General features: G+C 27.7%; 1 protein-coding gene across 3 annotated transcripts; it reads right to left on the bottom strand.

The window, feature by feature from the left end:
* Positions 1 to 33,450: 33,450 nt before the first annotated feature.
* LOC136075278 (solute carrier family 2, facilitated glucose transporter member 8-like) lies at positions 33,451 to 79,951 on the bottom strand. 3 transcript variants are annotated; one of them, XM_065787894.1, is made up of 4 exons: positions 79,591 to 79,951; positions 65,518 to 65,751; positions 60,282 to 60,594; positions 33,451 to 34,350 (listed from the first exon to the last, which is right to left on the bottom strand). In XM_065787894.1, the coding sequence occupies exons 1-4, from the start codon at positions 79,771 to 79,773 to the stop codon at positions 33,713 to 33,715; spliced, it is 1,368 nt and encodes a 455-aa protein (XP_065643966.1). In that variant the 5' UTR covers positions 79,774 to 79,951; the 3' UTR covers positions 33,451 to 33,712. The 3 variants fall into 3 exon arrangements, with proteins under 3 accessions (XP_065643966.1, XP_065643967.1, XP_065643968.1); XM_065787895.1 differs by having other exon boundaries at positions 33,591 to 34,350; positions 65,518 to 65,756; positions 79,591 to 79,730; XM_065787896.1 differs by lacking the exon at positions 33,451 to 34,350 and adding an exon at positions 55,493 to 56,491 and having other exon boundaries at positions 79,591 to 79,911.
* Positions 79,952 to 144,179: the final 64,228 nt, after the last annotated feature.

Consider the following 144,179-nt stretch of genomic DNA (forward strand, 5'->3'; position numbering starts at 1 on the left):
AAAAAGACAATAAATTTATTCTTATTTATTGATTACTTATTATTTATACTTGAGAGAATGCACAGTTGGTTGTATTCTTTTCAACAAGAAAATAATCTTTATTTATTCCAAGCAGTTCGGTTTTCGTTTTTAATTTTAAAAAGCTGGTGGCACTATTTCTGAGTTTCATAACATTTATGAAAGTTAACAAATCGAAAACAGTTCTGCCAGACCAAGAGCAACTTTTAAAAACTACTTTAGTATGACAACTTTATCAATGAAAAGATTTATTAGAATACTTCAATTTTTTTATTATTAGCTTGTTTGTTTTTAACCAATTTTATCCATTGAATTTTAATATTAATCCTCTTTAGTTTGAAGAGAATTTCTCTGATTGGCTCATTCTAAACTTCTCTGATTGGCTCCTTCTAAACTTCAATGAAATTTTGTCAGAGAAATTTAGACTAAAAAAAACAACTATATTTGTAAAATTAATCATATTTTTTAGTTTTAAAAAAACTAAGTTATAAACTGCATTCTAATAAACAAACAGTTTACTATTTATTATGTCAGTTTATTTTTCTATTATATTATTATGATTTATTTATAATTAATTATTGTAGAAACTATATTAAAATTTTTGATAACATAATGAATTTAAGTAACAATTTTAAAATATTGCATATATGCAGATAACTTATGTTGCATAAATATTAGGGGAAAGGCGCCTATGATGGCATACTTAACTTTGAAGCTTCATTATTCAGTATCCTGAGGACCAATAATAAAAGTTTTGATATGGATACATCCCTTGTTATATCTAGAACAATAATTACCTTGGGAGTTTTCATCAGTTTTATTTTTTTTATAAGTTATTCTTATTGTAAAAAAAGCACAAGTATGCCATCATAGGCAACCACTGCTCCTATGATGGCATAGGGGAGGATGGGGCTAGTTAGGATCGAGGGTAACTTAATGATTTCATTTAACCTTAGAGTCTTCTCTCAGAAAAGTCAGAAATTACTCGAAACCATCCTAATTTACCATTTCATGCTACACACCAGCATTGTAAAATTTTGCGCATGCGCATTTAATACATTGCGTTTTACGTATTTTTTGGACCAAAAAAAAAAGTTGGAGCATCGCTTTCTTTTAACTTTACTTCAAAATAAGTTTTTCTTATAAAAAATAAAGGTTTTCCCAACTCGTCAATATTTCAACACCCCCAACTCGTCAGTATGCCATCATGGGTAAAAGTCATCATTTTCATTAAAACAAGCTGTGTCTGCTTTGTTCAAAAGATAAAACTAAAGTAACTATTCCACTAAATGCACAAAATTTGAATATAAAATGCATGAAAATTTCATTTCTGCACAGTTAATAGTAAAATCACAATCTTAAATATATGAAGGAAATAAAACTACAACAGCACATCCCAAAATCGATTTTTGTTGATTATAAAAACAATATTTGTGCACAAGGGACCTTTTTTCACTATAACTAATGTAAAGTCAGTGTAGTCATGTAGGTCTAATCATTTTTTTACCAAAACCAATTTTAATGGAAATATGACCGGTATGCCATCATAGGCGCTATGCCATCATAGGCGCCTTTCCCCTACATATTTGCAGATAAAAAACCTCATATATGAGATTTTCTATCAAAGTTGTTAATGTTGAATTTGTCTTTTAGTGATCTAAATCATTTTCTTGTTTTACAAAACTTGATGACAACTATTTGACTATTGTTTAAAATGATGGTTCGTGTTGTAGTTTACATGAAACAAGTTAAATTCAAATATATGCTCAAACTAAATCCAAGAATATTTTAATAGTCAAGCCAATTAATCATTAACATCCGAAAATAGAGATTTATCGTCTTAATTTACCATTTAGAAATAAGTTCAGGTCCTATTTTTAAAATAAGGTCTTGCTCTTTGCACGCTATTTTTAAACGAAACATTTTTTTTTTCATATTTAAATTAGATTATTTTAATATATCAATACTCTGACAAATTGTCATAAATTAATTAATTGTCATAAATTAATTAATTGTCATAAATTAATTATCAGAAAATTGAAGCTACCTATTTAAACTAATTTTTCTAAGTTTGAACGTATTTGAGACAATTTTGCAATTAATTAAAAATATAATCTTAAATTTTTTAACTAAAAAAACCTGAGACAACTTTAACCCTAATAAGATCAGTGATATAACTTTTAAAAGAATTTAAAGAACCGTTTCTGTTAATTGCAACAAAAGTTTCTGTTAATTGCAACATAACAATTAAAATTTAGTAACACTTGTTTTTTCATTTAATTGAAAACCAGACTAAAAAATAAATCGCTAAAACTGGGATACTACAAAATAAACCGCTAAAAACTGGGGATGATACAAAAGTTATTGCAATCTTCATGTCTTTCATGACAAGATTTTTTTACAAGTGGATCTATGCAAATGGTCAATGGATCAATTCTGATAAACGTAAAGTGAAATGTAATGGTTGTCTTAAAATTTAAACCATTGACTTGTTTATTGCCTTGAAATTTAAACAATGGTTTAATTTCAAAACAGTAAAATGGTTAATGGCTCAATCCGGATAAATTTAAAGTGATGCATATCGTTTTTTAACTCAAGACAATTTTCTTGGCTTTACCTCAGGCAAAAAGATACTATAAAACTAATTATAAATAAATAAACTTTAAATAAAAATTCTATAGAAACTTTATTAATTTCTAAAGATATTACAATAAAAAAGTATTTTTATATAATTAAGCAGCTGCAGTGCAGTGTTTAAAGCCCTGCCTCAGAACCAAAACGTTCGAGGTTCAATGCAGGCTTTAGCCCAATAAGCAGCATTATTAATGTAGGAGGCGTGAACTTCATAGTTAAATGCTCCTTCAAGGTGCTCTGTGATAAGTCCGTTAGGTCTTGTGATAAGTCCGTTAGGTCTTGTGATAAGTCCGGGAGGTCTTGGAGCACCTCAATAAAAATAAAATAAATAAAAAATTTCGAAACGGGAAAAAACCCGTTTCGAAAGCAATTTTTATAAACAATTTTTTTTTCTATTTACAAAATAAAAACTTTTTAACTCAGTTATATACAAAATATAACACATATATGGATATATACTTTCAAAATATACAAACCCCTCTTCTTCTTCTTTTCAAATTTTTTTTTTTTTTCAAAAACTCGTTAAATATAGGTAAAAAGATAATAAGTTTTTTATAATTTATTTAATATCGTTAAGTGAATTATGACCTCATTTTCACTAAATACCATCAATAGCTGTACAATAAATGTTCATCCTACTTAGCAAAAATGCGATAATAATCCATTTAACGGTATACTGACATGCTGTTCATAAGTATGATATTCTGGTTGTGAAATTATGTTGATTTTCCTTAGTCAACTATTTAACAAGCATAGATTAATAATAAATTTGTAATACTGCATCTGTATATAAAATTTGATATCAAATTGGTACTTTTTAAGTTCATTTACAAGTGATCTAAAAGTCCTTAGAACTCTTTTCTTATCTATTGACCCATTGCAATAGCAACACAAGTAATTTACAACGAAACTTGATAATTTAGAAAATAATTTGTTACAATTTAAAGTTAACAAAGTTAGATACTTACAGATCCAATCCAAGAACTTAGTTGACAAGTTTAAATTCAGAGGCTGCAGTAAACTTTAATTATATGAATTGAAAAAGTTAAAAAAGTATTTTCAGATTATGACGATTTTCTTTTATACTTCAATTTATGCGATACATTACTTTGTTAACATCGTTAAAACATTAGTTCCTTCGTTAATAAAGCATATGCAAATATTATAATGCGTATAAATTATGCCTTCAACATCACTTTGTTGAAACAGGTAAAATTTTGCTTTGCACATTAAAGTTAATCTAAAGAGATTCCTATATTCCATCAATAGTAACATGTGTAACAGAAACAAAAAGATTATTATTTACCAGCATCATAGATAAGTATCTTATTAAAACTAGAGGAACATGCCTCAGTTACCAGCAAACATAAGTATGTAATTATGTAATGTAAATTAATGTAATTATGTAATTATATAATGTAATGTATGCAAGTGTGTAATGTAAATAACTCTTTTTAAAAAAGGTTTCTATCACTCCTTAATTAACATTTTTTTACAATTTTTAAACTCTTCTTCTTAAACCTTTTCTTATCAGTTTAGATGATCGTGATTTTCATGTTTTCTTTACAGATGATTGATCGCTGTACGCATACCGGATGGACACGAAAAATTCTTTTAACTTTAAATTGAGATTTCTCTAAAACCAATAATGCTTTTTATTTCAATTTATTTCTATATTAAATGTGTTTATATCAATTAGGGTTTCAACTCAATTTTAAAGGGCTTTCTCTAAAGGGGTCGAATTTTATTGAGGGTTGATACCATTATTTCGCAGATTTTTTCCTTTTTCACCTTATTGGTGGCTTTAACTCACTTTTTTTGGAAATCCTATTCATTTTTTGTTACTCCGCCTGTCTTACGAAGAACTCCTTTAACTATTGCCTCAAAATCTTCAATCTTGCGTTCTTCAGGACAACTTGGAGGCTTCGTATCTTTAGGAACAGTTTTCACATTATAACCTTAGTACCACTGTGGAACTTTTTCAGAATACTGAGAAGCAGCAAGATCTGGCTAACAAAAAATCAGTATTGTTTTTTTTTATAAATAGCAAAAGCCTTTTTGGAGGCACTTTTGATGTAGAGATCGGCAGTCAAGATCTTCTTAGTGACAAAACAAGAGGAGTGTATTCCACGGCTTAGGGTGTTCCAAAAAACAACAATTTTGAAAAATATATGCATAGACCCCCTTAATGTGTTCTATATAATAAAAAAACACTGGTTTTTAAATTTTTTTTTGAATAAAAAATACTTTTAGGGGTCCCCCTAGACCCTTGAACATTTAATGGGTCCCTAATATTAATTAGAAAAAAGTTTTTCAAAAGTATGTCTTGTTGAATCTCAAAAGAAGCGAAATTATATAAAAACTTTAAAAATAATCATCATTTCATAAAAAAATTATTATCTTAGATTTTAGTGATCAGAAAATGACGTTCTTTAACTGAAAACGAAAAATAAGGATTTTAACACGATTTTTTAATTAAAATTTTTTTAGCTATGTTTTTTTATAAAATAATAATTAATTTTAAAATTTTTAAAAAATTTTGCTTCTTTTGAGACCCAACATGATATACTTTTGAAGAACTATTTTTTTTGATAATTATAGCGACCCGCCTAATGTTCATGGGTCTTGGGGGACCCCTAAAAATATTTTTAATTCAAAAAAATTTTAAATCTAGCATTTTTTTATTATATAGGACACACTAAGGGGGTCTCTGTATATATTTTTCAAAAATGTTGTTTTTTGGGACACCTTAATGTTGTTTTTTTGGGACAGCCGTGACCCACGGCTGCTAATTGCTTGCCACACAAGAAACTTGAATGCAAATTTTTCTCGTCAATTATATTTTACTCAATCATCGAAAGGTTTATCTTTGCTCTCATTGTAAAATTATTGACTTGAAAGTTGTAAAAAAATCCGCCTTGCAATATGTTTTGTCGTCTTGAATTATGCACATACTTTTATTCGCCATGATTTTAACCAACTTCTTTGCATGTCAAATTCCTTTAAATTCACCATTTTAGCTTCTTGTAGGTGTATTTTTTCTTATGAAATGCTTTAAATCCAGCATTTTTAAGTGCTTTTTTTGATATAAGTATGCGAAGTCTTGAATTTTTATGCTAGATCTTGCTGTGACTGGTTAGGATTTCTTGCTATTGAACTAAGAACCGACTTTACCAGGATTTTTTTCAAAGCTTTCCGGGGGCTAAGATTTTGGGGTCTCTTGTTCCCATTCTCCTATCCCAGCAATTTTTTTTGCGAAGAATCTTTTTGTCACATATATACGTAAAAAAACTTGGAATATTTCTTTTGTTTAAAAGTTGGTTATTTCAAACATTTAAAAACCTATCTACGCCAGTTATTCCTCCTGTTGCATGTTTTATACTTGTATTGCCACCAACAATAAATTTTAGGGCAAAAGAAACAATTCTGTCAGCAAGATGTTTTTAAAAAAATGGTTTTTAACAGCTCTTATTTTGTTGCAAAAATGACAAATACAAGGACCAACTTTTTGGCAACAGTTTTTGTTTTGATTAACACAACAGAAACAGATCCATCCTTTAGTTTTTTGAACAAAAACTTGCTACATTCAGGCTTATTTTGAAACATAACGGTTATTTTTGTATTCTTTATATTTGATTATAGTACTTTTTTAAACAAATATTCCAAAAAATTGGTTGATTCACAGAAACTATTAAACAACTGACGTTTATTGTAACCAAATTGTCTGAAATTTGACGTGTATTGCACCAATCATTTCTAACAAGCCTCTAAATTAAAAAAACGTTATTTAAATGCAGACAATACGTGTTCAGCACTGAGGAACATGCAAGAAAGTAAAAAATACTCTCAGATACCCCATTATCACCATGCTCAGATAGCATATAAGTGTTGGCTTGACATCGACGTGACGTCCACATTTGATGGATTACTGTTTGATTTTGATGTTTTTTTGATGGTCAGCGGCTCATTGGTTGGACATAAACAAAACGTTTCGATAACATCAACGCAATGTTACTGATACGTTTTTTCAATTTAATTCGTATGTCAAAGCTAATTTAATTTGGATGTATTCTTGACGGGCTCGTGTTTCATAAAAATCCATTTTTTGTGCTCTAGGCTATTTTTGTTTAATCTTCTAGGAATTTCCATAAGTGCAAATCCTATAACAAATGAAGAAAATAATGCAGAAACACATGCGATATATATATTTATATATTATATATATTTATACATTGTATATTATATATTTTATATATATATATATATATCGCATGTATTTTTAACTCCATTTGTTGTAGAATTTACACTGCATCTCCTAAAAGAATAAACAAACAAAATACGTAAATATAGGAACTTTTTTAGCTTTATAAATAATAAATCATATATATAGAATAAAAACAAAAATTGAATCTAACATTTTTTGTATAATAAAAACAACAGCTTTTATAATACATAATTTTAAAATAAATGCCTAATTTATTAATATATAATTATAAAGTAAATTCAATTATATATAAATTAGATTATAATAATATAATACAACTAATAACAATGAATATAGCTCAAATAGACATTGAGACATTGATGTCGTTTGCCAACGAAACATTTGTTAATTAATTTCGTTTTTGTTGCTGAAATAAGAAATGTCGGTAAAATATCGGGTCGATATCCTAGTGTTATTTAGGTGGTTGACGAAATTAAAAAAAAATCTTTTTACTTAAATGCGATTATAGTTTATAATTAAATACGATAACAGTTTATAATTAAATACGATAATAGTTTATAATTAAATACGATAATAGTTTATAATCAAACTTTGAATTTAATAAAGATATATTTTGACGCTCAAAAGTTATTCTGTATAAAGTTTATAACTCCTCATTTTTTTTTACATTTTTAGAAAAAGTGTTAAAAAAATAGGTGCAATTTTCACAATATTTATCCTTTTTTTTTCCAGTTTCTATTTCACGGCAACCTACCAAAAAGATTAGCTTAAAAATAATTTATCTCTGTGCCATTATTGGTCTAAAAGTTGGATATGTCAGTTAGTTATGGCAATTTTAATCTTATCATAACAGTGCCAAATTCGAGTTGCTTCATATGACTTTACATAAGGATTGGTATTTCTATACAAAATAAACAATAGAAGCTTGTTTGGAGAAAAGTCACATAAATGTCTTCATCAGTAATTAACTGTTTTAAAATTGATTTGAATTAATTTTGTTTTAGTATAAATGACCATGAATAAGTCAAAATTCTAGTAACAAAATAAAAACTTTATTCACTTGTTAAAAGTAAATTTATGTGAAAAACTATATATAATTAATAAACTTATATAGTTTAATAAACCTATTGTTTTCGGTTTATTGTAATTAAACTTTGTTTTTGCATTTTTTTAAAACTATAATCTAAAGTAGAAGAAGATTTATAATTGAAACTGCCAATGATTGTCAAACTGGTTGTCTCTGGTTCTCAATGAAAATCAAACTGGTAGCCTCTGGTTGTCAATTATTTTCAAACTGGTTACCGCTGTTTCTCAATGATTTTCAAGCTGATTGCCTCTGGTTTCCATAAGTAGTAAAATATTTTCCAAAATTTACAGTTTGGTTTACTTTTATAAATTCCTAATAACTTGTGTAATTTTTAAATAGATTCACATTTAATCATATGTTTGCAACTTTAAATTACCTTTTAATGTTGCAAACAAATGATTATATTTTACTTCTTAATTTTACTTCTTAATTTGGATCAACTTTCGGTCCGCTTAACTTGTAAATACAAAATGCTAGCAAAAAGTACTTCTACCATAGAAAGTACAAAAGAAACAAATTAAATAACATTCATTACGTTGATGGTCTGAGGCGTAGGTCCTCTGCCAATTGCAATTATATTACAAACGCAATTCCATTACAAAATGTTTCTTATCAACAATAGGTAAAAATCATAGAGGAAATAAAACAGTAAAACATATAAATGCAATGCGTTTACTTATTGGACAAAAAATTGAAACAAGGAAGGTTATTTTTTTTTTTTTTGTCTTTTTAACAATATTAGTCATTTTTTGAGAAAAGTCAAGAAGCAAATTTGTATAAAAAAGTAAATTTTATTTTATATAAAATAAAGGCATACCCAACTTAAAGAAAGAAGTGCTTGGTTTTAAAATAAAAAGATTTTGTTTGATTTTGAGCTAGATCGCAAAGCATTTGTTTGCTAACCCTTCTCGTATACTGCACATAATTATCAAAATTAACATTTTATGCTTATTTACATTACGTAATATTTTTATTTAACTTACTTGATTTAAAACATTAAATCTGCAACCAGTTGTTCAAAGTAAAATAGCTTCAATGTTACATAATTTTTAATACAGTAAACATACGTTAAAAGTCGTATAAACAAATATTTAAATGATATTATAACAAGTTTATATAATTCTTCTAAATAACAGTTTTGTAAAAGAACATGATTTCAGATAAGCTAGTAAAATGCGACTTAACATACAGTAAACAAAAACTTTTTTATTTACAAAATTCTTTATGCCAATAAAAATCACTTCCTCCCATCCTAAATTTTTTCAGTATTTTCTTTAAACACTCTATGATGTGGGCCGCACCGATCTTAGGTGTTTAATAAAAAATTTAAATAAACTACCTTTAAATTTTTTAAATTTTGCTCCCAAAGTCAGCTTATAATCAGACTTTAAAAAACTATAAATAATTGAAGATTTTTTTTGTGTGTGTTTTCTATGTTTAAAGTTAAATTCTATGTTAAATGCTTAAATAAAAATGTTCAGTTTTAAATATAACATTGTTTTTTCTTAATTAAAATATTTTTATAGGATTAAAATAATATTTTATTTATCTAATAATGTTATTATACAATAGTATATGTATATATTTATTTTTTTGTGTATTTACATAACTCCGAAACGAAGTCCGATATTGCAAAACATGTTGCAAGACATATTGCACCACGATAAAATGTTGTTACTCTTCCCACAATATGAAATCTCCTTCCATTTTTTTAGAAATTTCCTCATCATTTTCAAATGCATCCCAATCAGTACTTTTCCTTCTTAAAAATCTCGAGCATTTCCCTTCATTTTTAAATTTTTCGAAAACTTTTCCTTCGTCATTTGAAGACGTAGAGTCTGAGCTACCTCGGCGGCTTCCATTAAAATTAGGTACTTCCAAATACGCACTGGTTTTTCTGATAGCTAATTTGTCATTATGTTGGTAATTTTCGTTGTTATGTTGGCAGTTCTCGTTGTTATTATACATTTCTTTATTTTTTTGCCAACTTTCGAAACTGTTTTGAAATGTTTTTGCAAGAGTTAAACAAATCGCTCGAGCTTTGGCTGTATCATCACACAAGAAAACATGGCATTTTAAATTGCTTTTGTTACGACCAGCAATAAAAACAAAAATTTCAGAGTACCTACTATCTACATTACAATATCCAACTTGGTGCAGCCTATAGCTATACAATTGCTTCTGTTTATTTTTTGTGCTGAACACCTCTACTCCATTTTTGATTGAAATTTTTAAAACAATATCTTTATTGTTTTTTCCTGATAAAGATCCAATTGATGCAAGTGTTTGGTCAACGGCACTTATTGATGCACTTTTCTCAATAGAGTCAACAGCTACTCCATCTAAACATAATGGTTTCACTTGAAAACTAGGCACTTCAAACTCTGGAGTAAAGCTACCTCTGCCACTAATCTTCCTTGCAACATTCTTCACACGGTTTTTCAAATTAAGTTCATCCATTTGTTATAAAATGTTTTTTTATCTTTTTTCTTTCTTTTAGTTGTTTCTTAAGTGTTCTTGAACGAGGAAAAGTTATATATTGAGTCACAGGCAAATATTCTTGTTTTTAAGATTCGTAAGTTCCAAATTTAATGTCTAAGTGCGAACATTTTATTAGGCCCGCAATAATCCTCTTCAAATAGAGATCAAGTTACCAATAGACGCTAAAAAATGCTGATAGCTTATTTGCTTATCGAATTCGTTTCAACAAATTTTTATTTTATTAGTTGGCAATGAACAATAATACTATATTAATAATAACATCTAAAAGCCTCAGATCTAAAACAAGCATAATAAAAAAAAAAAAAAAAAAATATCAAAGATGTCTAAAATATAATTTATTGAATATTATTAAATATTGAGTCAAATAATTTCTAAAAATTTTTCAAAGCTTGAGAAAAGCTTTGGTTAGCATTTGTTTAATGACATCATAATAACAAACATAATCTATAAGGGATGACAGACAAACAAATGACATACCTTAAATTTTTTCGATAATAAAAAAAAAATGTTTTTGGCAATTAATTTGAAGAAATTTGTAGTTGTTTATTTTACATTAAGTTTAACAAAATAACATTGGCTGTGTGAATAGCACGTGGCCAACAAAAACAAAAAAATGTATTCAGTAAAAGCAAAACATTTACTAATTATAGATCACTGACGGTAATGTATTTTTGATGGTTATTAATGTATGAATCTAATACGTAATTATTGGTTAGAACACTGTACGCTACAGAGCAATTCTCAATGTTATTTTTATTTCAGGCGTATAGGTATATATATATATATATATATATATATATATATATATATATATATATATATATATATATATATATATATATATATATATATATATATATATATATATATATATATATATATATATATATATATATATATACATATATATAATTAAACTTATGATTTCTGATGTGTCTTCATTGATATAACACTGTGTAAAACAAAAGTATTTGATGATTTTCTACTAACTTGTTATTGTTCTATTTTTCGAGGAATACTGAGCATTCTATTTTATAGACCACTTTTAAAGTTATTCTGAGAATCATTAGGAATATTTATGGGAGATTTAACTGAAATTATAATCAAGTATTTTTGGCGACATTCCTAGTTTAGTTCTACACATGAAAATTAAAACTTGACTTTAAATGTTTTTAAATTTAGTTTGAAAATATTCAAAGCACCCAGCAAACGGAAGAAGGAAGGTTCTGCTTTTTTAATTCTAAATGCAATTTGACACGATGTTTTGTTTACTTTTTTTAAAGCTGTACATTGCTTGTTCTAGCTTGTACTTGCCCGAGGAATTTTTCAGTATTATACGTAACTATGACTAAAAATAAAAATTTAGTAATTAAAAATTAAAAGTGACTAAAGTAAATAATTAAATGGTTTATTATTCATTTAATTTATTCTTTATAGACTGTATTCAAATGAAATGTTCATTGTAAAACTTTTATCCAACTTCACACCTAAAATATTAACAAATGATTTTTTTTGATAGTTTTATTCATAACAAGATTTAGTTACTTTATGTGGATGTTATCAGTTCCATCCAAGGAACATAAGTTTAGTTTTATCCAGATTCAACAAAAGTTTTTAACTTACTAAACAACACTAATCAAAAATGTTTATTAACAATTTCAAAATGTTTTTAATATAACTATGTGAATAAAAATGATGAAGGTCTTATTTATGAGTCTTGTGTATATATATATATATATATATATATATATATATATATATATATATATATATATATATATATATATATATATATATATATATATATATATATATATATATATATATATATATATAATATATATATATATATATATATATATATATATATATATATATATATATATATATATATATATATATATATATATATATATCTGTATATATATATATAAAGTTGTATAGTCAAGACTTGTTTGGGAATAAAGTCTAAAACTTTATAGTTCATTTTTTTTTAAATTATAAATAGATACTTATATAGTCTGTGGACTTTGCTTAAGTAACTTCTTGTGAACAACTTTGTTGCGTGAACTTTAGACCTGTTAAAGTATGCTATGTTTATCATAGAACAAACGTCATTTGTTTAGCAAAGTGTTAAAAAAATGTTGATAATAGTTTATCAAGAATTGTTGTTTTAATCGTAAACCAAATATAAACATTTGTCATACTATTGTTTAAATTTTTCCGCGTTTCACAATAATATAGTATTTACACTAAAATGACTTAGCAATGATATTCTGATTGGTGATTGGTTCAATACAATACAATTCTTACAATTATTTGAGTTATATTAGGAAATTTGTATTTTTTGACTAAAAATGCCAAGTTTTTTTTCTGCTAAAAATAGAGGCATAATATAATGACAAATTTGCAAAGAACACATTGAAATAAATAGATTCGCCAAAGAATAATGTTGCACATTGTTGTATAATTTAAGTAAATTAAAGTAGAAGTAAAATTTACTTGAATTTTGAATTTTTTTGAATTTACATAAATTTTGTAAATAATATAAGTGTTGCAATACAAATGTCAAAAAAAGAGATAAATAAAAAAAGGTTTAAAAAAAGAACCAATTTGATGGCAACTAATGATAAAAGCGCTATTATAACTCTTCAGCTACGCGTTAAATTTGAAAAATTTGTCAAATTGATCATAAAAAGTTTGACAAAAACCAAGACAAAGATTAAGCGTGTGAAGTTTTTTTTTTTTTTTGTCAACAGTTTAAACATTTTAAAATAAAATCTGGCATTAATGAAAAACTTATTGAGATAAAGAGGTAATAATTCCTGAGGTTTACTCATCATCGCTAATTGTTTAATCATCCACCTTTTCTTTGTTCAAATCAAATTTAAAAAAACATAATGTTCATCACTACTGCGCATTTCTTGGTGTTACATAAAAGTATTTTTGACATTATCTGTAACACACTTTTAATTTTTTCTTTAAATGCAAATAAATCAAATAATAATGATAACGTGCGTGGGATGTTTGGCTGTTGGCACAATGCATTCTAAATAAAATTTCAACTTGATTCTTCTTTAAACAAATCTTGACTTGTACTTTTTGTAGCTTACAAAGCAAGTTTTATTTAATCTTAATAAGCAATTGGAAGAAGCTGAAACGCTTGAAACTCGTCCTGAATTTTATTTGTATCGGCCTTGAAATGAATTTTTTTTGAAAACAAAATTTTGATTTGATTTTTGATTTTTTAACGGTGCGTGTTTATTTTGACGAGAGTTAAAGGAAGTGAAGAAATCTTCATAGGATTTATTTGTATTACTATTGGAAACTTTGATTACATTATCCAAGTTGATTTCCAAGTAATCATTCCTGAATTCTTCACTATTTAACTTTTTGAAGTTTGAAGAATAATATTGCTTTTTCGAGAATTAATAATTCTTTTTTTAAAAGATGAATTAATTTGAAACTGTGGCAAATGATCCGATATTCTAATAGTTAGATTGCCGGAAAAAATATCTTTAGAAGTTGAATTAGAAAATATATTCTCAATTAAAATACTTGAGTGATTGGTAATTCTTGTTGGTAAAGATATAAAAGGAAGAAAGTTATTTGAAGCAATGGTGTTCAAATACTCCGAGATTGAATTATCTGAGCTTGCTTTTATAAGATCGATATTAAAATCACCCTTTAAAGATAGTTTTATTTTTTTCGACAGCAAGTTTTTGAAATAGAATAGATAGATATGAAACAATAAATTCATTAATACCCATGTTAGGATGGCGATAAACACAGCCTACTATGATATTGGACCTTTTAGGGAAAATGATTTCAACAAAAACAGACTCTAAGAATTGGGCTTTATACATAAGTAAATCATTTCTCGATTTATAAACTAGTTTATTAGAAATGTTAAGTAGATCACCTCCAAATGAAGTTTATGTTGGAGTATGTTCATAAACATATCCACTAAGATTAATTAGAGTTGTTGGGAGTAAATCAGATTTCAGCTTAGTTTCTGTAATTCCAATTATACTAAATTCATAATTTATTAGAGATAAAAGTGAGGTTAATTCGTCAAAGTGTTTAACTAATGAAACGATATTTAAATGAAATAGAGAAAAACAATTAATATTGATGTTTGAAGAGTTAAATTTTTCAATATCAATATATTTACAATTGATTGGATTCTCAACTATGTTCGTATCATCATCGTCGTTGTAATTTAGCTGATAAGTAAATTAATTATTAAGTTGATTAAAAGTATCAGATTCTCGGGAGCAAGGAAAGAGGGAAAGGTCATTTGGCAGATCATTGAAATGTAATATATTGTCAATTGAAGTTTGAAGACGTAGTTCATTATCCGATATAGAACTAAAAGTAAAAATACTGTTGCAACATGTAATACAGAGCCAATAATTCATGGAAGAGTTTTTTAATAAACTAAAATCATTATTATTTAAAAAATTTTTTGTGGATTGAACTTAGGCAGTGATTGCATTGAAGTGAATGATGATTAGCACGAATAATTTTATCACAAATTTTGCAGAGTTTAGACATAATAAGTAGAAATTTGTTTAGAAATAAAGATATTGATATTAGTAAGATTATTACAACAGAAACAATATAACAATAGTAGTAACTATATCATCTAACTTGACTCGCTGATGGATGGCAAATAATTAAAAGTTCTTTTTCTAAATTCGAATTTCGTTGTTGTTTTTTCTTTTTTTCTTTTTTATCTGTAAGCAGGTATAATCCACCGCATTCAATATAAACACTTTATTTAACTGGTTACTTATTAATTGAATAATTTATAACTTATATAGTATTTTGAACAAACGATTAACTTTTTGACTTTTATGTATAATTTGCAAATGCTTTTATCTTCTTGATAAGCTTTATTCTTTTTATACAAATAATTTCTGTCTTCTTTTCTTTTTTTTTTTTTTTTTTTCTATCAACCGTTAGATAGACACATCCGCCATTTGCGAACACCATGCAGATTGACGATTCAGCATCGCAATTTGTAAAATAACCGAGGTCAAGTTTTTGCAAGATTTTGCTGCATTCGTTATTTGTGTATGCTTGGTACAACCTTCACTTATAGCATACTTTTTCTTTTATATTTTTTATTTAAGCTTTAATTTTCTTGTTTACTGCATTCAAAAGAAATAACAACAGCTTAAAAATACAATAATAGGATGCAGAACGCATGTTTTTGAAATAAAACATTTTGCAAAACAATTGCAAAAAGCAAAGCTGTTTATTTCTGAGGCTGTGAAGGCGTTTTTTTCTAAAATACAACAATAATTTTTTTTCGACTTGGTTTTTCAATGTGTGAAATCAAAAAACTTACAATAAATATTTTTTTTTCCAATTTTTAAAAGAGGTGCATTACCTTAATAACGTTATTATTTATAAAGAGGCTGCGTAATTTGAAATAAATGTAGTCGCTCATACTAACTTCTTGGAACAACATAAAGTTAATTTTTTCATTTAATAAAAGTATACTTTTTGCAATCCACTCATTAATTTGAACTAATTCGTTATTAATTGTTTAAAAAAAATCTTATCAACTATTATTTCAGTAACGAGTTTTAAAAAGAAGCTTCATAAGCAAGTAACATAACATTTAAAATTTTAAATGGTAAGTATAAATTATTTATACTAAGCACATTAGAGGTGCTAAGATTATTCCCTTGGCACACTACAAGTTATAACGAGTTTTTCTGCTAAATTTATTTAATGGATTATGCACTATTTTCTGTTTGACAGGTAATCCCTAAACCAAAGCATGTTATTGTTAAATACTCCAAAGAGTTCTGTTTTTTATAAGGATCTTATAATTAAAATGGTTGAAAGCTTTTGACTGAAGAAAGAATTTTTTAAATTTATTTTAGCATCATAATAAAGTGTAGTCTCCTCATTAGCAGCAGGTAAATTCAAGTAGTGTATTTTATTTATATTTAAAAATAATTTTATTTATCTAGTTACAATTCAAACAACCAGCATTCAAGAAGTTTATGAACTTTGAAGAACTGTTTTTGTAAGCCATTAATAAGACAGATCTATAAGAGAAGCTTCAGGTTTTAGAATCTGATATCCATAGAGATTTCAATCGGAACCAAATAGGAAGTTGGCTTCATCTCATATTGAGTATTTTTCAAAATTCTATGCCAATTGATTTTCGAGATATATGCAAGACACTTCAGAATACGGATAAAGAAAATTACTCAATGATCCAGAATATTTAGATTATTACCTAAATCGTGTTAACAAGTGGAGCTACATCGGCCATATCTTTTTGCTCTTTTTTAATAGAGAGGAGGGTCAAAACGTGGCTCAGATCAACAGTGGATCAAAAAAAATATAAGTCCTACGCACGTTGATATTGTCGATAGTCTATCTTTAATAGAAGTAGTCGAGCGGTTTACTGCTGCAAAGGATAAGGGCAGTAGTGAGTTCAGAATATTTACTATAAAAAACACAATTTTTTTATATTTCATTTTTTTAGGTACCCCAAGAAGCCCTAAAGATCTTATCACAGAACACCGCAGAGGAGCATTTTATAGGAAATTCACGCCTCCTTTCTAACCGATGTCGCAAATCTTGCCCAGAGGTGGGGTTCAAACCACAGATACTTTGTTTTTGAGAAAGGTACGCTACCACTGCACCACGGCTGCTTGTTAACTAGACGTTCTTGACAAAGCTGACTTGCTTCTTAATCAAATCTTTTATCACATTTTTGCAAATTTTTCAGTATTTGAAGAGATTTTCCAAACAAATTTTTTTTTAAATTGGGGCAACAAAAGTTTTTTTTTGAAACCCACAAATATATACCCCTCTGCCGGCAAACATTGGATTCAAAATAAATTTTTTCACGTTGGCCTCTCCCCCTCCCCCACAAGTTTTATTGCACACCGTGGCACATTTTTTTTTTTTACAAACTTTATACAAAAAGAAAAAATTTGATAAGAAAAGATACCTCGCGTAGTATCAATAGTCAGATCTGAGATATAGATTTTCTCTCAGATCAGCGTCACTTAAAAAAGCAATTTTTGAGCCCATTAGACAAGAGTTATGATATGAAAGTGAAAAGAAAGGAGAAAAAAGAGTAACTTAAAATCAAGGCTATTGAAAAAGAGAAATCTACAAAGGAAAACATTAAAGAAAAAAGTTTTAATGTGTTGGCAGCATTTGATAATGAAGACAAAATTCATAATAAAAATGAAGAAAGTACTATTGATAGACAGAACAAAAAAAAATCAAGATATTAGGAAACTCTAAAGTTTCCTTAATGGCTAATAGGTTGAATAGAGATAATCTCTCCAATAGAGAAAGATCTCTCCAACAGAGAAAGATCAACAGAGGGATCATTTTAGCGGTAGCTGAAGCATTAGGTCACAATTTAAATGAAATATCTATCTCAAAAAGCACAGCGAACAGATCAAGCAATAAAATTCAGCAGCAAGTTTCAGATGATATTAAGAAAACATTCATTTCACCCGTGTACTCTTCCATTCACAGCTGGTATCGGAGGTCGATGGTAAAGTGGAACGTTGGGCCATTGTAGTAATTGGAAAACCAAGTGTACCTGAAAGGAAATTGTTGTGTGCATCCAGGGTTCCTAATACAACTGGGTGAATTCAGGCAACAGCTACCATAAATGCTGTAAAGGCACGGAAACCAGAAAATACACTTGTGGCAATGATTTTTGACACAAGTCCGTCAAATTCAGGTCGGATAAATTGTTCCGCAAAGTTAATTGAAAAACACTTGAACAAAAAGTTACTTTAGTGTGCCTGCCGACACCATATTTTCGAAAGAGTGGTCTTCTGTTTACTTTTTTGGAGAATGTAGATTTTCAAATTACGAGCCATTTAGACACTTTAAAATGAGGTAGGGCCTAAAGTTTCATTAACTTCAGATACTACTTTTAGAAAAATAAAAATCGAAGAACCAGTATTAAAGACCAAACAAGCAGAAGTAATAATTTTTTTGTCTGGTTTAATTAACCGGAAATCTCGAAAAATATTAAGAAATGTTTATCGAGAATGTTGTTAACTTGCTTTGCAATTACTCAATTCAAAACAAATAAATATACAGTGATACAAACTTGAAGCCTTCCATCATGCTAGATGGATGTGTATAATCTTGTACACATCAAAAATGTTTGCTTTTACTGATCTGGCAGAGTATGAAGAAAGTTTTATCGAGAAATTATCACGGTTTCGTAAATTTACTTTACTATTTTATGTGAAAATATGGCTTACGTCCACAAGCACAATCAATGCCCCATTTAATGACTATGAATTCTACAAAAAAATGGGTATTTATAAAAAAATTGATGTTAACAAAGACGGTGGTTGGTTGGCAAAATCTCCAAAGTTTTGGAAAGCTAACACAAATTTTAAAATTTTATTTGAGCATATCAAACCACTGAAATCTGTAAACAATGCAGAACGAGCTGTTAAACAAATTTACGACTATGCAACATCTATTACGAAAGATGAAGAGCAGAAAGAATTTCTTTTACGTGCAGTAGAACTCGACCGAAAAGTTTTTCCTCTCATATATAAACAAGCAATTCGAAAACTTAATTTTTAAAAATATGCTCTAAACAATGTCTTTTTTATTATACCTATAAAATATTGTTATTTCGTTGTTATTATTAAAAAAAAAAATGAGATTTTGAATTTCTTAGTACTTAATCCCATTGTGCTTTAATATTATAAATTTATACCAATCATTTCTTAGCTTCTTTGTTTAATAATAAAGTATTTATCATGTTTTTTGTTTTAATTAAAAATTATAATTTATAAAGTTTCATATTTAGGCAGAAAAAAATCATACGGCAAAGGGTATTATGAGAAAGGATGGGGGACGGGGGAGGGATCATAAACCAGGTGACAATTGTATTTTAATAATTTTTTATTTTTATTCATTACAAATCTAATTGAAATTATATTATTAATTAATTATATTGGATACAAATAATAGATATATAAAAGGAGTATATTGAGGATTGTTTTGGGGCTAAAACACTTTAAAGGGTTATGAGGGGGTCATATATGAAATTTTTTTGAAAATAACATTTGATTAAGTTTTATTAAACAGAAATACACAAGAAAATTATAAAAAATGCGAATATAGTTGATTTTCAAAAATAATTTTAGTCCTTTGTGTCATTTTTTTAGAAAAAAAACAAACACGAAAATAGAGCGGAGGAGGGGAGGGGGGGTTTGAGGGTCAAATATAAAAATTTTTTGATTTTTTTTTTTTTGCTTTTTGTAGATAAAAATACATATGAAACTGATAGAAAATCTAAAAGTAGATAAAAACTAAAAAATTCATGTCATTTTGGGACACCTTAATATATATATATATATATATATATATATATATATATATATATATATATATATATATATATATATATATATATATATATATATATATATATATATATATATATATATATATATATATATATATATATATATATATATATATACCAGGTCTATAAGCATGAAGTGAGCGTCGAGTTACAAATGTATCAATAGAGAACATTTGTTGTGAACGGGCCTTAATTTTTTTTTAATTTTGTTGCTATGATATCTGTCAAACATATTTAGTAAACATCAAGTCATTGTATAAACAACATCATATTTTTTAATCGTGTTAAAAATGTCGAATTTTGTACCAGAAAATGATGTTTTGCGGAAAGCACTATTTTTTTGTTTTCATTTGAAGAAAAGTGCAGCAGAATCACATTGAATGCTTGTCGAAGCATTCAATGGTGGCATTATGGTGATCATGCTCTATCGGAAGCAACATGCAAAAGATGGTTTCAACGGTTCAGAGATAATGATTTTGATTTGCGAAATGAAGAACGTGAAAGTCCACCAAAAAAGTTTGAAGACACAGAATTACAAGCAATACTGGATGAAGATGACACTTTAAGTCAAAAACAAATGGCAGAAATGTTAAATGTTTCACAACCAGCAATTTCTGACCGTTTAAAAGCTATGGGAAAGATCCATAAGAGCGGGAAATGGGTACCACATGAATTGGATGACAGGCAGATGGAAAAGCGAAAAACAATGTGAAATGTTGCTGTTACGACACGAAAGGAAGTCAGTATTGCATCGAATTGTGACTGGTGATGAAAAATGGATTTATTTTAAGAATCCCAAACGCAAAAGATCTTGGGTAAATCTGGGAGAAGCATCAACATCGACTGCAAAGCCTGACCGGTTCGGAAAAAAGACAATGCTCTGTGTTTGGTGGGACCAGAAGGGAGTGGTGAACTTCTAAAACCTGGCGAAACTGTTGTTACGCAACGCTACCGACAACAAATGATCAATTTGAACCATGCATTGATCAAAAAACGACCAGAATCGGCCAGAAGACACGGAAAGGAAACTTTGTTGCATGATAATGCACCGATTCATACAGCAAATGCTGTATGACTCGGTACATTATCATGCAACAAAATAAATGCTATCATTTAATCTTATTCAACCATAATAAACAAACTCGTTAAAATAAGCTTTTTTCTCACTTTTGTGTGTGTGTGTGTGTGTGTGTGTGTGTGTGTGTGTGTGTGTGTGTGTGTGTGTGTGTATGTATTTCGAAATCGAAATTACAAAACTACAAAAAGTGAGAAAAGAGCTTATTTTGATGAGTTTTTTAATTATGGTTGAATAAGATTAAATGACAGTTTAAGATCAAGCATTACCATATTTTCTCAACAAAGTTAAAAAATCCGGTAAGCAGTTACTTAACGAAAAACTCTAATAGAGATCAGTAAAGTATCCAATGTTTTAAGACTCAAATAATATTGAAATGTTCTTTTTTATAAAAGAACAATTCATGAACATTTCATTTTATAAAAGAACATTTCAAGAACATTTCATTTTATAAAAGAACATTTTTATAAAAGAACATGTTTAAATATCATTAAACCGATTAGTAGTTAATTAGGCTACGGATGATTTTTATTGCTGACTTTATAGTCAGCAATAAAAATCATCCGTAGCCTAATTAACTACTAATCGGTTTAATGATATTTAAACACAAATTGTTTAAAAAAAAGACAAAAGCACTTCTTATATATATATCGCATTGGTTTCTTTAAAAAGGCCGTTAAACAACATTATATTTAATTTAAAAAATGTCTCAAGTAAAGATGTCACAGGACTAGTCTGAAGGCTCATGTTAAGTTACCTTAGCGGAAGTCTTTGACTCAAGTTATTTACATTGGCGTTTATCAAAATAAACTGCTTGTTAAGTGCAGACAAAATTAGGTTTTCGTTGATACAATATTTATACAATATATTTAATTATTAGTGTTTACATAATGATTATACAAACCGACACCTTTTTAAGATTTTACGTTGATTTTATTATGAATTAAAATAAAAATGAAATAAAAAATTAAACAAAAGCAAATACAAGTTTCTATCAGCTGTAAGCGTAAATTATTAGTCAGAAATTCTAGCTCATGTTTGCGCTGTCAGCTGATAGAAACTTGTATTCTTGTTTTTTTTGATTTGTTCTTTCTAGCCTAGAATAATTAAATTTTTTAATTAAAGCCTAGAATAACTAAAGTTTTTAATTAAGGCCTAGAATAATAAATGCTTTTAAATAAAGCCTACAATAGTTGAAGCGTTTATTTAAGCCTTGAATAATTAAAGTTAAGCTTTTTTGCCTATTTTGGCTCTAACAAGAATAAATGTTGATTAATAAAATAACCATTCTGCAAAGTTATTTTTTAAAAAAGGCAGATTTTAGGCAGACAGCAAAGAAATTCCGCAGAGTATTCGAGCAAACATTTAAGTCAAGAATTTTGAAATTTACTTTGATAATTTCAACATCAGCAAAAATAAAAACAGAAAAAGAGGAGAGAGTTTAAAAAGTTTTTTTTAACTTTTTAAGTAAAATACTAGCATTTTAAACATCAAATAAAAAACTATAAACTTGAGTTTATAATTCTTATTGTAAACTTAAGTTTATAGTTTTTTATATTAATTAATTATCTACTTAATGCTTAGGAGAGAGTGGGGTATAGGCGAACACCTAAGCGGGAATGCGAATTAAAGACACTAGTTAAACAAAATTGATCATATTTATTGCTTATCAATTAGTTTAACTATTCAGTCACAAACCCTCAAAAGCAGTTTTATAAATCTTATTATAAAATAAAAATTTATGGCCATAATAAAACCATTGGTTTTCGGAATTACCCTACCTACGTGAGGTAATTCCGAACACATCGGGGGGAAATCACAAACACTGTTGTGTAATAACGAATTAAATGCCAATTGTAATAACTAAGTCCAAAAATTATATTATGCAACAACAACAAAAAAAAGGCGTGGCGTTTTTTCCATAGAAGCTACAACAGAGTGTTACTCAAGAAAAAAGTTATAAAATTATCAGAAAAAGTTAAAATCAAGTTATAGTAAACAACATCCGCAGCTTTATTGCACTACTGCATGTCTGGAACTGAGCATAGGATCCCTTCTCAGCAGGTAAAAAGATATTGTCGAATTTATTTTTCTGCAATGCTGTTTTGACCATGTTTGGAGTTACCCCGCGTTCGCCATTACCCACTCTCCCCTACTTTCTAACGTACGTCAAAGAAAATTATACAAAAATAAGACTTAACTACCGTCGACTTTTTAATAGATTAGTTATTTAATTGTTAGCAGCTAGTGTAGACTATACGGATTTCTTGTTTTAAATTTATTATTCCTTTTTATAGGATATTGATAACAAAAAAATATGTTCAAGGTTTTATAAAAATCAACATTGAAAAATGTTTGTTTATAGCAAACAACTTTCCTACCAATTCTCGGTCAAAGATAGCTCATAACTAACTATTTAAAGACACATCTTCCCATCCGGCATTTAGCCCCAAAAAAACGTCTTTTAAACGTTCAAAAGATGCTTTGAACGTCTTCTGAACGTTCAAACGACGTCTTTTTTGGACCAAATGCCGGCTGGGTTATTCAGAAATAAGGAAAACTACTAAAAAGGTAAAAAAGATATGGTCAATTAACTTTAATTAAAAGTTTGTAAATATTAATGTAAAATCTGTAAGGCTAAAATGTCAAAAGTTTTTATTTACAAAAGAAAGAGTTTGAATAGAAAAACAACAAAAAAGATAAGTTAAACTCGGCATCTGTATTTAAATATTCCACTTGCTGAGGTCAACCTTTAAAAAGTGTTATATATACTGCTAGCTGAATTAAATTACCAATACAGCCTTATAAGTTATCCAGTCACAATGGTCTTATGTTTTTGAGAAGTGTTGTTGTTTTTACCAATCGCTTTAAGAAAATTTACTTTTAAGAATATTGATGTTTGGGAGCAAGTTAATCAAGATGAGTTACATCGCGACGTACTGGAATCTTTCAATTTACGCTAGACTGTTTTTTTGTCGAATTTTGTTGGTCAGTTTTGATTATTATACCTTTTTTTTTCTTTTTGTGAAAGAGGTAAATATAACCAATGAAAAAATATTTTTTAAATATTATCCTAGGATATAAAATTTTTATATTTAAAAAAAAAATTAAATTTTTAAATCAAATTCAAATTAAAAAAATAAAAAAGCATAAAAGAAGTATATAAAATAATACTTCTAAACATTATATTTGAAGACACATTAGGCCAGCGGAATAAAAACGAGCAAATGCTTTTACTCAGTAATTGGTCAGCTCTACGTGAATAAAAAGTTTAACAATTTAGCTTAAGTTTTTATTCACGTAAAGCTGAACAATTGCTGAGTGAATTGCTTAACTTTACGTGAATAAAAATATGAGAAAAACTGCTAAAGTTTTTATTCACGTAAAGTTGACCAACTACTGAGTAAAAACAATTGCACATTTTAATTCACCTGGCCTATTGGCTTTTTGTTGCATTTCTTCCATTGCAACTCAATTAAAAAGTTATTATTTTAAAATTTCATTTATATAAATTCTCTTTTTTTAAAGCAAAACGTAATAAATTTTAGAATGACATTATCCATGCATACAATTACACAAATAATTACTTTATAGAATTATATTAAATATAGGATTGAAAATTTATATGAAAATAAAGTTACCAATAAAAACAAAGAACTTATGATTTTAATGTCATAAATTCCACCGCTATGTTTAAATATGTACGTTTTAGTTATAGCGCAACGGTTAGCGCGCTTGCCTTGAAAGCTAGAGATCCGTTGTTCAACGCCACCTCTGGGAAAGTTTTACAGTATCGGTAAGGAAGGAGGCGTAAACTTCTTTTCAAATGCTCTTCCGCGGTGTTCCGTGATAAGACCGTTAGAACATCTTGGGGCACCTAAAATGAAAAAAAAACAAAAAAAACAAAAACAACTCTAACTTGCCACAACCTTGCTAAGACACTTTTGTCTTTATAAGACAATATATTGAAAAATGAGGGAGTGGGGTAAATCCGTAAAAGGTAGCGTTTCTTAAAAAAAAAAAAGGTCCTTAAAAACTCAACTGAATTGTGTCCAACCCCCAACTAGCCGACTAAATTTGTCAAAAAAGCAACTATGACATTAAAATCACCTTCTTTGAAGGGTTATAAATTCCCCTTTCACCCATACACCCTTCCCCTAAAGTTGCCTTTATATGCAATCTGTAAACATAACAAATCCTTGTTTGTTTAATTTTTCTTTGTATTTTTACGAATATTTTACATCGTAGTTGAGAGAAGTAAAAGCTAGAAATATGTTATACACAAGCTCAATAGACAAGCTAACACAAAAAACATCTACTTTTGTTGTTTTATAAATATGTAAGTAAAGAGCGTTTTATTTTTTTTTAAAAAAATGCGTGGTTCTTAAATTGACTTGAAAAATTTGACTAAAAGATATGCTTTTTTTGCTTGTGGCTCTTTATTACTTTATATTTTTTGTTGAAATATTCAAAGAATACCCATACTCTACTATGATAAAACGCATATTTTTAAAAGAAAGAAACGGATTTTATGAAACTATATATAACAAATATGAAGTTTAGTACTATAAAAATTTTAAGGAAAGTTTCCGGAAATTTTTAACCCTAATTAAATATCATACTTGTGAACAAATACTCGTTCCACAAGATAAATGCATGTAGCATTAGAAAGTTGACATCTTAGTTCTGATTATTGTTTTTTTTTAATCAAGGAAGTAAATAAATGTATCTAGTGAGTACTATTTTCTTCATCGAAGGCAAAAACTGCCTACAACTTGTTACTGTTTGATAAAGTATCTTTCAATCAATCAATCAATCTATCTATCTATATTCATATATATATATATATATATATATATATATATATATATATATATATATATATATATATATATATATATATATATATATATATATATATATATATATATCGCGAGTTCATCTTAATAATATAATAATAATAAATATAATAATAATAATAATAATAATAATCCATTTATATAACCATAAAACATGAAAATTTACAATAATATTTATAAACTCACATAAATAAGGTTAGGTGTCACTCATATAGTTAAAAACTAGTCAGTGGAGTGACTCCTAAAAAAAACAAAAAACAAAAAAAAAATAAAACACAGAAAGAATTATAAATAAGAAAAAAAAGAAAAATTAAAAAAAAAAAAGAAAAAATAAAAAAAAAAAAAAAGAGGAAAGAAAGGAAAATAAAGCACTAATAAATAAAGATGATATTAATAATTGCAATAATAATATAATAAAAATAATAATTGCAATAATAATGTGAATAAAAAAAACAAATAGTAACTATATCATGATAAATTTACTAAAAATTATAACTAATGGTAAAATTATAGTAAAGTTTATAACTACGACAGAAATTAATAAAATAAACATAACAATTGCAAAAATTAGGACAATAACCATAAAAACTATTACTACAATTAAATCACTATCACTTTCATTATAAATAAAATTAATAAGATTTAAAAAACAAAGATAAATTAATGAAAATAGTAATATTAGCAGAGTTAAAAAAGACAGTAAAAAATAAAAGTAATAATAGTTTTATAAATACAGTAATATAAAAAAAGCAATAATAACAAAAGATAAAATTAATATTTATTAAATATATACTCAAATATAAATTTCTTAATATGGTTTCGATTGAGAAGAAGAATGTTAGTAATAAATAGGGTATTTAATTAAAATATTTTTTTTATAAATGGTATTATTTGATTCCAGTGAGAAATACATTGATTTTTAATAGAGAGCTTGCCATATTTGATAGCACTAAAAAAGGAAGTGTGCTAATTAAAATTTTCAGTATTTCGAGTGTAATACTTGTGTGTGTTGTTTTAATAAAAAAATTGTTCAACGAATTTAGTAGCTTATTTTGAAGTGAATCAATCACAAAGAGACAATTAAAAAGCTTTACAAGAACTTGAAATTTTAGAATTTTTAAATCAGAAAACCTATTTTCGATATTTGATCGTAACAGAGAAAATGTCATAATTCTTAAGGAAATGCGTTGTAAACTATTTATACGATGTAATAGAAAACTACCTTTTTGACCCCAAACAGTGCAACAGTAACTTAGATGTGAGAAGAACAAGGAATAGTAAATTGATATTAAAACATGTTGGGGAACATAGTGTCGTATTAATGACAGCATACTATAGGCACGTGAGAGTTTTTTATTTAACTGAATTAGTTGTTAGTACAATGATAGGTTTTTGCCAAGAAATATCCCGAGGTATTTTATATATTTAGATGGGAAAAGTCTTTTACCATTAATTCTAATTTTCACATTATTACTATCAATCTGTTTTTTTGGAGGGTGAAAAACAATAAATTCAGTTTTATGGATATTTAGGAAAAGACGGTTACTATTTAAACAACGATGGAGATCTGAATTAACTTTTTTACAAAGCTGCGCGAGTGATTTATTTATGCATAGAAGATTAGTGTCGTCAGCGAAATGATGAACAATCAAATTATTTATAGAGAGAGGCAGATTGTTAATCCATATTAAAAAACAGTAAAGGTCCCAGAACAGAACCCTGTGGTACACCATACTTAATAACTTTACATGTCGATTGAAATCCATTAATCGAGACAAACTGAGTGTGATTGTTAATATAGGATGAAAACCAATCATTAGCGATACCCCGTATACCATAGCGATACAATTTTTCAGTTAAAATCTTATGGTCAACTGTAACAAATGCTTTTTGGAGATCAATAAAGACGCCACAGGCAAAAGAACCACAATCAATCGCTCCACGAATCATTTCAGTAATGCTAATAAATGCATGGGAAGCAGAGTGTTTTAAACGAAATCCAAACTGACGGCCATAGAGACACTTAGAATTATCAAGAAAGTGGTAGATACGAAAATACATTGATTTTTCAAGAATTTTGCTGATATTTGATAATAATGATATTGGTCTATAGTTATTGCAGTCAAGTTTTGAGTCCTTCTTATGGATTGGTTTAACAGATGCAGTTTTTAAAATATTAGGGAATATACCAGTATTGAATGAGAGATTAGATAGTTTAGCAAGTACTGAGGAAATATCATTAGCAAGAAGTTTTAGAATAAAGGTTAAAACGCCTTAAGAAGCCTTGCCATCATTTAGAGAAAGAATAACTGATATTATTTAATTTTTTTCAGTAGGTTTAATGAAAAGAGAGTCAGGGTTTGATGTTTTTAAATATTTATGGAAGTCAGTATGAGATGAATGAATATTTTTTTGCAATTCTTCAGGGATTGAAATAAAAAAGGAGTTGAAAATTTCCGAGATTTTAACTGGATCATTGATAATAGTGTTGTTTGAAGATATGCAAAATGTATATGAGATATCATTCGAACGTATATTTAAAAGATTTCTAATACCATTCCACGTTGCTCTCAAACTATTGCTATTGGTAGTAAAGTAGTGAGAAAAGTGGTTTTCTTTGCTTCTTTGAATAAGTGTTACAAGTAAATTTCTATAGGTTTTGTAAATTTTTTCAAGAATTAGTTTGTCATAAAGATTTTTTGTTTTAAGGTACTTCTTAAATATATTGTTTTGTTTTTTATCGAGGTTAAAATTGCTGAAGTAATCCATGGTTTAAGGCTTCGAGTTAAGCCACGGTTACCAAGTTTTTTTAACGGTGCGTGTTTATTTTGACGAGAGTTAAAGGAAGTGAAAAAATCTTCATAGGATTTATTTGTATTACTATTGGAAACTTTGATTACTTTATCCAAGTTGATTTCCAAGTAATCATTCCTGAATTCTTCACTATTTAACTTTTTGAAGTTTGAAGAATAATATTGCTTTTTCGAGAATTGATAATTCTTTTTTTAAAAGATGAATAAATTAGAAACTATGGCAAATGATCCGATATTCTAATAGTTAGATTGCCGGAAAAAATATCTTTAGAAGTTGAATTAGAAAATATATTATCAATTAAAGTACTTTAGTGATTGGTAATTCTTGTTGGTAAAGATATAAAAGAAAGAAAGCAATGGTGTTCAAATACTCCGAGATTGAATTATCTTAACATCTGAGCATCTTATGAAATAAATAACCTTTTTTTCATTTAAACGCTTAGCATCGCAATTTAAAAATTCACACCTTATTATTTGGAAATAGCAATCACTTGAGCGAGTACTTTCTATTTAAAAGAAAAAATGAGTATTGTCTATTTAAAAGAAAATCACGAACCATCCCATCTTAAGAAAACTTTATGCCAACTCCTAACGGGATCCATACAAAGCGCCGAATATATTTATCATATTAGATAATTATCAAACTAACTTGGAGATCTTAACATAAATTTATATAACATCAAATTAACTTAACGTAACATCAAAAATCTTAACGTAAGAATTTATATGTGCGGCCGTAGCGTAGTGGTTAGCGCGCTTGCCTCAGAAGAAATCCGTGGTTCAACGCTACCTCTGAAGCTAGAAATCCGTGGTTCAACGCTACCTCTGGGCAAGTTTTATAGCAACAATAAGGAAGAAGCGCAAATTTCATTTTGAAAGCTCTTCTGCGGTGCTTTGTGATAAGACCGTAAATACTTTTTTGGGCACCTAAAATAAAAAAAGTAGCAGAGTCCCTTAAGGTCTCACCATAAAGCCGCGAAAATAAAGTCACATGTTTCTACTAAGTAGTTAAACGTGGTTGTTTTGTAAATTCTATTTTTGTCATTAAAATGACAAAAAAATTAACATAATAACTAAAATGGTATTGGTATTGATATTACACGACATTATTATTTATAAAACAAAGTCTTCCTTATTACTGTCCTCTTCACTATCCTTTTTACTGAAATCAGCACCAGCGCGATCTCTGGCGATCTCAGTGCGATCTCTGATTATAAAATCGTACCACTTTAAATTCAATTTCTTTTTTCATTGTGCTGATGAAAAAGTGATCAATTGAAGCTATAAATACATTAAAACAATCACTCTTTATTTATATCTGTAATAATATATTTAGACACAATAATTACGCTTAAATTATGGACTCACTCGCGGAAGATATTGTTATATATAATGATATTGTATTCAAAAATATAAATACCTGGATGCAAATATATTAAAGTAAATTATATATTAAATTGTAGTAAGGCCAATTGATACCTTGCTGAATGTGCATGTTACATGTACATGTTACATACAGTTTGTTAAGCATCCATAAACTATGATCACAACCCTCCTTCAAGCTTTCTCCATTACAGCTAAAAAAAAATCAGGTTTCAACATATATGTTTAATATCCTTCATATTATATTTCATTGTCAAGGGCAACGCATTATGGCTGTACTCATATAGTCAGAAACCAATTAAAACTTATCATATTCTTCAGATGGCTTTCAACTTCAGAATATTGCAGAAGTAAAAATAGGAAACTGGATATAGTAGAGATTCTGAGAACAGGATCACTTAAAACACGTAGCTAAAATCGTTTTTGTTGTTTGTTTTTAGAAATAATAAAGTTACAGTCCTATTTGAACTAGGACTATATACACAAATTTAAAGACTTTTTAATATTTTTTTAAATTAAAAAGCAAACTTATTTCTAAACAAATTTAAAATCCATGCTTTCGGAATGGCGCATATTTTAAAAAACATTCTTTTTATTTTTCTGAGTTAAAATTTGTAGAAAATAACTTAGAAGGCTACTTAAGGCTAGCCCTGATTATTCTTAAACAAATCCCTAAATAGGATTATTTCTAAACACTAAAATAACTGCAGCCTCATCTTTTCTACAACCATTTCACATTTTGTAGAGGAACATTTCCATGTATGTTCAATTGTATTAAAAATGAATCTTGATCACAAACAAATCTACTTATGCGAACCTTAAATCGTTTATTTTCAAAACCAATCCTTTTGTTGAGCAGTTTAAGGCATCTTTCATCAAAATCACTCAGGTAAAAATTTAATGACCAAGGCTCTTAAATCCATGGAATTTACAAATTTTGTACACAGAGACTAAATTCAAATTACTCACTTGCTCTGATATTGATATAAACTGGCTCATGATGCTTTCACTTATACTAACACCGTCAATGTTTAATAATATTCAATAATATAATATGTTTAATAATATTCAAGGGTACTGCATTCATCCAAAATATCAGTGAATGTATTGATTTGTTTCTTGAGGTGATTAAATGAAATTAGTTAATGGAGAAGTACTTAAATATCCAAACTCTCAAAATCTACAATATTACTACTTGAGTCTGTATCAGAGATACAAATTCAAGACTGTAGCTTGCTCTACTTAATCTCTTGAAGGCCTGCGAGTCTAGTGATAGCGTTTGAAAAGGAATTTTCTAGTGCGTATTTAATGCAAAAGTATTGTTTCATTGACAATTTAGAAAAATTTATACGTTGAATAATGCATTACTAATTAACTAAAGTAAATGTTGACTTTAGGACTTTTACTAGTTCAATATCTCTCCAACATTCAAAGCAAAGTTCAACCAAATGCTTCTAGTTACTGACTGGAGTCCAGAATTATTAGATATATATATTTTTTTTAAATTTGTTTTGGTGCCCCAAGAAGTCTTGTCACAGAGCACCGCGGAAGTGCATTTAACTAGGAAGTTCACGCCTCCTTCCTTACCGTGACGCGAAAATATGTCCAGAGCTCGTTTCGAACCTGGATCTCCTGCTTATAAAGCAAGCGTTCTAACCACTGCGCCACGGCCGCACAGATATCTGGAGTGCGTTACTTTTGCTGAAGTTATCTGAGTGGTACAGATAAACATTTTAAATTTATTTTAAGTTTTATTTCTGTCAACTTAGTGTCGTAGTGGTAGAATCATGCTTAAACATATTTTATTTGATATATAGAGATTATGATCCTTATTGATTTTGCTATAATATATAATAATACTTTTAATAAGTATTTAATCTTAAATAATCTTTTGTCATGTTTATTTTAAATGAGTTTAATAGATATTTTATTTTTTTCTATTTTGTAATTTTTCATTTTATTTTTTCAAAAGAAAAGTATAAATTTTACTGCTAGTTATATGTTTTTGTTTTTTGAATATTTTTCAGCTTTTTTTAGGAGTAACTTCATTATTTAAATCAAATTTATTATTGTAAAATTAAAAAATAACTTAAAAAATAACATAAAATTGGGTAATTTAAATAAAAAAGGTTTTTGATATTTTATTAGTCTTAAAATAAATTAATTTTTTTTTCTCTTCATATATTCGCTTGTCACTATTTATTTTATCTTTATGAAAAGAAAGTCTAACTTTATGTTTATTTCGTAACAATAATATATGACTTACGTAGTTATTTATCTTTCATAAAATTTTTTCTCGGAGCTTGGCAATGAGTATCTCCTTATTAACCATGCCATCTGTATATCAAAACATTAATTGTTTTTACACATTTATTTGGCAAAAAATGAAAGCAATAAATAATAACTTTAACTAACAAAATTTCTCTACAGTTTTGATCAATGTGATTAATTAAAAATGGTTATAACAACAATGATAGTCTTACCCATTTGAATTATTGAGTGACTCGTATATGGAGGGATTGCATGACCTTCGAGAAACTTGGTAATATATCAATATAAAGATAGAAAGGGAATTTTATTTCAAATATTTTCACGCTTAGAATATTGTAAAAACAATTTTTTTATTTTAAAAATGTTGAAAAACGTCATTTTTATAATGTATTAAAATATATTTAAAAAAATGTGTTATTTTAAAATATAAACATCAAATTCACCGTTTTGCCTATAAAACTCAAGTATAACAATTTTATTACGTTAAGTTTTTTTTACAGGTAATACTGAAATGAGATATTCTATCATTATATAAAGGATACCCAGCAGACAAAGCCGCAATGGTTTCAGTTGCAAACCGCGTCAAAATCTGGTGAAATTCCGTAGGGTTTCATTTATGGGTCCCAGTTGACAACCCATAAGGGTCCTCACGTGGTACCCGTTTCTCCATGTTGACTGCAGAGCTTATGATTTAATTTTATGAAGCCAACAGCATGAGAGGTGCAGTGGCTAAAGAGACGGCGTCAGAGTTAGGAATTCCAAAGCTCGATGCATGCGCTGTGAAATAGCGCTGAAGAAGAAAGCTTGACACTAAAGGTAAGGCTTGACTTCTTGTAAAAAACCGATGAGATACATTAAAAAAAAAAAAAAATCATAAAAGTCTAAAAAATTTTCTTAAATGTAAAAATTTTTTCTAGAATTTGAGTGAGAAGCCAACAACGTGAGAGAGTTAGCGATTATATAGCTGTCTATCTTAAGCTAAGAAAAATCAAAAAAAAAAAAAAAAAAAAAAAGGAAAAACAAGGTGTTAACTTAAAGGCAACCAGTTATAAATAAATTTTTGGCAAACTTTAGACAAATCATTATATATATATATATATATATATATATATATATATATATATATATATATATATATATATATATATATATATATATATATATAAATAAAACAACAACAGAAAAATTGATATATATTTATATGCCATTATAAAATCCTAATAAGTATCAATCAAGTATTTATTGCCATCTAAATACCATGTTATATAGTTATGTGTTTCTAAACCAAGCTCAATTTTTTTCTATACAATATAGTAAACAACAATTTACTTAATAAGCGTACACTTGATATAAAAAGAAAAAAGAATCAAATGCATATTTGAAAATCAGCATTTCTAACAACATTTTAGATAATTAGCAGACAAAAATTGTTGTTTAAACAATTAATTTCAAAATCTGCGATAGATAAGATAGTGTTGATCAATTTCTTCTAAAGTAAGTTTTTTTGTTTCCGGTACAATATAATAAATAAACAGTATACTAAGCAAGGATATACAAGCTGTAAACCAAAGAGAGCCATTAATAGAAACCAGCTTTAAAAAAATCATTTCCGTGGGAATATAGAACAGCCAAATAAATGATCTAACAATACCACCAAGAAGTCCACGAGCACGAGGCGGAAATATCTCCGAAACTATAATCCATGGCAACGATCCCCATGTAGTTATAAAGATTATAGCATATATAATTAGGTAGGCTACCCTTAACTCACTAAGTTTTTTATTCAGGTCGGATGAAATTGCAAATCCAATGCTACACAAAAGCAAAGTTGTACTTCCAAATAAAAGAATATATCTGCGAAAGAACCTCTTAACTATAAAGCATCCTGCTAATGAAAATATCAATTGTAATAAAAAGCAAGTTAATGTAATATATAAATGCTTGAAACGCTTTAGAAAATGAGACAAATAAATAATGTATCCAATAAGAGTGAGCTGATGAATTAAAAATAATAAACTTCCAATTATGAGAGGTCGAAACAATACCGGTGAACAAAAGTCGTTAACAGATGCTATTTGCTCGTGAGCTAAAATAAATAAACATACTTTTTACGTTTGTATGAACGCATGCATTTATATATATTTATATACATACATATATATATATATATATACATATATATATATATATATATATATATATATATATATATATATATATATATATATATATATATATATATATATATATATATATATATATATCTATATATCTATATAACTATATATATACACCTATAGTATCACTTATTGGGAACGGAATTTACAAAAAAACGAACACTTAATTGGACATTAGCATAATCAGAGTCATTATAGTGTAGCCATTAATGTTTTGTCTCCGTAAGCATCGTTTTTTTTGTAAAAAATTGTCCCTGTTAGCAACTTTTATAGAGATGTAGGTATTTTACGAAAAGTACCTACATTGACTATCAAATATCCTTACTCGCAGGAGAGTGCTGCTACATCAAATGAGGATTTGGTTTGGGATAGCATCAAGGTCAGGATTAGGGTTAGGGTTACGGCAAAGGTTTAAATATGGTTATATTACTGTAATTAATCGTTTTTGTAAATAGATGAAAATAAAAATGAAATATAATACATAACAAATAAATAAAAATCAATATAAAAAACATATTTCTATAATTTAAATAAATTTAAATATGCTTCAATAAAAATAAAAGTATGATAAAAATTAAAAAATAATTATATATATATATATATATATATATATATATATATATATATATATATATATATACATATATATATACATATATATATATATATATATATATATATATATATATATATATATATATATATATATATATATATATATATATATATATATATATATATATATATATATATGTAAATGTATATATACATATATATATATACATTAGATCAACCGGAAAGTTCTGTCCGTTTTCAAAACAAAATAAAATACAAATTTTTGATATTACTTATAAACTTTATAAACTTTATTAATATAATTGCTATACTTTCCCATGACAAAAACGTTTTATTTATTGATTCAAAAAATTAAAACAGTGCTTGTTTGAAAATAATATCTTCAATATCGTTTCGAATTCGTAAAACGATATCTTGATATTATTTTCGAATTTCTTGCAAATCAAGAAATTTTGTAAAAAAAAAACAAGCGATAGCCGGAGGGCGCTAAGTCCAAAAACTATGGAGGATGCGACATAATTTTCCAGCCTAGCTCTGCAGTTATTTGACGAGTTCAAAGCAGTATGCGGTTTGGCATTATCATGACGCAATATATGATGTCCTTCATATTGAACATCGCATGTCTATTTTCTTGGAATTTTGTTTTTAAATTATCCAGTTGTTGACAATACTTCTCCAAATGAAGCTTTTTGTTTGTTTGCTAAAGCTCATAATGTATTGGTCCTTGAATAATTTTGTGAATGTAAAGTAAGATGATAAACACTTTTTTTCTTTATACTAACATAGTTAGGTTTACATCTTTTTGAATAAAGAATCCCAATTTCAGAAAAGTTCAATTTCGGAAAAAACTATTTTTAACGAAAAATAAACAAAAAGCTAACATAATTTCTAAAAGCAGATATTAAAAATAAGTAAGTTCTTTATAAAATTATAAAAACAAATAACTAAACTAAAATTAGCCATATCCTAGAGAAATTTATTTCCAAATAGCATTTTGAAAATATAATGTAGCTAATGTTATTTCCTGGTTGCAAAATAAATACAGTTATTTTGCAATCAGAAAGTCTTGTTTTTGTAACATCTATATTCCTACAAAACTAAAAGCAAATATTAATAGAGTTGGAAGTTAGTGTTAGCAAAAAAATTAAAGTTTATAAAGCGAGATAACGATTAACAGACGATTAACAGAATCAGGAAAACAAGATGAAGAGAGCGAATTCCATTAAAGTTTATAAAGCGAGATAACGATTTACAGACGATTAACAGAATCAGGAAAACAAGATGAAGGGAGCGAATTCCAAAAAAACTGATGTTTGAGGAAAAAATCTAAGCAAAAATTTTTGGAGCACTTTGGAATAGTCACAGTAAAAGGACGAGACTTAATTGAATGACGAGAATGAATTTCAGTAGATGGCACAAGAGACGCTAACTTTTTAGCGTAGTGCCCATTACAATATTATTTGAAGAGAGAAAGAGAAGCAACATTACGACAATGTGACATTGGTTTATACTTGGTTGCAAGAGCAGGTCCAACTATGTTTATAATGCGCTTTTGCACATTGTCTAAAAAAGAAAGGGCATCATTCGATGATTTCCTCCAGATATGGCAACAGTATTCCATACGAGAACGTATTTGAGATTTATAGAAAAAAAGAATAGTATCCGAAGAAAAAAGTGGCGAGCATGCTAGGGAGATCAAAGCATAGCAGATGCTAATTTTGCAATGAATTTGATGTATGATTTCCAAAAAAAATCGGAAATAAGAGTTAATCCTAGAAAACGATGGGTGGATAACTAACTGAGTACATTATCGTTAATTTATGAAGATTTAGATTGTTTCACCAGCTGTTGAAAGTTCCATGCTGTAGCAGAAGTAAGGTCTTTTTTAAGTTCAAATATCCCCTCCAAGCAATTAGAGAATGTTGGCTTCCTATCAAAACAAGAATAAATAGTAGTGTCATCAGCAAATAATGTTAATGTAAATTAAAAAAAGTATAGAGTTAAGGATAGAATCTTGAGGAATCCCTAAATTTACAGGAAATGAAAAAGAATGCTCGCCATCAAGGATAATTTTTATACTCCTATGTGTAAATAAAGATTTAATAATCTTAAAGATGTTACCTGATACACCGTAAGATAAGAGCTTGTGGAGATGACCAGCATGTCTAATTTTATCAAAGGCCTTAGAAATCGTGAGAGCGATAGCCCTAACCAGTACACGAAATCCATGATTAGAAAGTAAGTTGTTAGATTTAAGATGAGAGGTTTGTTAATTAAAATGTTGTTAAAAATTTTGCTTTTAATAGTAAGACTAACTGGACAGTTGTTAGACGAGTCAAGTAGCTCATTATAAATTTTTCACATTAGAATTGGAATAACAGAGGATAAACACTTGTTAAATTGTTTTGAAAGTACAAACGACAGCTCTGGAGAACACTTTTTCAAGACTCTAAAACAGTCACAGACTGTAGAAGAGTTTAAGTAGGAAATCACTTTAGATACAAAAGCTGAAGTGATACGAATTTCAAGCAATGGATCAACCTGTTTGTCGGCTATATCAGGAAGGATGTGAAAATCACAAAAAACCACGGAAAAGAGTGAAGCTTGACTTGAGAATTATTGAGAGGGATTAAAAGATTCTATGCCAGCCTGAATTCAAGAAGTTTTTTTTTATTATTATTTTTTTATTATTTATTTATTTTGCCGTTGATAAATATTACAAAAAAGAAATTACAATAAAAGAAAAATCCTGGCCGGAGCAAGAAGAAGACAGGTTGTCTTATCACCGAGCCCCGTCACACAAAAATTTACATGCACAATAAATGATAAAAGACAAAAAGAAAGTATAAATACAAAAACAAAAACAAATCAAATACTTCAGCAATAAAATAATTTGTTGCTAACAATCTTCCAGCAGAATAATTTTAAAAATAAAAAAGTAAGAACGACAGAAAATCATGAATGTTATAAAGAGACACAAAAAAAATGCGTTGTTTAATTAAAAAAAAAAAAAAAAAGCAATATATGTAAACATAAGTATTTGTGCTGATTATTTAATATAATCAAAAATATGAACGAAAAAGACAATTTTATTTTCGTTATCTTTTATCCTAATGGTTAGAAACCATTTTGATAAAAGCTAAAGAAAGTGATGAAGATTTAATTTATTTTCAAGCGATTCAGTCCAAACCTTTAAATTGTTTTCAAAAAAGGTATTTAAAATCTAATATATCGAATTCCATGTTCAGTAAATACCGTTTTGAATCATCCTTAAAACTTTGCAAAGTGCAGTTTAAAACGAAGTTTTGTTTTTTACTAAAGATTGGAAGAAATTTTTTCCAAACTAAAGGTCCCCGGTATTGAATTTGGTACGAACTTAATTTAAGAAGGTTTATGGGAACCACATAGTTATTCACTAAAAATTTGGTTGGATATTTATGGGAGATTTCAATAAAGTAGGATTGAAATGTTACTGGAGAAAACCCAAGTTTTGCTTTAAACATAAATAACATTACTTGATGAATATTAAGCTTGTAAATATTTAAAGCTCCAAGCTGACGTTAGAGAGGTTCGCATTGTGTTTTTCTATTTGCCCCAAATACTATCCTGCAAGCATGTTTTTGTTTACTATAAATTTTTTTGAGTTTAGTGTGATTAGTGCTACCCCAGGAAATGTTACAGTATGAAAGATAACTGTGTATAAACGAAAAATATAAATTTTTTAAAGACTCGTTATTAAGAAAAGGTTTTGTTCGGTATAACATGGCAATATTTTTTGAGATCTTACCTTCAATATATTTGATATGAAATTTCCATGACAATTTTTCACCTACGAGCACTTCCAGAAAGTTTGTAGTCAATTCCCTTTTAATTATTTTATTATTGATTAAAAGATTGAGTAGTTTAAGAGGAATATTCCCGGCTTTACTAGGTTTATGGAATAGGATAAATTTTGTTTTCTCTACATTTAATGATAGTCGGTTACTTATAAACCACTCGTTGATCTTATCTAATTCTTCGTTAAATATTTTAAAAAGAACAGTATATCTTTGTGAGAATAAAACAAATTAGTGTCATCTGCAAATAAGATAGTATTTAATACTTTTGATGATAAATATAAGTCATTTATATAAAGTAAGAACAATAATGGTCCCAAAATAGAACCTTGGGTTGCTCCAAAAGTTATTAAGTTGTTTTTTGAGTCTTTTGTTTCTTTAAGTACAAATTGCTTTCTGTTAGTTAAGTATGATTTAAACCAAAGTAAACTTTGATTTTTAACACCATAGTTTTCTAATTTTTTCAAAAGAATTTCATGATTGACTGTGTCGAAAGCTTTGGATAAATCAATAAAAACCCCTATTGTATAGCAATCACTATTAACCAATTCAATTATTGCATGATTAGTAGAATGATTTTTTTTAAAACCGTATTGATTTTTATATAAAATCTTATTTTCAGATAGATATTTATAAAGTCTGTTGTACATAATGCGTTCAATTAGTTTAGAAAAGCAGGGTAAGACTGAGATTGGTCTGTAGTTTGAAATATTGGTCTCGTCGCCAGATTTGAAAATAGGTGTTATCTTTGGAATTTTTAGTTTATCTGGAATTTGACCTGATTTAAGGGAGAGATTAAAAATATGGAATAATGAGGGTTCGATAATATCAAAAACAGATTTAATTACATTAACATTAATTTGATCTATACCTGCACTTTTATTTTTTTTCAGACTATTAAAAGCAGTATGTTCACTTTTGGTTAAAATCTGTTCTTCCATAATTAAATCAGTTGTTGCAAGATATAAATCAAATTTTTTTTAACCAACTGGAATTTTATAGTTACATTTATTAGCATATTTATTAGCAAAAAGTTACATTTATTAGCAAGCAGACGACAGATTTCAACCCAAGGGCTATCACGAAGAAAATTGTGGAAAGTATTTAGTCAGCTTAAATGTAATTGTGAGAGGTACAATGATAGGAGGATTTTCATGATGAAAAAAAAATGAGATAACAGTTTTAGAGAGATTGAACCGTGATCAGAAGCATCTAAAGATGAATGTTGAGAAACTGAGCACTAGGATCTAGGAAACAAGTAATAAGTCAAGTAGAAAAACTAAATGATTCAGGTTGTCTAGAAAACTAGATGGAAATTTGATTATTTCTGCTTGAGATTGAAAATGGTAAATGTTGAGAGCTTTAATATTTGAATGAGCATTATCGTGAAAAAAAGATTAATGATAAAAAATTCGGTAATAAGGAAAAATTAATGTTGTCGAATGCATACCATAGGAGAAAAAAAAAAAAAAAATTTTAGACTAGATTGCCAAAGGAGAAATAATCATCAAATCGAAGGGTCAGAGAAAATAACAACGAAACTGGTATGAAATGGAAGTAAAAATAATAAACTTTCTTGAAAATAACCTTAATGTAAAAGATGTAATCATAAATAGAGCGCACAGAACTGGTATAATCAACAATAAAAAACCTAGAACAATTGTAATTAAGTTACTTAATTATAAAGAAAAAGTGAAGATTCTAAAAAACACCAACAAACTAAAAGGTTCGGGAATTTATATTAACGAGGATTTTTCGATAGAAACTACTATAATAACAAAGACACTTGAATCGATGTATACAAAAACGTTATAAGTCATAAAAACTATTTTTAAGTCAGACAACTTTAACTATGTATAACACATATATATATCACAAATTTTGATATATATTTTAACAAATCTAATATTTAAAGATGTCTAAAAGCACCCAGATTTTTTTTTGAATATATTAAAGTAATAATTTTGGATTTAATAAGTTTTTTCTCGTTCCCCGAAAAAATAGTTTTTATGACTTAAAACGTTTTTGTATACATCGATTCACTTCTTGAAGAAAGCAAAACACATAGGATAGATGGTAAATATTCTGTTATTATATATGATAAACTCATTGTTAAAAAATTTAGAAAAAAAATGATGTTTAATGATTTTTTACTTTTATATTACTTTCTTGATAATTAACTTTATATTGATTTATTTTTTATTTCAACTGGCTGATACTATTATTTTATCAAACAAGATTTTTAATTCACAGAAAAAGTCAATAATTTAAAACAACTATTCAGATCCCGATTATATTTTTTTTAACCATAGTGACGTAATTAAAAATACTAGCCCGTTTCATACTATAACCCAAATTCAAAAAATATTGATAAAGGAATTATAGATAATTCGTTTTCAATGCTTCACATTAATAATAGAAGTATTCAAAAAATTTTGAGACATGGTGTCACGATGTAAACATTGAAAACAATTCCAATTTTTATTACCTAATTGTAAAGTAATTCATCAAGTTAGAGCATCAAATAAGGAAGATGGAGGTTTGTGTATATACATAAAAAATTCAATTTTATTCAAAATTAAACCACAGTTAAATTCAACCACTAATGATTACGAATCTTTATGCGTTTACGAATGATTTACGTTTCTTTAACCACATTAAACCAGTTAAATTCAACCACTAATGATTAAGAATCTATATGCGTTGAAATTATTAACGATACTTCAAATATCGTCAACTATGCTTTAATATAGACCGCCCTCAAAGTATGAAGGCATTAGAAAATCACATTAAGAATGTAATTAAAAATAAATCATCTTTAAATAAATTGGTTTATATTTATTGGGACATCAATCTCAATAAATTAGAATGCGGTAAAAATAAAAACATTAGGAACTTCTTAAACACAACTTTTCAAAATAGTTATATTCCCCCAATCAATAAACCAACGCGAGTAACTAGAGAAAGTGCAACATCTTCAAATAAAATTATTACAAATGAGTTCGTAAATATTAAAATAAGGACGGGAGTAATTAAATCTGACATTTCTGATCACTTCCCTATTTATATTCTATCGTAAAAATGCAACAACTATGATGCTATTAGTGATAGAAAAAAACTAATTATTAACAACACGGTTAATAAACGATGCTTCCGTCAAAAATTTTTATAAACTGCTAACAAGTGTCAACTGGGATACCCTAAAACTAAATTTAAATGCCAATAAAGCATGATATCTATTTAAATGAATTTCCTAATCTTTACAATAAAACATTCCCGGAATTTACTTAAGTAATTATCACGAGAGGCGTTCTTATATCTTCAAAAAAAAAAAAAACAAAAAAAAAACAGCGTCTATATAACAAATTTCTTAAAAAAACGACTTAAAAATGAAACTAATTATAAAACCTATAAACGCCTATATGAATCAGTTTTAAAACGCTTAAAGAAACATTACTATTCGGAACAATTAATGAAACACAAGAATGATTCGAAAAAAATAGAGGCAAATTATAAAGGAGGTAATTGGTAAAAAATGTTTATACGGAAATTTACTTCCGAACAATTTTAAAGTTAATAACAACTGTGTTGTAAATAAATTCTTAGTGGCTGAAACACTTAATCAGTTTTTTGTGAATATAGGTCCTATTTTATCATCAAATATGGCAACTTCTCAAATAAACTTTAATTCTTACGTTACCTCAAACAACATTAGTGCTATGTCTAATACTAAACTTACGGAATAAGAACTATCAGACGCAGTCTCTTTGTTAAAGCCCAATAAAGGCGTAGGTTTTGATGCTATAAGTAGAAATATCGTTATAAAATCAATCAAACACATTCCAATTCCATTATTACATATTTTAATTTATCTTTAAAATACGGTATTTTTCCAGAAAACCTAAAGTTCGCAAAAATCATTCTAATTTTAAAATCAGGCAGTTCTGCTGAAATTGCAAATTATTGTCCAATCCATAGATATAGAAATTACTGGATACGGCAAACTATCCATACATATACTAGCATAGACAGAAATAATTGAAGGCGGGCAAACTTTACCTTGATGACGTAGAGTGAGGCAGAAAAATATTGTTTATTCAGCGTATATATTGAACAACGTTTATAATTTAATTTTAAGTTATACTATGTATAGTATAAAGCAATAACTTCGAAGGAGTTTGTTATTCATTTATGATTTATATATATTTTAATTATAAAAGAACTAAATAAAATAAATCTTAGTTGACTTCGTTTTATAAGATTTTAAAAATCTAAAAAAAAAACCTTTCAAATACTGAAATGCAAATAATTTTATTAAAATTATATGCCACGAATTACCTAACTAACTTGTATATTGTTGTATGCAATCCAATGCAAGATTTATATGGATTTATATGCTTTAAGAGGCTAATATTGAATATAAAATTATACATCTATATTTATGTATAATATATTTATCTTTAATGTACATATATATTTATGTACAATATATTTAAAGAATTAGTACTTGTTTTAAAATGGTTAATTCGTGCAGTGCTTTTGGGTGTACAGCTAGAACTGCTAGATCATAGGTAACAATTTAGTATCTATAAAATTTAAATATTTTGTTTTTAAAGATTCAATAGAAATTTATTATGTTAATTTTATAAGACAAACATTGTATGTACAATGAATCCTAGCTATGCATTTTTAAATAATAAATCCAGTGAATCCAGATAAAAGAGCAGCATGGATTCTTGCAACAAAACGAAAGAATTTTGTTCCCTCTTCCGCTAGTTTTATTTGTTCAGATTATTTTTCTACAAACTGCTTTGACAAAAGCAAAACGACCGGTTACTGTTTGAGAAAATATTTGAAACCTGGTGCAATACCAACAATTTTTGATTTTCTAAAACATTTAAAACCAACCACTAATAAAATTCAAAAAGCACCAACAGAAAGAATGCCCAAAAAAGAGATAAAGAAAGAAAAAAATGACAGTTTTTTATAATACTTATGAAAAAAAAGGTGATTAGTACAAAGAAAAAAAAATGAGTGCAGAATATTCCATGGAAACTGATTCAGACAATTTGCAAACAGTCAACAAAAAATTGTCTTTTGTATTAAATGTATAAGAATTAAAGCGCAGACTCCAAAAAAAAGTTGCAAAAATTGAAAACGTGATAAATGAATTACGAGAAAAACGTTTAATTAGTGATGAAGCCACAGCAACTTTAAATAGTCTTAATCCTGGTGTAAAAGATTTAATTTAAAGAAAACTGAAATCTAAAAGCAAAATAAATACTGTCCATCATTGCGAACTTTTCCATTAACATTGCATTTTTATTCAGCAAAAGCATATGATTATGTCAGACAGTCCTTCGACACTTGTCTTCCTCACCCATACACTTTGAGAAAATGGTATGGTAGTATTAATAGATAGCCAGGCTTTACTCATGTAGTGTTCCAAATTTTAAAGTTGAAAAATAATAAATCTAACAAAAAAAGTGTATGCAGTTTGATGATGGATGAAGTGTTAATTTGAAAGCAAATTGATTGGTAAGGGCATAAATCCTATGGCTTTGTTAATTATAGAACAGGATTTAATGATGACAGTGTTGGTGCTGCTAAAGAAGCTTTTGTTTTGTTGTTAGATGCTATTAATGGACATTGGAAGATCCCAATAACGTATTTTTTAACAGATGGACTTCAAAAGAGAAAGCAAATATTATTTCCGAATGTCTCATTAAAGGTCATGCAACTGGAGTTATTTCTTCAACTTTTAATGGTTTTTTAAGCTGCAATTTTATCTATGATGAAAATTCTTGGTGCTGAATTAAGTGATATAAGAAATCTGAAACTTTAAAGATACAGTAAGTGCAAAACAAGTATTTTTAATTCTTGATGCTTGCTATATGTTAAAATTAGCTGGAAATTGCTTTGGCGAAAAGAAGTTGCTAAAAGACCGTAACAATGGTATTATCAACAATGCTTTCATTGAACAATTGTTTGAGCTTCAATCAAAAAAAAGGAATTCATGCTGCTAATAAACTGAAAAAACACTATATTGAATGGAAACAACCGAAAATGAAAGCGAAATTTTTAAAGTTTTAAGGTTGTGAACCAACTACCAATTTTTTTTAGCCTATAAACAAAAAATTTTAAGCTTAAAGTCAAAGAATTTTGGAACAATTTAGGCATTTTTCGGGGTATTTTGCCACTTAAGCATAAGTTAAACATCAATCTTTTTGGAATTTTTCTTCGTGATAGCATTTTTTTAATATTTTCCCCAAATTTGGCTTCTTGTGTATTCGCGTTTTGAAAATTTTATTTTTTTGAACCCACCTAATAGATAGATATAGATGTATATAAAAATGATTAGTTAGTCTTCTGAAAACACCATTTTTTTGAAACCAAATCAATATTCAATAAAAGTAAAACGTTAAAATTTAGACTGTATATTTTATTTGCTAGGAAAACTTCACATTATAAAACTGTTTATTATCAAATCCTCAAGTGTCTTGACTCAAGGGCTTCCCATAAATTGTTAATAGGCTCAAGTCATGAGCCTATTAGCTTAATAATTGAAATTATACAAGTTCATTATAACAAATTTAAGTAAAACTTGTTGATACATATTACTTCTAATAAACTTTTTGTAATAGTAATATGCTTTATAATACATATATTATATTACATAATACTTTTATTAAGCTACTATTTATTTAAATTATATGGTCTGACATGTCTATGTCGTATCCAGTAATTTATATTTATGGTCTAATCTCAATTCTTACTCGTTTTTCTAAAAAATTAAAGCGTGTTATGTATAATAGGCTTTATTATGTTTTAAATTATATTCTTTACTTTTAACAGTTTGGATTCAAATCTGGCCATTCCACCTATTACGCAATCATTCTCCTTGTTCAGGACATATTTAAACCGTTCGATGAAGGTAAGTATACCATAGGTCTTATTATTGATTTAAGCTTTCGATAGAGTCAATCATCAAATCCTTCTATCGAAACTCAAAAGTTGTGGTATAAAAAAATACTAACTTGTCCTGGTTCGAGAGTTATTTGACAAATAGGAAGCAGTATATTGTATATGATGAAGGAAAAACTAATTATGAGATAATTTAATGTGGTGTTCTTCAAGGATAAATTTTAGGACCACTTCTATTTCTCGTTTGTATAAACAATTTAAATATATTTTCTAACATTTTAAATACAATTTTGTTTGCAGATGATACCAGCTTGTTTTATTCCAATAAAGATATCTGCATATTATTTCAAACAGTAAACAAAGAACAAGACAAACTAACCCCATGGTTTAAAACAAACAAAATATCTTTAAATGTTACTAAAACAAAATACACTTTATTCCATAGTCTGCATTCCCTAAGAACTTCCGGACCTTTTTATTGATTATCAATTAATAAAGAGAGAGTAATCAATAATGTTTTTAGATTTGTTTCTAGACAAAAATGTAACCTGGAGGAAACACATAGATACAGTTAAAGATAAAATATCAAAAATTTAGATATAATGTTCAAAGCTAAGCAGTTATTAAATCAATCTTGTTTAAAAAGCATTTACTTTTTTATTATTCATTGCAACTTAAGTTATGCAAACATTCCTTGGTGCAGCACTAACGCGACGAAAATAAAAAAAATTGCTTAGCAAACAAAAACATGCTATAAGGATAGTTTCAAACGTAGATCGTTTCTCACACACACTAACACTGTTTAATGAACTCAATCTCTAAACCATAAACTCATATCCTAAGTGTATATAAACTAAACCTCTATTGTGCTCTTATTTTCATGTTCAAACTGATAAAAATATATTACCAATCTTATTTTATTCAACTTTTAAAAAAATAAATCACATATACACTACTAGATTTTTAAAATACAACTACATTCAATCAAAAACTCATTATTCGACTTCTAAATTCTCGTAAACCGAGGACCAGAGTTGTGGAACATAATATTAAATAATGAACTGAAAACGAATTATTCTCTAAACCAATTTAAAACAAAACTTAATTACAATCGTTAAATGAAAATGAATTAAATTTCTTCTAATAAAGCTTCTTTAAATTAGAAATCAATTATTAATAGTTAATTATTATAATATTGTAGAATATTAATACATAATTAATCAACATATCGTCAGCCGAAAACCATGACCGTATGTCCACATTTTGTGTTTTTTCTGTTTTTTATGAATAAATATTCAAAATTAATGGGGTTTGGGTTTAAATTCTATATGGTCATAATTTTTGAACACTTAAATAGTTTACTATGAAATTTAAAATTTATTGATGAATATATGTATTATTAAAAATAGTAAAAAAAAATATTTTATTAACTTGTTGCTCTCGCGTTTCGGGCAGGGGAGCGAAAATATTTGGGCTTTTTTGTTCCTAAGCTCCAGTTACGCCAACATTTAACAATGCATTTTTTTTTGACATAAGTATAAACATATATGTTTATTCTCCAAGCATTTATATATAAATGTTTGGAGTTAGCACCATGTCTGTAAGTTAGTTATTTCGAAGACCAAAAAATGCTGCATCCATTCCTGCTTGGTGATAAGATTAAATTTGTCTTCTTCTTGCCCTGATCATCTAATTATTTTTTATTACATTTTATTTTTAAGTTGCAACAGTTAATTTTTTTTTATTGGCAAAACTGTAAATAAATAAAATAAAAAATAATGCCAACAGAGTAACTGACACTTGAGCCAAACCATTTATTAGGATAAACATTAAAGTCACTAACAGCAACAATAATGGCCGAAGGTTAAAAAGAAAGAAGACAATTTGATCAGAAGTAACATTAAACAAAGTGCAGTCTTGAGATGAAGGAGAGCAAAATAGAACAAAGAAAAAGACGAGAGAGTGAAGTGGGGCTTAACAAAAGCACTGCAGTTTTATACCTAGTTTTTCGACAAACGGATGATTGCTAGCGAATAAAAATGCCTAGGCTAAGCATATGACTATTGAAGTTTTTACAAATTTTAGGAAAATAACCATCAACTCAAAGATTGCAAGATGAGACAGCTGAATTCTAATTATTCTCACGCAAAGCATGTAGGTCTGGTGAACTTTGCAAGAGATGAGACTCAACAAAAAATGTTAATTTAAAGACTACGAATACTAGTATATGATAGATTTAGAGAACTTGGTGATGACTATAGTTTTTATTATTTTATAGTTTTTAATATTTTAGTCATTGTTAGATTTGTTAAAAAACTCGACTCAAAGCACAAAAAGAACTCAATACACTAGTTAAAAGTCCAAACAAATGTCTTATTACTAAGGCAACATAGCGCTTTTAGTACTCTGATATTTTAAAGCTGTTGATAAAATTAGCCTTTCTAAACGACACTTCGGAATTCAGAAATCTGACTTCATGCCGTCCTTAGAACCATTAGACTGAGTTTTATAGCTGTACCATCATTAGGAGATAATAAAATAAGTTGCCTATTCATAAAAAAAGAGATACAAGAAAAAGCTTTATACTGAGTCAAGAAGATTTAACATTCAAAATCCTAAACTAGAAACAATGTGTTATAAATACATCTAAGCCAACCATATCGATGAAAAAGGGGTGCGAAGCTGGTTAGCAGATAAAATCTGTTCACCCCTTGATTATTTATTTACACTTTATATGATGTTCTATTGCTATCTTTATTTATTTTATTAAGTTCTATTTCTATATTTAGTTGCTGTATTTATAAGATGCTTTATTGATATATTTAGTTCTTATATAATGTTTTATTGATATATTTATTTCTTATATGATGTTCTATAGCTATTTTAAGTTTCAAAATGATGTTCTAAAAATACTTAAGAAATATACATAATATTCTAATAAATATAGGTAAGTTTATATATATATATATATATGTCTTATTTTTTATGTATATATATATATATATATATATATATATATATATATATATATATATATATATATATATTTAAACAACTTTAAAAAGTATTCTACACAATAGAGTACTCAATGTTCTTAAAAGAACAGAGCAATTATATTAGTAGTAGAAAATCACTTAGCAAAAATTTTTTCCATTTAACACTGTGTTTCATCAACAAAGATTCATCAGAAATGGATGATCAAATTAATAAAACTTCAATTTATACCAAAAATTAAATTACAGGAAGTTGCAAATGTCTTAACTACGGTAAATTTTCACACATTTGTGGAATTTGCTGACACTATTATAAAAAGAATTCTTTAGAAATGATTACTTATGCTATTTTTTTAAAATGTTTTTTTAAAAAGGGTAGTTAATGTTAATATTATTTGAACTCATTTATTTTTATAGTTTTTTAGGAGAAACTTATTTTCGTGCCTACATTTAGAAATTAATTCCGATCTTTTGTTTAATAAGCATTCTTGATTTGCATGTGTAATTATTTCAATTTTTTCTTGAAGGCATAGTATGGATTTTTTGGAAATATTGTTATATGCAGGCGCTGTTTTAAGGATAGACCAATTCAGTATAAAATCATCAATATTTTTTTCTTTTAATTCCCATATATATTTTGACAGCATGGTGTCTTTTGAATACTTTTTATTCTTGAAAGATTGCTTATGAATGGCAAAACGTTTTTTCCATTCACCCTCTGTTATGCCAATATATTGTTTATCAGGTACATTCTTAGAGGAAACAACACATTTATATACCACATTTTTTGATAAACAACTTCCACTCATTAGACAATTGATTTTTTGTTTACAATTACAATTTTCTGTAGTTTTTTCATTTAGGATTTCTTTTTTGTTTAACAAAGCATTATTGTGACCTTTTATAATTCTTTCCATATTTTTTGTGCAGCTGTAGCTAACTTTAATTGTATTTCGATTAAAAATTTTATGTAATTTATTAGATCGCGGGAAATGCTTATCGACCAACTTTAAAAACACTTTTCCTATGTTAGTAGAAACATTTTTGCTATATGGGGGGTTGAACCAAATTACATTTCTAGTTCTATTTCGTTTCTTTTGTATTCTTTTTTCAGGGTCAAATTTTAGTTCAAAATTTTCAAAACCACTTTTTTTTAGGGCATCTTCAAATATTCGTTTAGAGGAATTGAATACATTTTCATTTGAGGAGTTTTGGTTTAGTCTGTTATTAATTGAAATCGGGATTTGTTTTAGAACTTGGGGTGGATGGTTAGAGTTAATGTTAATATATAATAGTTCATCGTTTGGTTTTTTGAAAGGCTTATATGAATTATCAGAGAGGTTAAATGTGACATCAAGAAAATTCACAATTTTTAAATTTATGTTTATTTCGATTTGAAAGCCAATATTTTTAAAAATTTTTATAATATCTTTTCTAATTTTGTCGAGCTGTGGACCAGATTTTCTACGCATTACTATTAAACCATCGTCGCGATAAAAGCCTAAATCTTTTATATTGATTACTTTACTTAACAAATCTAAAATATATAGTCCAACAAATTCACAAATTTCTGCTCCGTCATAACTGCCCATTGTTACATCAAAGCAGTCATGTATGTTTTTCTTTTTCCAAGTTTCCTTATTAAAATAAAGTAAGGTTTTTCTACAATGTTTTATTTTACGGGTTGAAAAATAGATATTGTTCATGATAAAACCTTATGAACGTTTATTTTATCTTTGTTTTGTATTGTTATTTAACTTTGATTATCTTTCAAATTATTAATGATTAATATATAATGTAAATGATCATAATGAAAACTAGACATAATGATCACTATGTACAAAAGATATTAGGACCACACCTGGTATCACTAACAAAGAAATCATAGAAAGTATACTTCCAACAATGAAGCAAGTAATTCTTTAACTTCTTGCAAACTTTAAGGATGAACTCCATACCTTTAATGATGTACTACCTATAACAGTTGATAATGTCGCGAAGCATTATATGGAGGTAAATATCCCTCAAATAAGTGGAAGAAACAACATTGGCAATGTAAGCAAGGAAGCACTTGATGATAAGTTTATGAAGTTAATGAAATACAATGAAATCAATTGAGGCATTTAGGTAATCCAGGAACCAAAAAATGTCAACGTTAGATGCTACCACGAAATTTTATAAATAAATGAGTTTTTTTGTCTAACAAAAATTGCAGATTTCAAGTCCAGAATTTAAATCCATAAGCCGCAGAAATCCTTAGACTGTTACAGAAGAGTGATCAGAATAGAAATCAGCTGCTTGTTCTTGTGGTACCCTTAAAGTTACTTGAAATAAAGAAAAGTGAAGGTCTTCAAGAATAACTTTATTGCTGCAGTTACTAAGAAATAAGAGAGAGAGAGTCAAAGTGTTTTCTAGAGTTTTGAAAAAATGGAACCACTTATTTAGCACTATTAAAAATGTAAATATTATTAAACATTGTATAATTAATAAGATTAAGTGCAAGTCTTACTTTAGTAAATGTTTGATGAAGACTAATCAAAAGTCTCTCGAACCTAACACCTGATATAAGAAACAAGATTTAGTAAACTGAGAATAACAGAGATTAAAATCAAAGATTAACAAAAAAACATTTGTTCTTAAGAGAGATGTTTTTGTAAAAAAGATGAAATAAATGATAATTAAAGCAGCTGCTTAAGATAGTGAAAAAAATATGGAGTAGAATGACGTTAGACTTAAAAAGTAGGAATAAAAGCATTCAAACTTTTAGTTCAGAAGGAATAAAAGCTTCTGAGATGCACTTCATGCATACATATGTATATAAACATACTTATTTAGATGCTGCCATACAATATCCTTTTATATTTATATAAACTTTAGTATTTATATGTTGTAGTATCTGCTGAAAGAGAAGTTGATGATGATGATGATGATGATGATGATGATGATGGTAATGATTATTATAATGATCATGTGGTTCATAATGATGTTTATATATGCATATATATACAAAGTATAACATGAACTTTGAACAAAAAAATTATACTTTAGATTGTATAAATGTTTATGAAAACCCGTTCACAAATCCGGCCCCGGCCTTGGCTATATTTTATCAAACTAGACCCTAGCTCTGGTCAAGTATTAACGCAAGTCGTTTACTATTGCTACGGAACTTTTTTTTAAAAAAGTTACTTTTTCTGAATATATAAAAAAAAACTAATTTTATATATTATATATCTACAATAAATTTACTATCAAATGAGCCAAATGTAAAAAGTTTCATTTTTCTGAAGATTTTAAAAAATGTTTGGTGTTGTACCACCTTGAATATTTATAGCAACCTGCAGCTCGCTAGCCAAAGTTGATCAGAAATATTTAATGTTAAAATGTGGCTCTCCAGCCCCATGCACAAATAGTATTGTAATTTTGAAAACAGAGTAAGTAGCTCTTTAAAAACGGCAAACTTTTTATAAACTGTAAACTTTGACTCTTCCGTCTTAAAAGAGTGCCAAACCCTGACTTATACAGATTATCAAATGCTTTGTTTTGTTATAATAGACTCTATTAGAAATAGTTTGCTTTCAACGTGGAATTGAATTAAATCTAAAATTAAAGTAAAGAAGGTTGACACATTCACGGATTGTGACTCTAAGCTGTACTCTACACACTGTTATTAATAATATTTAACATTATCTAGAACTAGGAATGTCAACGGGTACACAGGTACCTGCCCGTTGGTTACTACCTGAATAGCATTATCAAATGCTGCCTGCTATCCCAAATTATTTAAATTGTACCGTTGTCCATGCAAAAACAATATTTCATTATTAACAGATAATTAATTATCTATATACTTTTTAAGTTTGCAATTATTAATCGTAATAAAGCGACTTAAAAATAAAAACTTGCAATATAAAAGAAGGACTTCAAGTCAAATATTTAAATAATTCCGATTTCTTTACCGTAGTAAAAATTTCAGAAAAAATTGAGGGATATTTTCCTTTATCAAAGTTTTATTGTTTTTTTTTGTTTTTTTAAATTTTATAACTGGAACGAACTTTTAAATTCTTTTTATATATTTAATTTTTTTACCTTCTTTTTATTTATTTTTTTGCAATTTAATTATTTTACCTTCTATCATGCACTGGGAGAAGTCTAAACCAAAAGTGTTGCATGTAGCAAACGCTTAGAGAAGTCTAAACCAAAAGTGTTGCATGTAGCAAACGCTTAGAGAAGTCTAAACCAAAAGTGTTGCATGTAGCAAACGCTTAGAGAAGTCTAAACCAAAAGTGTTGCATGTAGCAAACGCTTTTACACTATTTACAATTTTTAAATGGCGGCAATGGTAATACTCTGTTTATTTTAAAGTTTTTAAATTACAACAATGCTGTTAAGACTGAATCTTTACTGAGTTTCTGTAACCTCTATCAAGCATTAATATAAAAAAAGATAAGATGTTATAAAGATAATATTTATATATAATTTTAGATATTTATGTTTATAATAGAGGAAGATTAAAATTTACTTTATTTTGTCAACTATATTTTTCTAATACAAGATTATTATGTTAAATATGATCTAATATAAGATTATTATGTTAATATAATTAATTTTAGCCATTTATCCTTGTCTTTCTTAGAAAGTGTTCGAAAAAAGCATAATAATGCTAACTTCATTTTCATCGAACAAGCTTTGAACTTATCTTTTATCAATTAGACATAAAAACGTGGTAGTGGCGTACACCTTTCATCTACGCCACTGAAAGGTGGGCATATTAATTGCAATGTAACAAATAACATTGCTCCAAGCTAATGTATAATTTAAATTTATTTTCTATCTTTCACAAGTTTCTTCACTACTGGCTGTAATACTTTTTTAAATATAAAGTGTTAAAAAAAATAGTTTATTCATATAATAATAACAGTTTATAGCAAAAAAATAGTTTACCCATATAACAATATTAGTTAATAATAATTGTTTTCGTAATTAATGTAAATGTTTATGATGTTTCTCTTATTTAAAAGTAAAGTTTTATAACATTTTTCATCCATTAAAAAAAGGTTTTTTTTTAGATGGAAATAAAAATTTAATTACAGTACTCAAAAGTTTTGAATCATTTATACTTTTTTGACTATATATAAGTTTATACACTTGTATACATAAAAAAGGTTAAACTCAAATTATTTGATGACAACAAGCTTAGAAAGTTCTTTAGCTATTAAGGGTAAACTAAAAAAATTATATAAGGAACTACCATATAAAGGCCAAAAACAACAATTTAAAGTTAACTACTAGCAAAAAACAAGAGAAATATTGAAAGACGTTTTTAATAAACACTTTGGAAGTATATTTACGGATAATAACAACAAATTGCCAAATAATAATAGTTTTCCTAACAACTCTATTAACATTGAAGACGTTAACCTTTCTGTCAAGACGGTTTACTCAACTTTAATCGGTCTCAAACTCAGTACATCTGATAATCCTGACGAAATACCAAACATTCTTCTGAAAAAGCAAGCTCATGTTTTATGTATTCGACTTGCATTTGTATTTGATTCCAGCTTCAAGTTAAATACTCTACCACAACAACGGCTTCAAGTTTTTGTTTCTACAACTTCTAAAAAAAGAGCGACACAGACCCTAATAATTATAGTCCAATTTCACCCAGATAGAACTGTTGTCGTGCAATAGAAAGAAATATTAACTCGGATATTATTAAGTACTTAAATCGCCATAGCCCTTAATAGCCCTTAATCAACATGGTCTCCATAAGAAACGTTCTACTTGTGTATATCTTTTAACAATCATGTAACAACAAAATAATGATTTAAAAAATTTTTGATTCTGTATCTCATTAAGTTAAGTTTAGAAGGTCATTATTAAACTCAACTCTCATTGTTAGCAATGTTTCTCAGGGTAGTATGTTAGATCCAACATTTGTCTTACTATATATTAACGATTTAACTGCTACAGTTAACAATCTTAATTGCTCATTCAAGATTTATGCCAATGACATCGAGTAATAGAGTTCATTTTGAAACACGTTTCATAATTATCACTTCGTTAATGCTCTTGATAACGCTGTACTTTGGTCAGAAACATGACAACTACCTATTTCTTACAGCAAATGTATGTTTTTGGACTTAGTGCATTTTCCTTTTATACCGACTAAATATTGTAGTAATTATGGTAATATTTCCAGTAAGAGTGCTCAATACAGTGTGATATGTAATTAGTAAAGAAAATAATATATTGAGAACTAAAAAACTATTACGATATATTTAAATTACATAACTAAAAGTTTCTCGCAATAGCTGTCATTAAATGCAACAGCAACGAAAAAGTTGCGACGAAAATTATATACAAATAAATGCAAACAATTGTTATAAAGTATATATAAATATATATATATATATATATATATATATATATATATATATATATATATATATATATATATATATATATATATATTTATTATACTTTTTAAAAGTTGCACTTTTGTAAGTTAAAAAAATACCCAAATGAGAACAAAACTTTGATAGTTTTTATTTCGTGACAAATTTCTAAAAAAAAAGTAAATTTGAAGTAACCAATATAATAAACTTACTTAAATACAAAGTTTTATCTTCCTACGACAAAACTAACGAATGCCGACAGAACTCTGAAGATTGCTATTTTTACCCCTTCTCGTTATGTAGCTAAATCAATTGAAGCACTTATATTAAATAAAATATTTATTAAAGAAATATAAAATTACAGATCGAGCAGAATATTTTTCTTTAAGTCTCTTTTTTACAGTCTAGATACAGATTTATATGCTCTTGCACACAACGTAGCAAAAATTGCTTTTGTTCTTCGTTTGCAGTGATCAAACAATGAAAATCTTTAATAAATTTTACTGCTCGTTTAGCTGCATCATTAACTGCACTTTAGGAAAAAAAATTCTTTTTGCTTCTATATTGACAACATCTTCATCCCTTGTTAAAACGGAAGTTCTCATTAACTTTTAATTAAGAGCAAAGTAATTATTAATTAACAAGCAAAAAGTAGTAATTCTTTGTCTAGTTTTTGTTTCAAAAGTACGCTAGCTCTATTTAATGGCCCTGTATTATAATCCTTTTTGCCTATATTGAGATAAAGTTTTTCCTTCTTTTTGTTGTAGTTTTAGAACTTACTGTTTGAAAGGTTTACAGTAACGGTTCCTCAGGGCTTTCATCGGTGCCAGTGTGTGATCGTAATGTTTTTACGTTTGTATAAAACCTTGTGTAGTAAGAAATGACGAAAAACTCACTAGAAACATTTGCTAATGTCTATTTTTTTTTCTTCTTTTAGTTTTCTCTGTCTTGTCTTTTTTTCTTTTTTGGCTAATTTTTTGTCTACAAAAAATTAACCGAAATTAATTTTTGCAACTCACTCCAAACATGGGGAAGATCTGCACGTTTTTTTACACAGTTAAGTATAGCTCTGCTAAGGATTCTAGCTTTTTCCCAAAATGCAATACACTCTTAACTTTACCTCTTTTTTTAACACTCGCGAATGTTAAAAAAAGTACTGCAAGAACTTGACGGTTAGACGGTAACTTTGCGCCTGTTATTAGATAATTCACGTCGCCAACTGTGATTGCTTTCGAATTTTACTGCCATTTCGTAAAAATAAAACAATATGTGTTAGTCATTTGAAAGGTGGCCGGTTCTAGACAAGAATTCAGGAAAGCCTTTCTAGGAAAGAAACATGAAAATTCTTGCTATAATAGAAAAAAACATGATTACTTTTTAGGATAGAATAATTGAAGGATAGAAAAGAAGAAAGAATTACATATATCCTTTCTGGCAAAGAAAAATGAAAAACTTGCTAGCAAAGACTTTTTTAAGATAGAAATCGCACAAGTAAAAGTCATTTTCTTTCTAGCAAAGAAATTGGAAAAACGTACTAGCAAAGAAATGTTAGAAAAGAAATTTTAAAAACGTGCTAGCAAAGAAATTTTAAGAAAGAATTTGCGCGCAATTTGGTAATTACAGTTATGATTTTTAATTGAATAAATGTTAAATAAGTATAATCTAATTCTAACAAAATCTTTGTGAAATAATAAAGATTATCTGAAATTTCTGAATCATTCATCAGTGATTCACTTTTATTATAAATGGTAATTCTGTCCAAGCAAGTTTTTTTGGATTAATGAAATAAAATTCTGACGTAGCAAGTTTTTTAGATTTATTAAATAAAATTCTTTTCTAGCAAGTTTTTCGCATTTATTAAATAAAATTCTTTCTAAGCAAGTTGTTTAAGTTTATTAAAAAAAATTCTTTCTTAGAAAGTATTTCATATATATATATATATATATATATATATATATATATATATATATATATATATATCTATATATAATATATATATATATATATCTATATATATATATATCTATATATATCTATATAAAACTTATTTTCGAGTGTATTTCGAATATATATATATATATATATATATATATATATATATATATATATATATATATATATATATATGTATATATATATAGATATATATATATATATATATAAATATATATATATATCTATATATATATATATATATATATAAATATATATATATATATATATATATATAAGTATATTGTTAAGTTTATTGAGACCATTTTTGTTTACACGTTTTATCGGCGCCGTTTTTATGTGCCGATATTCCTAATGTTTTATGTTAGCCACAAGGCATGTAGTTTTTATATAATAAAATATATAATACAAGTGATATTGAATCATTAATTATTTCCTCCATCATGGACAATACGAAGATATCAACAGGTTATGGGCCCAGCAACCAATGGCAAAACCTCATTTTCGATGAAGATGCGAGACATTTTGAAATTTAGGAAACAAAATTCTTAGGATATATGAAGCTAAAAAACTTGAAAGATATTTTAATTGGAAGTAACGAAATTGACGAGGACGAAAATGAAGTGGCGTTTGCTGAACTTATTCAATTTTTGGATGAAAGATCCATAGCTTTAGTAATAAGAGAAGCTTTTAAAATTCTAAAAGATCACTACGCTGGTACAAGTAAACCTCGAATTATAACTTTATATAATCAATTAACAAGTTTAAAGAAACTTATCAACGAGTCTATAACAGATTACATTATTAGAGCAGAAAAATCAGCTACGACGTTAAATACCGCTGGTGAAAATGTAAGTGATGCTTTACTTATTGCTATGGTACTAAAAGGATTACCTGATGAATATAGGGCTTTTGTCGCTATCGTAACTCAATCAGAAACTAGTGATAACTTTCAAAAATTTAAACAAGCTCTACGAAATTTTGAAGAGACAGAAAGCACACGTACAAATCAAAATGAACATTCAGACAACAAGATAATGAAATTCAAAACTAGTGGGGGTAATATAAAGAAAGTTTTGACTTACTATACTTGTGGAATGATAGGTAACAAATCAACTGAATGTCAAACAAAAACTAAAACCAAGATGTGGTGTAATTATTGCAAATCAAATATTCACAATGATAAATCCCGCAGAAAACAAAGCAAAGACAAAGCTAAAACTATTATGTTTGTTATAAATGGAAAAGCGCCATGGAAGAAGAGATGCAATCACTAATAACTAATGACGTTTTTGTTTTGACAGATCTCCCTACTAATAAAAAATTAGTTGGGGGGATATGGGTTTACATGATTAAAAGTAACAGTAATGGAGTAATGTACAAAGCAAGATACGTTGCAAAAGGCTATAAACAAATTCAAGGAATTGACTATTTGGAAACTTTTTCACCGACAGCAAGAATGGAATCAGTGAGAATTTTAATGCAAATCTCTATCCAATATGACCTTATTTTACATCAAATGGATGTTAAAAGTGCTTATCTCCATGCACCTATTGAAAATGAAATTTATGTCAGCCAGCCTCCTGGTTACGAACAAACAGAGAACAACAAGCAATTAGTATGGAAATTAAATAAATCACTTTATGGCTTGAAACAAAGTGGTAGAAATTGGCAAAATGTTTTAAGTGACTTTCTTAAAGAAATTCGATTTGTCCAATCAAATGCTGATGCTTGTGTTTTTATCAAAAGAGACAATAATGATATAGCAATGATTCTAGTATGGGTTGATGATATAATTATTGCTGCCAACTCAAACCAATTATTATTCGAAGTGAAGAAGAAATTAAGTAGGCGATTTAAAATGAAAGATTTAGGACCATTGACATCATTTCTTGGTATCCAATTCAACTCGACTAACAATTGTGTAACTATGAACCAATCAGATTACTTGCAAAATGTTTTACATAAATTTGGTTTCTTCGATTGCAAACCAAGGTCAACCCCATGCGAGCAAGTTCCTAATTCATATCAAGATCAAGAATCAACTGAATCTAGTGACTCAGATATAAAACTCTATCGACAAATGGTTGGAAGTCTTCTTTATGCAATGACATGTACTAGACCAGATTTAAGCTATGTTGTTACCATTTTATCCCAGCACTTATCAAAACCAAATAGTGCTGATTGGACTATGATAAATCATGTTTTTCGATATATTAAATATACTTTAGACTATTGTTTAACCTTTCGGAAAGATGACGAATTGAAGCTTTATGCATACTGTGATGCTGACTGGGCGTCATCCTTTGAAGATAGACATAGTATATCAGGTTATTGTTTTTCTTTGAGTAAAAATGGACCTGTTATTAGTTGGAAATCAAGGAAACAAGCTAGTATTGCACTGTCTACATGTGAAGCTGAATACATGGCAATATCTGCAGCTTGCCAGGAAATGAGTTATCTATCTAAATTGCTAAAAGAACTATTACAAATAAATTTCGAACCAGTGAATCTTAGAAATGATAACCAAGGAGCCATTGCTTTGGTTAAAAACCCTATAAAGCACATGAAATCGAAACATATTGACATTCGTTACCATTTCGTACGATAACTTTATCAGCAAGACCGAATACTATTAGAATATATACCATCAAACGATAACTATGCTGATATTTTTACTAAACCAGCGAAGAAGAACTTAATACAAAAGTTTAAGGAATTTTTATTCGGAACTTAGAGTGATATGTTGTCAAGTTGGTGTGTTAAGTTTATTGACACCATTTTTGTTTACACGTTTTATCGGCACCGTATTTATGTGCCGATATTCATAATGTTTTATGTTAGCCACAAGGCATGTGGTTTTTATATAATAAAATATATAATACAAGTGATATTGAATCATTAATTATTTCCTCCATCATGGACAATACGAAGATATCAACATATATATATATATATATATATATATATATATATATATATATATATATATATATATATATATATATATATATATATATATATATATATATATATATATATACATATATATATATATATATACGTATCTATACGATTATGAATATAAATTACATAAAGACATAAAGTAAAATACAAGTCAAAAAATTTTGAGAAAGCAAAATTTAAATTAAGTTCTAACCTAAATTTGTTTCAATATAGTTACATGTGTCTTCTGCATCAGATTTAACACCAAGAAGCCACAACTGATTTTTCAATGCTTTATCTCGTTGATCATTAGCTAAAAGCCATCTCGGCGTTTCCGGCATAAATATCATTAAAAGGCTTAAGAGAGTTATAACCAACCCAAGTAAAACGGAATAATAATATTTTACGTTCCAGTTAGATATTTCTGCAGTCAAGGAATATAAAAAAATTCCAAAAACTATTGCATGATTAGTAATGGCGCCCATAACTCCGCGTAAACGTGCTGATGATACTTCAGCAATATAAACCTAAAAAAATAAATATTACTTTTCAACATATATATATATATATATATATATATATATATATATATATATATATATATATATATATATATACATATATATACATACATATATATATATATATATATATATATATATATATATATATATATATATATATATATATATATATATATATATATATATATATATATATATATATATATATATATATATATATATATATATATATGAGTGGTTTAGGTCAGCTATGAGATAAAAGCGGCTGTATATGAAAAACGCTTAGCAATATTTTAAATAGGCAAAAAATTTGACTATTAGCGTATCAAAAATGCCTAATGTATTCATTGAAATAATGGCCAAAAATACGCAAAATAAACCAAAAATACCCAAAAAACACCCCGAAACCATCAAACGCAAAGTATACAATAGCTATTATTTAATACTATCATGTTGAGAAGGAGCTATTGCAGTTAAACCCAAAGTATTGCATACTTTGGGTTTAACTGCTTGTATTTTGGGAAACTAAAGTTATTTTTCATCGAGAAACTACTTTATTAGCGTCTCCATAAAGTTTGATTCCATCGTTCTGGTGTCCAGTTTTTATTCGCATGAGCAAACTCTAATCTAACTTTTTATTTTTACATCTCGAATAGAAATACATATTTTAATTAAAATATCACCGACCTACAATAACTTAATAGTGATATTTTGAGGTGACAAACTAAATTATAACTTGTTTTTTCAAAATAAAGGTTACATTAGTGTTTTACTATGCGCTATCAACAATTTTTAATGTTTTATTGCTACATGTACCATTTTCAAGTTATAGAAAAAAAAATTAACTTGCTATTTGAAGCGTGGTTTGAATTGACTAATACATAGCCTAATATCTTAAAATTTTTAAAGTATAAACTACTGTCATTATGAAAAAAATGATAAAAAAAGTGCAAAATTTAGCATGAGGACTATCAGTTAGTAAAACAATAAAAAAATGTTTGTGTTAGAAGATTTTTTATTGCCCTTCAAACCTTTTTAAATACATTGACTTTCAAAACGAAGTGAAAAATAACAATATAGTTCTATTTTTTACATTATATTACCATCAAATAGCATCTGATTAAATTGTAAGACACGGTCTTTGATTTTCTCCACATGCAATTTGTTAAATATTGCTTAATATAGTTTTTTAGTCAAATTCTCTTCGATATTTTTACATGCAATAATAAAATTCATAATTACTAACAGCATCAAAGAATTAAAACTGTTCATTATATACAGCTAGCTATAATTTTCTGCTTCTGGTTATCTAATATATCGAAGTATGGTAGCAGGTATGGTAGCAGTTCTTTAAAGATGCTTACTCTTCATATCAGTTATGCAGCATATACTCATGTACTCTGGGTCATAATTGTTTCGTTTATACCTTGAATGATGTTTATAAAAGTCTTGATGAGCAGTTTTGAAAGTTTGTTCAATATGGGAGCCAAAAAACGGATTTGTGACTGATGATATCTCTGATGTGGTAAAAGTCTGTGCGAGTTTTGGGTGTTACGCTTGCACGAGCTTGTCTCTTAACTCCAAAGTCTTTGCCAGTCCTTTGAGTAAGAGGTTGTTGTATGAGGCAGTAAGCTAATATCAATGCTTAGGCAAAACTTGCGAAAACCTTTACCACCATCAATTCCAAGTGTTATAAAATATCAACCAGAAATTTTGCAAGATCAAATAACACGGTTTAAAGACTTGATAAATCATTGCAGTGAGCAACAAAATAAAGAAGATTATGGTACAGTTTGGGACTGTACCATAATCTTTTTTTTCGTCGGTATTTTTTAAGTCACTGCAAATGAAGAAATTACTTAAGTGTTGACCTGCTCTTATAAAATCCTTATAAAAGTTTGGCTCTACCATTTTCTTTATTAAGTAATTTAAAAGTCCTATATTTAATTGTACATTTATAAAAGAATGGTGAAACTTGGAGCGCTTGAAAACGGCCGGGCACTATCTTGACCTGAGAAAAAAACATACATATTTTATGTTTATGTTAAACTTTGTTCAGAAAGCTTGTTTATAACTTTCAAATTATTTGTTCTTAAAGTTATTAGAAACTTGTTAAAAATATGCTTTCCCAAACCGTGTCTTTTTTTTGAAGGATTTTTTATGAATATATATATATATATATAAATTATTAAGCATAAATATTTGCCTGGGGTAGTTGTAAGTGGAGGCTCGTCAGATGCTTTGGCAATTTGAATTTATTTGTCAGAGGATAATTCTTTATTGTAAATAACTCAAGATGCAATTTGTTCGGTTGCTCTGACATCTTTTGCTAAAGATTAAAGGTTTTCCCTAAATTTTACTTGAGAGCATTGGTGGGGCAAATATTTTTTTTTAAGGACAGAGGCATGTTCAGCAACGTATATTTGTTTTATTCTTAATGGTGGTTTGCTCTTCAAGAGAATGTTTTTCTTGCAGTTTGGAACAACCACAATAGAAAAAAAACCTGGCTAATATTACTTGGAAACTGTCTAACTTCTTATTATTCCTGTAAAGTGCGAGATATTCCGATTAATCCTGTTGAGTTTATGCTTAATATGGCTAAACTAAAAAAATTTCAAATTAATCTGACGGTATTTATTAATTACCGAGTAATCCTAGTAAGTACTTATTAAGTACTTATCAGGATCATAGTCAAGAGAAGTTATCCCAGGTCGGGAAATCTTTTGTAGCTGTAGCTTAAGTTTATGTGAAACTTGAACGCCTAAAAGCTAACAGTCACGGGATCAAAGTGAGTGCAAACATTAATTTAAAATGGCTGAAAGTGATATATATTTTTGTAGTGAAGATTTAGGTTTTATGTTTTAGGAAGTGGATCTAAATGAAGCATTAGACGAGGTAAGTAAAACTTCATTTGTTATATTTATACATTGTAATAAATTTTTAGTGCAACAATCGTTTATGTAGATTGATTCAGTCAGCAGCTTGTACATGTGTGTGAATAAAACAGTAGAGTTGTATACATTTCTTTACAGGCTAATCTTTTCTGTTTTATAATATTCTATTTTGCGTACATAATAATTTCTTGATAAACTTTAAAAGTTAATTTTTTATTAAAGGAAATTTATGTTTAAATAGTTTCTAAATAAATCATTAGGAGTTAAATATTTTGTTAAATAAATAAGGTTTCGTATGGAGAGTGTTGTTAGACTACAAATATCATACTGATCATGTTACATCAACATTGCTGACAATTATCTCAAACGTAATTTACATTGAAAATTACAATTTACATTAAAAGTTAACCATTAAATTTGTTTAATGTTTAAATTAAATTTTTTTCACCAAGCTAAACAGGTTAAAGAAACTTACAACCTAAATTATGAAAACAACATATATTTTTTATATTCTTATAGTTTGAACGGAGTAATATAAAGATAACATCATCTTTATAAATATAGTATAACAATGTTATTGTGTTATGCGAAGTTGTTGAAGCCAAAAAATGTATACCCAAGTATTATTAACATATGAGCTACAATATAGAAAAGGTATGAAGTCTATATATCTAGATTTGGACGTGTAATTGTTTTTAGCAAAATAGTTTGAAAAATTCATAGTTGACTTTTTCTTTTATTTTTTCTAGCTTTTAATTTTATTTTTAATCATTATTTAATAATTTTCTTTAAATATATTTGCTGATTTGTTTACTTATAAATACAATAAATAAATATAAATAAACAAATAAAGTCGTGATATACATTTATTTATTTATGATACATATTAGTGTAAATTCTCACAAAAGTAGATTTCAGACCTTGACAGCTTTTCACATTTTTGTATATATTTATTGTATAGTGTTTAAAACATATTTAAGTTTTTCTCAACTTCTTGTTATAAATGGTTCCATTTGACAACTATTTTATTTATGACTATTCTATTTTATATATGTTGACTATTTGATTTTTTTAATTATTGTTTATATATCATTTATTGTTGCCTTTTATATTAGATTTTTCTGTAAAAATTGGAGCGTTATAACAATTTTTTACATCCAAGTCATTAATAAATCTGTATAGTTGTGTCGCATCACGTCTTGATATACTATTTCATAATGGTGAGAGAAAAGTTTATCAGTGAGTTTTGACATGATAAATCTTTTAAATTATAAACACGAACTGGTATATGTTGGAGTTGTTCAATTATAATAACATGTTTACATGTGAATTCCGTAATAGGTTCAATATTTAAGGTGGGGACTAATTAATGATGTAAGTATTAATGCTATTTTTCTTTTATCGGAATATATTAAGCAGTGGTTGATTCGCCCTAATGTCAAACTTTCAAAGTTTTTTAATCTCTATTATTTCATTTTTAAAACTCTTCCACATCCCAAGAAGTACTGCGCTCAATTTGTTTCTCCGCGAGAAACAAATTGAGCGCATATAAATTTTCTATAGAATTTCTATCATATAAAGTTTCTATAGAATTCTATAGAATTTCTATCGGCCATATGTTTCAAAAGTTTATAGAAATTCTATAGAACTTTTTTTCCTGGGTGAATACATCAAAAATTGTTTTTTCGTTTTTAAATAATGTCTCAAAATGCTTGTTCGTGACATAACTACTTTTAAAACTGTGTTCCTTAAGATTTATGATATTTAATTTAATTAGTCTAAACAAAACATACTTTTTTATTGGACAAAAAGAGATCTTTAAAAAATCATAAATTGATAGGCCTTTTGATTTTTAAAAAAATTTTAAACATACCTAAACCTAATGTAACAAAAGCAATAATAAAAAAATATTTTATAAAAGGCCAAAAAAAAAAACTACAAATTTTTATAAATTTTCATCAAGCAACATAAAGTACTAAAATTCAGCAAATAGTAGCTAACTGGTACAACAATTTAACAACTAACAACTTACAGGTACTACAAGAGAAGTCATACCAACTCCAATACCACAGTAGATACAACCAAATACAGTAAAAAAAATTGGAAAATTTTCGTTGTTTTGTATTTCTGGACAACCAAATATTAGCAAAACATAACCCAAGAGATAGATTATTGAGGTCATAAGAATAGTTGATCTTCTACCAAGCTTGTCGATAAAAATTCCAGCAAAAACACTACCTATAGATGCGCCAATTACAAGTGAAATCTAAACTAATAAATGTAAAATTTAATATAAAATAAATAGCTCAAGACTAAATCTCGAAAAAAAATTTTGTAATTCACCTCAACTACTTTTTCATCTCTATAAAAAAAAGTTAACTTAATAGTAGCTGTAGTGCCCGCTAGTTAGCTAGTTGCAGTTATATATGTGATATATATTGTTATATATGTGATATACCTTACTAAAGGTATATCACATATATAACCCAAGGTAGAAATTTCTCTCTTTTTTTATAGAGTGTAGTAACTTGTTGTTGTTTTCAGAGTTGGTTGTGTTGGTTAATGATTAACAACAGAAAATACATTACTTTAAATAAATGTTAATTATAAATTATAGCATCATAAATAACTTTTACATAAAAGTTATCCTAAATCTCCAGAAAATGGTTCATCTGCTTAACTTACACTTAATCTGGCAATTTTATTTTTTAATATTTACATTTTCATGTTTTAATATTACAAACTATTAGTTTACAGAGTTTAATATAATAAACAAAATAGTTTCTGTATATAAAAAATGTAGAGAATTTTTAAAATGTACAGGAGTTTGCCCATGGTTTGAGCTTCTGTAATCTGATTAGAGCTGGGATTTGACTGGTTAGAAAATGAAATGCCACTTACGAGGAAATGTGAATGGTATAATGGTAGCACATATTTTTAGACTAAAATAGTTTGTTTTGCATTGTTTTAATTATGCTATGAACAAATATAAATAAACTTTTAAAAAAAGACGTATATAGTGATGTGACATGACATGAAATAAACATACACCTGCAAGAAATTTTGAATTAACTTTATTTGAAACATGCCATGCATTATTTTAAAAATTTCTTAAAAAATTATCAGTGGATTATTAGAATAATAGTTACACATTTATCTATCAATTAAGCATACATTGTAAATCATGTATGTTATTTATGCAATACCTTTTCAATAATCATTTTATTAAATGATATATAACAGCATACATTTTCATGTAAAGTCATGTAGTTACGTTTAAAAACCATCTATAAAGAATATTTTAAACAGTTTTTATGTTTAATGTTTTATATGTTTTTTAAAGTTTGCTCTGAAATTAATTTAATATACAATCACAAAATGTACCTATATGAAATTAAAAAAGAAGTTTTGGTTTAAAATAATAGAAATTTTTTTGCTTAAATTACCATGAATGTAATTTTTAGTATTCTAAACTTGGTTATAATTGAATCAGTGTTATTTATAAGGGATGATTTGACAATTTTTTTGCAAAATCTATTTTTTCAATGATTAGTGTTCTTTGATAATTTCATTATCAGTTTATTTAAATGATTGCTTAAATGTCACCTTCTTATACAAGTAAAGCCAGCTGAAACCTTTTTTTTTTATATTCAGGGAAAAATTGCTTCTAATACGCCCTTTAAAAATAAATAACTTTTCTCCGTTGCATAAAAGTTTCGGATTGTTTTTTTTTTAATTATAATAAATAGTTTTTTAAAGGAGGATATTCCCAGTCCGTAGATGAGAAAATGAAGTGAGTACAAGCATAACAAGATTAAACAAGCTAGTTTAATAGGACGATCATACACCAATCACAAGGAAAATGAAGTTCCACCAAAGTACACTGAGTTTACTTGCTGGTAAAATTCAATATTTTAATACATTAAGATCATTTTGAATGTTTATATTGTTAAATGAATGTTAAATATTTAGAAAAATTTGAATAACAGCATAATTCAAAATTCCTAGCCCAGGGATTTTGTTTGATACCTAGCTTATACTTTACTTATATCGAGTACACCTGCCCTAATCTTAAGTATAAGCCAAAAAACAATTAGAATAGGTTAATCTAAGTATTTGCTCCAGCTCAAAAAAGTATACAGTAAAAACAATAGTAGGCGCAACTAGATTGGAGCACTAAACATCATAAAGTTCATATATATTACTACAGAAAAGGAAAAAAAATCCCAATTGAAAGAAAGGTTCTCTTATAATAACCTTTTTCATTTTGTATATGACCATGATATAAAAACCTTTATCAAGGCATTCACTAATATACACAATTTGGTGGGTCATACTTTTTTTATTGCTAAACATAGTGGTGTTGTATAGCACCAGTATGTTTAACAACAGGTGTGGTACAGCACCAGTATGTTTACCCAAGTGGCAAGCTTACACTTGTACAATAGATGTGGTACAAATATAACCTTGCCAATTGAATAAGCCAATTAATTGTTTGATTAACCCAAGTGGCAATGTTACACTTAAAAATGTGAGTGGAAACAAAGTGACGGTGGAAAAACGTACCAAATTAAAAAAATTTATTTCTGAAGAACTTAATGAGTTTTATAAGAACCTCTGGCCTACTATTAAATGTAAAGATCTACCTGATAGTTATGGAGGAAAACTCGAATAAAAATAATGGAATTAATGCCTAATGTTAATAATTTTAGTCATTATATTATATTTATGTATTATATTGATTTCTTACATGTTAAAACATGTTTTAAATATTTTAAGTTGTGGTTCTATAAAACAGAGTCTTCATGAGCGCCAATGGTGCCCGGGTCAAAAATGGAGAACGGCGCCCCTATATCAACAACGACAAAAAAAATCAGGTTTTGTTAATGCAGCAATTATCTAGTTCTAAAGTAGCACATTGTATTTCGGTGTTAATATTAGTTCTCTGTATGGTGAAACGGTTCATTATTCAAACTTGTGAATTAAAATTTTAGTTATAAAACCATTAAACAAAAAATCAACAAAATTTTCGAGAAAAGTAAATAAAGCATTTAATAATAAATTTGCAAATGATGTTTAAAAGTTGGCCAATATTGACGCAAAGTTAGTTTAATATTTCACTACATTAGGAATCTATAAAAAAAATTAATTATATATATATATATATATATATATATATATATATATATATATATATTTATATATTTATGTATATATGTAAATACATATACGTATATATACATATATACAGGGCGGCCGCTACGTCGTCTTGGACAGCAACCCTAATTGGCGACCTTATTTATCAAAATTTTCCTATATTATATGGACGACCTTTTTTTTTCAGGTACTTACTTTTCATTTGGCTTCACTTGGATATTTGCCACCTACGAGAAACTGTCCTTTTTTTATATATATATATATTTAATTATTATAAGTTTGTTTAACAATATTCATATTTGAAATTAAATACCCAAAATTTGGCTGCAAAGTAAATATAATATCTTTAAATTCAGCAAACTTCAGCGCATTTATTCAAATTTAGAAGATTTTACTAATTTGAACGTCTAATGACGTTCAAAAAAGTAAAAATTTTGTCATAAATTAGGAAAACTTTTATCGCTAATTTTATTTTTAACTGTTTTTACAGAATAAAATTATCGTTAATTTTTCCCTCCCTTGCACAGTGGAAACATTTCTTTGAAATAGGTGGCAAAAAATATAACTGCTGTATTTATGTGGATATCCAGCGCTCAATTGCATCTTCCAATACCACCCCTAACCCCCCACACTTGCTGTGCCTATGAGCTGGTTAAACACAAAAACAAAAAATATTATCTTAATTCTCTATTTTACTCAAAAATTTTTTGTTAAAACATTTGGCTCATAGGCTCATAGGCCCATAGGCACAGTACGTGTGGGGGGTTGGGGGTGGTATTGGAAAATGCAATTGAGCGCTGGGGGCATCAGTTAGGTTTCTTAAATGTAATTTTATCAGTTAGGTAACTTAAATGTAAAGTTAGCAACCCTCCCTCCCCCAATATGAGGGCAATTAATCCAAAAAAATATTTTTGCCCCTATTTTTTACTAGATTTGAATTCATTGACAGATTTTAACTTTCATTGAAAAATCTTTTATTCTTTGAAAGTTATGATCATGTAAAGTTTATAATGCTTTTATTTTGGGGAGGGTGAAAACTTTATTATAGTTACTACAGTTACTATAGTTACTACAGTTACTACATTTACTAAAGTTGCTACAGTTATTTCTTTTGAACTTTTGAACAGATTATAAATGAGAATTAAAATCTGTAGTTTTGATTCTCAACTAATAATAAATAATAATAGAATTAAGAATAAAAAAATAATAAATATACGTATGGGATATCCTTGTTTCCACACTTCCAAACTTTGAAACGAATCACTGCAAATTTTTAAACATTTTATTTATTATTTTTTTGATATATTTAATAAAATTATATAGTAGGCAAACAAATATAAAGTTATACATTTTACAGAATATATAGTTTAGAACTTTATTATTCTGCATCTAAATCTAATTCTAGATTTTCGTCAACGTTGTCAACATTTAAATATAATTCATCTAAGTTATTAATTTCATCTGATTCCATATCAGACAAATTTTCACCACATTAAACTGCTAACAAATTTTTAACATTTTCTGGTTGGCGCGAAGGTTCTTACTTTTCAATCTTTCAGTTAACGAGATTGAAATAATTAGGGGATCAGAAGTAGGTATACCTTAAATAATAATGTCAAATAAGTTTGTTTCTCTTCTTTTTTTTCTTTGCATGATTTCTACTATCAAGTTTATAAATAACGTGTCAAGATTTGGCTGCTTTCTCTACAATTTAACCAAGCGTAACTTGTGAATTAATAACAACTTTCCCTGCGTTTGCTACTCAACGCCGTTAATGCATGTTCTCAAACTTTTTTGTCTTGTTTGTTCTCGGTGATAACAAACGTATTTTTTTTCCGGTCTGCAATATTTGTTTATAAACAATATATGTTAAGTTTTAAAACATATGTTAAACAATATCTATATATATTGTTTAAAACTCAACATATCTTTTGCGATGGAGTAAGAAAATATGTATACATGTTTTCTACAAAAAAAATAAAAAAAATATAGATATTCAAATAAAATATATATATTAATCTATGGTAATTTAAAGACCGGAATTTTAGTTAAATAGTTTAATGGCATTACAAAAAAGGGGTGATTCACATAACAGTAATGTTTAGATTTTGAACTTAGACTTTTTTATAAGCCTTAAAAGGTTTAACTTTAAAAGTCAAACTAGTCATATGTCAATTTGTCTGCTCTTCACACTCATATTAATAAAAACTTTCATATAAAATGGAAAAAACAGATTTTAAACTTGAAATAACTAATTTTTCTCGACCTTTAATATGTTTGCAGACATATGATTGGTTAGAAATTAAACATATAACTTAAAACTTGTCTGAAAAAGTTGGTTTCTCAATTTAATGTTTTATCTTCATTGAGAGCAGCACCATTTTATACTAAAATATGGTTCATCAACTATAAAGCAAATTTTTATAACTTTAATAATTTAAAAAAAATTTAACTTTGTTTGATTTTAGACAAACTAAAGCGCTAGGAGAAAAAAAAAAAAAAATTATTCGGGCTAAAAAAATGCAGTGAAAACCTTTTTGCAAAAACTGAAAATTCGTGTTTTTTCCAGTACATGCATTAACGGCGTTGAGTAATACCGTTAATACTATCCAAGTTTTTTATTTAATTCTACATAGAATATGTAAAATAAATTCAAAAAACCTAATCCAAGCATGTAGTAATGAAATGCCATAGCACAATGCCTGCTCTTACAACAATGCTTATTGCAAAAGCAATAGCTCAAAAATACATGAATAAAGTTTTGCTTTTACTCATAAGGAATTGGTTGCGCCTAGGAGTAAATACTTTATGCCGCTATCAGTATAAATCGTTTGCTTTTATTTTTTTTGTTTAAAAATGACTGCTTTAAGTGTAAATCAAACGGGTAATAATAATAACTGAAATGAAAATAATGATAACAAATGCGAATATATAAATATATACGCCAGTGCATGTAAATGCATATATATGTGCATACATATATATACAAACACTCAGACCCACACACACACACACACACACACACACATTTATAAACAAATCAAATTCATTTTGTAAACACTAGTATGATTGTGTAACAGTAGGTATTCATCATTGCAATAATCAAGAGGAATAATAATTAAAATATTTTATTTTTATTTAAGCATTTTAGCTTAAATTAGTTACATTTACTAAAGAAAATTGGTGGAACAGCGCTGGTAAAAACCACTGCATATGCTATGTCGCCACGTTACTAATTTTTTAATGTCAAAAATAAACATGGATAGTGCAGGGAATTTTGGAAACTTCCATTCAGAAAATCCTCTATATGTAAAGTCGATTTGTGTATCTCCAATTTTGATTTATGAATGTACATTTAAAATGCTAACTACTTTACCTTCGTTTTTTGCGGTTACAAATCAGGTTACGAAATCAGACGATAAGAATATGAATGTAGAATATGATGTTGCACAAACAGGTGCATGATGAACAAGTGGTAGACGGTATTTTAGGAAGATTTTTGATAATGCATAAATCAGAGAAAACAGTGATCCAAAATATTTGTTTATGAGTTTATTAATTTTATTAGTAATCTTTGACTTAATCCTAATGTAAACTTTTATTTTTTGCTGATGAGATCAAATTTAAAAAATATTTGATAGAAAATGTTACTATAAAATTTCCACTGCAAAAAATTTGATCATTCAATTGTTTTTAATCATCGAAACATAAACAAGTATACTGCAAAAATCTTTTTTCTCTAAATGTGTTATAAATGTTATATTAAACGTTTTCATATGGTGGGGACCATATGAAAACGTTTAATATAAGTTTATAACTTTATATATAGTTTTATAAAATTAAAGTATAGTATAAGGAGTATAGTGTAAAAATTTGTAAACATATTATCATAGTTATAAATAATATCAAAAATAAGACCTTTTATAACTATATCTTATTTATAAATTTCATTACATTTAAAACAAAAACTTAAAAACATTCTTCATTACTTTTATAACTATATCTTATTTAGAAATTTCAAGACCTATATAGCTCTTCTTACTTATATAAAGTTAAACAGTTATAACGTAATTTTAATTTATATAAATTTTAAAACTTAAATAAATTGAAATTACGTAAATTAAATCAAAGAAACTATTGGGCAAGATCTAAAAGTTTAGTATACGTTTACTTAGACAACGTTTAAATGCTTTATATACGTATTTTAATCCTATAATAGACGTCTAAAATACGTTTGAATATAGAATTTTTATGGACATTAGCTCTAAACGGTAATCTGGATTTCATTCTAAATGGATAATCAACCAAATCTGAAAGTTTTGTCGAAACGTTGTTTTGACGTTTAGTAGACGTTTGTGTGTTTACTGGGAAGGAGGTCTAGTGACTAAAAAACTTCAAACGAGAACCTTTAGCAAATGGAGCACTTGTGTAGCAAAAACAGAAATTCTGATAAATATCCAATCTCCATTTTTTAAACTTTTTTTAATAAAGTGGATATAACCACTTTATTCAATGAAGTGGATATATCCACTTTTTTTTAATTAAAAATATATTATTTTCATTTAATGATTGCTATAGCAATCATTAAATGAAAATAATATTATTTTAATTATAAAGACTCAATTCAATAGCACCTTCAGTTGGTTCTCTATACTTCTTCTTTATTTAGTCTAATATGGAAATGGCCCAACTTGTTTAAGTTTATGAAAAATGGTGAAATTTATTTACTGCTGTTCTACAAACTATTTATCATTGAAGTAGTCAAAAAATTTAAAAACAAAGAAAAGAAAAGACATTAGGAATACATTAATATAGAATTTTTACACATTAGGATAAAAATACATTAGGATAAAAACACATTAGGATAGAAACACATTAGGATAGAATATTTACCAAATGCCAGTTTTAAAACGTCTAATAACACTTTCGTATATATCTGTTTAGCTTCAAAACTTCAAAAAGGTAAACTGAAATAACATTTTGCACAATATTCCTCTCAGATAGATTTCTAGTTTATTCTAAAAATGTAAAGAATGTCGTACTGCTTTTTTTTCTACTTTAAAAATTTTCACTAGGAGCTATTATTCTCTGTGACAAGATGTATGTTATAAAAATGTTATTGTATCAAAGAGATGCTGTTCCTGCAAAATCAATGACATGAATTCTCTTTTAAAAAGTGTTTTAGATGTTATGATAACTTGATTACCAGTTATCATTAGTTTGCCTTAACAAGTTGTATGTTTGATGGTCCTAAATTTCTTTTGAAAACCAGTAAACAAATAAACTCCTAATTTTTATGTGATCAAAGTCACTTAACTCTAGAATCAGTAAGAGAGCCAAGTTGCAAAGCAAAAGCAATTATACGTGATACAAATAGAAATCTATTACTTTATGAAAAACCTTGGTTAACTACAGATGGAACTCATTTCTTTTTTGACTTTTGTTCACGTTATCAAAAGCATAAAAAAAAAATGGCATCAGAAAGCAAAAGATTTTTTCTGACAATACTTACCCTAGGAACTACTAACATCTCAAACGTTAACAAGATTGGTGATTTTATTAAACTTGCTCTCACATAATGGAAAAATTTTAATGTAAAAAGTGTGGGCATATATTTGAGGTTCAATAATGATTACCCAACTTCCTCAGAGATCTAAATGATAAACAAAGAAAGTTTGTTTTGGATTTCGGTGTTACAGCATTGTGCATGGAAAACTCAGAAAATATGCATATAATACCAACACATATCACAAAAGCATTTCAAAAATTTTATACGTAAAGAAATAGTCTAGCTGAATAAAACTTTGTTAACGAAACACTTTTGTTACAAACTTGTTATGTTAGAAAAATTTGCTACAGAATTACTTGAAACAGAATTTTGAAATTTAGGAAAAGTATCTGATGACATATTTTTTAGTTGTTCTTTAAAACTAAAGTTGTCTCTTGTTTACATTAACATGTATTTTGTAATTATGATTTGCTTTACGAATATGAAATTTTGACCATTTTGACTATTTTGTATTATTTTTTTAACTTTGATCAAAATCATTTGAAATAGATGGATTAATAAGTTGTTTTGGCAATACTGTTCAATTCAGTGGCTTTTCTTCAACTTAATCAAAGATAAAGTTTGTTTGACTTTTGTTTGACGTTTGTTTGACCGTATTTAATATTTTTATGCTTTACTGCATTACTTTATTGAAGTTGAGTGCTTATCAAAAACTACTGAAAATTTTCTAAACCAAAATCAAGCAAAGAACTATGTCATTTTAAGCAAAGAACCATGATAATAAGTTTGCCTTGTTAGGTTGACATTTATTCATTAACACTTTTGTTTTTATTATTTGTTTTTATCATTTTTAATTGTAATATGCCAAAAATGTGCTGTTTTGGAATTTTTAAAGGATTCCTAATTTATTTAAAGCAACATATTTTTATTTAAAAGTTTAGTTACTTTAGTTCTATTTTTTATTTGATTTGAAACCTGTTTTCTTTTTTCACTACTTGACAAAAACTTTATTGTAATGAAGTAACTCACTTCATTATGTATTTTTTTCATTATTTGACAAAAAGTTTAATGTGGGGAATTCGTAAAGGTTTCCCAGAAACCTGATAAGTTCTTCTTCCGTTTCTCCACCTGCTTGCAGATCATCGACATTATTATCTTCTTCCAAGGCAAGAACTGTTTTCGGAAAAGTATCCTTGTATTTTGATATATGCTTTTTAATGGTAGCGCCGAGAATGTAAGGGCTTGAACTGGAACCAAAAATCACCCTTGTAAACCGTAACTCCGTTAATTCAATTTTCTTTAAGTCCTTATACCAAATCAATTGTTGGGCGCCCCTATTCAATTCGTGAATCCGTATTTGTAGAAATGCTTTCTTTATGTCAGTTAAAACGCACGGTTTTACTCATCCGATTTCGTATGAGAATGTCAAATATTAGAGGTTGCAGTGGTGGTCCCACTTCCAGACAATCGTTTAATGAAGGTGATTGAGCGTCTTTTCGAGCTGAACAATCATAAACAACTCGCATTTTTGTTGACTCAGCATTTTCTTTGATTACAACTTGATGAGGAACGTAGTGAATAACTTCTCCGGTAGGTTTTTCCGGTACCATTTCAAATATTCCCTCGTTGATCTGCTCCTTCATTATGTAATTACACTGCTCTAGTTTTTTAAGTTTTCTTAATCGAGTTGTTGTACTTTTTAACCTTTTAATGGCCAGATCTCTGTTGTTTGGCAGTTTAACAGCATCCTTTTTCCAAGGCATTCTGGTTTCATAATATCCTTCGTTGGTTTGGTGCAGATTTTCGCTAAAGTCTTGGTGGAATATTGATTCATTGTTTGTGTTGGATAATCCAAGCACTTCTAAACCACACATTTGCTCGAACTCCTCACACACTAAAAAAAGAAGGTAGAAATTTTTAGGTATAATTTTCTACCTTATAAGGTGGAAAATTATACCTTTAAGTTAGAAAATTGTTATCGCTAAATTTCAGTCTTCTTATTTTTACAAATTTCTTCTTTACATCCTTGATCATCGGGTTGGGTAAGAAGGTTAGTATTTCCGTTTCTGCATTGGTGCACACGACCTTGATGCAAAATTTCGGTATAGTTATTGATTCTAGCGTGACGTTATATAATTCCACACGCTTGTCCACCGTTCTATATAGCTTTTCAATGCTTTTATGTTCTTTTCGTATAGGTTTCAACTTCAGTTTTGTTAACAAGTTCGTACATATATAAGAACTTCCAGCCCCTGTATCCAACATTATCCTCGCTTTTTCCCCGTCAATCACTGTCGGGTGAATAGTTGAACTAGCATTAAACACTGTTGCCATGGTTTCAATTTTGTTTTCCAATTTACTATCCATTGTTGCATTCCCATTTTGACAAATAAACGTGTTATGTTTTTTATTGCACTTTCTGCATCCTCTTGATAGACAATTTACTACCGAGTGTCCATAACCAATACAGTTGTAACATAACCTTTTGCTCGTTAAAATCTCCTTGCGTCTTGCAACTTTTAGCACTTTTGTGCAATCTTCGCTTTTGTGATTTTGTAACCCACAGTAGATACATCCATGATTACCTACACTTGTGATAATTGATCATAATGACCGCCATTGTATTGTTCGAATGCAGTGCTTCGATGTTCATAAGACCTTGACTGTACATTTGCGTTCTTTTTATCGAATTTTACTTATTCATTGCTTAGGTTAAAAGTTGAGTTTAATGGATTTCTTTCTATGTATTTTTGCAACTTTTCGACAAGTTTCTCCAGTCCCCATTCTTCCCATCCGTCATCGTTTTGAGTTAGTATTTCACGAGCTGGTCTAAGTTTATCCATTAATGAATACACAAACGATTGATTCATCATTTTCAATGTTTGTACTGTTATTGCAAGTTTATTATAGAAGTTGTGAACATCTTTGATTTTGTACGTGTCGTGTATAGCCGTTATTCCTTCAAGATCTTTAATCAACACTTTATGAATCCAAATATTTTTTCTATAAGTGTCTTGTTATATACGTTTTGCTTCATTGTACTCATCCAATGAATGTGGTAAACTAAGTATGTCCTCTCTGAGTTTTTCTTCGACGAGTTCCAGTAAGTAGTTGAATTTGCTAATGTTCAATATGTTTGAATTGTCGACTTCTACCGTGAATTGATTACAAAATCGTGACCAGTCTTTATAGTCAACATTAAATTTTGTAATTGTATACTTTTGAAGCTTGACTGATGGCTGAGTAGCTTTATTTCCTTTTCCAATGGATTTACGAAATGTTTTTTTCATTTTTGGTTTCCTTAGGTAACATTCTTCTTCGCTTTGAAGTTTTCGCAATGAAGCTTGTTTCGCTTCATTTTGAATCGTTAACTGCTGTTCCGTAATTTGTTTTTCATATTCAAAATTTTTGACACGTTCGTTTTTATTTATTGTGCCCAATTTGACCACCATTTTGTTTTTAATTTCAATTTCTGCTTCTACTTCCTTTATTGTTTTTGAAAGCCAATCTTCTACCGAATCGACATTTTCGCCGTCGTCAAGCATTTTTCTGGTCAGCTCATCATTCGCCATTTCGAATCTTGCTAACAAGCTTGTAATTTTGTCTAATGCCAAAACTATGCTTGATTTGTCGCCATTTATTGTGTTGCGTTCTATAACTTTAATGTTTATTTTTAACATGTTGATTTCTCTCTGGTAATTTTGTTCTTGATCCATTTTTGCGTATTCGTAAATTTCGTTTGTCCTGGTAGGGTCGCCACCTTTCAGTGTGGGGAATTCGTAAAGGTTTCTCAGAGACACTAATAAATCACTGTTTTTTTAAAACTTATATTATTGTATTATAATTTGACTGCAAATAACTATTTACAACACTAACTCCTTTATCTATATATATTTTCAACCGCAGCAATACCCTTAAATAAATCATTTCTCAAATTTTCGTAACCCGCCAAAAGACCACATTGAGTTATTGTTATTTAATGCACCTGCTAATTGTCTTCTTGCATCTCGGAAGACGTCATTCACGACATTATTGTAATGAATGAAGTTTATTATTAAAAATATGAAAATATTTATAAATTGTTTTTATAAATATATATAAATCGTTACAGTTTTTATTTTAGTTTTTAACCCCCACTTTTTTTGCAAAACATATTTTAGCCATCGCAAATATTTTGTTGATTTAAGTATATAGATAAATTTATATGATAATTGCTTGAGTATTATTTGACATAAATACGTTGACTGGCATTGGAATACTAAACTATCATTTCGTTAAAAAGTATTCAGTTTGTTTTAAAGAAGTAGTCATTCAATTTTAACCGGATGGTTTTAACGTCGCGTAAATCAAGTAATGCTCTTTCGCACTGAATGGACGAGGAGAAGAAAACAGTGCGGGGACCTCATGTTTTTATATGGCGCAAATGGTGTGTGGTACACCCCCTCTGACAACGAATATTATTAGTTCATTAATTTGGAAAGTTCAGCTCTTTTAGTCCAGCGATTCCGCATATGTACACTATATAATACAGTTAACAAACGTCAACCTTTAGTACTGTCGGCAAATGTGAAAGGCAAGAATCTTTTTTTTATTTATTTTTTAGATGGAAAAAATGTTACTATAGTCAATAAAAATCCTGGATCCGCCTCTGTTACATATAAGGAGCCTAAGATATGGAAGAGCTTTAAAAATACGATTTCAATATGGTGAAATCAGTAAATTCGTTAAAGTTTTATATAAAGAAATTTTGAGAGAAACTTTAAAATCAAATGAAAGCTTTGAAATTTGGTGTATAAACATTTTTGGATATAGTTTTTTGTTAAACTTATTTTCTCATACTATGTTTTTATTTTTATTTTTCTTGGTTTATATTTAGAAGAGTTTACTCTATTCATTGTCTTTACCCTACATATATAACTAAGACTTTTTCATACTTTAACGGAGTTTTAAATAACTTTTACAACAATTTTATTTTAGTTTACACTTGTTTATTGCCCTAATAAGGGTTTCATGAAAAAGAACCCCTATTTATTTAATTTTGGTAACTTCAATCATCTATATCTTCTTTGAGTCGCTGCCTATTTATGTAAATCGTTTTTTATTTTATGAAAACGTTTCTTTGTATTTGAATACATTTTTTTAATTGTGTGAACTTGCGCGCTAAAAGTTAAAAAAAAAGTATTTGGAGTATTAGTAAGTTTTCGAAATATGTTTTTGTGATAACAGTATTTTTTGCATAAACTTTCAAATTGTAGCTTATGACTTTGCTCATAAAACTAGTAAATATGATTTAAGAATCAATAAAGTTTTTTATTTTACTAACATAAAAATATTTTTGATAGTCACCTTAAAAAAGCAATTTTCCAAATTACTCTATTATGTTATATTGCGTTTCATTCCAATCAAAAGTTCTTTAACAAATAATATATAAAAACTTACATGGCCTGCGGTATACCACTTCTCGTTACCAAGAGTTAATGGATGTGGAAAATGTAAAACAAAACCATACGAGACGGATAATAAAGATGCAATGAAAACAGCTAACAATGTAGTTGCTGTTCTTTCTTTTTCTTTTCCAAGTAATACGAAACAGTCACTTTCCGAGAGACTAATTATGTTCATGTTTTGATTACAATTTACTATATAATATTTTATGAATTTTATAAACCATTTGACATTAATATACAAAAGTTACGTAACAAACTTGTTTTTTAACTAACATTTTAGAAACATTTTTTTCTAAAATGCTGGTTTCGAGTTTGTTTTTATCTCCAACAGAGAGCAAAACAAACAAGAAAACAGCATTAAAAAAAAAGAAATTCTATATTTTTGTTGTTTAATTTTACAAATTCCGCGGTCTCGGTGTAGTTAACGTGATTTACAAATTATTCGAATTCTTTTATTTCAAATGAGGATGATTTTATAAACGTATTATGTCCAAACAAAAGCTTTAGATGTTATAATTTAATTCGCTTCAGGTTTTTTCAATATTTGAAGAAACTTTTCTCTTTTTTATATATTTTTCAAAACCTTTTTACTACCCCTAATAGTGAATCTAAAGAGCACCATTTTGGAGTCTTTGGATCTGATAATCGGTTAATCGGTTCTGATGTATGTTACCTATATATAGTTGTCAAAATACAATATTTCAATCAATTTTCACAAAAAATACTAAAATTCCGAGAAATACCATAACGATCGGAACAGATCATATTATCAAACTATGATATTCACTTTACCTAAAAAACGTATTTTTTTAAAATCTTATTCAAATTTTGAAAAGCGATTGGGATTTTAAGTTTTTTAAAAAAAAAAAAAAAAATCTTTGGTCTGGGATTTTTCGCTTCAAACATTTAAAACATTTATGATACCGCAGTATTTATCATTCTAATTTTCTTCGTCTTTTCATAATTCACAGAGCTGATCATTTAACGGAAATATGTCGTAGTCAACAAAATATCATACAGACGCTCTAATATTTTAAAACTACAGTAACGTGTTATAAACAACTACACTAACGTGCTATAAACAACTGTCTGATAAGTAACTTTACCTAGTATCAATCACAATAGCAAATAAAATACGAACCGTTTATAAGAACATTAGCTTTATGATTAATAGTTTTAAAAAAGTTGAATGGTTAAAAATATTAAAGAAGGTTAAGACACAACAAAACCTTGTATATATTGAAAATAAAATCCACTTAACCAATTATTAAAGTTTAGTTATTGAAAACAAATAAATTAAAGAAAACAAAACAAAAAAAAAGCATTGTATTTATCAACAAGAGGCAGTATGATGAGGAAAAACTTAATCGGGGAGTAAATCTATTTCAAAACAGATTAATTCCTCTTGAAATAAATTAACCCTCTTCGGCGAAACAAATTAACTCCCCATAATATTTTAAATCCCTTGTAACAACAACTTATACGAATTACGAAATTATTTTAACTTGATGTATTCCAAATGTGTTTGGATTCAAATCTGTTTTGTATTGGTATGGATATAATAACAGTAAAAACATATATATCTTAAGCATTCTTAAATATTTATACATTCGATATATATGTGTATGTATTTACATATATATCGAATACTACCATCTATCTACTATCTATAATATCTACTAATTTATTGCTCTGTTTTTTCTTTTAAAAACATTAGGCATTCTATTTTATAGAATATATATATATATATATATATATTATATATATATATATATATATATATATATATATATATATATATATATATATATATATATATATATATATATATATATATAAACGTATATATACATACAGTGGCGTAGAAAGATTTTTAAATGTTTGAAATAACCAACTTTTAAAGAAAAAGAATATTCAAATTTGCCTCCCCCTGCCTGAAACGTGAGAGCATTAAGTTGATGAAAAATTTTTTGCACTATTTTTAACTAGACTTATACTCCTCGAAAAATTTCAAATTTCATAGTAAAATATTTTAGTGTTCAAAAACTATGACCATATAATGTTTAAACCCCCCTCAATTTAAGGGATTTGCTAAGTCTATTTTAAAATTTTCTTCTAGCTTAAAACCTCATGACTTTTGGTTTCATGGCAAATATGCAGACCAACAATTTAAAGAGCAAGGATCGATGTTATATAACTTTTTACCGGCGGAAAATTTATTCTAGGAATTTTTACAACCGTAAGTTTAGAGTCGAAATATATATTTTTCAATTTAATGTTATAAAAATTTTCCGCATCAAATTTTGTTGATATCATGACGATGCTTACTACAGGCCTTACCGTCGCGAATCCGTATTTTTGACTGGGGGCAGACAAAGTTACAGAAAATATAAAAAATGGCTAAAAGAATTATCGAACTAGTCCATTATTTTTAGTTAGTTAAATTAAAAAAAAAAAAAAAATACTAAACTTTTAAAAGTACTGTATTAATCCACAAAATGTCAATTGAATTGTTGATTAAATATCATCAAATTTAAGTAAAACATTTTAAAAAAAATAATGAAATACGATATTTTTTAGAATAATGAGTTGTAATTATTTAAAATCTAAATCACAAAAGAATGAGCAGACTTTTAAATAACGCAAAGGAAAAAAAACATCATCAAAATATGCATTAAGAAAAAAGAAAAAAACATCAAAATGCACATAATAGTTTTTTAATATTATACAGATAACTTTAAAACTTTCAATGCAGGTTCCTTATTGATGTTAGGTGAAAAAGCAAAAAATTATTTTTAAGAAATATGTTTGATATTATTGTACCATGTTTCCTTAACACATTAAAGTTATAAATATTAGATATCATCATAAAAGTATTGCATAATGAATTTTTGCACATTTTGTTTTTCTCAATTTCAAAAATAATGAAACAAAAAAATACTCACTGCACACAGCGATCAAGAGGTATATTCAATCCACCGCGGTCCATAGTTTTTGTAAAGTCTCCATATAACTGAAATATAACTGAAAATAAATATAATATATAATATAATAATATATATAATATATAAAATATAATATAAAATAAAATATAAATATAACTGAAAATAAAATGCAGTATCATTAAACAAATCATTTTCACTAACATCATCTTTTCTTGCAATATAAAACAAAGCCATTTTTGTATTCATTGACAAAGATGATTCTAGTTCAGGTAATTGATTAATGATGTTACTAAATTCTTCACTTATAAAATAGCTACATTTTTGACAAGAAGGCTCGATATCAATAGCATAATCTGTAACATCAACTTTTATTTGCAATAACAGTTTAGCTTTCTCAATGTTTAACTTTTCAACAACATTTTGAACTGTTATAAAGTATGTTCCGCCTGAACCTTCCCTAAACTTACTGAATGGTTTTTCAATGTAATTTGTTGAAAACTCTCATCTTCACGAATCCATTGCATGTATGCCAAATTGAAGTACCTGTATTGCTAGTTAAAGATTTCATTCTATGACCTTGTTCACCACTCATTTCAAAGCCACAACTCCAAAATCGAGTAAATACTGTGAATTTATGTTTAATTCTTCAGAAATAACTCTCTTACGAGAATCAAAAAATCAAAATCACCATGATTCCATGATTCCACCATGATGACACCATGATTCCACCATGATGAAATCATACATTTCTTTTACACTTGCAATTTTCAAAAATTTAGTTTTCTAAAAAACAAATGGCTTCATATTGCAAAGGTGGATAACTTCTGAATAAGATTTAAGAGCAGCTATAGTAAACAACCGGAGCCATGGCCCTGGCTAAAAATGAGGCTTTTTGAAAAACAGTCCCAGGTCCCGGCCCTAGCCCCTGCAAAATTGTAAAATTTAGCAGGGGTTGATAAATTTATAATTCTTTATATATTATAATTTTATACTTACATTCACTATTTATAAATTCTGGCATAAATTTATGCTAGTATTTAATAAATAGAGAAAGATACAGTAAAAGGATGCAACTTGTTAAATAAGAACCAAAGCAACAATAAGTTTTGGTTTATTGTTATAGCGATGATAGCTCGTTTGATCGTTGACCACAATTATAGAAACAAAATAAAAGAGAAAAGCTAAATCCTGCTGATGATAACAATGATGGCGATCATGATGATGATCATTATCATGTTGATCATAATGATGTTTATAAATGCATATATATAACAAAAATCAAACATAAATTGTGAAAAAAAAAGTTCTTTAGGATCTATAAATGCTTATGCAGCACTGGTCACAAACCCGGCCCGGCCCCGGCTATATTTTGTCAAACCCAGCCCCAGCCCAGGTCAAAAATCAACCCCGGTCATTCGCTAAGCAGATATAGTTTCATTGCAAAATACTCTAAAACAATGTGATTTGTAACTTTTTGTCTTTAAATGAGTTTTGAATGCATAGCTACAAAATTTAGTCTTGGTAACTAAATTAGCTGATCTTTCTGAAAATCATAGATACATTTAAGGTCACTCCACTAAGCAGTAAAATTTTGGTCCTTTTCAAGTTGTAATTCCTGCATTTTTTCTATAATCCAGTAATTCCTAATATTTTTTTAGTTGATGAACATAATCAAAAAGTAGAAAAATTCCACATTTTGTCAACCACGGTTTTCTTTTAACTCTCCAAATACTTTAAAAGATTTGTTCGATTGCCATCACAGATAGCTGAAATAACTTTTCGATTGCTAGGCTTAATTGAACTATTGACATAGCATACTTGCTCAAACAAAAAAGAAGCATCTAAATGACAGATAGGTATCATTTTGCATAAAAAAGATGGTCCACCTTTTAAACATTTAACCATAATAGCCAAAAAAAATTCTATTTGCTAACGACTCTGGATTATTTTCCGCTTTCCAAAATGATAACCACCATGACAAAGAAGAAGAGACTTACATAAAATTCATTCGCAAAAAGTATACAAATTTTATAATTTTCCTCTAATTTTGAAAAAATTGTACTTATAAAGTCAGTATCTGAAACTTTCTTTGTCGTAGATGCAACTTTTGTCGATGTTTTTACTTTGGCAGTTTAAAATCTTTCCGTAACTAATTGTACAAGCTTCAAGACGTTGAATATAGTTATAAATTTTAAGTTATAAATTCTTATAAATTTTATAATTCTTATAAATATAATTCTTATAAATTCTAAGTTATAAAAAAGTTATAATATCTTAGTAATAAATTTTTTTACCTACTTCTGATGCATTTATAGATGTAATAAGATTTTATAATTTCAACTTTTGAAGATTGATTTCAATGTTCTTCATGAAGCGAATCATGAAAACTTTCTTCAACTCTTGACCAGCGATCAAGATATGTAATACGATTTTTTATCATGAAGAAATAATAAAACAAACACCAGCATGAAAACTTTAAAAATTTAAAATTGCTTGAGATATTAACAGCAAATATAGGCATACAGTTGACATAAAAAGAATTTAATTGGATGTGTAAAACATCATTTATAACAAAAGTTGTTAAAGGAGAAACAAATTTACTATTTTTAATATCTTCACATTAAAAAATGAATGTAAACAAATCGTTTTTTAAATGTTCCGACAACTCATCACACTTTTCAGTTCTGATAAAAGACAACACTATAGTAGTGGACCTTGGTTTTAAAGGTTGAGTTATTACCACAGAAGGCGGAATGTTCAACTAGTCTAACTTTCTGATTGACAATAGTTTTTTAAAAAAGTTTTTGAAAAATGTCTTTCACAGGCAACAAATTCTGGTTTATTTGGAAAATTACTTCTCGGAATTGAATTTATCCGACTATTTTTTCTACTTTATTGAAGGGAAGCTTAAAAACTCGTACTATATTTTAAGCTTCATAGTTTCCTCTGAACCAACTACTCACAAATCAAACTTTTAAAAACTGAACTAAAATATATCTTTCCAAAAGATTGTCCGCCCCCAGTCAAATATTCGGATTCGCTACGGGAAGGCCTGCAGTAAGTATAGCCATGGTAGATATCTATGCTCTGAATTTACTTTTGGAAATCTGTTGTCTAGATCAATAACATTCTTAAGACATAAAAAGTTGTCAAAAACAAAGTGTTTTTGAGTTTAAGTTTCAAAAACATCATAGTTAACAAACTGAAGTTTTAAATACAGTTTTATCATGGGCTGGGAAGTAAAACGGTTTAAGCAGTATTTAAACTGTTAAAAATACAATTTTAAAGTAAAAAAATGAAATTTTTATTAACTTTTTACCCAACCCTATTGCAAAATTTGTATAGTTTTTCTACAAAAATATTCTATGCTATTTTCTATAGACTTTTGAGACGAATTGACTATGGAAAAAGAGATTTCTTTAGACTACCAATTGCGATTTAATAAAATATTCTATATTTATTTTACACTTTAGTCATTTTAACTAGTTAATACTGCATGTACAAATATATATTTTTTCTAAAGAATATGACATTTAAATATCTCTGCAACACTTTTTATAAAAGTATAACTGATATATAAACAGCCATCCAATATGATCTTTGTAACTCATGGATCCATGCAAAGTGTGACCATATTAATGCACACTCTTAAAATCGTTTTTTGAATGACTCGTCCGTATTGTCTAAGCTGTATATCTGCGAGTATGGCCTTTAGCTCAATTTCCAACACGGCGCTTTAGTCAACATTGTTATGCAAGAATATATCTTCTAGTTTATCAAACTCTTTTGAGACTCCAAGTAATTATAAAAATAACTTTAAAGATCTAAATAAATTACCCAGTTCTGTTAACTACAAATACCATGAAGTTATTGACCTAAATAAAACTATGCTTCCCAATATATAATTATATATATATTCATATATATATAGTTATATATTCATCTTAACATCGCTTCTCTACCATTCCACATTGAAGAACTCTATAGTCTTATCAACTCTCTTTGTAATTTTCTCTTAACAATGGGTATTACAGAACCTAATTTATATATAAACGATACAAATATAACTAATATATGCATAAAAGCGTTTAATATTGAGTATTGTATTACTAAAGCTAAAAAAGGTGGAGTACTTTTATACTTACGCTCAAATTTAAACTACTTCGCAATGATCTTATGATTTAATCTTCTAAATATTTAAAGCCTATTTTTGTTGAAATCGCAAAACCTTGTGAATCAAATTTATAATAGGCTGCACTTATCGTCATCCCTCAATAAATCAACATGAGTTTACTTCTTCCCACTTAACTAATCTACTTGAAATGTTAAGTAACGAAAAAAAATATTTGATTTTTCTTATAGGTGATTTTATTATCAATCTATTAAACACACAATGAATCTAACCCTGATTCTGCATATCTTGATTCTTTACCATCTTACTCACTGAGCCCTTCTATAATTTCACAATTGCGCATAACGGCTACGTCATAAACGCTCATTGATAAAGTATTCTCGAAATTTCATTCAACTGATCAATTCTCAGGTAACCTTATAATTTTAATTTCAGACCACATGGCACAGTTATTTAGATTCCTGGCATACCCAACCGCCACAAAAAAGTAAAAACTTACAGACAATGTTTCAAAGATCAGTCAAAAGCAAATTTTATAAAGAGATTATAAAATCAACATTTCTAAGAAAAATAATTTATTTGCAATATTTATTTTATAGAAACAAAATTTCGAATTTATTAAAATTTAGCAAAAAAACATACTTCATTATATATTTTAAAAATAATCTGAACAATATTAAAAACAACTAGAAAGGAAATAAAAAAAATCATTAATTAGACCTTAAATTAAGCAAAAATTTTATCACTGATCACACTGCCGTATCTAATATATTTAATAATTGTTTTAGCACTATATTTATAACAAACTGCATAGCAAAGTCATACCTCTTAAACGCGTTAAGAGGTTTTCTCAACATTTTAAATGCTAAATCATTTTTTATTAATCCTGTAGCTGAAAATGAAATATCTGTTCTCATTACAAACACGGTCAAACCTGAAAAAAGTCTTGGTCCTAATAGCGTATCCACATTCCTCCTTAAACTTGTCCCACACATTAATTCAAAGCCTCTCTGTACTGTTATAAATAACTCATTTAAAAATGGAACGATTCCTGTAATTTTTAAAGTTGCCTAAGTGATTCTAATATTTAAAAAAGGCTCTCTACAAGGATTCACTAATTACCGACCCATCTCCCTGCTTTCTAATAAATGTAAACTCTTTGAGAAGGCAATTCATTATAGGCTCTATGGACTTCTTGAAAAATTTAAATGCTTTTACACCTATCAGTATGAATTTTGTGCTAATCACCCCACAACTCATGCTCTCATTGAAAATCTGAATTGATTAGAAAAGCTATCGATGATAAATATTTTGCATGTGATGTATTTGTCGATTTACAGAAAGTGTTTGGTACAGTATATCATTCAATTTTGTTGAAAAATTAGAATACTATGGGATCAGAGGCATACCCCTTAAATGGTTTACTACATACATAAACGAAAAAATACAATTTGTTTTTATTAATGACTAAAAATCTACCTTTGTAAAATGATCTAATGGTGTTCCTCAGGGCTCAGTATTGGGACCGCTGCTTTTCCTACTTTATATTAATCATCTTCATAAATCCACTAAGTTTTAAACTCTGATAAAACTGAACTAAAAATAATAAAAATCTTTATATCAAATAAAAAAAACTATAAACATTAGAACTTTAGATTAAGTAGCAAAAAAATTAAACCTGTTAACTCAATTAAACATCCTGGTATAAAAATTGATTTAAGTTTTTCCCTTTTATCCCACTGTAATGACTTAGCAATGAAAAGAGTAGATCTAATGGCATGTCGGCCGAAATTTGCCATTATGTTAACCTTGAAACACTCTTAAACTTATACTATGCTATTTTGACTTACATATTAGAAATGCATGCCAAGTATGGAGGCAGTCCAATCAATAAGCTCTTAATAGATTATCCCACCTTCAAAACAAGGCTTTAAAAATTATTTATTTCCAGAATAATGATTTTAATATTAAATTGCTTTACATAACTTCTAAAGTTTTAAACCTATGTGACTATATTAAACTTTTAAGCTGACAATTTGTCTGGAACCACCAACACAATAACCAACGTTTAACTAATACCGATTTTTTTTCCAAAATTGTCAAAATTCGTTATCCCCTTAAACTCGTCATTACCAGTATAAATTTTAAATGACGTTTTAGGTAAATAACTTTTCAAAGGGAGCATAATCTTCTCCAACGAATACAACTGCAACTTCAATAACTATAAACGAAACTTTATCTTATGTATGCAATGATGCCGCGTAGTTGCATTCTTAACTTTACTGCTGCAAGTGGTTCATAGATATACAGTTGACAATACGTGGGGAGAAGATCTTGATCTTGCCTTAGATTAGCTACGCATTGCTGTAAATTAAGAAAAAGAAAGACAGGCATCATAAATTAAATTACATTAAAAAAACTTTTAATTGTGTAAAAGTTACAAATAATGTTAAATAGAAGCAAAACTAGCTTCCCATTATGCGAATATAGAAAATAAGTTTCATCAAGAATTTTTTTAGCGCCACAATGCTAACAGATCTGGTTTATTTCTCATAAATAATTATAATCTGGAATAGTATTACTTTTTGCAATACAATGCATTCTTCTCTTGTAGTATTTCGTACATTATGTAGATGACTAATTTCCTAGACTTGCCTAGTCCTATTTCTGCGACAATTATGTCCAACTTGTTTAAACACATTGTCCTCATTCAGGTCCGCAACGCAAACAGTCGTAAATGTCTCGAAGAAAAAGATAACATTTTTTTAGAGTTAGTCCAAGAATTGTTATCAGAACAATTGGGCAGGTGCCCAGTACTAAAACAGGTAGTAAAGCGGAGAAAATTCTAGTCACTAATCACTTGCATCTCGTATACCGTATAAAATTGCTTATTTATAGACCGTATAAAATAAACTCAGTTTATATTAGAGTTGTTAACAGGAAGATTTCAGCAAATCCGGAAAAGTAAAATAATTTCGGAAAGAAATTGAGAATCAAGATTTTTTTTTCTCATACCGAATATTACGAAACAAAAAAAATCGTCAATTTTCATTTCGCAAATGCTACTTATGAAATTTAGCAAGTTGAATTACGAAAAAAAATATTTTCCTACATATGAAATTAGTGCTAACGGAAGTCGCACTTGCAAAACGAGCTCTTTCGCTAAACGACGATTTGAAGTCTGTAAAGAATGTTTGTTTGGCTAACGGATGTAACTTTAAAAACTAAAGTCTTTATATATTAAAATGTTTATAATAAAAAATTGACATTTTAGGGTTTTATTTTTTGAAATAATGATAAAAAACAAATTTTCTTTCGAAACAAAACTGTTTTGCTTCGCAACTTGCGAAACAGTTCTGAACGGAAAAAATATTTTCAAAACGCGGCATAATAAATTTGTTTAATAGGCCTCTTCGATAACTCAACTTTTAGTTCAGCAAAATATTAAATGTTTGATGCAATGTAAGAATTCATAAAATTTTGGGCAACTGATAAAAACGATGTTGAGCTTTGTGCTAATAAATAAGATACACTAACGAGTAGTTGCAGTTTAATTGGTAGAAATCATTATTCTTAAAAATTGGCAATAGTAAATAGATGATAATGTTAAGATACAATTCGTTGTCGCAAGAATTCAAAACTTTTTATACCACTTAGAAAATGTTTTAAATTATTTTTGTTTTTCTCTAGTATGGACTATTTCTATATGCACCTTTTAGTTCTTAATTCCCCAATACAGTATACTAGAATATTTGATAACACAACTGTACAGTAAACAGCAAATGTCATTAAATTTACAAATACTATATAAGCTTTTAGCTAGGCTCTGTGAGTAAACCCAACTTGAGGATTCTTCTTGTAGTATGATATAACTTTAAAAGTTATATGCATATACAGACATACGTATAAACATGTGCAAACACACACATATATTTAACTTTTCAGCAACTTCCATGATATATATCTTCACATGTTTTAAGTGCGGTTTCAATTGATGTCAAAAATGAGAGCTTATTTATATGCATAAAGTTTTTTTAATTGTTATTGCTGTTTACTATTATATTTGTCCTCGAGCCTACGAATAAAATTATTTGATTAATTGAATTTTTTTTTAAGGAGGAATACTGAGAACTTTATTGGTATTAATTAACATAACATAATTCTCTATCGTGGTAATTAATTAACCACGATAGAGAATTATGTTAAGTTTTCTTATTTTCAAGGGTACGATATAGTTTTTAGTTGCTCAAGTGACAAATTTATTTAAATTAATTTAAAAAAAAGTTACTTAATATATAAATTGACTTGAAACAGTTTAGATTATATGTTTGAACATAAACAAAATATTTTGATAAATGTTGATTTGGTAAATGTTTAAAGCATTCATCTGTTTTTGTAATTGCTTTGCATGAGTAAGCTTGTCTTTATAAAATATAATTCTTGAAGCGAGTTTCTGCCGTCTATAGAGAAAACTTAGTTTAGTTTTATGGGTACTTGCATATGGTATATTGGTATATGATTATACCAATATAGCATATGCAAGTATAATAGCAAAACTTTATATACAGCAAGGATAGCTGTATATAAAGTTTTAAATTTTTGAACGATAGATAATGTCTTGCTTTATAGAGTTGACCAATGTTTATTGAGATTTTTGTATTAATGGTTTTTATCAGAGAGTTCCATAATAAGTTCTCATAAAGAAGCACACTAATAAATTTAGATGATTGCGTTCACTCAATAATTGTGTTGTCTTTACTAAGAGTTGGTAAAGTTGATGGTTTGGCTTTTTTTTGTTGGAGTGAAATAATATGTATTTAGATTTGTTTAAATTTAATGGCACTTAGTTCATCATTGTTTTTTCCATGTGTTAAGTTTAACAAGTTCTAAGTTATAAAAATGTTACTGATTGAGCATGAAGAAAAAAAAAAGATGATGTCGTCTGCAAAATATATGCAATATAACTGTTGTCTAGATAGTTAGCATACCATTTTATAGTTTGATTTTTTTATGCCATATTTTTCCATTCTTTTGTTCGGAAGGAACCAAAAAGTAGTTAAATACATCAAGACCCATGAAAATTTTAAAAATAAAATAATTAGTTTGAATTTTAAAAATTCATTTTATTCATATCACACCCTAGTGGTAATATTAACGGATTATATTTTCGAAACGACCGTACCTGATTCTGTTATGATCTAGATTTTTAAAATACTCTGTCGATATCTAAAAAAATAAAAGCGAGTTAAACAAGATGGTTTAGAGTTTTTAGGGTTTAAGATAGATAACTATCAGAAACAACGCTTTCATAAAATTTTGTAATTATCATACTAGTGCAAAATAATAACGTTCTAGAAAAAATTGCGACGTTCGGAGACTGGAAACAATTTAAACCTAAAATTTGGGAACACTCAATTTAATCGATAATGAATTCCTACAAATAGACTTAAAATCAATTTAGTCTAGTAATAATATTAAAACCTTTATATTATTTTATCCCTTTGTTTTTTTTTAGTTTTTAAGCTTTGTTAGTTCATTTAATAGCGATAACATGTACAATTATGATCATTAACTATATCAATTTCTGTATTTTCAAAACTTTTTAAACAAGATAATTTATAACAGAATCTATAATCTTTTCACTAAAAACAAATTGTTTTACCAAAACCAGCTTGCATTTTAAAAAGATCTCTCCACTGAGCATGCAATCATTTAAAAAGTTAATTAAATAACTAATGGTTTTAAACAAAACAAATTTACTTTAGAAATTTTATAAATAGTATTTGATACACTATGGTATAATCAATAAAACTTACAATTGGATTAAAAGTTATCTTACCAATTAAAACAATAGGCATGTAATATAAAATCTAGAGTATTAAATGTTTTATGTGGAACACCCAAAGGGCCTATCTTTGGACAACTCCTGTTTTTAATTTTTATAACTGATTTTTGCAATGCGTATTCAAAAATAAATTCAGTCATGTTTGCTTATGATACAAATCTATTTTTTCTAACAACGATATTAGGAAATTATATGCAGACATTAATACTGAACTAAATAAAGTAAAGAATTGGTTTAGGGCTAAAAAATTTAAGTAAGAGAAATTAAACAACGTATTATTCCACAAAAAAAGAGAAGAAAACCTTCCTCCTAAGTTGCCAGATCTTATCTTAACTGATAAATTAATTAAAAAACAAGCCAGTATAATATTCTTAGGAGTTTTTATTGAAAAGAAGTTATCCTGGATTCATTAAATAAGATAAATTCAATCTAAGATCACCAATATAATTGGTATGATGTGTCGAGTTCGTTCGCGTATTAATAAACAAAGTCTCAACTAATATATTTGGATTAATTTATTGCTTTATCCGTTATGCAATTATATCATGGGCTAGTACGCAACTAAAAACTGCAAAACTTAAATTTGTTGCTTGCAAAAACATGCGTGCAGAATCATTTACTCTAAAAATAAGCGTAAACACGCTTAATCTATAATGAATGATATGAATATGATGGACATTTTTGAAATAAATATCTATCAGCATTTAAACTTTATAATTGGATTCAACAATAATCTCTGAGAACCTTAATGAGCAGTTTGAAATAAAATATGTGGAATATTTATCTAAAAGGATATAAATGTGTGGCAAAGTCATTAAGTTCGTTTAAGCTTCAAAATAAAAAAGAAATTTTCTAAATTTGAGATTTATTTTCGCTAACTGTAATGTTATTTCATTCTATTTTTATAGTTTTTTTAATATTTATTTGGTTTTCTAATCCGCGTAGTAGTTTTACGCCCATTATGGTTATTAATACAAAATCTTTTGAAATTGAAATATTCAATTGATTAAATACCTTCAAACGCGCGATTTGCATACAACTGCTGCTTCTGAGCAGCAGTTGTATGCTTCATTCAGTTTTTCATTCAGTTTTTTATTCAGTTTTTCATTCAGTTTTTCATTCAGTTTTTCATTCAGTTATTCATTCATTCAGTTTTTTACAAAACATAAATCTGAATGAGAGTGGGTTTCATTTGTTGAAAAAAAAAATCTGAAAAAAAAAACGGATCTATTTTAAAAAAAAACAAAAAATGTTATCATAGTCTGATAACAGTTTATAAAGTACGTTACTATTTTATTTTATTTATAAATGCTAAAAATAATAAAGTTGCTTAAAATTCTGGATCCGAAGGCTTATTTAATCATAGTCTATAGAATAATAGTTATATTCTATTAACTATGATTAAAGGTTTTTATCTTTTGCGTAACTAAGCAACCATTTCGTACTCTAATTTTTTTTTCTTATTTACAAACGATTTGCAGCGTGTACATAAGGATTTTACTAAATTTTTTACAAAAAAGTTTTGAAAACTTGTCTGTAACTTAAATGTTGAAAGTTCCCTTAAAAAATTCTTCATAAAAATCAAAGATTCATTAATTAATAACAAATAAATTATTTTAATGTAAACAGTTGAACATAAAAATTTAAATATAAACAAAAAAATGATATAAATGTAAGTCAACTCGGAAGCACCGCGGAAGAGTGTTTAATAGGAAGTTCACGCCTCCTTCCTAACGAATGTTGCAAAACTTGCTAAAAGGTGGGGTTCAACCCATGGGTCCTTTGTTTCTGAGGAAAGTGCACTACCACTGCGACACGGCTGCTTTGTTATAATGTTATTTTATGTTACTTTATTTTTATGCTACTATTTTATTACTATGCATGAAATAATTGATATATATGATTGTTATGTAGGCAGTAATAATAATAATAGTAATGATGATAATAACAATAATAGCAATAATAACAATAATAATAATGACATGATGTATTTTTTTATGATAATAATTAATAACACTTCTTTTAACTCACTTAAGATAAAAAAAATCAAAAGTGGGGTGTGGATCGTGTGGTGTAACTGGCATTTTTAATGTGACTAATTGCAATCTCTTAAGATAATTTAGAATTATTAAAGATGTTGCTTCTATAGAAGCAATATATTTAATAACTCTAATAAATTTTTACACACTAGTCAATTGCGTTTCCAACTGCAATTAAAATGTCATTCTCGGTCAACAACAACATGCCTTAAGCTTTTCTTTACTTAATGAGGAATGCAGATAAGTTTAAATAATTTTTAACTTACTAAATGCCCGTTCACTGCTCACTTGTGACAATGAAAGTGTTAATAGATATTTGTAAGCAAGAAACAAGTTTTGAACAAACGGTTGCATTTAAGGAATATTTGTATGAAATACATTCATTACAAACATTTTTTACAAGACCTTACACAACGTTCAAAGTTTTGAAAATCTCTGTCATTCCCATTTTCAGTACTTTTTGTTGAAGTATTAGCACTAAGACTGAGTTCGATTATTCTAAATCACCGTCACTAGGACTCGCTGCAAATTTTTCTCACGATATTTTTGAGAGCCTGATGGGCTCTCAAAACACTACAAAATTAATTGGGCTGTTTGTAGCAGTGCTATGAAAATCAGATTGCAATCTGTCAGAAAAAAAAATTATTAAGCTGAGAAATTTTTGGAAGACTGTTTTGCGGGTAAAAGATTACTACATATGTCCAACAATATCTTTTGAGTAGTCCAAGATCATCTGTACACTTTTGTCGAAGATCATCTGTATTTTTCTTTTACTCTAATAACATCTGCCAATATCATCTGAAAATTCAATGATCCCCAACAACATTTTTAGAAAGATGTTACTACATCTGGTAAATTTCCTCTAAGTCCAATAACATCAGCAAGAACTATCTCCAGATGTAGCTACATCTGAAAAAAATTCTATATGTTACTACATCTGGTTAAAATAGTGCATTATTAGTTAATTTATCTTAACAATAACTTCATCTTAAAATTTATAATGTAGTTGCACAAATGCTATTACACTTTGATAATTTAAAAAATGTAACTACATTTGTAATATTCATTTAAATTTTGCACAGATGTTATTAGACATCAATGAAGTTTCAGATATTGTTGGACGGATGTTATTATACGTCATTATATTTACAGATGTTGCTGGACAGATGTTATTAGACATGGCAAAAACTGATGTTGTTATCCTGGCCCGTTTTGCAGAATACCATTTTCAACTACCTCTTCGAACGGTCTGGTTTCAACTACTTCTTTGAAAGATCAAATCATGCAGTGTCTCTAATGATTTTCCTGTTAACTAAGAAACGTTCATCTATGGTAGTGGTAGATCAATTACTCTATGGAAAACAATTAAGAGGATTTTCTTGGATGTGATCAAAGGCAATTTTTTTTGCCAGAACTTCTCTGCTAATGAATTCTTTTTACAAGCGACTCTATTTCAACTTCAGAATTAAGTTTACTACATCAAAAAGTTCAGAGGGTGTTGGTTTCTTCAAAAAATGAAATCGTCTTAGAATGGAAATCTCCAAAAGATTTTGTCTGCAGTTCTATTTTTGCTGAACCCACCATATTACAAGCACTTAAATAATCTAGACCTCTTGTTTTTAAATTTTTGGAAGTCTGTCGCAAAGTTGTGTATGCACTTAGTAGTAGAACGATGGGGGCAAGAAGCACATTGAGCTGACATCATTTGTCGTGCAGTGCTGTGGCTTCGAATCTTAATTTTGTATCGAATTTTAACAACACCCTTTTACAGTTGAAAACTTGCAATAGTGCTTAGAAAGAGTCAACTTTTAAAGTATCATAAGTTCTGAGAATTCGTTTCAACCCCTATCTGTTTTGACCACCAGCGCACAGTGGGACAGAGTGTGCTAAAACACCAAAAAATCAATGTCGACATTGCGCAGTTAGAATTTGTCATAGTGGTGAAGGCATGTTCATTAGAGGAAATATCTTGTTAAAAAAACATTAAATATTAATTTAAGCGTTATTTTATGCAGCTATTTACACGTTAATTTGACATGTGTTCCAAAACGCTATTTTGCATTTTTTATTCCTCAACTTTCTTACGCTACTATTGTTGTAAATTAACTTTATTGACTTTCATTTAGAAATATATTATTTTAATTAACAATACTTTTTTTGCTCAGACTTATAAAAACAATTTATTATAAGTGTAATCATTTAGTTTTAATGCATCGAAAACTCCTACTAACCTTTACTATTAAGTATCAGATAAATCTTCCAATATCCTCCAAACATTTGACTATGTCAATCTCATGCTAAATGTATGTAAATAGCCATGCATCATAAATATTTTGCTACTTTTTGCAATAAAAAAAGTTATAACAAAAGATTGGTCTTTGGTTAAGGGTCAGTTGATGAGAAATACAGAACATGTAAAAAAGATGTTTCGTACACAAAGAATACCTAAAAAATCTTTCATTACTGTTATAATATATAAGTTCTGTAAATATAAATCTAAAAAAGTTATTTTTTGACAAATACTTGCATTGAAAAGTAATATTTTTGATGTTTACACTGATGAAAAGTTGTCTTGCCATTTCGTACTTTTCACCAAAATTTAATTTTTTAATTTTTTTTTTATATTATATAATTACATATTTATTACTTTATTTATGCATTTTATATATAAATATAGATATTCTAATAAAAAAAACTTAATACGAAAATAATTTTGACACAAAAACTCGCTGTTCAGCGTGTTTCACCAATTTTTTGTAGTTTTGCAGATCCAACTCCTTGTCCAATAAGAACATTCATTCGTTTGCAAGAATCTCCTAAATAAGTTGATGTACTCTGAAAGAGACAAAATTAAGTTTTTGACAGGTTATAAGTTTTCCATAACATCAGTTGCGGAGAAATTCAGGACGTGGGCGAAACACCTCATGTCATACAGCATTTAGTAAAACGTCTTTAACATAACATTGAACTCCATGATATTAAACACGCTTGTTTGCTGCTCCATAAAAAGATTCTACCACAATTCTTTCAATTACGTTTTCATTTAAACCATTGCGTTCAAGCTCTGATTTTAATAGATGTTACAGCCCTGTACCTGTTGCATCCTTAATTTTTTTTTACAGCAAACAATTGTTCTCTCCATGTACATACCATTAATTTATCGTCTCCTGATCAATTACCGACGTAACTCGACTGCTATCCATTTGAACACTGAGTTTTTGATCACCAATTTTCTTGACATATAATTCTTCATCAAGTTTGAAAAATCAGCAAGAATATTCTTAACTGTGGTCTTTTACAACATAGTTACCAAGCCTCCACATCCACGCGGGTTTCTCTTTCTTTTGCATATCAAACATTTTTTCCTCTTTTGACTTGCCGGGATTGCTTTTTTACATGATTATTACTTGAAACTTTAAACTCTGCTATCAACAGTATTAGTTCCAAGAAGGTCCCGTGATCGATAGATTTATCGTGCAAATAGTAGAGAGCTTCACCCCGATTACCTCTGTTTGGAAGAGCTTGCCTCCCAATGAAAATGACTCCTTCAAAAATTGTTTAAATGCTTTTTCTGCTTTTCCACTTGACCTTTGATTAAAGAGTTAGTACATATATTTTTTGTTATTAAGGTGTTCCAAGAAAACCTATTGGTCCTATCACAGAGCACCGCGAGAAAGCATTTAATCCAGAAGTTTTTGCCTCCTTCCTCAACCATACCACTTGGTGGCTTAGAGCCGGCTTCGAACCTCGAACCTCTTGGTTTTGAGCAGGAACTCTAATCACTGTGCCATGACTGCTCAAACAAATGTACCTTTAATATTTTATCTATTTGTTATTATTTTCTATTTGATAAAATTTTGATTATCTTTATTTAAATCTTTAACTTAAATCTTTCTTTGTTGTGCAACTCAATAATGCAATAACATCAGCGTTTTGTGATTCAAATCCTTTAAAAGCTTTGATTTTTTTAAATATGTTGGAAAACTTTTTTAAATCCATGAATAAAGCTAGAACCTTCTTTCAAAAATGCAATGCATGTATTACAATAAAGGGCCATGACTTGATTATCTTCAACTCTTGCGGTTATCCATCTTTTGATATATTTATTATTTGAAAAAAATTGTTGGTACACTCTTTTTGGATCATTTGGTAAATGCTTTACACCTGTATGGTTTGCCTGAATCATGTTATTGTTTACCAATGGTATTCCTTGGTTACGTTGTGCACTGTCAGGAAGATGTTATAGATCAGTCATTTGTATTGGTACGTTGAGGTTTATGGTTGAGACTACTGTAGTTAGCATCATCTACTGTTAGTTCTATATACACATCATTTATACTTTCTTCAGTAACTACTGCAGTAGGCTCTGACGTAAAGTGTGTTATAGTTTTACGGACTATTTGCTAATGGTACCAGCTGATTGTATATGCTGTTGAGGACTGGAAGACACTGTATTTGAAAAAGCATTTTCCTCAAATAATACTGGGTTTGGCTCAGACATCATTGTTTTTTCAACAACATTTTTAATACGTTCATTACTAAACAGCAGCTTGCGTTGTTTAGGATGACGGCTTGATTGAAGCAAATCACGCTTCTTCTTTTCTTGTCTTTCGTGGTACTGCTACACTTTCTCTTAGTTTTACACAATGATGTGTCAGATTTTGTTCCCGCTGTCTTGTATTAATTAGACACGAAAGAACTCACTTGTTTGGAAGTTCCTAACGAAAATTCCATAGTAACCTGCATAATGTACAATGCAATCACTAAGAGTTAGTGGCTAACTTATTAAGTGTTTTAAGCTTGCAGTAACACAGATACATTTAATGACATATATATATATATATATATATATATATATATATATATATATATATATATATATATATATATATATATATATATATATATATATATATATATATATATATATATATATATATATATATATATATAGTATTTTAAAGTATATATAGGTTTTAAAAGGGACGTGGTTGCTTGAGGGTGAAAAGTTATATATTTAGAAAATATAATTTCATTGTTCTTTGTAGCATTCTCCGTGCGACATTTTCCCTCGGAATAATTTAGAAAAGCAAATAAAATAAATTAATGCAAAAGTAAAACAAATAATTTTGCATTGAGACAAACTTTGTAATACGCCTTTGGAAGCAAAAATTAGAAGTGTCAAAGCAGTTTGTTATCATGCTTGAGATATACATGATGCTTTAATTGCATTGTAAGAAATTAAAGGATCATAAATTTCCCCATTAAACAATAACATTCAATGGTTTTATAGCTACTTTTTAATACTACTGTGGCGTTGAAAGGGGAGCCGAGAACAGTGGAGCACAAAGGGAAATTTCCTGGTTTCCCAGTTGGCCTGTCCGCACCTGAAAATCATATAAAATTCTCTGGGTTATAAAGAATATATAGATTATACTGTAGAACAATAGGATTGCTATAGAATTACATGATCTTTATATGAATAATAGGGTTCCTATAAGATTTATTGAACTCTTGTTGGAATAAACTATTATTAAATTTTAAAATGCCTAACAATATTATGTCCTGTTAAATTTTATAAATGTTTTATTAGACATATACATTTTTTTTTAAACCATTAGGTTTCTACTGGATTCATGAGATAATGATATGGTCCTACTGCATATACAAGATTTAATATGAATTTAACAATAGTTCTATTATATCATTTATGGCATCTGAAACATTAAATTCTGTTGGATTTTTATAATCATATTGAATTTTATCAAAAATAATTTGTACTTTATAACAAGTATAGAAATTTTTGATGCTGAATAAACTTTTTGCTTCAAAAATAATGTAAATATTAACTCAAACCTTATATTGAAAAAACTATTGAAAATAAATAGTATTTTTATTTTATGCGGTATTTATAAATAAAATCATTCTTATTATTATAAACAATTTAAATTAATTTTACAGACAATATTGTAACGCAATAGTCGTATATTTTTTTTGTTTAAGAGTCATTTTTTGTAAGAATCAGGCAGTCAATGGAAGTGACCTCCTCCAAATTGCTTGAATTTTTTATATATTGATCAGAATATAGAGAAAACCTGTCGGGAAAAAAAAAATTTCAAAAATGTTTCGTTCACTCGGAATCTGGGTTTAAATTTTTGAGATTTTTTTAAAAATTTTTAGAAATTTAGTTTTTGCCACCTTTGAACCCATTTTTTTGGCAAGGCAAAAAGTTGCACATAGCTTTTGTAGTTAATATCAGACGTAACCCAAAGCTCTCTCCAAAATATAAAAAAGTTGCGTGACACTGTGCGGTTGGCTAATTATCATAGTTCTAAGTACAAAATCAATCACTTTTGTCAACTTTTAATTGGAGTTAATTCTAGCGGCAAAGTGTTGCACACAATTTTTCTTTTAGGATTTGAAATTATCAAAGGTATTGAGTCTAAAAATGCAAAGAAAGTTATGTGATACCTAAGGCCTATTAATATATTAAGGCTTGAAATTGGAAAAAAATGTTTTAGTATACTTACAAAATGAACCATTACGGCAGAGGCGCTTAGTTTTGTAAAAATGAAAACATATCCAACTGTCAATACAAAAAGGTCCTAACATAATAATAAAAAAAATTCGTGTGATCTTTAGATATTAAGTTAAAAATAAAGGTACAAATTGTTAAAAATGATTAAGTACGAAGAGATATTTTTTTGGACACACAGATGAGGTTTTCGCTCACAATAAAATTTCTATCATCCAAAATTAGCATTTAGCATTACACAAAACATTGCACGTAATGTTAAGAAACATTTAAGCGTTTCTGACTATGAAATAGAAATCATAACAATTGAAATAAATAATAATAAAAAACAATACATGATCAGAAGTGAATTATTTAAATTTACGTCATAACCAAATAACTTGTGGTGATCGAATGGAAGAAGAATCGCTGATATCACGATTGTGGAGAAACAAGTTAGTGGGCAGTTGTTTACTTTACCATAAAAATGTCTTAACTTTATTTTAACGATCTTTAAAATTTGCATAAATAGAGTAGATATTTTATCATTGCTATTGAGAAATAGGTACTGCATAAATAGAACTTGTTTTTAGTTGAGTATAAAACAAAACAAATATTTTTATGAAAACTGTTGTTGCTTTTCAAAAGGAAATTGTGGATCATTCAAAAAACATAAAATTATAAACAAAATGTTCTACATTCATCAGCTGGGAGATGTTGATGTTAAGAAACACCTCATCAACTTAAAGGTAATTATGTATTTTAAATTTACGCAGACTATAATATAATTTTTATAATTACATACTTTATAACTTCTCTGCAATAAGATTTTGAGACAAAGTTCTTTAAACAAAAAAAAATAGCCCTTTTAATTAATTCCTCACTCTTTTAATAAATAATCACTAAATTAATCACACTCTTGCAATATTGTATTTTAATAATAACAACAATGTATTTCAAACTTGTAAACATTTTCGTGAAGAGTCAGATTATAAACAATGCTTTAAACGACACACTTAATAATTGTTTAAAAAATTGTTTTTAGGTCATGCGATTAAACGATAATAATATTTGGAAGAAAATGGACTTATTGCAAATAGACTTAAAAGAAATCTTGAAAAAGGATGAACAAATGTGCTTTTCACCGGTACACGTTTGGTATTGCATGGAGTCCTCCAAAAACATGCTTTCATCCTCACCATCTAAATATAAAAGGAAAAAAATCTCCCGCTTTAAGGGCGTCACCAATACATGTCGTCATATCAATGTCAAAGCGATACAATGAAGTATTTTCAGTTGGTGCAATGCTGTGTTTTACCCATTTAAAGCAAGAATCTGCTTTATCTAGAGTCAACGAAAACACCAATTTATGTACAGAAACACAAACACAACAAGAAACAACAGATGACACCTGCTACTCCAGATGAAGAATTTGATCCCGGTGAAATTAATGTTTCACAGGAGATTTTGGACGAATCTCTAAGAAGCCGTGAGAGTGTAACTGAGGTTCTTAATGCAAGTCCAATAAAATTTAGATTAAAAAGGAAGTTCGAATATCTGGAAGATACTACTAAAGATAAGTTAAAACGCAAGTATGTTCGCCTAGAAAACTTATTAAAGAAAAAATTGGCGGAAGCTGTTGCTCCTGAACAAGAGGAAATACTTATAGATTTTCTTAACAGTAAAAATGTTGATGAAATAAATAGCCCTCTCAAAATTGAAATTATTCGTGCTCAGAAAGTATATAAGCAAAGTGATTCCATGGGAAAGTTAGTTATCCTCTCATTATTAGACCATACCAAGTATACCAAAAAGTTTATAATGAACACATTTGAGTGTACCAAACATCGTATAGAAACAGCAAGAAAATGGCATGCATCTCATAAAGGGTTGGCATTTCCAGAGAAGAAAGTATTCGTCCGATCTAGTCTTGATCAAACAAAGTGTGAACATTTCTTAGACTTTATATTTACAAGCGGTATTTTGCATGATGTTGCTTATGGAATAACCAAATTAAAATACGACAGCGGTGAAGAACAAAAGATAGTGCATGCAATACTGACGACAAAATATAGCCACGCTATCATGTTCTATCGAAAAAGTTGTAGTGAAAACAATTATATACCATTATCTGATTCAAGTTTGTGGAAAGTATTGCATGCAATAAAACCTTCAAGTCGAAAAAGCTTAGCTGGATTAGATGATGTTACTGCTTCAGGCATGAATGGTTTTCAAACATTACAAAAATTGGCACAAAGATTTAGTTCTAAATCTCTCGAAGCTGCCCTTGAAAAAGGAAAAAGGTATTTGAAAACAAGTTATCAAACGAATTGTAGTGTCAATGACTCAAACATTTCTTCTCATAGCTCAAAACATGCCTTATCAGATCCATCTGAAAAAAATCTTCAATCCAACACAGAGATATCAGAAGTGGTATGTGCCGATTGCTATGATTTGTGCAAAGCTATCGAGATGATCAAAGAACTAACAATTCAAAATTCTGACGATGCTGATTCTATTTATGATTTGTAAATTGCTGTAAAGGATGTATTCAACTACATAAAACACCTGATGAGAGATTCTCAACAGAAAAAGGCAAAAATCGAAGCTTTTAAGCAATTAAACGATGAAACTGCTTTCTGGCTTAAAGATTTTTGTCAAAAAATTCTTCCGGTTCGATACAGAGAGGGCCAAAGAGAGTATTTTGGCAAGAAAGGAATGAGTTTACATGTGGATATATTCTTCATAAAAATAGCAGGAAAGTTATTCAAACGTGTTTACTTTACTTCAATGTATAGGTGTGATCAGGGAATAGGTGATGTTGTTTCGTTAGCCACTGCAGTTTTAGACCAATTCAGAATTGATCAACCGCATATCAAGAAAATGTTTACCAAATCTGATAATGCCGGCTGCTATCAGGGAAATCTTTCAGCTGAAGCAATCTACAATGTATGCAAAGAGAGAGATATAAAGTTGCTGAGATATGATTATAATGAACCCTGTTGTGGAAAAGATCAATGTGACAGGGAGAGTGCAGTTGTAAAGACAATTTTAAGGAGTTACGTTGACTCTGGTAATAATCTTTTGACTGCTGAAGATATACACAAGGCTATGCATTATAGTTTTGGCGCTAAAGATGCAAAAGTAGCAGTTGCTCAAATTAGCAATGATAAAACTGTAGTTACTGGACCAAAGATTAAGAACATTAGCAACTATCACTCATTTGAGTTTGGTGAGAAAAGTATGAAGATGTGGCGTTATTTCAATATCGGTGAGGGAATTGAACAAGAGTATGGAAATCTTAAAATTCAACCCTCGATTAAGTTTTTGTTGCCATATAGCAAAACAGATAATTCAGTTAAGCGTAACAAGTCACTTAAGGAAAAACAGAAAAGAAGTGACAGGCAACTATATTCATTAAGATTTTGCACTGAAATGAATTGTACTTTATCATTTGAAAGCGATGCTGAGTTAGAAGAACACATGCTATCCGGTCTTCATACAGTTCCGAAATCATTAACATCATTGGATAAAGTTCGCAACTCGTTTGTTCATAAGATGAAAATTACTTCACAACTAAATATGCCAAATTCCATCCTCTAACAGTGCTTCCGTAAAAGACAAACCACATTGCATGAACATTTTTCTATTGCAAGGTTGGGCATTACCAGTTCGAAGTTCTTTTAGATTTTCAAATCAGCAGAAAGAACTGTTGTATAAATACTTTATTCGTGGAGAAGAATCGGGTAATAAAATGAGCCTGAGCAGGTTCACATGCAGCTGAGGAGAGAACTTCCGCCTGATTAATATGTAACTAGCCAACAGATAAGGATCTTTATTTTCAAGGTAGGCATTGTTGCTATCAAAACTTTTGCAAATTAGATTATGTTTCTGACTGTTAAATAGTTCTTTTACAAATATGAAATTAAAATTTAGGTGAAAGTTATAATTTTGTGTGTTTGTTTACATATGTTTAAAAATATGTACAATTGATATTGTTATAGATTTAGTAACCTGAAAAGAAAAGGTAAGCTGGTAGAACCGACAACAGAAAATAATGAAAATAGTCAGGTTAACGATAACAAAGAAGTTTATGGCGAAAATGATGACTTTAATCTGGCAGGAGACAATGAAGATGATAATAAATATGAGGAAGACATCGCCAATCTTGCAAAAGAAATTTGTCTTGTATGGAAAGTGAATGATTGGGTTGCTGTTGCATATGAAAAACAATGGAATATTGGATATATTGTAGAGGTAATATTATTCAAAGTATATATTAGTTTCAAGTTTTTATTTTGTTTTACAAAACAGTGCTCTAAAATAAAAGGAATATAAATAAAATGTAAAAATAATTTCAGAATGACATTATATAAGACTTTACAAGTTTTATTGAATGTAAGCAAAATTAAACAAATCATAAACACTTTATTATATTATTTTAAATGTTGCGCTAATACTTTTAGGTATCTATAACTGGGATCAGAGTTAATTGTATGATTAACGGGCAAGAGAAGAATACTTTTCGCTGGCCAGTTACTACCGAGGAGATAAATAACCAAACTGATAAAATTATCTGTTTAGTAAATGCTCCTTTTCTAATCAGTGGTTGTGGCGATTATTCATTATCCGAAGAAGACTATAATACAGTCATATCATTATTCTTAGAAACTCATCCTGCAGCAGAGTAGAAATTATGTGTGATGTGGTGGATAATGTGTGTAAATGACTCTATTAATAAATGAAAAACTAATTTTTAAATGGAAAAACATTTAAATGTTTGATTTATGTTTTATTTAATTAGCAATATAGTTATCTTGATGTTAGATTTTTGTTCAGTTTTTAATTCATGTTATATCACGCGTGTGACAAAATCACACGAATTTTTTTTATTATTATGTTAGGACCTTTTTGTATTGACAGTTGGATATGTTTTCATTTTTACAAAACTAAGCGCCTCTGCCGTAATGGTTCATTTTGTAAGTATACTAAAACATTTTTTTCCAATTTCAAGCCTTAATATATTAATAGGCCTTAGGTATCACATAACTTTCTTTGCATTTTTAGACTCAATACCTTTGATAATTTCAAATCCTAAAAGAAAAATTGTGTGCAACACTTTGCCGCTAGAATTAACTCCAATTAAAAGTTGACAAAAGTGATTGATTTTGTACTTTTGAACTATGATAATTAGCCAACCGCACAGTGTCACGCAACTTTTTTATATTTTTTGGAGAGAGCTTTTGGGTTACGTCTGATATTAACTACAAAAGCTATGTGCAACTTTTTGCCTTGCCAAAAAAATGGGTTCAAAGGTGGCAAAAACTAAATTTCTAAAAATTTTTAAAAAAATCTCAAAAATTTAAACCCAGATTCCGAGTGAACGAAACATTTTTGAAATTTTTTTTTTCCCCAACAGGTTTTCTCTATATTCTGATCAATATATAAAAAATTCAAGAAATTTGTTGGAGGTAACTTCCACAGTTTCAGTAATTTGCCTTATTCTTAGAAAAAACGGCTCTTAGAAATTAATGTTGAAGTAAGAAAATTGATTATTAATCTTCTAATTAACGAAGGAAAAAGTGTAAAAGAAGGGAACTCGTGCATAGAAGTGAGACTTTAATATGACATCTGGTTCATTAACATATATCAACAGGTTATATCAATCCGTGTATTAGTGGTAGCTTTTGACAGTCAGATTGTACTGAGGAAATAAGTATCAGTTTTATAACATGCATTATAAAATTGATATAAATTAAAAAACTGAATTGCCGATTAAAAAACTGAACTGCCAGATTGAATGCAAAAAAACGCCAGATTGAATGCAAAAAACCGCCAGATTGAATGCAAAAAACCGCCAATTGAATGCAAAAAACCGCCAAATTAAATGCAAAAAGCCGCCTGATAAAATGCAAAAAATTGCCAAATGAAATAGAAAAGACGACCAGATTCGTGCAAAAAAACCACCAGATTACATGCAAAAACCGGTATTATTTTATATATTAAAATTAACAATATATAAATGTTTATATTGTAATATAAAATATTTACAACGAGTTGATCTTTGAAAAAAACCGTTATTATTTTTGTTATTTATTACATTAATTATTATTGTTACATAATAATTAATGTAATAAATATATGCCCTTTATTATAAAATTTTTTTCTAATTAATAATAATGATTTGCTTTATCTAAACAATAAATTCACACATGAATACATAGATACATACATACATAGATACATACATACATACATACATACATACATACATACATACATACATACATACATACATACATACATACATACATACATACATACATACATACATACATACATACATACATACATACATACATACATACATACATACATACATACATACATACATACATACATACATACATACATACATACATACATACATACATACATACATACATACATACATACATACATACATACATACATACATACATACATACATACATACATACATACATACATACATACATACATACATACATACATACATACATACATACATACATACATACATACATACATACATACATACATACATACATACATACATACATACATACATACATACATACATACATACATACATACATACATACATACATACATACATACATACATACATACATACATACATACATACATACATACATACATACATACATACATACATACATACATATAGGTATGTTACATGAAATTTTTAAATTCGTTAAATTCTAGGTTGTTATATATCATTAAAAAGAGCTTCATTTCAATATTCTAAAAATGAAAAAATTTTCAAAATCGAACCACCCTAAAGAAAGTTATGACGTTTTAAGTACCGATTTTTTGATATTAGGATTTGTTGAAGAAACTGTGGTCAAAATAAAGTTTTTATTAACTAAAACTATTATAACTTAATCAACTCTTATCCAAAAGTTTATATCTTGATATCAAAAGATAGATAAAAGAGTTATCTACAAATTTTTAAAGGTTTCTAGATTACGGGCGCATCCGAGGGCAAGAGGGGGTACAAAACCACCATCCATACCGGCAATATAGACTAACAATATTTATGAAAAAGTGTTTTTTTTTAATGAAACTGTAAAATTTTATATACAAGATGTTTGTAATTAGCTATCAGACAACAGTCAAATATAGAAGTTTCATCATTGTCTTTGGGTGGATGTAAGGGTGATGGTTTCAAACACCCTATTATCAAAAATGACTCTTTTTTTTTTATAAATATTTATCTTTATAATTAAAAAGAAATCTAGTATCAAATCAAAAATTATATTTTACTACTTAACAACATCACTAGCAGCGCACCCTTTGTTTCAAGGTGTGTAGATGGGGAAGGGGGCGTATCATTGCCTCCCCCTCCCCCCTCTTTTACCATCTAAAAAAAAATTATACTTTTAATGAGATTTGAAAAAATATTCAAATGTAATTAAAATAATAAACTTTAATATAAAAACATCTTTTACCAAAATTCAAAATAAATCACATAATGCTTAGTGATAGTTATAGATGGTTCCCCCTCTGACCTGAAAAAATTTTTAAAAACAAAAAAAATGTTTTATAATATTATTTTATTAGTTTACATCTTGGCTTTTAGTTAATGATTAAGATATTAAATTCCATTAATGAAACTATATAATAATCATTGTTAAATATAGACACGACGTGAATGTAAGCTAGACTCGTCTATCAAAAAAAAAGTCCCACTACTCGCTTTATATTTTTGCAAGTTCCACTACTCGCTGTAATTTTTTTGCAAGTTCCGCTACTCATTGTACATTTTTTTTTGCAAGTTCCACTACTTGTTGTAATTTTTTTTTCAAGTTCCACTACTCGCTGTAATTTCTTTTGCAAGCTCCACTACTCACTGTACATTTTTTTTGCAAGTTCCACTACTTGCTGCACACACACACACACACACACACACACATATATATATATATATATATATATATATATATATATATATATATATATATATATATATATATATTTCTGCACACACACACACACACACACATATATATATATATATATATATATATATATATATATATATATATATATATATATATATATATATATATATATATATATATATATATATATATAGTCAAAAAACAGTAAAACCATGTGGTAAGATAATAAAATGCATGTCCAATTATCATAAAATAATGGCAACATATTCACATTAGAAAAACATCAATGAAAATAAAAACATCACTGGAAACATCAACTTAATGAAAACATCAACTACATTGTCAGCAACAAGCTGGAACTTTTTCATATAATAATCAACAGCTTCAGAATCATTTTCTTTTCTATTCCAGTATGAAAGAGTTACAGGCTTTCTGTGTTTTTTTTAAGTTTTTCTATTCTGCTATTGTGCAAGACTGTCATTGCTGTATTGGAATCATATCATTCATAATTATTATTGATATAGTATGTATTAAATATGTATTATATTATAGTATATATTTAATATATACTATAATATAGTATATATTATATATATAATATACTACAAATACAGTATACTATAAACAGTATATTAAATTTAATATACTATAAATATATTATATATGACTATATATTTTTAGACAAATATCAGTATATTACTAATATATGATATATTCTAAATACATAAAAAAGCAATATATTATATTATTATATGATATAAAGCTTTTTAAAAATGTAATAATATGATTTGGACTGAGAAAAAAACATGTGTGGTTGATTTATTATATAAATGTTATTTTTACATTGATACTTTATAAATGTAATATTAGTACTTATATCACAAAATCATTGTATAGAAAAATCAAATAAATTTTTTAATAATAACTATTATTGGCTTATAAAAATGAATATTTAATATCCTTCAGTACCCCCCCTCCTTCTCCACCAAACATAAGTCGGAAAAACAATATTTAGGTACCAAAAGTGAGTTTAAAAATAGTGTATCTGCTAGTTGAAATAAATTCTTGAAATTTGGCATGTGTATATAAAACTTATAAAATTAAAAAAAAGAATAGGATTTATAAAAAAAAGATATCTTCAACATTTACTAAGCACAAGAAGTACAACACACTTTTTGATATCAATAAATAACACTTTAACTTTCGTCAATATAATAAAAAAATACTCTTTAAAAAAGTTCAACTATTCTTTTTTTTTAAAAAAACTTCTGAGTTAATGTAAAGTTCTTAAAAAATATGCTACAAAACACCATCCAACCATACTGCCTAAATGCTAAATTCTAAAAACGTGGAACAGTTTTTTAGCACAAAAATTGGTTTCATAAAACGCGGGATTTGACATACCTAATACATGCATGCATGCATACATACATACATACATACATACATACATACATACATACATACATACATACATACATACATACATACATACATACATACATACATACATACATACATACATACATACATACATACATACATACATACATACATACATACATACATACATACATACATACATACATACATACATACATACATACATACATACATACATACATACATACATACATACATACATACATACATACATACATACATACATACATACATACATACATACATACATACATACATACATACATACATACATACATACATACATACATACATACATACATATATACATACTTACATACATATACACCCTAGTACGCATGCATGCATACTATGGTATGACATCCGCCCCCTATATTCTAAAAAAGATCTTAAAACTATTGGTTCTCTCAAGTAACTTTGTTAAATTTTTCAAAATTTTATTGGATTTGGGGGGAGCACCAGACCCTTGAACACTTACCAAGTTCCTAATACGATAAAAAAAAATTTCAAATATTTTATGTTGGGTATTAAAAGAAGCGAATTTATATACAAAATTAAAAAAAATAATAATAACATTATTAAATATAATAAATATTCACTCTAAAATAATAATTTATTATTATTAAATATAATAGATTACTATTTTAGAATTTTTTGCAGAAAAATGACATTTTTAAACCTAAAAATGGCATATTTTAAACCTAAAAATGACATTTTTTAACCTAAAAATGACATTTTTTAACCTAAAAATGACATTTTTTAACCTAAAAATGACATTTTTTAACCTAAAAATGACATCTTTTAACCTAAAAATATTAACATTCACACTGCTTTTTTTTAAAAAGGGGCTTTGTTGACCATCTTAATCATGCTGTTGCAGGTCATTTTTTAACTGCATGTCACCTGAATGCCATTATGGAGGATGATGCAATACTCAAACAAAGAAAGTCAACATTAACCGTTTTATAAGATTTTTGAATGTATCTTATCACTAAAATTCTCATTTCTGTTCTCAATACAAAGTATTGTACAATTTTCAGACCTTTAACTCTGGTGATCATTGAAGGTGGTGTCTAGGAAAGATAACTTCTATAGACGAGATTTTTTTATTAAAACTTGTTTCACGCAAAAACTGTGTAACTTGGATATTTTATATATATATATATATATATATATATATATATATATATATATATATATATATATATATATATATATATATATATATATATATATATATATATATATATATATATACACACACACACACACGAACATATGATTAGATAATGATTAAGGATTAGGCTAATGTGATAAATTATTTTCTTTCCTGGGTTTATTTTTGGCAGGATAAACATCAAATTTTGTTTTTTTGAAAAGGATCTTATTAGTAGGTTTCACAAGTGTTCTTATTGTTAAAAGTTTCTTTTTTGTCATTTGCATACTTGCAGAAAATACAAAAATTGATAGCACCCCAGTAAACACGCTTTAGTTGGTCCAACTGACGGGCCAGTATTGGTTATAGTTGGCTAACTATTGGCATTTCATGCCAGCTAATAACCGACTGTATACCGCGTGTTCTGAATCGTAAAAGTTTCCCGTAAGTTTTGTGAATCTATTTATAATTATATTTTAAGAAATTGTTTAGTCTCATGGTGAAAAGAGTTAGTTTAATTTAAAGCAATTTATCTTTTTTTTTCTTTCAACGCTTTTTTACCTTTTAATTAAACTTTTAAGCTTAAACTCTCCTTCACCTTTTAATGTAACCGTTACGCTGGTCAGTACAAATATTTTACTTTAATCCATTAGTTACACATTCAGATATAAATTTTGACATTTGTTAGAGCTTTTAATTTAATTTTATGATGACACCATTGTTGTATTTGCATGAGGCAATTTAGCTCTGTTTTAACTATTAATAAGAGTTAATATACAGCTAAAAAGTATATGTGCAAATATAGTAGTGTGTTTACGTGTGTATTTCTGTATGTATATGTATATATATATATATATGTGTATATATATATATATATATATATATATATATATATATATATATATATATATATATATATATATATATATATATATATATATATGTTATAATATAATAGTTTATATGTATGCATTAGCTTTAAAGGGATTCTAAGGTCAACTCTAATATTCGGCTTAAAAAACTATATCAGTTTAGTTGGATCTGGTTAATTTTCTTGGCTTCTTTGTGTAAAATGGCTTAGATGAACGCGATTTGCAAATTAGCATTTGCAAAAATATTTTTAGAAAAAAAAAAGAAAAATAAATTAAATAATGGTTCAGTTTTGGGTCATGACCTTCTGAACAGAGATTTATACGCCATACACAGAAATCAAAAGTTATATTTGAAGTTTCATAGCACTTATAACACATGGTTGGCTGTAACTAATGAAGGGTTCAATAATAACGTGTCAGCTAATATTGATTGGAAACGTTTAAAAACACTAGAAGGCAATTTCGATCAAGAAGTAACTTTTAGGGCATGATATTGGATGGGTAAAAATAGTTTTACTACTTCGAAGTTTTACTTTGAAGAAATATAATCTTCAAATTTACACAAACACACACACACATACATAAACAAGTTTAGTAGGAATTCAGAACACTAAATCCCGGAATAGTCAAACTTTTAAAAAGACAAAACAATTTATTTATTAAATTGATTTATTATTTTGAAAATTTGCTTGCAGAAAGTTTTAACTATCAAAACTTTCAAAAACTATCAAAACAATTTATACAATTTTTAAACTTAATTTAAAAATTGTATAAATTGATAAAGGGTTGTTCTTGTTGATTTGTTTAAAGGGTTGTTCTTGTTGATTTGTATAAAGGGTTGTTCTTGTTGATTTGTATAAAGGGTTGTTCTTGTTGATTTGTATAAAGGGTTGTTCTTCTTTTAATTTGAAAATGTTAGTTACTTTTAACCATGTAAAGTTTTTAACTTTTTTTTAACAATTCATATTTTGTCAATGTTTTTGTGGCTTTTTTTTAGGGATACGAATTCAGAGTCCGGAGTCCAGGAGTCCCTCTTATTAACCGGAGTCCAGAGTACTGCGCATTATAAAAATATTAGGGACTCCGCGACTCCGGGATTTTTTTTTAATTTTATATCACCATATAATCGTTTCCTAATGTTCCCTTCTTTTTGAGCAAAGAAATAAAATCAAAATAAATTAGTAATTTTTTACTGTATAATGGAAACTTTATATAGTCTACTCTAGCAATTCAGGGACTATTTCATCTCTAAAAACTCTTAAATTTGGCTCAAAGTCCGAAGTCCAAGGAGCATGGCCCCCACATTCTGAAACAGGGCTCCATATTGGAGCTTTCTGCGGGCCCTTTCCTTAATGGTGCAAACAAAAAGAAAAACATTTTTTTTTTGGCAGATAAAGAAAGGGAGCATTCATAAAAAACAAATTAAATTTGTTATTTAAAAAAAACATCCGCTTTGAAAATCTAAATCATTTTTGTATTTATTTAGAGATTTTTGTTTTAAAAAGGATTAAGTTTTAAAATGTTTTAAAGTTAAATCTTAAATTATAAATTTTTCAAACACTTTTAATTATAAATTTTTCAAACATTTTAAAGGTTTATTCACTTAAAGATTAAGTGCTTTACTTCACTTTACCATGATCTCCTTTTTTTTTATAGTTTTAATTAACTCCTTTAACTAAAACTACAAAAACGACCAAACTTGACCTAATTACATTTAACCTAACTAGATATTTTATTTGTTTGGTTGTAATTTTTTGTTTATCAAAACATTATTTTTATTATTTGTAAAAACATTTATCATATTATCTTATTTTTAAGATTACTTTTTTGAGCTTCAGACATATGTTTGTAAATTTAAGCGTGATGTATTTTAATAACTTGGCGACTTAATAAATCTTTCTTTTGAGACAACATTTAAATCCTGAACAGCAAATACAACAATTAAGGAACAAAACCAACTTTAGAACCATAATATTTTCCAACTATATAAATGTTAGAACTCAAATAATTTTGAAACTAATTTTTTTTGATTCTGAATTAATTTTATAACAAAGTTCAAATAATTTAAACTGATTAATCTGAAAGATTATTGACCAAATTATGTTTACCGATCCAATACCAAGTAAAATCATTAAGAAAAATGCGGAAATGATTTACACAACGGTCCGAAAAGTCTAGAGTTTTGAGACTAATTACTAAGGTTAAGCTACTGTATGTGCGTCGTATTAATATGTACATATTGTGTTTGTTGATATATCCACCAGGCCCCCTTTACTTCCGGTACCAGTGCTAGAGTACCAGCTGCTCCTTCCCTTGTGGGAGTCATGCCAAGAAGTCCTTATTTTTTGACCCCGGAGTCCAGAGTCCCTAAAAATTGATGTCCCTAAACTTCACATATGGCAAAAATAAACGGTACTATAAAAATACAATATGGACAATAAACTTCTATTTAACCTAAAAAGTGTTATTAAATAAAATTCATGATATTGTTATATTTAAATTAATTATAATAAATTAATTTTATCAATGTAAATTATTTTACAATTTTATTACTTATGTAAAGTAATTATACCTATTAAATAGAAGTGTAAGTTAATTAATCTAAATAAATTTTTTTTTTTAAGTAAGTAGGCATAATAAAATTAGTATCTTAGGTGAGCTTGGTTAAGGTGAGCATGGTTTGGTAAAAAAAATAAAGCATATTATTATACTTTTAAAATGTCTTAGTTTTGGATATTTTTTATATGAGTAAACCTCGTTCACCTGAAATATTACCTCAATTAACAGTCGCTCACTTTACCTCGCTAAACAGTCGCTCAGTTTTTCTTGTTAAATTATTATAAAAATTTATAGCCAAAATTTACATTGACATCATGACTTATGAGAAAGCGGGATCAGCTCAACTTAACGTCGGCGGTTAATTTAGACCAGGCTAACAAACTTAAATATTTTTTCTTATATTTAACCTTGTTAACCTTAAATAATAACTATTACAATAAAATGAATGAAAGAAGAATGCATATAAATAAAAAATTACAAATTTGTTGCATATAAAATAAGAACGTGGAGACTTGCAGAAGATCAGATGATCATGTCATCAAGAACCGCTTACAATCGTTACGTATTACAACAATTTTATGTAGATAAAATAAATAAGGCAGTCAAATAAAGTTTATACAAAAACTAAAGTTGGAAGTAAAAATTAACGTTTTATATAAATACTTAAAATACAAGACTTGATAGGTATAAAATGTATATATTAAATTAACATGATACACATAAATAAAATTAATAAAACAAAATTTAAATATACAAGTATATAGTCAAATAAATATTTTTTAAATAAGAATTCGTAAAAACATTATAAATAAATCAAAGCAACCAAATTTAAAAATATATAATTATGTTTTCAATAGAGAAAATGATATTTTTTAATTTCCTTTTAAATGCGAAAAAGTTCCAGTCGTGAGAAAAATCAAAATGTTTCAAAACTATATTCTTCCATAAAAACCCCTTCGAAAAGAAATACAAAACTTGCCTAAATTGGTTTTGAAAACTGGTTAAAGAAGGAAATTATCATTTCTTAAATTATATTTATTTTTTTCTTTTAAGGAATATAAATTGTAAAAAGAAACCGGGGCTCTACGAGTTTTACATTTAAACATAAAACACAGTACATTAAAAATATTTTGTTAAAATATATTTAAAATATTAATTTCAATAAAAAAAGGCTTAGCATGTGAAAAACGGTCAATAAAATTAATAAGACGTGCAGCATATTTCAGTTGGCGATGAAGAGGTTCTAATTTACTTTTATTAACACTACCCTAAGCCGCATTTACATAGTTTATGTGGCAATGAATGAATGAGTGATATAGTTAAGTTAAAATATGTTTATTTAACATGCTTGTTGGTATATATAATATACCTATACTTTTCGAAATTTTGCAGGTAATGTTTTCGATATGTTTTTTTCCATGTGAGATTTTCATCAATTGAAACTCCTAAAAAATTTATACATGTTGCTCTCTTAATTAGAACGCCATCAATAAAAAGAGAAGGAAGCTCGATTAGACATTTTTTAAAGTTTGAATAAAAAAGAGACCATTTTGATTTTTCAATATTCAGAGAAAGTTTGTTTGATTTAAACCATTGAGAAACTTTCATTAGTTCATTGTCCATAAAAGAAAATAGTATCGTTATGTCGCTATAAGATAAAAAAGTTTTTGTGTCATCAGCAAACATAACTGTCATCAAATTGGATGCTTCATAAAGGCCGTTTATGTAAATGAGAAAAAGGAGAGATCCTAGTACAGATCCTTGAGGAACTCCGCAAGGTATTTCCAATAATTGAGATAGCGATGATTGGTCGAAATGAACAAATTGTTTTCTATTTTGTAAAAAACTTTTTATCAGCTTAACAAAGTTTCTTGCGATTCCATAATATTTTAGTTTTTTGAAAAGGATTTTATGATCAATTATATCAAACGTATTTGATAATTCAACAAAAAAGCCTAAAGTAAATTTGAACTTTTTAAATGAATCTGTAATATACTGAGTTATTTTTAATATAGCGTTCTCAGAAGATATTTTTCTTAAACCCATATAGATTTTTATTTAATATATTATTTTGAGACAGATGTTGGAAAATTTTGTTATAAAGAGTTCTCTCTAAAATTTTACAAAAAACAAAGAGAGCAGAGATAGGACGCTTATTACGGACATTCAACAACTCTCCTTCTCTTAATATTGGTGTAACTTTTGCTATTTTCAACTGATCAGGAAATATTCCTTGATTAATTGAACATTTAAATACATTTTTTTATGGTTTCATATGAGGTAATAACCACGTTTCCGCTATCATCATCATGACCTAATGCTTTATTTGACTTGAACATTTTAAATGCTTTATCAAACTTATCAAAAGATAATTCAAAAGAATCTCACATGACACTAAAGGAAAATTAAAATTATTCATTTTTTTGTTTCGGTTGGAATTTTTTTAACTAAATTTTTTGCAACTGAAATAAAAAATGTGTTCATTTTATCAGCTATCACTCTCGGATCATAAAAAATTTCATCATTAATTTTGATGGCATTTGGTAAAGAATCTGTTTTTGATTTCTTTCTGCCTGTAATTTCTCTTAAAAATTCTTATGTGTATTTTGAATTTTGTTTATGTTTTTCTAGTAAATTTATGTAATAATTTGTTTTTAGAATGATTTATGCGATTCCAATGAAGTAAAGATAATTGTTCCTTGAATGCTTTACAACTTGTTTCTGTAAAAAATCGTTTAATGAGAAGTTCATTTTGATGGAGCAGTTTTATGTTTATAGAATAATATAGTTTATAGAATAATATAGTAGAAAGAGATCTGAGGCGTCACTTTTAATTATGCCTCTTTTATAGATAAGTTAAAAATATCATGTTTAATTATATTGTCTAATAATGAGGCTGATGATGATGTAACTCTAGTAGGTTTGTTTATTAACGGTATCGCTCCATTTTCAAAAACATTATTATAAATATCTTTTTTTTTTATGTTGTTGTTAGTGTGGTAATCGTAGCAATTTAAATTAAAATCACCAATTATTAAGTTGAATTTCTTTTTATGTATACCTTTTTTAAGTATATCATTTTGAAAGAATTCATTAAAATTTTCTATTACGCCTGATGGTGGGCAATAAGAACAACTAAAAATTATATTTTTAGAATTTTGGGTTATAATTTCAATAGTCAAAACCTCTTTACCGCCATCAAAAACAGTTAAATCAGGCCTAATAATGAACTGCAAGGATTCAATAATGTAAAAAAGAACACCAACACCTTGCACTTTAGTTTTAAGCGCTAAAGAAATTATAATAAAACCTGGAAGGTTGAAATTTGAATTTTTTACATCTTCAGAGCTACACCGCTAATTATTCTTGGCATAAAAAACAAAACTAATCATTCAAATCCACCAAAGCTAAACGCTTAGTTTGTTTCACTTCCTTTCTGCCAGATTGTGCAAAAGCTTCTTTTGTCGGTGGTTTAGCAACAAGGTTGAAGCTTTTTTTTCAACTATAGAAATCTTCTTTTTACGGGCAGGATTTTCAATTAGCTCAGTGAAACTTCTATTAGAAATCTAACTGAGAATCATTAGCCATAGACGGTCCAGGTTGGTACGGTTATGTGAATGCAGCCATATATAGTCCAGTTTGGCTGTCTAAGCTTACATCTGACGATAACCCATGTTAATCAGCTATTAATGGATCTATTATAAAATTTACATTATTCTGAATGAATAATGGATCATCAGTTGAAAGACAGTGGTGTGCAAAAATATTGAATCTGGAATTGTTTTTTTGTTGAAAGAAAAAATTCCAGTAGCTCTAAACCCACTAGCAATATTAGTTTAGTTTATTTTTTTTGTCTTATTACAAAACACCGCGAGAGAGCATTTAATCAGGAAGTTCACGTGTCCTTTCTTACCAATGTTATTTATTGAGACATACTTTTGTTTCATACAAGTGCATCCCAGAGCTTAAAAGATCTTGTTAAGATCTTAATAATAAATAAATGTGAGGAAAAACTACAAATCTTATAAACATCTTAACAAGATCTTGCTAAGATTATAGTAAGATTTAGATTAAGTTACATTTTCCGAAAATCTCTTTCGGTCGTCGGTGATTTATAATGCGCCAATTTTTTAACTGTTGTTGCAGATGATCCGAGAGAGTTTTTTTTAACATTTTTTACTTGAGTTTGTTTTTAATTTTTTTGCAAATAATAGATCTAGTCTAAGATTATATCTGACTTTTAAAAAAAAAAAAACTTAATTTCATCTAACGGATAAACTATGTATCCTAATCAAAAATCAATATCTTTCCATTTTAATTTATATATAAATATGTATAACTTATATAATATATATATACATAATATATATATATATATAATATATATATAGATATATATATATATATATATATATATACATATATATATATATATATATATATATATATATATATATATATATATATATATATATATATATATATACAGTAAGAATGCTGTAAATTTTTTTAAAATGCTTAAATATGTCCTAATGTAATAAAGTATGTCTAATATAATGCAATTTTTAGTTAAATTCAATATGTTTTTAGAATATGAGGAACATGATGAACACAGAACAAAAACTTGTTAATGGTTGCAAATACAAAAATGCAAGTATGTTATTTGTGGCAAAATTACCTTATTATGGCAAATCATGCGGATAAGTTAGCAAAAACAAGCTCTTTATTAAAAGTGTAAGATTTTAATTGTTTAATTGTAATATATTAAATATTATATAGTATATGCGTTGCTAATAATGATGTTATACAGACTATAGTTAAGATTTATTTATTATATTGATTTTTAATTGTTTAAGGAAAAGTACATACCCCAATAACTTCCCATACCGTAACAACTGTGAAATCAATTTAAAATAATTAGTTTCAATATTTTAAAAATATAAGCAATATTTTGTTTTTAGAATATGTATAAAGTTTATGTGGAAGTTATTATAGGGTGTCAGCCAGATCAATGGAAATCAGGGGATACAGGATTCTGCAAAAAAATCAGGGAATAATCAGATAAATCGGGTTGACTTTTGAAAAAATTAGGGGGAAATCAGGAATGTGGCAAACTTACATGACGTACGGCAGTTTTATGTCATATGCCTAATTTAAAAATTTATTCAGCAGATTTTTGTTATGACCTTCTATTGATAATTTGAATGCTGCTTGTAATTATATTTATATATACTTGCACTAAAGCAATTTCCGAAAAGTGGATTCAAGTGGATTTTCTCTGAAGTTGAGCTGTCGTAGCTTTAAATTAAGTCAGCAAAAGCAGGTTGAGAATCAGGGAAAAGTCAGGGAAATCCATTTTATATTATTTGGCGGACACCCTGTATTATATTTAATTTCTTTTCTTAAGGAAAACAACATCTTCTATACCCTGGAACAATGGAAGAAGAATATAAATAATTGTAAGTTGTTAAATATTACATTTATTTGAAGACTACAAGGCAAAACCCACATTTTTTCATGTTATTAATTTAATAAAATAGCTTTTTTTATCTAATGAAATTAGTCTTATAAATGTTATATATGACTACTAGACAATTTCTGTACACGATCATATTCAAACACCTCAGTTATGTATAATAACTTTTTATTTATAATGTCAGAAGTAATAGTTAAGCACCAGTGCACGCTGAAAAAGATGCATATACACAAATTAATGCCACTAGATGCACGAACATGTAAAACTGTTGTTTTTACTGTATAGTCTTCAACAGTGCTAAAAAGTCTTACTCTTTAGTGTTGTTCTTAGTCTTGAGTAATAACTTTTTTTATTTATTTTTTTAAATTAACTTTAAAGTTGATAACAGTTAGTTAAAAATAAAAATAATAATTTTTCTTCTTTAAACTATAGATTCAGGAGGGTGTTAATATATGCATCATTGTTGGAAACGAATAAAACAATAATAATTTAGCATAAAATCTCTTGGTGCAGAAAATTTAAAATCTTACAAAGTCGATCCGAAGATAAATTATACTGGTAAAAACACTAGAAAAAGCTACCATAAACAATTTTTTGTAGACGCAACGCAATTGTAAAACGCTTTAGTGAACATACACAATTGTAAACGCTTAAGTGAACTGGCTTTTGACACAGCTGTAAGCGGTATCAATGAGATGGAACTTGATTTAAAACAGAAGTATTTAAACAGTTAAACTGCGCGCAGTTTTATATTGCACAGTTTTATCACTTATGAAAAAGTTCACTTTCATTATTTGTGTTTTGTTATTTGTGTTTTGATTTGTAAACACTTGATAAAAACTTCAGTCTATAATGTTTTTTATGAGTATTAATATACTTCATTGGTAATACCTCTTTTTAAGGTTCTAAAATACAATTTTCTCATTTAAAGTGTCTATGCAGTATGGAATAGTCTTGCATAAGTGATTTGTTGTATTATATATTAGATGTATATGTATTACATATTCTGTTAACATGAGCATATTGTATTTATAATGTATTTATATGTTATTGTGATTATAAGTTTGTTTTGAGAAAAAATTATTAAAGTACTTAATTGTTTTATTAATTAATTTTCTACGCAAAAGTGGAATTTAGTAGGATCGGAATAAATACAAAATAATCTTATAAGATCTTACAAATCTTACTAAGAATTCTTACTATATATTGGAAATCTTACTAAGAAATTAAGATTAATATTACTAATCTTCTTAAGATCTTTCGTTTCTTACAAATCTTGCTAAGAAATCGCACGAAAACTTACAAATCTTAATAAGATCTTTCTAGTTTTTTTGCACGTCTTGCAAGTCTTACTAATCTTACGAAGATTCTTAATAGGAAATCTTATTAAGATTTGCAAGATCTTAATAAGATTTCCTAATAAGAATCTTAGTAAGTCGCTTTAGGATGTCTTTCCAAATCGTTTCAAATAGAAGCAGTTCCATCAACACTTAGAAGAATATTACCATTACACTTTTACTTATTGAAGTACCAAGAGCATGTTGAAAATGTAACAATTGTTACATTTTCAACATGCTCTTGGACAATGAGATGAACTTTCTTAGTTCCTTGCGCTGCTAATACAGTGTGTTGTTGATGCACTGTTGATGCACTGTAAGACGTGGTTCTTTATTATCCTTGTTGTAAATGCATTTAGGCTTATTTAAAAAGGCCTTCTGCTTCAATTGAGTTTTTAAGTTTTGAAAATAGTCTTGCATAATAAAAGACATTTTTTTGAGCCCTGGCTGGATTTATAAACTGTGCATTTCTGCGGCTTCTATCAGGTTGCCATCTTAAAAAATTTCTGCACCAGTTTTTTCCAGCCAGCTTTTGAAATGCATTAAAACTGTGTTTGATATTATTAACTTCAATAAAATTATATAGATAGGACTTAAACAGTTTAATTATTACTTACATTTCAATATGAGACACTCTGGTTATGGTAGATAATAGTTCTTTTTCATGATGTAACAAAGGTGTGCCTTTCTTCCAAATGACTCTTTATTAGAACCCGAAATAAGATGATTCCTGATTGTTTTTTGTTTACTTTGCTCTAGATGGTGCCATTATATTGAACAAATTTGAAAACTATGACTGAAACTTAAAATAATTGTTATAGATATTACCGTTACTTGATATAATTATAAAAACCTATAAATTAGTAAATTATATACAGCACAATTAGTCACATTATAATATAGCATATAGGCCTGGTTCCTAAATATGTTATAATTATACTAAAGTTAAGTATTTTTAATGTTTGCAACTGGTGTGAGCCAGTGAGTGTGGTACTAACACTGTTAAGAACAGTGTTAATACCAACATTCTTTTGTATTAACAGCCAATTTGGTTGACTACTGCTCATCCAGCAATCAAAGTCTGCTTTAATACTGTTAACTGGTTATTGGATATTCGGCTTTTTCTATTAAATCAATTTCACCCTTTCGAATAGGTTTAAGAAAATATATTATCAAACATTTAAAGTATAGGGCTGTCCAAAAATTACGTCAACAAAATAGGGGGAGGGGGTCTGAATTATTTTGACATTTGTTGACATGGGAGAGGGAAGAAGGTCAGAACAAGTTGACGTCAACAATGTTACTTTTTTTAATAACTTTAGTTACATAAAAAAAAAAGGAAAATTAGGCAGCGTTTGCAGTCCTGCAGTTACTCGCTAAACCTTTATTATTTTAATAAAGCTTTTTATATTCCTGCTTTTTGATAACCGCGTTGTGCTTTAAAAAACGTGTTATGTTTTAAAAAGATCCGACACGTACAAAACTAAATTAGCACAGACAAGATGTTTACTCGTAAATCAACATAGCGGCCGTGGCGCAGTGGTTAGAGCGCTTGCTTTATAAGCAGGAGATCGAAGTTAAAAACGAACTGTGGACATATTTTCGCGTCACCGTAAGGAAAGAGGCGTGAACTTTCTAATTATGGTGGTAATATAGTAATTAAAATTGAAAAAATTATTATTTTAAAAGTTCATTTTTTTACCTATAAAATTATAATAGATTCCTAATTTATTCTTAGATTGCAAAAATAACTATGGTATCTACATTTAATCTGTTAAAATGATTCAGTACCAGTTTTTATTTATAGCAACGCTTAGATTTTTTCGTTGCTACGCATTTTTGCAATGTAACTATACCACAAAAATGCAATAAAAACACCTTTATACTGACTGTATAAATCACAGTAATTATTCTCATATTGCTTTTTTTTTATTGACTTGATTTATGCGTGTTCATTGCGCACAGGACAGTTATTTGTACAACTGTATATTCTTGTCAAGGTTATTTGTGAGTCTTTTTTTTTTAATCTCTTGTTTAAATAAAGTGTTATGGATGAATCAAATAGGAAAATATCTTCAAAAAAGCTTTACCAAATGTAAAATCAAAGTTTCATGAAAATAGTGATAAAAGGGTTTACATTTTTAAAGAAACAACCCTGTACTTTTAGACTGAATTCAATTTAAAGTATTCTAGGCTTATCTTCTTTCAATAAGTTGTCGAACAAAAAAGTTGTACTGGATTTCTTAAGTATAAATGAAGATTTTAACCCTTATTATAAGATTAATTGCACCTTAAAACAAAGTTATGCTTCTTAAATGTCTAGAATGTAAAGACTTTGTAAATTTACAATTTGATTTAAAAAAAAAATAAACCTAGGTATTGGACTACAAACTTGTTGCAATGGTTTTTAATGAGAAACTGTTTATTTATTTATCTAATAATATTGCTAAAAAGAACTTTAAAGAAAACAAAATGATCTAGTTAAACATGTGTTTGACCACTTGACATAAACCCTAATGTTGTAGCATTTTGTGAATTGAGTAAAAGATTGCCATCAGTTTTGTATGTCCATCAAAAGGTTCGTGTTACAATCTCCAATCTAAAAAATTAGCTGCAAAAATGACATATAATTGATTTTTTTAATTCTAGCTATTGTGTACTCTAGCAAACCAATACTTATAGTCATTTCTTCTGATGCCTTTTCCTGAAAAATGTTTACATGGAAAAAAACAGAGTTCCAATGAATCGCTAAATCAAATTATATGAGGTATCTAACTGTATGTATGACATTTAGTAATAATGGGCAAAATTGTAGTTTATGTAAGGACACCAAACAAGTCTCAGATGCAGAAAAGCAACCATATGAAAAATGTAACCATAAACCAAAAGTGAAAAAAAAAAATTATTAGAAATACAAAATAGTTTTTGTAATCAAAATAAAACAATAGTTGGTGTAATGTAAAAAAGTAAAGATTTTTGAACTTAGTTTGTTTCCTCTTGTCTTTTTTACTTGCATTTTTCTCAAAATCGTGTTTTTTGGGCTGGCAACGGAGATATTTTCAAAACTATTTATCAAATTGATTTGAAATTTGGCCCACTTAATTATCGTATTATTATTTACAATATACACTAGAATAAAGTTTACTGCTTCTTTCGTTTAATATTTTTTAAAGATTTTGTAATTTTTTATCGAGTTTTGGACCTAACTGAAATATTTAAGTCTACGACACAATGAAGCCTATAATATATCACCAGCCAAAATTTCAATCATAAATTATGAACGGTTGTTAAAAAATCTTCGTCGCCCATTACCCCATTTTTTGACCTTTAATGATTAATTAATAATAATTATAGAAAAGTTTGCAATTTTGAAAACATTTTTTTAGCTTTAAATAGTATATTATACAATTTGAAAAAAAAAAAAACATTTCTAAAAGTTGAATACAAGTTTTTTTTTAATTATTGTTTTACCACCTTAAATGCACTTCCGCGGTGCTCTGTGACAAGGCCGTTAGGTTATCTTGGGACATCTAAATAGCAAAAATAAAAAAATAAAAAAAATTTTTTTTTTTAAAGTTGTTGTTGGTTAGTCTGCTATACAAACAAAAAAGATTTATGTAAGTACTTGTTCTATATTGTATTATTTAACGTTTATACCAGGGGTCGGCAAAATGCGGTCGATGCGGCTCATTAGATTCATGCACAAATATTAATATAATACTAAAATAAAGGTTTAGAAGATGATTTAAAATGAAGATGTTGGTAGCTTTAAAAATTGTCGAGTTTTTTCCATTTTTTTAATCATTCTGAGACAGATTGCGACACATTTTTTTAATTATTATGTTTTTAATGTTACATATAGAAACTTTTGTTTACTCAGTGTTAATAGGGGTGTCAAAAATTGTGAAAACGTCTGCTCATGTACCTGTCAAATGGTTGGGTACCCGGATACCTATTAAAAAAACCATAACTCAATCGGTAAAAAGAAGAACAGTACTTGTCCAATATTTTCATTTCGAAATAATCAATGTTTAAGTTTTAAACATTTATAGTTTATAAACTAATTACTTTGGATGCCAGTTATTTTAGCAGGTGTTTACTCTATTCCCTAAGGACCTGTTAATATAGTGGTACTTCATAGAAAAAAAGTTGTTTTTGCTACAAAAATTAAATAAAATCATTGGACAAGTACTATTATTCCTCACAACAAAATTTTTACGAATTAGGGAAAAAAAACTGCGAACTTTACGTGAAAAGCTATGCTTTATTAAACAGTTAAGTATTTAAATTAACAAATAATACTCATTGCAATAAAAAAAAAAGTTAATTATCTTCCTCCACGCTGCCGGTTGTTTTCCATGAATATATTTTTTATAAAACTCAGTAGCGTTTGTGGGTATGTAACGTTCCAGCTTTTCAATATCATTGATCTCTTTTTCGTTTATTGCAACAGGTTCCTGATAAACTTTCTTGGTGGGCAGTTGTTGCTCAATTCGATTTTTTACAAGTTTAAAAAATCTGGATCATTGTCCATCTGTAAAGTCATCTGTTGTCACATACCCAGGCAATGCAATGTCATAAACAAACATTTTATAATCCGATACAGAAAATGCACGATTGCGTATGTTGTATCTGATGGATTTTGGGGCTTTTTTATGAACAGTAGACCACCAATCTTTGAAATTTAAATTTCCTCATGCGTGATCTTCTTAACCGCAAGTGGTTTGGAATTTTTTTTGCTACTGACTATCAAATCAATAGACTCATTCACAAGGTAGATGCGATTATGCTTTCGTATATTTCTTTTGATAGTACCAAAGTCTCTAAAAGAGGAAAGAAATATGTATCCCCGCGCAGAAATATAATGATAAATTTTTTTAAAACGCTTTCCAGCTTGTAGAGCTACCAGAAATTGAACAAGGGTATGGTTTTTATTTTGCCCAGGGCAACCATGAGAGAACAGATGAAGTTCTTGAACAGAATCCAAAATTTTTGTAAAGATATAGTTTTGTAGAAAGGTACATACATCATTTGGGCCTTTCAGGCCTGTTCTTAGTGATAAACATAACAGTGGCCCGTATTATTTCCCAGATTGCGAGTTTTAAAGGTATTTACCCAAAGCTGACGAGAGTAAAACACCTCCTGAACAGGTAAATGCGGAAGAGGGAGGTTTTGCATGAAGTAAAAAAACACGTTTGGATTTGTATTAAAAAGATTAGTTACGTTTCTGATCTTATTATAAAATTTTATTACCACGTCTTTTGTGAACCAGGAGCTGCGCTGCCGCCACTGTATTAGCATTGTTTTTAAGTTTTTGTCGCTTATTCTTGATCCCAAGTTCTCAAAATCTGAGCACACGTCAACTTAACTTTTTTACTAAAATGACATTTTTTAGACTTGGGAGCATTCTAGTAATAGAACCTATTAAACTTGATTTTGCGCGATATTAGAATTGATTAGAAAATTAGTACTAATCCTGGACAAGTATTGCTTTTCGACTAGTTTAAATTAACTTTATGGCAAAAATTAATAACTGAAAGATGGACCAGTTTGTAGTACATAGAGAGATGGAAATAAGTTAAATGAATTTTTAAAATAAGTGCAAAGAACAAAAAATAGACTAGTACTGTTCTTATTCTCACCAATTTATTTTGTAAAAGTTGTTTTTATCAACAGTCAATAAAAACTTTTAATTCAATGATGTCATTTATTTAGATTTGTCTTTTTTCACTTGTACTTAATTTTTGTTTTGCTTTAAGTGCGCAGGTTACACAAGTCTGTTTAAAAATGTTAGCATGTTAAAAATTTGCCAAATATCCACGCCGTTGATTGAACATTTGCCCAGCAGTCGATAAAGCGCACTCTGATAGCACTGAAGTTGCAAGTATGCATATGTACTTTCATGATTATATCTTCTTTTTTCCAGGTTTTGAAAGAGTTTTTTCCTAAAGACAAACTAATAAACAAGTTGAAGAGGCTCTTAAGTAGAGGAAGATTTAAGTAAGTTGAAGAAGATTTACAGAAAGAAAAACATTGTACTAAGGAATAATAATATTCATTGAGAAATATTAAGTATCTGAATCAGAAAATTAAATAATTTTCCGACCGTTTTGTTGAATGTTCTCAGAAATTCTGATGGTTATAAAGAAATGATAACTATTGAAATTTTTATCAACAAAATCTTCGTTAACATACCAAGTTAATTTGTATAATAAAATTAATGATTTTTAACTTAAAAATAAAAGAAAAACAGCTACCCGTCATTTGATAAAATATTACCCAGGCAGTAACCAACAGGCGGGTATCCAAGTTCCCGGGTACCTGTCGACAGCATGGATCAATTAAACATCGTTGAATCCAATAGTAAAAATTATTTTTTCCTAAAACGATAAGAACTGTCTATTGTGCTGGTGGTTTTTAATAACTTATTTGAATACTTCATTTCTTAATTTTAAACTTGATCTTTCTCAACATTATTTTTTTTGATAAGTATATTCTTTATCACTAAAAATAATGTCTTTATACTACTAAGTCTGCTATTTTAGATCTCTTAATTTTTTTTTTAATTTTAGACTCAGCCACTAGCTCCACTATTATACTAACATTGCTCAAATTTTCTTCTTTAAATGTTCATGTAATCTATAGATATTTAAGTTCTTGTAACATGAACTTTTTCAACTTTACTTGCTGTGTCAGAAAAAAATATTTGTTTCAAATTTAAACAGTTTTTGTTTATTTTTTCAATTTTTTCTCTGATATGTTAGTAACTAATAAAATGTATATGTTACAAGTAAAATATAACCAATATAAAAATATAAAAACTAAATTGATGTAATGCCAGGATACCACCATAAGCTGTTCAAACTGTACTCCAAATAAAATATTTACAAGAATTTCTTTGAAACTGCCGATCTTGATGTTTTTTGAATTTTTTCAGAATTATACTTTAGATAATATTTTTTACCATACTATGCTATAAGATAATTATGAAAACTTATTTAATTTTTATATACTATAAATTAAATGCTGTGTTTTTTTTTTTGTTCTTGCCTAATTTTTTTAAAACTTAAATTCTAAGTACGTTTACTTAGAGGTAGGCAAAGATTTAAATAAAAATATTTGCAAACGATGGCAATTTTTATTAAGATTGAGTTTTCGTAAATAGTTTCAGAATTTTTATAGAAAATCATTGACAAAAGAAAGATTTCACCGTGCAATGTTTTGGTAGTTTCTAGATTGTGTTAGTAATTTATACATTGTCACGTTTTTTTTTAAATTTTTAAATTGTGTTAGGTTAAAGTTAATGCGGATAATGGAGGTCGTGATTTTACAATCTTTGCTGATGTTGGAAATGGTAGTTATAAGGAGGGTCTGGGAGTCATAAACATTCCAAACCACTATAAAAATGATGTGCATCCTAAATAGGACGTTACTCACAGGTATATGTGGACTTAAGGCAATTGATTTTTTGAACCTAATATTTATAATTATATATTAAAATAGCATCTAATTCTTTTAAAATTTATACGAGCTAATTGTTGGTATACATCTTCTTTGAATATCAGGTAGTATATCTGATTTTGGCAAAAGAGTAATTAGTAAATAAAATCCACTAGTTAGAATTGCTTCAAGCACAGAAGAATGCTACTAGAAATGTAAGAAAATATGGAAAAAAGCTGGTTTATCAGAGATATCATACAAACCATCTGCTGATTTAAATCTGCTTAGCATAAATGTCGGACTACAGTAGTACTAAGCCCCAATAAACTAGTAGGATCTTTGATTTTAGCATTTTTACATTACTATACGTTATGCGTTATTTTTTAGGTTTATATGTTCTGACATTAAAAATGTTATTTTATAAGCGTTGTGTCAATATTATCTGGAATAAATTGACCGGTGGAGAGCTAATAAATGTACACTTTTTTTGAAAAAACATGGCTTTTTAAAACAAAGTGGATCTTACTTAAAAATCATAGTGGATGCTTTTAAAGTTAATGATATATTTAAAAATAATATATACATTTTTAAATACAATATATTTTTTAATTTAAAGTAAGCAGGACCCCAGAATTAAAGACTACTCAAACTACCAAAAAAACTGAAAGAAAATCTTTTAAATAATCTTCGAGAATATTGTGATGCCCTGGATGCTCTTGACGTGGTACCTCACTCTGAATTTGTAAAAAATTTATTAAACAGTTTTGATACTGATATAAAAATTTTCGAGCAGTTTAATAGTGCGTTAGACCTATCAACTAAGTCAACAAAGCTTCATATTTTAATTAGCCATATAACACCATATCGCACGGAGAAATGCGATGCTCTGGAAATCACTAGTGAGCTAGCTGGAGAGTCTCTTTATTCAAAGCTTTCAGGTATTTCAAGGTGCAGGTTACTCGAAGATACTTCAAGGTACTGACTATCATCATGATACATGTCAAGAAAAAAATTGGTTGAGTTGTTTTGATTTACTTTAATAAACGAATTTAACTTAACAGTCATATATTTTTTAAATGTACGAAATTGTCTGCATTTTATATAATAGTAATGATAATTATTGCTGTTAATTTATTATTATTACTTTTTTGCTTTTTTATTAACAATTGCCATTATTAGTTAACTAATTATCGCTAATATTAATTAGCAAAATCTATGTTAATATATCGTAGATAGCGTTTTTTATTTGTTTTTTTGTAAAATACCATATTTCACAAGGACGGAATGCTACAACTTTTTGAAAAAATATTTTTGGACTCACTAGGCATAAAGTCATTAACATATGTAAACAATTTTTTTTTTTTAATTTTTATAACCTGAAATTAGTTTAGCAACACAGTTTTATCTGTTTATTTTTTATATAGGTACACAGATACGCTTGTAATTGATTCGGATGCAACGTATTTTATTGTTTTAGACATAAAAATAATTCCTAGCATGTCAAATAAAACTTTGGAAAAATGGCGAAAATTAGAGCTTTGAAAAAAAGACTCTAAAGTTAACCCTCGCCCCTCCTTCCTCTCGCTGAAAACGTGAGAGGTACAAGAAGATAAATTATTATTATGCAATACTTTGAATTTATATCCATCAATAGTTTCATAAAATTATCTAATACCATTAAAAAATTATTATCATACAAAACTTGTAACTACGTCAAGTATGGGGATTCAAATTTTATATGGTCATAATTTTTATTTATCAAAACACATTAGTATTGAGAATGATGTAAGTCCTTATGTTTTGGTTTTTGCCTTATAATTCTTTTTTATTGTAATTTTGTATTATAAGTTCTGAAAGGAGAAAGACTGACAATACTTTCTTTTTACTTAATCTGGTTTATAAGGTGCTTTAAAAAAACTTATCGGTCTTGCTACAGAGCTCAACAGAAGAGCATTTAACTATGAAGTTCGCGCCCCTTTCTTTACCGATGTAGCCAATATGTTCAAACTGGCATCGAACCTTGCTCTCAATTTTAAAGCGCAGGCTCTAACCACAACGCCACGGCTGTTTTACAACAGTAGACAAATAATGGCTTAACCTAAAAAAAGCTAAATTTTTTCTAACCTCTCATCAAAACCAGTAATAATAATATCTGAACTATTTTCTTTTTAAATCTAATAAAGTTTTTTTTTGAAAAGTTATTTACCTATACTTTTTCAATAAAATTTTCAGGGATGTAATTCGTTTTTGAATTTTTATCTTCATTAGATATTCAATATCACCTAAAACCAGTGTTAAAAAAAGGTTGGTAAATAAACATGAATAAACATGAAAAAACAATATTTTTCATGTTCGTCATTGTACCTACTTTTTTGAAGTGTTTTGTCTGAATATGGTTTAAACTATTATTTTTTCAAACCTTTTTAGGTAAACTTTAGTAAAACACTTATAGAAATTTTTTAATTTGTTGTCATCAGTAAAAAATAGTCTGACTTATAATATGTCGTGCAATAATAGTTGTATAATTATAATTGTATGTAATCTATGAATAGAAATTTCTATTTAGTTAAGCCTATTTAGTTAAGCTTATTTAGTTCTTTTCTATTTAGTTCTAGTAACTCTGTTTAGTTACGCCATAACACTTAAATTTACAGCATACCTGATTTAAAAACTTTATAATGTACTAAGTTGGCCTGTAGGAGCAAAAATTATAATAGAGGGGTGGGGGAGCAGTACTACCCCAAAATAGTTTTAATGACCTTTTTTTTTCTTTCTAAGTCATTTTTTCAGTCAATTTCTTCAAAATTATTTAATTGAAAAGTTATCGGAGGGGTAAGATGGGGGGGTGCCCCGCCGCCCCATCCCCCCTTTCCTTTCCGCCCTAGTTGTTACGGGCTTGCTAAGTTAAAAAAAAAGTGTTGTCCAACTTGGGATTGCAACGACGGGAGGATTGAGAAGCCTTGGACCACCATTTTTTAATTTTTTCAAAATAAAATATAAAAAGTTGTTTAAATATTTTTTTTTGCATCCCATAAAAAAACCGGCGACGAAATTCCTGCACATTTCATCATTGCATCAATATTCCAAAGCATTTCTTTTACTAAAAGTCATAAAGTTATACTGAAAAAATTATTAAGTGAAAAACCTCATAAAAAAAACTGGTTGATAAGATTAGTTAGGAAAAAAAAAAGACTTTTTACAAAATGTTTTTATTTTTTTATTATTTAATTCATGCCAATCGATTTTCTCAGCATAAATACTTAAATTATTTTTAGAAAACATTGTTTTTGCGTCCTGGAAGTTTTTGCAGCAATTTTGGCGACTGAAATAGTAGGATAATCTGATCCGTTCCACTAGCTCAAGCAGTTTTGTTGACGCTCTGTTTTCAAGTTTGTTCTTAATATATATAAAGCATTTGAGATAAAAAGGATAAGACAATTTAGGCAATAATTGACCAACTCATGAAAGGCTGCATCTCCAGAACTGAAGATTATTATGAACAAACTGTTCAAAATTACTTTCAACAGACTTATTGCTGCTCAATCTTCATTTTTTAATAGTTATACTTCTTTATTTTTAGAAAAAGTAGAATTATGGGTTATGCATTTCTGTGGTGATTTGAATGAAATAAAGAGTGTTTGGTATTTTCTTTGACAAATTATTTGTTTTAAACAAAAGTTAAAAAAAGACAAGAAGAATACAATGAATTTTCTAAAGACTTTTAAATGGTCTTTTATATAAATTAGGACCAAAAGAGAAGCAAGAGCTGATATTTTTAGTTTTAATAGGCTAATTTTCCACGCTAATAGGAAAAAATATTAATTTCAACATTATACCTAACTACTAAAATAAAATAAAAAAATCCTATCTAGAAAACAACTTTCCCTCGCAATCACTCTGGTAAACAATATAATGTAATGTATGAAATTGCAGTTTTAGTGTTACAAACTAATATGACAATAGAACATCATAAATATTAATATTTTTTTATCGTGTTTACATATTAGTCTAAATATAGCATAAAGAATAAACACGCCATAGTATGAAAACAAAGTATAGTGATAATGTAGCGGTATGAAAAGATTTGTCGGATACTGAATACGTTTAACTAAAAAAAAAAAACATATTTTACCTTTCTATTTTTGAAAATCTATCTTTCAGTAAATATTACAAGCAAAGTATCATTTTAAATAATTTATAAATGAAAATAAATAATAGCATTTAAACGTTCAAAACTTTTTGAGCGTGAAGTTCTTTAGCTTTTTTTTTCTTGTCATAACGAGGTAAAACATTAACAGATACAATATTTGATATATCAGCATTATACGAACTTAATATAAATTCTTTAGTTTCCTTATTCATTTTCAATTTTTTCCATTCTACTTGCATTTTCAAGGATTTCGAAACTATTTATTTGTTTCCATTTACAAGAATGTAGAACATTCTCCTCAAACTTAAATAGATTGAGATTCAAAACAAAACAATAAAAAAAAAATTATATTAAATTTAACATCATTTTTTAATATTAAAGTATTTATTTGTTTAACAACATAAACATTTTAATTAGTAGCTTAACCAATATTGTTATTAAAGAAACAATTTGAAAAAAAGGCGATTGCTAATTAGAGAGTAAGGTTCAGCATCAACAAGATTACCATGCTATTGATAACATGTTACCCAGTACTACCTACTTAATGACCTGCAACCTTGTTGAATTTGCTTTACTAGGCAAAGGGTATGATACTTTGCAGCCTTGTTGAATTAACTTTACTAGGCAACAAGTTAAGAGTAGCAAGCAAAGATGCGTATATCTGAAGCTGCATAAATCCAAAATAATTGTAAAAAGTTACATAAATTGACTTAAAGGTTACATAAATAAAATACATAGTTTTTTTTAACGTAACAGTATTAGAGTAAGAATAAATTATTATGATAATTATGAAACACAAAAAAGTTGGAGCAATTTTTTCTTCTGCTTTTTATCTTTTATACAAGTTTTAGCAATTTTTATAACATTTAAGTTTATAAACCAATAAAATCTTTTTCTAATAAAAAGTTTAAAAAATGAGGAGAGAAAATCTTTAAAAACTGCTCATAAATTTAAACTTAGTCATTTGATTATTATTTTAAAATTAAAAAACGTGTTCATTTTTGTTAACTTTCATTGCATTGCATTCTGATATTGCTTAAAGGGTAAATTTACTTGTTAAAATTTTTTATAAAAAAGGATTAATTGAGGATATTAGCAAACGTTTTAATTAATGCGTCTTCATCGTTATTCGAACGGTTTTAAGGAAAATAAATTTGACGATAAATTGTGTTTTGGTGATGAAATATTAACTTTAGTTTTAAATGCAATGAAATGTACTTCAAAAAAAATAACAAACTGAATTAAAAAATGAAGTAACAAATGCTGATTAAATTAAATTAAATTGAATAAAACTATTGAATGCTATTAATGTATATGTAGTTATTATTAAAGTGAAAATACAGTGGAGAAAATAGAATTAGCCTCACCATTACTTTGTGTTCTAAATTAACAGGAAAGGCTGCGAAACAGCTTTTAAATCTACTTTTTTCCTAATTATCTTCCATTATAATTACAAAGTTTAGAAATCGGTATGTTTAATATATTAAAAATGGAAAAAAGAAAAAAAAATCAATTTGTGGAGAAAACAGAATTAACCTCATGTACGTTATACTCAAGAAAATACTGAAAATGTTTTTTTACTCTCTTTTAGTTTTTATTGTTGCAACAAAAAATACTCGGGTACCCGGACTTGGACTCGGCAAGTCTGTGGGTAAATACCGGGATCCGATACCCGGTTTAAGGCTCGGCGAATCTCATGGTTTGAATGTTTTGCATTGTTTCGTAGGCAGCGGTGCCTCGTCGAACTGGATCTCTACCTTTTCTAGAAAAATATAGTAGTAGGGTTTGTGAATCTAACTTAAAGTTGAACTTGGCCACGGCATTTTAGATGTTTTTAAAACATTCAAGTTTATGTATGTTTCCATGTATGTCCGAATACACATTAAAAGAATTAACTTCATAACTTAAACTTTTTCTAATCCAATGTTTTTTATATATAAGCGAATGGTTTAAAGGGTTTGCTAATATAATATGTTTCTATATTAGCAAATGTTTTAAAAGCATTCGCTAATATAAAAACTTTTGATTAGAAAGATTGAAGTTAATAACCGAATTCTTTTAGCGCGTGTTTAAAAAACTTAAAAAAAAACAACTGTTTTCATTTATTAATTATTTCTCTATTTTCGGAAAAAAGTGAACCACCATAATTTTACTAGAACATTTTTTACAGCCTCATTATGCCGAAGCACTCCAAAGTGTGGGAGTATTTGACTCAATGTGCTGATTTGAAAAGTGGAAAATGCGATAAGTGTTCAACGATAATATCAAACAAAGATAGAAATACTTCAACAATGATTAAACATTTAAAAGTTAAACATGGAATTTCTTTACCAACACGGAAGAAATAGGAGAAACTTCTGGCACCAAACGATTTAAAACTATCGACACTTTCGTTTACGTCGCAAGAAAGCCTGTAGAAGAAATTGTCTCTATAATGGCCACTCTTGATGGTAGGGTGATATATCAGTTAGGGTGATTACAAAGTCTAGTTTTATTGTAAAAGTTTAGTAAAATCAAGTTGTAATCTTCCTTAACTCGAAAGAGATGTTATGAATTTAATTCATAAGTTTTATGAAAAAAAGAAGTTGGAAATATTAGAATTGTTACAAGAAAAAATTAAAGAAGGCCAACGATTTAGCATTACACTTGATGAATGGACGAGTATGAAAGTTCGGAAATATCTCAATATCAATTTGCATGGAATTGACTCGTGTACTTTTTAACTCGTGTACAGTTAGTTGAAAAAGTAGAACAACATTTAACACATATAATATTAATTTTAAAAAAAATATAGCTGGTTCAACCAGCGACGGTTCAAGTGTAATGATAATATTTGGACGAGAATGTCCTAGTCTCTATAATTTGTGTTTGAATCACACAATACACTTAGCTGTTTGTGATGTACTTTATAAAAAGGAAAAGTATTACCGTCTTGCAAGATGAAGATGACGTTGATGGAGATAGAAATGACCATGGTCAAGATGATATTACGGTACAGTACGGACAAGTTAATGATGATCAAGATAAAAATTATTATTCTGACGAGAGCGACGGTGACGTCGAAGAGTACGGACAAGTTGAATTAACAAATTTGGTCAATGTAGAAGAAAATATAAAAAGTGTTCGTATAATTGTCAAATTTTTTAAAAGTTCTTCTGTGAGAAATAAATATTTTGCAAGTAAAGAACAAAATAGTTTTAGGAAATGAACTTCAGCTGGTGTTAGACGTAAGAATTCGTTGGAACTGAATGATCGAAACGATATCTAGATTTTTAAAATTATTTTATATCATTAAAGAATTTCTGCAACATTTTGGAAGTGTGCATCTAATAAAAGATAATAATATTGAATTATTAAATGAATCGGAATATACTCTAAAGCCAATTAAATTAACTGTTGAAGCTCTTAGCAGAGACGATACTAATCTTGCATTTAGCAATTGATTTTATGTTAAGAAAATTAAAAGAATCCATTTGTAATTTAAGTAGAGAGCTATTAATGACGATGAAAACTCGAATAAATAGCAGTAAAAACCAAGAAATAGAATAGCTATTAGATTCTCTTGTAAATGGTACTATGCCTTCAAAGAAAATACAATTATTTACAACAGATTTACTGAAGAGATTACTTGGTGTGGATGAAGAACAGCAAAACAAACATGAACAAAAGCATTCAGCTGAAAATAAAGAAAATACTACAGGAAACACAGTACCATTAACACTGGAGAAAGAACGACATAAAATATTAGAAAGTGCGAAATGTCCAATTATGCCAAGTTGCGGATATAAAATAGCTAATATTACCAAAGAATTTTTATTATTTTCAAAAACTTAAAAAAGAACTGTATATTTAGAAAAATTGTATCAAGCGTTAATTAAACCAACATCAACAAAAAAACCAACATCAACAAATTCCGAACTAACATTTTCTGTAGCATCCAACTTCTGTACAAGAGTTCGTTCTAGATTAACGGACAATTCATTAAGTGCATAAGTTTTTTTAAAGTTTTATTTTTTAAGTAAAAATAATTGCTCTATTTTGTATTAAACACTTGCAAGTATTTTAATTAAGTTAAGTTTATTTTTACTAGTATATTTACATGCATTTTAAAAAATGCGATATTTTTAAAAAGGTAATGTTAAGTTTATTTGGTAGTTTAAGATTATAATAAAAGTATAGAATAATATATTTACGTTAGACTTTGAACTGGCTAAAAGTTGTTTTATTTACCTTAACGCATACCAAATCCATTTTTAAAAATCGGCGTGAGAACAAAAAATCATTTCATGCTATTGTTAAAATTGCAAGTTAAAAAGACCTATTAGACCCAGACCCGAACCCGGACCCGATAAATATTCGTAGACCCGACTCGGACTCGTCGGGTCTAAAAATGCCGGGTTTTCCCAAACCCTAATTGTTGCTTCCTGAATTCTTAATGACTTTAAATATGCAATTTGACATACTAGTCACAGGATTCTGGAAAAACTAACAACCTTTTTTATAGCGTATGGCTATTAGCAAAAAACTATTGTTTATTATTTTCTGTTGTTTGAAAAGTAACTAATGTTCAAAAAAAAAGTCATTTATCATCTATTATCTTTGACATATAAGATAAGTCGAATGTTTTTTAAACGAAAGTCACTTCTTGGGGGGTACTTCAGAAAAAAATGTATATTAAAAAAGCTAATTAGGGTTTCAAATAGCTACTTTTATACCAAATCGGAAAAATGCACAAGATATTGTTATATATCAAAAACTTGACCTTTGGAAATCAAAAGTTTAAGTTAAAACTAACTCAAGCATTTGAAGTTGAAATTGAATTGCATCTTGACACTCAACATCGTTGACGTTCAATATTGTTGGAATTTTATCCCACAATGATTGATCCACTTATTAAAATAAAACTTTTACTGTTTGAGACATGAACTCAGTTAAGTATGCTCATTAGGGTTAATGAGGCGCATTTTAAAGCTTTTAATGCCGATGCTGCAAACTGCCGATAAGCTGATCAAAGTTACTATTGAAACACTAAGTCGTGAAAAATCAACGCTTTTGACAGCTATACTGTTATTGGGTTTATGTTAGAAAAACTTTGGAATCTAAATAACAGCATTTTAAAAAATTTATATAAAAATCTCAAGAAGCGAATGAGTAAAATATGGTTTAGCAATGTGATGAACTTATTAAGATCACTAAGAGACCTAAAATTTTCCATCAAGAAACACTTTTGTGTTCTCGATAGAATAATAATTGCAACAATATTGCAATATTTCTTCATATGCCGAAATATAAACTTAATAAAATAATTATTTTTTGCTTTAAATATCGATTGAATACAGTTCTGTATTAGCCCACCCAACGAAATTTTAATTTTAGTTTGAAGTTTTAATTTTAATCTTAGACACTTAAAATTTTATTTACAAATAATGGGTTATATTTATGAAATATATAAAGTTTTAGTCATTTTTGATATATGATTTTAAAAAAATTCCACGAGAAAGTCTTTGTTGGCAGGATTTAAAATTAGAATACTTTCAAATTAAACTTCAATAAGGCTTATAGATTGACTTATATTTCTGAAAAAGAATTATATTTATATTATAATATTTAGTCTTAACACATTTCAATTGTAAAACAAAAATGCATTGACATCGCGTTAAAGAAACCAGACTTTAAAGTAAATTGTTATCAATTTTTTTCCGAGCTTTTTTAACTGCAACAGTTAGCTTGTTTCTTGATCCAAATTGTTTCCTAGAGGCAAAAGTCTCCCCACCCTATATTTTTAATGGATACAATGTATGAGCATTTAACGCGAAGTTCACGCCTCCTTCCTAACATGGGGTTTGAACCATAGGTTCTTTGTTTCTGAGGCATGTACGCAATCACTGCGCTATGGCTGAACATATATCTTAATAGAGCTTTAGCATGAGTAAATAGGTGCAACAAAGAGTGTCTAAAACGAACTTGAAAATCTATAGAAGCTGTCTGTCTTCTTGGTTATTGTGCAAGCTATTGGCATTTGTACAAACTTTTTAGATGTTTACATAAAAAAATTATATAAACTAAAAAGCCTAATAAGGTCTTAGTAATAATTTTTCATAGTAACACTGAACTGCTTTGTTTTCTTTTAATTTATTGGGCTCAATTTAGTTTGTTAGTGTTATTCCTTTGTGATACTTCTATGCAACTCATTCTATGAATGCTCATAGAATAAATATCACCATCCTTAATAAATTATTACTAATTAAAATTTATATAAATTATTACTATAAAAAAAATTTATTACACCTATAAAAATTACAGTCATTATAGGATAATAACTTTTTTATACTTCCGATATATTATTATCAATGAAATTCAATATTGTTAAAGCTGCACTTATTATTACTCTATGCTTCAACCTCGTCTTCATCCTTTTCACAGTTAGCAGAGCTCCTCCGTAATAGTTCAAAGTATTATAAGTAGTTCTAGAATAGCTAATAATTTATTTATTTACTTGTTCGATCTTCGGCAGCTGATGTGGTTCAAAAATGTAATTATTATTAATAATTACTATTATTGTTAATAATAATCTTGTTATCATATTATTTCTACTATAATTATTACAAATTTGTTTTTATTGATTTCGTTGTTATTATTGTAAACCATTATCAATGAAATTTTTGTTTGTTTTGCTTTTGTTGTTATCGATTTAATCTGCAGAGATTTTGCTTTATTTTTATTTCTATTAGCTTCTTTACTCTCCAAAAAGTCAAAGCAACATTATGAATAAATTACTTCTATATTTTAACTAATGCTTTTTGTAACAAACCTTAAAATTAAATAAATTTTAAGACTGTTAACATAAAGCAGATTCAGGGCTTTGGAGCCGAGGTCTGAAAATTGGCTCCGATATCGTTAGAGTTTATGGTTCCAGCCCTGGAGCTCCTCCGGAGCAAAAAAAAATTTTTTTATGTTTTTTGACAGTAACTTAAGTACTATTAATATTTCGCTAATCAAAATCTTGATTCATCCTTAAAAATAAATCCAAAATATCAGGTTTGAGTAAAGAACGCAGATTGCTCAATACAAACTTAAGATCAGAAAAAAGCCTTTCTTTTTTCTGATCCTAAGTTTGTATTGAGGGGGTGGCGGGTAATCAAAAAAATGGAAAGCAAAATGTAGGATGAGGGGGGGGGGATGGAGAGACAAAAACACTATGGACGACCTCTTAATCAATTATTGACACTGTTTAGAAGTATTGTTTTAAAGTAACTTATCATACTTTACAATAAGAACCACATGAAATATTACACCAAATAATTGAATAAAAATTAAATTCTTAAAAAAAAAAAATTTTCTTCTATAAACCATATGAAAAAATGTATTATTTAGAAATTATAAATAATTTATAGATCGTAACTGTTTAAATTCTTTAAAAAAATCTCAAATAAAAAAAATAACTTTATGGAAGTTTGATTTTTTAAAATGTCAAAAGAGTGGAGCTTGCTCCGGAGCCAGCTCTGGCAGGAAATATTTTAGCTCCAGCTCCGGCTGAACTCCTTGTAAAATCACCAGCTCCGGATAGCTTCGGCTCCGGAGCTGCTCCAAAGCCCTAAATAGATTTTATTTAAATAATTAAATGCTATATCTATTACTTGTGTTTTGGTTGAGTTGTTCGATATTCTGAAGTATTGATTTCAGAAGTAACTTCTTTTAGCTACTCCAGATCAGGTCAGGTTTAGGATTACCTAGATCACTCTGCTTCTGATAGCATGTAACCCAGAACTATTTACACAATGCACTGCTGCATTGTTGAGTTTACCTTTCTTGGCAAAGACTAAAAAAAGCAAACACTGTAAATAAAATATTCATGGTCTTCATAGTGACCAAATATCATGGGCTTTAAAGTAACTATCTATAAATTGAATTTTTCATCTTGCAAAAATCAATAGACTTACTTGCTTTTTGTGATACTAACTTAAATTCATCTGTTTTTATTCAGTTCTATGTGTTTTTTTTGATGTTACAATCTTTCTTAATTCTTTAATTCCAAAACACAAACAAACTTACTACCAGGAATGTTATGGGAATCAAATTCGGAACTACTTGCTTATAAAGCAAGGGCTCTACCACTACCGCATTTCTAAGTGTTGATGGCTATTATCTTTATATTTACAAAGACTCCAATAGCCACATGCTTGGCTTGGGCATATTACACAATAATTTACATATAAGTCAAAAAATCAAGTTTGAGTTTTCTGACCATTCTTTTATGCATTTTCGCTTAAAACCCTTTGACTCAATTACTTTTAATTTGTTCCTTATTGTACTTCTAATTTTACAGAATGCAATATTTTAGATATAACTTCTAATCAAATTGACCGAGCCCTTACTTTTTGTCCCTTTGTCATTATTGTTTTTATTGGTGACTTTATTACTAACCTCGTGACTTTTTTCTCTAAGGAGGAACCCATAAAGTATGTAAGCAGTAAAACCAATGTTTTAGGACCCACTCTTCCTTTTGTACACACCTGTATGCGATAAATCTATGAGCTAATATAAAAGTAGCACGAGATTGCTTGATGTTTCCAAAAGCGTCCTCCTTATTCCTATTCCTTGATTGAATGATTGAATGATTTAATTTTTAGATATAAACACACAATATTGTTTTTATATATAACATAGTGAAACAGTCATGATTATTATGTTTATAATAAATATGAGGAATTATTTTAGATGCAGCAAATTGCATAGTATTTCAAACGCCGTTATAGATTAAGTCAATACCGTAAGTTATATTGTAGCCATTTGGTAGATTTTTAGTAGTACATATAAAAAGTTAAATAAAAGTTGTACTTTTTTTTCACATTGTTCAAAAATATGGTGTTGCTTAAGTAAAAGTATGATTTTTTGTCAATATCAAATTTTTTTTTTTCAAAAAAATATGTACGGTTGTGATACATTGAATCGTTTTGCAAGACAACGCGGTGAAATACCATCATTTTGAACAATTAGCTTTTTCAAATTTTAGATATCTTTTTTGCTTTGCAACCACTTTCAATTTATTTTTGGTCCAATATTGTTCATTCTTTTTGTATACTATACAAAGTAAATTTTTGTAAGTTTTCCATTTAAAATGGCACTAGAGCTTTTATTCTGATCTGGATGCAAATCCAAAAACTTGTACGCTAAGCAAATCTTTGTCGTTAGCCTTTTTTTAAATAAAACTCAATATACTAAAATATTGTTTTTAGTATGTAAAAATAATTGAATTTATAACTAAAAAAGTATGTTTGCTTAGTTTGATAAGTTATTCCTTCATATTTTTATAGTTAATAAAACTTTGTCCAGATTTTTAGTCATCACATATTATATTCAGTTTTATCAATGGTATCCGGGCTTATAAAATTGCTAGTTGGATATTCATTATTGCTGGGAGATTCATTATCGCTGTATATATATATATATATATATATATATATATATATATATATATATATATATATATATATATATATGTATATATATATGTATATATATATATATATATATATATATATATATATATATATATATATATATATATATATATATATACATATATTTGTGTATACAGTGGTTGCTAAACTATTAGACTAAATGTAATTTTTGATTCATTAGTGAAATATATTTATAAATAATGCAACATTTTTAAATTCAAAATATTACAAAAAACTAGAAAAGTTATGAAAAGCAATACTTAATTGTAATAAAGCTCAAGATTAAATAGTTTAAGTATAAAAATAATTAAATACAATGCAAAGTTTAGACTTGATAATAAAATGCCAAAGTGACTTAAAATTTGCATTAACAAGACTAAGTAAAAATTACAATAAATAATTTAAAAACTAACAATAGAAAATGAAACAATTTACAATGGCAATGAAAGTTCGGATAGTTTAAAAATGTCAGGTAATATTTTGTATGCTCTTCTTATTTTTAACAGTGCCTAGACGCTTGATGGCATCCCACGAAAAAGTTTTGGGCAAATCTGACGAATTTCGTTGTCATGATGCCAGAAGTTGATCAAAGTCTTAGTCAGTTCTCTCTTGTTTTTAGGTTTCATTCTTCCTACTTCTCTTTTGAAAAATTTCTTACAGGCTCTCAATGGAGTTCATGTCAGGTGATTTTCCTGGCATGAACCACATAGGACATGAAGTAACTGCAGATAAATTAATTTAACAATTAATGTATATATTTTTTTTACTTTGTTTTTCTTAAAAATTAAAGTGCATAAATTCACATTAAGAGTGCAAAAACAAATAACTAAATGCTTGCATTTACTTTCAGTTTTCCGCTTACTGCAATCACCAGGTTATAAAAACATATTTTTTAGTGAATAAAGTATGTTTTTTTACCTAAAATTTTAACATCTTTTGTTCTAGTTTTTTGAAAAGCTTTTTAAACGTCTTTTTTAAATTGATGTTTTAAGTTTTTATTTAAATATTAAAATAAAATGCAGAAATTTAAAGAACATATTAGGCGTTTTCAGCTATATAAATACCAAATAAGCCATCCTGCTAGTGAAGTTGGTCAAAATATTATTTGTACTCAGGCCTCTGGTTTATAAGCTGTATCATTAAAATAGTTTAAATGATTCAGTAAAAATAACTACAAGTTAAAAAATTAACCCAGGACAAGACATCCTCTGGAGTTAGAAATGAAAAAGCTAACTGAGAATGACC

The sequence above is a fragment of the Hydra vulgaris genome, chromosome 01, assembly GCF_038396675.1.
Source record: "Hydra vulgaris chromosome 01, alternate assembly HydraT2T_AEP".
Classification (NCBI taxonomy): Eukaryota; Metazoa; Cnidaria; class Hydrozoa; order Anthoathecata; family Hydridae; genus Hydra; species Hydra vulgaris.

What these genes read in the sequence shown, in the direction of transcription:
- LOC136075278 (XM_065787894.1), bottom strand. Translation starts at nt 79,773, where the DNA reads ATGAACATAATTAGTCTCTCGGAAAGTGACTGTTTCGTATTACTTGGA. An exon ending in TGACTTCTCTTGTAGTACCT is followed by an intron (nt 60,595 to 65,517) that starts GTAAGTTGTTAG and finishes TTATTTTTTTAG; the next exon opens with GTTTATATTGCTGAAGTATC. An exon ending in CTATATTGAAACAAATTTAG is followed by an intron (nt 34,351 to 60,281) that starts GTTAGAACTTAA and finishes TATTTATTTTAG; the next exon opens with CTCACGAGCAAATAGCATCT.